At 49.6% G+C, this 143438-nt stretch overlaps 1 protein-coding gene across 1 annotated transcript; it reads right to left on the reverse strand.

Annotated features, from left to right (window-relative positions):
* Nucleotides 1-39336: 39336 nt before the first annotated feature.
* On the reverse strand, nt 39337-103663 carry Vwa5b1 (von Willebrand factor A domain containing 5B1). The gene is made up of 22 exons (XM_051171818.1): nt 103385-103663; nt 82948-83110; nt 81006-81149; nt 78950-79220; nt 76523-76668; nt 75506-75637; nt 74820-74944; nt 70014-70190; nt 65116-65226; nt 62906-63108; nt 62308-62422; nt 61801-61986; nt 59491-59656; nt 57341-57525; nt 52231-52432; nt 51565-51879; nt 48537-48674; nt 45737-45868; nt 43569-43643; nt 42442-42511; nt 41545-41662; nt 39337-39986 (listed from the first exon to the last, which is right to left on the reverse strand). Exons 2-22 carry the CDS (start codon nt 83084-83086, stop codon nt 39474-39476), a joined length of 3663 nt encoding a protein of 1220 aa, XP_051027775.1. The 5' UTR covers nt 83087-83110; nt 103385-103663; the 3' UTR covers nt 39337-39473.
* Between the last annotated feature and the right edge of the window lie 39775 nt (nt 103664-143438).

Below are 143438 nucleotides of genomic sequence, written 5' to 3' on the forward strand. Positions count from 1 at the left end.
AACTCTCATGAAAACCTTATGACATCTGTACTGTCCCTGTCCCTGTTTTACAAGCAGGGACTGATGCCCAGAGAGGGCAAGTGGCCTACCAAAACTCACAGAGCTAGTTCATGGCCATGCATGGTTTGATTTCAGGCTTTTCAGGCTCTGGGGCCTGTGGCAGAGGAAAAACAAACTGCCTGGTTCTGAGGACAGAAGCGGAGATGGCCAGATGGGCTAAGCACACTATTCTGTGGTCTGAGCTCTGAGGAGTGTCCATCCCCCTCAAAAGCCACCCCCGGACCCCCTCTGGACTCATTCCCCCCACCACTGTGTTCCCTTTGTGCCTCCCACAGTGGCCACAGAAGCATCTGCGGAGTGGGCAGCACACCTGTAGGCTGAGTGGGCAGCTGGCAAGGAGGGTCCTCGGCTTCTTTTATTTTTAAACCCTGTCTCTGGCCAACCCTTGCAACCGCTCAAGCATTTGGAGGCTTCTCCTTTGGGCCTCTCTGAGAAGGAGGCTGGGCCACCACCGATGCTGGAACACCCCCACCACGTCAGCCATTTGTGTGTGGGGTTTTTGGGGGAGGAAAGTTTCTTAGCACTGGACTGGAAATGGTACCTGGGGGTGCTGGTATCCCTAGCAGTCCCAAGTCATGGGTGGGTCTGGGGTGACAACTCAGGAGGAGAAAACCAGGGTGTGATTAACATTATGTGGGAGAGGAGAGAGAGAGAGAGAGAGAGAGAGGGGAGGGCTGAGCAGAGGCAAAGGTGTCCTGGACAGAGGTGGGAGGCCCTTGGAGAGCGTAGAAGCCATTCTTAGATTAGGGAGAGGAAGTGAGTTAGTGCCAGAATGAGGACTGGCACCCAAGAGCTATTGTGGACCAACTTTCTCTCCATCCTGGTTCCAGGACAGTGCTGCTTTTTTGGGTTCTACTCTTGGGTAGGGGCTTTACCTGCACTGTAGGAAGGCTGAGGAGGAGGAGGAAGAGGAGGAGGAGGAGGAGGAGGAGGAGGAGGAAGGAGGTCTCAGCAGAGAAGGAGCAGGAAGGGGAAGAGGGAGTGGAGAAGATAGGGAAATGTCAGGATGGGAAGGAGAGGGAAGAGGGAGAGAACGAGGAGCTGGGGCCCAGTGTCCTGTGCCACCACAGGCTTCGGGGCTTCCCGCATACCTGAGCTCCAGGGGTTCCAGAGTGCCTGGGCTCTGGAGGTTGTGGAGTGCCTGGCTCTGGAGGTTGTGGAGTGTCTGGGCTCTGGGGGTTCTGGAGTATCTGGACTCTGGGGGTTCTGGAGTGTCTGGGAAACAGGATCAGGTTTCATTGTCAAGGCCACCTGATGGTGGAGAAGAGCCTACAATCTTGGGGTAACAGTGGGAGTGCTTTCTTCTTTTTCTTCTTCTTTTTTTTCTTCTTTTTCTTCTTCTTCTTCTTCTTCTTCTTCTTCTTCTTCTTCTTCTTCTTCTTCTTCTTCTTCTTCTTCTTCTTCTTCTGTTTTTCTGAGACAGGGTTTCTCTGTGTAGCCTTGGCTGTCCTGAACTCACTTTGTAGACCAGGCTGGCCTCGAACTCACAGCGATCTGCCTGCCTCTGCCTCCCGAGTGCTGGGATTAAAGGTGTGCACTACCATGCCCGGCTGGGAGTGCTCCCTTCTGAAGTGGGAGCACCTGCCAATTTCCCTGTTCAATCCCCAGCTGTGATGGAGCAGAAAATGGAGTGTTGGAAAACATGTGCAGGAGAAACACCTTGAAATGAAAGACAGGGGTCTTGGGGCCTCGGCTTCAAGATGGATGCTTTCAGGGGGTGTGACTGTTGTGAGGACTTTTGGTCCTCACTTTCTTAACTTATCACACCAGGGAAATCATTAGCACTTGCAAGTACTCATTTTATGCTGGGAACAGGGAACAAACACACCCTTTCAAAGTTATTTTGTTAACTTTACAGTGACCCAATTTTTTTTTAAGGACTTATTTTATTTTCTCTCCCTCCCGCCTCTCTCTGAGACTTAAATTTGACTACTGTAATTTTTTTTTTAATTCTAAATTTTTCATTTGGATCTTTAAAAATTATTTAGTTGCTGTGAAATGCTGTCCTCTGGACATGACATGGCATTGCACTCACTCATGAACTCCTTGTGGCTGTGGTGACCCGTGCAAGGTCAGGAAAACAAGAACAACCAACATTCCATGAGGCAGAACTGAACTTAGTCTGGTTTGTTTGTTTGTTTGTTTGTTTATTTTGAGTTTCTCTGTGTAGCCTTGACTATCCTAGACTCCTCACTTTGTAGACCAGGCTGGCGTCCAACTCACAGTGATCTGCTGGCCTCTGCCTCCTGGACTCGCTTTGTAGAGACCAGGCTGGCCTCGACCTCACAGCGATCCGTCTGCCTCTGCCTCCTGAGTGCTGGGATTAAAGGTGTGTGCCACCATGTCCGGCCCTGAACCCAGTCTGTTAAAGAACAAAAACCAAACAAACAAGCAAGTAAGAGGCTGCAGAGGTGGGGGAGGAACATGCGTGTGTGTGTGTGTGTGTGTGTGTGTGTGTGTGTGTGTGTGTGTGTGTGTTGGGGGGGAGTAGGGGGAGGGAATTGGGGTGCATATGATCAAGATACAGTGTGTCCATGCATAAAATTTGTTGAGGAATGACTAAAAGATACTCTAAATATTTTCCTATTTCTTTTTTTTTTTTTTGTCCCTATTTCTTTCCTGAGGCTCTTGTATTATTTTTTGCCTGTCTCTGGTGTGTGAGATGACTTGCTGAAGGATTTCTTATGATGGCTACTTTCAGAATTTTCAGCTGATGCTAACACTTATCTTGGTTAGAGGAGTAATTTTTCACCTATGTTCTGGACACAGCGACTATTACGCAGTTTAGGATTTTGCTTAAATGTTCTGACACCATGCCAGTGGGAGAAAGGGAGGGCTGCCTCATCTCTTCAGGGTGAGCAAAAGCTCAGAGATCCCACTCATCCCCCCCTAGATATTCCAGGGGAGGACCTCTTCAGCAGAAGTAGGGTTCGAGACTCTCCATCAAGTGCCCAGGGACATCGCCCTAGCTGGGTGGGGAAGTGTGTCTTTATGGCCCCACTGACAGTAGAGCTAGAGAGGCCTCAGGACTATTGATGGCTGTGAGAAATTGGTCTTTCTTTTCACTGAAGCCAGAGGGGAAGGGACACCTTATCTCCACTGGGGGTGGGGCAGAAGTCTGTGGTCCCCACATAGCTTCTACCTTCTCTGTGATCAGTATGATGGGGCTGAGAAGACAGGAAGAGGTGTCTCTGTGTTAGTTACCCTTACATTGCAAAAAACAAGAGCCAACTGGAGGTGTATGGGAGGCTTATTTAGGTCCATGGCTTTGGGCATTTCAGTTAACATGATGGGAAGGGCATGTGTGTGTGTGTGTGTGTGTGTGTGTGTGTGTGTGTGTGTGTCTCACGTCATGCAGAAGAGCGGTGAGTCTTGGAACAAGATATAGGCCCATGTGACTTATTTCTTTCATCTAGGCCCAGCATCCTAAATTTTCTAGAACCTTCTAAACTTGCACTACCATCATTTGGGGAGTAAGTCTTTCCTGGGTCATTTCATATTCAAACTTTAACAGGGTGTCATCATCTGGTGTGATGGGAATCCTGGCTGACCATGGTCTTCTTTCATATTGTGAGGAGGGGTGGGTGGCACGTCCTCCTCCTAGCTGGCGAGGGTAGAGTGCCAGGCTCTCTGCTTGTCCTCACCTTTGTGTTTGACTGACATGGGTAGTTAGTATCTACAAGTTTCCTTTCTTGGCCTAGGTACAGTAAGATCCCTTGGAGCTATTAAAAAAATCCTCCTCTGGTTGGCCCCACCAATGCACTGGTGTCCCCAGCATGTAGCCCAACAGTCAGTACAAAGAAAGAGCTTAGAGAAGTGGCCACATGTCATCTCTTAGTCCCCGAGGTCCCTGAAAGTTTGCTCTCTCTGCCGGACTCTACTTACACTTCCTCTAGACATCACTTCCATGCTTGCTATCTGCACTCAGCAGTAAGACAAGGAGAAACTCTGTTTACTCTGCCTTGATTCAGAATTGATCATTCTGAAATGTATCCTGGTTTAGAACCAAAGTCACTAGGTTCTGGAAAGGCAGCTCTTAAAAAAGATAGCCCTAAGCCTAGAGAGATAAACTTCAGAAGGCAACTGGAGGCAGATCAGGTGCCTTTAGTTAGGCTTCTTCAGGATGGAACAAAAAGCAGTGTCTGCCAGGGCAGGGTTTGGGCAGAGCCGCACACTACAGTTGGCACAGCAATGGGATCAGGGTTGTCACTGAGAGAGCAAAGCCACCTGTACAGCCCCACTGCATGGTGATCGGGACGAGATGACAGGAGCAGAGGAGCCGAATTTAGACCTACCCAGGAGGTGCACAGTCAGCCTTTAGGAAGATACTTTCGCTGGGGTCCGGCTGAGTGGGGGAATGGGGCTAAGGGAGCAGTGTTTTTAGGGATGTGTCAATCAGATGTGGCTGTGAAGATGCTTAGAGATACAGGCCTTTGTGTTATTTCTGCTGTTCCTGTTCAGCCTTTATTTAGGTGGCTGCTAATGACGGGTGGTGGTCTGATAAATAGGTGAGCCTGGGGTTGGTCTGTTCTCCCGTGGCTTTGCATGAACGGCCTGCAGGGAACCTTCCAGGCATTGGCACAGTGATTTCTGTATTCAGATGGATAAGCCTACCAAGACAGGAGAAGACAGCAAAGAGTCAATCGTTTATCCATTCACTCACTGACTCAGACATACATGGACTGATTCATGGATTTGCCCACCTGTAGCCCATCCACAAATCCACCCAAGGCTGATTTTTTTGGCTTCCACAAGAACGTAGAAGAAGAAGAAGAAGAGTGAAAGACATGACGACAGAAAGCATAGAAAGAAAGAGGGACTGAGAAATGCAGAGAGAGAGAGAGAGAGAGAGTCAATAGTTCATTCAGCCATCTACCCATCTACCAGCCTGTACACTGATTTCCACAGTCTTCTGCCCACTCACATACCTATCAATAATTCATTTCCTATCTTCCTACCCACCCACCCATCCATCCTCCCATCCATCCACCCATCAGTCCATGCAGGCCAGATTGAACATGGTCGTTGAAAGCTAGCCTTGAGACAAGACCAATTGCTGTGTTTTGAGACAGCTGCCGAGTAGGGGAGGTTAATGCACACGAGCAGTCTGAGTGCGTGCTGGAAGCTGCTGGAATATAGGAAGGCATAGTTTGTGGGTTACAGAGGAAAGGGGACCTGGGCCCTTTAAGAATGGGAGTCTCTAGCTTCATGCCAGCTTTAGAGAGCTTGTGAAGCAGATGGTAGTCATGAATGGTGGATTGTTACCCAAGTTATGCTAACTCTAGAGTGCAGGTGTTGCGCGAATTTTTCGGGAGACAAAGAAAAACATGTGTTCACTCCAGATAGAGAGGGCACTGGGGGGGAGGTGCATAGAGAAGGTTCCATCCAATTCTAGCTTGGCAAGCCATTGAGTTGACTGGGGTTATGTACAGAATCATAGGTAACACTTGGACAGCTGTGTGTGCGGTAGCGCTGGAGTCGTGGGGGGCAGCTACACCTCCATGAAGTATCACCCAGGTGGTTTATTTACCTCTTACATAAAGGCAAGAGGAATCTCAGGGAGGGAGGGGCCTCGGGAGGACCTCGTGAAATCCTTGTGCGTCTCCTGGCCCTCCCTTCTCCCTTCCTCTGTAAGGGAATAGTTAAGACCCTCATCTCAAAAATGGTCTCGAGCAGGTGATTCCAGCTGCTTTGCTTTAAGATGGTGGTTGTCATGTCCAACCTGGAGCAAAGACCTCAGCAGACAGCAGACAGGATGGGCTGGCTCACAGGTTCTCAAGAACTCTTGGAGCTGAGAACATCCAGCACAGGGCTCAAGGTCTCTGTTTGGTTCTGCGCTAATGACAGGTCCTTCTTGAAGGAAGAGTTCATGTGGGAGAAGTGACTTTCAAGTGCTCGTGTGTGTGTGTGTGTGTGTGTGTGTGTGTGTGTGTGTGTATGTGTGTGTGTGTGTGTGTGTGTGTGTATGTGCACATGTTTGTGTGTGCACGTGTTCATGCCTGTGCATCCGTATGTATGTGTCGGTGTATGTGCATATGTGTGTCAGAGGTCAACGTCAGGTGTTGCTCTGCATCACCGTGCATTTTACTTTTTGAGACAGGGATCTTTTGTTGAACCTTTAGCTAGTCAGAAGGTCCCGGGAAACCTCCGTCCTCACCTCAACACTGGAATTCTAGGCACACGAAGGAGCATCTGGATCTGATGTGGGTGCTGAGGATCTGAGTTCTGGTCCTCATACTTGCAAGGCAAACATGTTTCTGACTGAGCTGCTTTCCTAGCCCCTGCTCCTCATTCCTTTCCAAGACTGCAGTCATGCCTGGGACCACAAGGAGGCTAGGCCTTCTGGGGAGCCATCAGCTCTCATCGCTATCGGGTCCCGTGTCTTCATGTTCCTTATGAGGAACTCTCTCTATGCTCAGTGGTACCTATTGGGTGAATGTGTGGGCAAGCTCCATCAGTCAATAAGTACTTGTTGGGGGCTTTCTGGGAGCCAGGGACTGTTCTGGCAGCTTCACACACTACTGTATATGACACCGATCCTCTGCCATAGGAGCTTGATTCAGTAGTTAGTGTGTTTAGGAGCACAACAGTGAGTTAGGAATCTCACAGCACACACCATTTTTTGTTTTTGTTTTGCTTTGAGGGCCTGGTCCAAGTGATGTTGCTGGTGTCTTGGGAATAAAAGTGAGGAGAACGCTGGACTTAACAGACGTACTAACTGCAGTGAGGAATCCTAACCGCTAGTTACTAAGTCCTTGTCACAAGCCAGCACATCCATGATAAGACCTCCTCAACCACAAGTCTCATGTCTAAGGATCCAACCAAAGTCATATGAAAAATATTTGGAAAAATTTGTGCCAGTGTTGAAGAAATGTGGACTTTCACCTTGTCATTATCCTCTAAACAATACAGCATAGCAACTGTTTGCATAGCTTTCACATTGTACCAGGCTTTATAAGTAACCAAGATAATTAAAGAACACAGATGGATGTACATAGGTCATAAACAAATAACTACCATTTTGTACACCTGCAGATTTGGGGGGCCTTTAGGGACCCTGGAACTATCACCAGATATCCATGGATTAATGTGTGCTCCAAGCACACTATGTATGCAGTTTTGTCTCTAAAAGATTCTATTTATAATCTTGTGTATGTGTGTATCTCTGTTTGGGGCTTATGCATGTGAGTGCAGTACCCAAGGAGGCCAGAAGAGGGAGTCAGATCCTCCCAGGGTTGGAAAGTTAGACTTCCCAGGTGCCTACAGTGATGCTGGGCAATGGTACTTGGGTTCTCTGCAAGAGCAGTCTGCACTCTTAACTTCTGCTCCATCTCTCCAACCCCTGACAATGGCTTTTTATTGGCTTAGGCTCACAGAAGAGATACAGAGGCCCCAGGAGCTGATGAGACTCTTAGAGTCTCATGCAGAGGGAAGATGATGGAGACAGGATTTGAACTTGGGGCACTCTGCGTCAATGCTGGGAGAGGGGGGAGAGGTGGCATGAGGGGTCTGCAGGAGCTAGTCTTCTTGAAGGGCTCTGGAGTTGTGCCCGTGGCAGTCTCATCTCTAACACTCCAATGTCCCTGAATGTGAGACTGTCATGACTGACTTCAGAGAGATGTGCCAAGCCAGGCCTCCAGTGCCCTTTCCTCAGAGGGAGACTGAGCAGTGGGAATTACAGCTGCCCACACCCAGTATGGATCCTATGAGTTTACACAACCCCCTAAATGAAAATTACATATCACTGCAATTTATAATCAGCAGCCCGCCATTTGTAGCCGCAGGGGGAGGCGCTGAGTGCTCTAGGAAGCTGTCAACAGCACTGGGCCTGCTGGGCTCTGAAAGGGAGGCAGCTACTTGGTGTTGACACTGCCACAACCACAGGAGCAGGAGGGGGGACCTGTGTCTGTGGAGGACTAAACACTGATTCAGGCCTGTGTGTTTGACAAATGTGCACATCTGGAGGTCCTTCCAGAACTGGAGCCCCGTGACGATGGCCAATAGAAAGCCTTTGTCACAGCTGTTTTCCACACAGCCCTTTCTGCAGCCAGAAGCAAGGTGACAGGCCTCAAATCCTTCCCTCTCTCACAGCCACCCTAAGACATAGGGATCTTTTCACCCTCATCTTATGAAGGTGGAAACAGGCTGAGTGGGGTTAAGCAACTCACTTAAGGGCACTCCACTAGGAATCAGTGGATATCATCCCCAAAGAACTCTCGGCTTGTTTTAAACACCAGGTGGGAGCCACAGTGCTGCCCTGCCTGGACCTGCCGTTTTCCTCCCAGCCTCTCCAAAGGAAGCTTATGAGGGAATACCGTCAGCAGACTCCCGGGCAATCCCTGAGAACACACGCAGGCAACTAGCTGTGTGACAAGCCCTGAGAACACACCAATGGCATGTTTGCTTGCATGTCTGAACATGCATGTACCACGGGTTCTGTATGCGTGCGTCCTCACTTATATGTGTGCAGTGGGCTTTTGCTTTCTTGCTGTTAACCATAAGCACATGAGTACTCACGCCAAGTGTGTGTCAAGTTTTTGCTGGGCTCTTCCTGTGTTCTGGATGCAATCCTGAGTGCTTTGCGTCAATTGATTTAAAAAAAAAAAAAGATTTATTTATTTATTATTTATACAGCATTCTGCGTGCATGTGTACATGCATGCCAGAAGAGGGCACCAGATCTCATTATAGATGGTTGTGAGGCACCATGTGGTTGCTGGGGATCGAACTTAGGATCTTTGGAAGAACAGACAGTGCTCTTAACCTCTAAGCCATCTCTCTGACCCCACGTCAATTGATTTTATGGGCACTCACCTCCCAACACCACAGGTACAGGATAGAGGTAAAAGAAGGGCATAAAATCATCCAAACATGTCTTCTTGGAGTTGCGGAGTTGTCATCTTCATTACGTCCATTCTAGCTTTCTTCTTTTTTGGTCTGTGTGATGAAGGGATTGGTTCTATGGGGTTCACAGTGGGGACACAGGTGTGGCAGATCAGAGTCACTGTGGTTGGTTCCAGCAGTTGAGGGTAACTCAGAACATAGTGGAGTCCCATCACTGGCTCCACCCCAGCTCTCAGAAGCAGGGCCTGGTGTGGAGACCCAGGAGTCTGCGCTTCCTCAGGCCTCCACAGATGATCCTTTTGCATATGAACCTCCCGAATCCATGCCGCCTGGGAGAGGGCCAGCAATCTGGCTCCTCCATTCAATGGCTGTAGGTAGCTTCCCTCCGCTGCGTGCCTCAGTTTCCATGCCTCTGAACTGGAATAATGGCAGTCCTGGGTTAATTCTCATAACATGCCTAGAGTGCCCCATGGCACTGTCATGGTCCTTATGCAGGGACAGGCATGTGACCAACTCCTCTCCAGCGACTACAACCCCAGGAGACTTCTGTTGGCACCAGTGGGGAAAAAATGGTACTTCTATTCATTGGGGCCTCCACCAATGTCACCTCAGGGGGTGAGCTTGCCTGAGCTTAAAGCTATAAGATAGAAGCCCAGGGGGGACTTGTTTGGATTGCTTTGAAGCAGGGGTACAGATGTCCCAAGGTAGCCTTGAACTTGCTATGGGGCTAAGGGCAACCTTGAACTTCTGGTCCTCCCACCTCCACTTTCTGAGTGCTGGGATTACAGGTGTGCTCCACCACACCTGCTTTTTATTCAGTGCAAGAGGTTTGGACTCAGAGCTTTGGTTAGGACAGGCAAGCATGCAACCAACTGACCTCCCTGCACACACCCTCAGCCCTGGCTCCCTCATAGACATTTTTGGAGCACTTGGATCCAAGCCTGAACCCAGCAGACTTGCCCAAACACGAGCAAGCGCATCTCATCTGAGTGGGGCCTGTTCACTGAAAGTGAAGCATTTGGCTGAAGGTCTAGTCTGACCCCGTTTATTATAAGAGTGACCACCAGCTGGGGATGGATTAACACCAGAAGTTGGAGACCTCAGGGCTAGTGATGTGCCCTCTTTCTTTCTAAATTAAGGTGTGTGCTAGCATGAGGTGGAGCTACTTTCTGCCTCAGTTTCCCCAGCTTGCACTCTCTGGCTTTCTGTTTCTTTACCCAGTCTAACCAGGTACCCCTCCCCCTCCCACCCCCCTTCCTTGCTCCATCTCTTCTCTTATTCTTCGTCACTCTCCACACCCCCTTGCCTGGCCTCCCCATTTCAAAGTCTCACCCTCCTTCAACCCCCATCCACACCCCATCTGACTCTCTCCCAGGCTCACAGCTCATCCCACAATCCCTGTGCTTCTCTGGAGGTCTCTAGGCTTAGCCCATCAGTCTTGCTTTAGGCAGCAACCTCACACCTGTCTCTGTTTCTCCCTCCCTCCTCCTGCAGGTGGCCCACTGCCAGTCCGGTACCAGCCAGGTTGCCATGGGAACCGCTGAGCAGCTTAGGAAGCTGCCATAGATCTAATCACAGACTCCGAGGCTTCAAGGGACAGCTCCCTTTCTGTATGAAACACCACTGACAGCCAATTAGGTAGTGTGACAGGGAGGGGGTGGAAAGAAGGGGCAGGAGCCATAGACGATGTCAACCAAGGCAGGGCCAGGCCTCCTGGTCACCCGGGGCCAGAAGGTCATAGCTACCCAGCCCACACTGACTGTGTTTCACTGCTACATTCAAACCCTCTGAGAAGATAGGAATGATGTCTTCAGGACATTTATTCTGTTACCCCTGTCATTCTATTGAGTCATTGATTTTTTTTTATTCAGTCATTCACATATCAGCCATCCCTATGGGTCATGGTCTCCATAGACCTGCCAGACAGCTGGGGGAGGGACAGATCCTTACGTAGGAAGCTGCCCCCAGTGGACCCAGCATCACTGGTTGGAGGCATGCAGGCCCGGGGAAGGCCTGAGGTGGGTAGGTGACCCTGCAGGTTGGGCTGGTTGCAGAGAATAAGGGGCCTGGGCGTGGCTTCACATGGGACCCATGAGCTGTGTTTCTAGGGGGAGGGAGAATCAGGACCATGTTAGCCAAGCCACAGGGTCCCTAGACTTTGTTCTGCAGATGGGTGTGGCACATGGCTGAGGGTGTGCCCTAGGAGATTTAGACAAAGCAGGTGAGGTCAAAAGAAGCCACTGTAGATAGAGACTCTTTCTAGCCCCTGGGTTCCCTGGAGTCAGGGGGGAAAGAGTGGGGAATGGAGCATGAGTTTCGACTGTGATCGCTGTCCACGCTGTACAGCCAACAAAGTTGTAGACAGCTTCTCCCCGCCAGAAGGTGCAACAGCTTGGTCCTTTCTCAGGGGGCTCATCCCAACTGGAGAATGTGTTTGCATATGATTTGCATACATTTGCATGTGGTGTCACAGGGCCCAGCAGTACATGTGGAAAGCACATTTTCCCCACCAGGGTGCATTCATCCTGAAGCAGAGCCCAGGTGCAAAGTCAGCAAGGCTTTCCACTCTTCTCTGACGAAGCTCACTGCTCCTGAATTCCTCCCCCTCACCTCAGAGCCTTGACCTCACTTCCCACTCAGCAGTCAGCAAGCTAAACAACCCGGGTCCCTCTGGCCCTGGAACCTCCTGTCTCAGCGTGACTTGGGCAGGTCACTGTTCCTCAGGGTCTGCACCTGTCGCTGGATGAGTCTGGTGCTTATCTCAGGTGCGTGTCATCTGCTTCTGGTTACAGCATCCCAGGCCCCAGCATTCTGGTTACAGCATCCCAGGCCCCAGCATTCCTAGGCTCTTACCAAATGACCACCCAAGTTACATAGGTGCAACCAGACCAGTGCTACAGAGAGGGATCTGTGCCACGAGGGAGCTCAGAGTGAGTCTTGGGCATCATGGAAGACTTCTTGGAGGAAGTGTCTTTTGGATACATATTATCTCAGAGGCTCTGGAAGAGCCTTCCAGGCAGCAGAGCAATGTGCAAAGGCCTTAGGATGGGAAAAGCAGGAGGCTGCGGAAGGGAGGGAGGGGAAGGGGTGTGGCTGAGTGGAGATGGGTGTGAGGAGGGAGCAGATGGGGAGGGCTGAAGTGGACCTTCCCATTTTCTGCTCCCTTTCTTCCCCTTTTCATTTCCCTTTCAGAGACAGGGTCTTTCTCTATCTATAGCCCAGCCCCCTGATCCAGCCTCCCAAGAGCTGGGACCATAGGCATGGGCCACCGTGCCTGGTCCTTGAAGGGTGCTCTTTAGCCCAGAGGGGCCTTTATTCTGGGAGCAATGGGATTGGTTAAGCAAGGAAGTGACGAAGAGCATGTGAATAATGGGTGGGGAGCACCAGAGGGGTTGCGGGGTTGTCAGGAGGGAGGAGGCAGGGGCTCAACAGGCCACACTGTGGAGCTGGAGAGACAGGAAGACGTGAAATTGAGTGGTGACCTACTTAGACAGTGCATGGCAGGCTACTAAGAATAGTGTGTGTGTGAGCATGCATGTGCTCGTGTGCATGCGTGTGTGTGTGTGTGTGTGTGTGTGTGTGTGTGTGTGTGTGTGAATGAGCTTGGGCTTTGAGCAGGAAGGTGAGCCTTCAACTGAAGTGGCAGATAATGGGCCAGGGAAGCCCAGACTTGGGGAAGAGGAGCTGAGATTGAATTATGGTTCCGCTGGGTTTTCACAGCTGCCTCAGAGGCAGCTTTGCAGCAGCTAGTTGAGAGTCTGGAAGACAAGAAAGGGCAGATGTGGGTGTTGGGTCCTATTTACTTATCATCACCACCACCACTGCCACCACTGTCACTATCACTACTGTCACCACCACAACCATGACTGTGGACAAACTACTACCACCATCATCACTGCCATCACCATAATCACCACCATCACCACCACAATGATCACCACCATAATTACCGTCACCAGCACTATCACCACCACCACCATCACTACCACCACCACCACTACCACCACCGCAACCACCACTGTGACCATTGTCGTCATCGTCATCATCATCATCACCACTGTCACCATGAACAGCACAGTCAGTATCACTACCATTGCCAACCAACCATTACCTTTATTACCATGACTGCCCCCACCACCGCAGCTGCCATCACCCCCGCTTAATACCATCACCAACAGCCGCCACAGAAACCACTCTCATCCCTTATTTTCTAGAGTCACTCGGACTCACTTGCATGTAGCTAGGATCTGAGGCATATTTCTAACCCAAGGGCAGGCAGGAATGGCACCATTGTTCTTGGAGTGTTACTAGGCTGCAAGTACCCATATGACTGAGTCTTCCTCAGTGTTCTCAATGCTGACCACAAGACTACTAGGTGTAGGGTGTATTTCTTGAGTAAGTGGCTTGGGGACAGCATTTTGGGTTAAATATCCTCTCATCTCCTTGCTTGCTACCTTTGACTTAGGTATCCAATCCACCTGTGTGCCCTTCTCAGAGCCTGGCCTGCACACAGTTGGTGCTTAGTGCATGCCTGCAGTTTAGTACCATACACACAGCCCCATTTCAAACAAGAAGAATCCAGGCTTAGATTCCTGTGTGTGGCAGCCGGCCGCTCTTGGTGTAATGGATATATTTCTCGCTGCCCACGTGTCTCACCTTCCCTGCTGAGCACCGTATTAAATGGCTGTTCGGCAGCTTGAGTGCACACATATTCCTTTCAAAATTATTATGTTCACCTTTTGTTGGCAGAACATGCCACACAAAACATCCCAACCCCTTATTGAGTGTGGGTGTCTGCTTCCCGCAGCTGCCTCCATCACAGTGCTGTGTCCCAGAAGCCCTGCCAGGGTTCCAAGTGCCTACTAGGCCAAGGAGGAAATGAACCCATGGCCAGTGAGGGAGCCAACTGGACCAACTGATCCAGGCAGAGAAGTCATCACTGTCACAGCATCATTGTCTCCACCATGGCCACCGACACCAGCATCACCACCATCGCTACCACCGTATCATCACCAACTCCACCATTACCTCTGCCAACAACACCAGTGCCACCAGCCAACATCGCCACCATCACTACCATCTGTTGTGTAGCAGTGAAAGCCTTCCATCTTAGTGAGAAGCTCCTGAAGAAAAAGGATGCTCAAAAGAGGTGGAACATTCCATCCTACAAGAAAGTTCCTTTAATCTCAGGAAGGAAACAACTCAACAGCTTCAGGAAGTCCCTGAAACTGATGAGATATAGTAGGCAGTAAGGACTGTGGATAGACACTTTCCAACCTGTTGAGCTGCCTGTGGGATGTTCAGTGAGCTCCAGGTTTCCAGCTTCATGGGCTGTCACCCTGCTGGGGTGGGCTTTGGTGATGCAGATGTTCCTGAGTCATATCTGCTCCTGTAAGTAACCTCTCACCCATATTCCTGTAAGTAAACCCGATAAAACTCTGGTTCACCAAGTTGGACTTTGGTGGTATCCTTACTTTGGCCTGTTGTCAGTTCCCTGTCTGAAGTAAGTAGACATTTGTTCATGTCTCCCTAGGAGGAGTGTTATACACCACAACTGTCATTAGTATCGCCCTCTCTGACCCATTACCACCAACAACTTGGCTATCCTGGTCATCACTGTTATCTGTATGCCATCATGACTACCACCACTACCATTATTACTGTCGTGATGATGATGATGACGACGACGATGACGATGATGAAGGAAGGCTGCTGTCAATTATTAGCATTGTTGCTATCTTTATCTATGGTAGGCATAGAGTCAAGTACCTCATGTATATCCTTTTATGGAATCCTCAGAGTGACGGTAGAAGCAGATCACTTTTTAGTGCTTATTGTTTTAGCTACTTTTGTCTTGTTTGCCCCAGCCTCACTGTGTACCTCAGACTGATCTAGAGCCTGTTATCCTCTTGCCTTAGACCGCCCCCCCCCCCCCGCAATGCTGGGGTTATACGAATGCTGGCCTTACAGGCGTGCACCACCATGCCCAGGTTTTTTTGCTCTTATTTTACCGATGAGAAAACAAACTCGGACAAGTTAGGGATTTGTGTACTGTGATACTTGCAAGCACAGGGTAAGGTTAGTTTGAAAGCAAAGCAAAACAAAGCATAGCAAAACAAAACAAAACAACCCCTCCGAACCCTACAATCACCACCAAAAATCTTCACACCGGCAGACGCTTAGTGAGTGTATGTCATCGTGAGCTATAGTGCCTTCCGTTACTAGGATCACAGAAACGAGTGTGTCCCCCAGCTGTGAGGATGTAGACAGCTCTCCAAGGGAGATCAGCTACACACAATCAACACAAAACAGCCCAAAGAGGGATGTTTCTATAAGAGATAGAAAGTGAAGAACCCTGAGGGCCAGAAGTAAGACGCCATTTGTAGTGGTGTCATTTTGAAGAAAATTTGTCCCAATTTTTTCTCCTCTCTCTCTCTCTCTCTCTCTCTCTCTCTCTCTTTCTTCCTCCTCTTTTCTTTTTTTGTTTTTCAAGACAGAGTTTCTCTGTGTAGCCTTGGCTGTCCTAGACTCGCTTTGTAGACCAGGCTGGTCTCGAACTCACAACGATCTGCCTGCCTCTGCCTCCCGAGTGCTGGGATTAAAGGCATGTGCCACCACGCCCCAGCGAACTTTTGGTTTCTTAAAAGCCTTCTTGTCTTTGACTGTCCAGAGTCCATTCAGCTCCAGGAAAGCTTATACTGTGGTTCTCGCTTTACACGCCCTGGCCGAGATGCTCTTGTTGCACGTATTGTCCAGGCCAGCACATCTTGCTTTCTTCCAGGAAAGGGAAACAAGATGGCAGGACACTGTAAGAGCAAGACCTGCTGCAGGCAGAGCTGAGCTCCCTCTCAGTTCCTGACTGGCCAGCTATCTCCATCAAGAATGGGGGAGGAGGCTTTTGTATCAAGACCCCTTTTTCTCCTCAGCGGGATTATGTAGTAAACTGTGGGGAGGGGCTTGTTGTCATTCTTCCCTGATGCTTCTCAAGGGGACCTCAGGGCACCCGAGTGGGCCATGGAAGAGGCCAAGATTCTCACTGGTCCATCAGTGGCTCACTGGTCCATGTGGCTGGCCGAGTGATCCTTCCCTTAGCAGGTGAGGGTCCCAAGCACACATCTGGGCTTCCGGGTCAGAAAAAATGGGCCAGCAGTTTCAGTCTGGCTTCCGGCCCTGAGCAGCAGCTGGCCTCCTTCCTGAAAGCCTGAGGCAGGCAAGAGGGAGAGCTGAAAGATTAGAAGCTGTTTGGTCTGAGTGACGACTGTAACTCCCACCTTTTGGCATGCTCTCAAGAGACGCCAGCACAGCAGTCAGCATAGCGTGCCTTTTGAAGGTTTCTGCATATGAGACTGAGGTTCTGCTGTGACTCATGCTCAGGTTGTCCTCAAGGAGGAGGCAAGATGGCCTAGCTCCAAGAGCTTATGCTCGCCTGGCTCCTGTGCTCATCTGACAAATACTTTTGGACCTCCTCTGGAAGGACCAGGAGGGCCTATGCTGGGAAGGGATCCCTGGGAGAGGACAAGACAGAGGCAGATTCTGCTATCATGACAGTGGAGGGCAGACAGACTGCACTCCCATGGCTACTGGAAGGGAAATGTAATTATAGACAATTTGGGGGCCCTCCTCCAAAGAAGCCAGGGCCGCTAGGAGAAGATGAGGGTGACTTGGAGTGTCTCAATGGCAGTGCTTATGCACGGCTATCTGTTGGATGGCTGAGCTTTACCCTGAGAACGGCTTCCTAGCTTGGTTGTTGGTACCCATGGTGTCTCAGTTATTCATATTGGGTCACTTCCAGGGCCACACCCCATCCTAAGTGATTTGCTTTGTGTTTACTGACTCATTCATTTCATCTATGCCATTAGGAAATTTAAAAAAAAAAACATCATTTTATTGATTGGGAAACTGAGGCACAGAAAGACTGGTTAAAAATTCTGATGATATATACAGCTCGTAAATGGTGGGGTGAGGGCTTGAACCCAGATATTTAGGAAGCAGGTGAGTTTCCAGCAGATGGAACAGAGGTGCATGGAAAATGTCTGGTGACTGGAAAGAGCTAGAGAGCTCACAGAGCGGACTAGGTACGCAGCTGGGTAGAGAGCTCTAGGACATCAGGGGTGAGGCAGGCCACAAGCAGGGGATGTAGACTGTGTGTTGAGATTTTTCTTGGGATAGGATCTTGCTGAAAGGAGTGCTGTAGGGGCAGATTCTGGGTCCATTCTTTCCTCTGTGTATACCTAGCTCTGGGTACATGGCCTGGCACAGGGTAGGGGCTATCCAGCTGTCAGCTGGTGAATGATTGAATAGGTAAGATTAGCTGTCACCCTGCTGACTTCCTCAGTTCCCACTGTCCATCAGTTCCCAGGGTAGATGTTGAAACTCTGTCCCCAGAAGTCCAGTCCAGTAATTCTGGCTTGAGCTGGGGTTGCACCTTTCTCTTATGCTTCTTGGATGAGTCTGACTTCAGCCAGCTGCCCTTGGGCACCCTGGGAAACTAGCAGCAATGGAAGAATGGGGTTAGGGTTCTGTCCTCTAGGCACATCTGGGAATATCTCAGTGTGGCCAGCATATCTTTTGGAAGACAACATCCCGGGCTGGTTCATTGGTCCCTCTTCTGACTTGGGTCTATTGGCATCAGTTCCCGGGCTGAGTCTTGGCCAGCCCCAAAACACAGGCTGGATTTGTAGTTGATCTTGGGTTTTACAGGTTCTATAGACTACCTAGAAATCTGTTGAGAATCAATCAGCCAGTCAATCAACTAACCAATCAATCAATCAATCAATCAACCAATCAACCATTATTTAACCAAGCAATTAGTTAACCCAGAGAAGAGAGGGAGAAGTAAGGGGGTGTGGTGGGAGGAAATGAGTCAGGAGAACAGACGCAGGGGCACTGACACTGCAGCTGAGGTGTAGTGTGTGTGGGTGAGGGGAGATATCACAGTACCAGGTAGAGGCTGAAGGGGAAGATGAGGCCCACAGCAGGGCTGAGATTGTCATCAGGTCAGTCCTGAGAATCAACAGCACTGAGAGTCTGACAGAAGAGGTAAGCATGAGGCACGCACCTGTTGTTATTCCAGTACTTGGGAGGATTTGGAAATTGAGTATAGTCTGGAGACTGCCATTTGGTTCCACTGTCTCAAAGGGGGTGGGTGGGTGGGTGGAGGACAGGAGCAAGGAAGGAAGGAGAAGGGGGATACCAGCTATTCTTTGTTTTGCTTTGTTTTGTTTTTGGAGACAGGGTCTCTCTGTGTAGCCTTGATGTCCTGGACTCACTCGTAGACCAGGCTGGCCTCGAACTCACAGAGATCCACCTGCCTCTGCCTCCCAAGTGCTGGGATTAAAGGCGTGTGCCACCACGCCCGGCTATACCAGCTATTCTTGATGAGCTACAGGGAGAATGATATAGCTTGCAGGTGCTGAGAGAAGGGGCAGCCAGCCTCCCCACCTCTTCCTCATGGTTTGGGGGTTCAGTTGCTCAGAGAACCTCTGAGCTGTTCCTTACAGTCAAGGGGCATGATCGTGGCTACCAGATCCATTTGCATCTAGATTGGAGTCCTATTTCTGCCATATTCTGGCAGGGTATTGCTAGGCAAGTGACATACCTCCTCAAGACTCAGTTTCCCCATCTTTAGAGGGGAAGCACTTATCAAAGTAGCTGAAAGCAGTGCAAACAGCAAGAGAGTCTGATCTTACAGAGTCACACTTGTACCCCAGGCACTCCAGGCCAGCGACTGCTTACACACTTGTTTTCTGCCTTGATGCCCAGAGGTCTCAATCCTTGACCTGGCAAGCTCCTCCTCAGGGAAGCTTCAGAGGGTTGGCTGGGCCTAGGTCGGCTAGTCTCTGCACAGCTAGAGTGATGAGATGAGCTTTGTCAGGTCAAAGTGTGGACCAGGGTCCTAGTACCCAGCATAGGGTTCAGTACAGAAGAAGAACGAAAGGAAAATCACTTGAAACAGTAGATTAAGAAATGAATAATATGAGTCCAGGATGGCCAAGGCTACACAGAGAAACCCTGTCTCGAAAAACCAAAAAAAAAAAAAAAAAAAAAAAAAAAAAAAAAGAATAATAGAGCTGGGCGTGGTGGCACACGCCTTTAATCCCAGCACTCGGGAGGCAGAGGCAGGTGGATCTCTGTGAGTTCGAGGCTAGCCTGGTCTACAAAGTGAGTCAAGGACAGCCAAGGCTACACAGAGAAACCCTGTCTCAAAAAACCAACAAAACAAAACACACAGAAATGAATTAGTGAGAAGATATAAAGAGGGAATGAGGGAGCAAAAAGGAGAAAGAAAAAGAGGAAACGAGGGAGTGAAGTGATGGGTGAGACAAGATGGTTGAGGGAGGGTAGCCTTGGCTCATGCCTTCATGGTGGCCCCCCACTTCACAGTACTGACACCCCTCAAGCCTGCGTCCTCTCTGCTGCCTGCTTTCTCTCCCTTTAACATCGCCCTGCCAGGGCTTGAGTGCCTGTGGCTCTTACAAAATATTCATTGTTCTCTTGCCTTCACTGCTCTGCTCTGCATCTTAGGTGCCAAGAATGGTAGAATTATCATAGGTAAAGCATGTCTGACACCAGGCATCTGACTCATCTGAAGCTGCTCTTCGCCCCCCGGGCTGGGGTGCAGAAGCCAGCTTAGCTGGGCTGAGTGTGCCCCGATGTTTCCGGCTTCTGACAGAGGGTGGTAGTCTGACCCAGAAAGCAGCATAGGCTACACCGGCTTGGGAAATGTAGTGACAGAAGTCAGAGAAGAAGCCCTGGCTGAGGTGGAGGGAACAGAACTCCTGGATGCTGAGGTGGGTGAGAGGTGGTCCAGCTGGCAGAGCACTGACTCAACTGGGAATTCTGGAGCCACCTACTGACAGTTCCTTGGGCAAGATCCAGGGGATATGGGATGTGGAGGATGGGTGCAGCTGGTAGGGAAAGAGAGGCAGACATTCCAGATGGGGTGAAGGCCGACCAGGAAAGACAGAGATAGAGACATAGAAACACACACACACACACACACACACACACACACACACACACACGGAAATAAAGAGAGAGAAACAGATAGACCAACACACACACACACACACCACACATATACACACTCATGCATGTGTGTGTGTGTGTGTGTGTGTGTGTGTGTGTGTGTGTGAGAGAGAGAGAAAGAGAGAGAGAGAGAGAGAGAGAGAGAGAGAGAGAGAGAGAGAGAGAGAGAGAGAGAGAGAGAGAGAGAGAGAGATTCTGCAGTCTGAGAGGTAGATGCCAAAGTCTAGGAGGGCTACAAGGTCTTGGCCAACCCTAATCTCACATGATGGCCACAGGAATCAGCCAACAGCTGCTTTTTGCTGCATACCTACTGTGTGCCAGGACCCACGCTAAGTGCTCTCAGGGCCCTGACTCATTCTATTCCCACACTAGCCTTCTGCTGTGGACACCAGTACCATCTCCATATGAGAAGGGCACAGGGTGGAGAGCTTGAGGAAATCTTAAAGCCCACGGCTGGAGAATGAAAGTCAAGATTTGAACATGGAACTTAGAGCCTTCCTTTCTGTTCCCTGTTAGGGCCTTCAACTCAGGCCTTGCTGACTGTTGTAAAATACAATGCACGCTGCCTTAAAATGTAAAATGGGAGCCGTTGACAGTGGCAGCTGTTCCTCCAGAGGACCTGGGTTTGGTTCCCAGCACCCACATGGTGGCTCACAAACATCAGGAATTACAGTTCTGAGGAGATCTGATGCCCTCCTCTGGCCTCCACAGGCACTAGGCACACATGTGGTGCACAGCCATACTTGTAGCAAAACACCCAGTCACATAAAAATAAAATAAAATAAATCCTTCAATGTTGGAAGGTGGAGTTCAAGGAGGAAAAAATAGTGTTTAAGTCATGCTTTTTTTTCCAGACAAACTTTTGGGTTCAGACTTGATTTTTCTATGATTTTGGGCTTCCTGGGCATAGAGACGGGCTGGATCAGAGAAGGGCTGCATTGAGAAGTTGGTGGGTGAGAAGACAACTTGGGATCCTTCCAGTCCATTCCACACAGAATGGCATCCCTCATAGAAGGCTAGATGATGTTCCTGGCTTATGTCAAAGGGTCATGATCTGAGCCAGAGTTTCTGAGACACCCTGATAGCCCCTCCCCAACCCCATGGTGAGAGGGCTGGTGGTTCCTGAGAGCCTTTCATGTCTTAGTCTTGCCTCCTGGAGGCATCATGGAGTCTAAGAGCCTGCCTGGCAGTCAGGTCATCTAGTTCTCCCCAAAGTCAGCACATGTACCATTTAACAGTTAGGGCCTGCTGAGGCCCAGCAAAAGTCAGGGATCTCTTTCCAAATCCCCCTGTTTTAAGAACAACTCAGTTTCCCCCCATAATATCAGTTGCTTTGCACATTTTTGATTCCAGGTCATATAATTCTATCCCCTGAGCATAACGAACAGCACTTGCTGGTACCACGGTTGCCATGGCAACATCATCTCAAATTTCCTCCTAGAGGGCCTAAAGATGCCTGCAGGGAGGGTGGGAGCTGGAGTCCACTGGGTTTAGGACGTTGGTTTTATATTATCCAGATGCCCTTAAGGAAGCCCTGGGGCTCAGCTCAGAGCTTGAACTGTCACCAGTGAGGCTCAGTTCTGTCCCTCTGCTGCTGCTCCCATATGAATAGAGGCAGGATCCAGCGTTCCCTTTTTTTTTTTTTTTTTTTTAATAACCCAAAGATATGAGGAAGAGCTGAATCCTGTGCAGGCTGAGCTACCTGACAGGGAAAGAATGGCTGCAGAGAAATGGTGTCAGGCTCTTTTGAAGTCCTAGGCAGGGAGCAGGAAAGTGGAGGCTGTGAATGGTAGGTGACAGGTTTGTTCCCAGAAAACAGCACAGAAAAGTACCTGGCAATGAGCTGGACTGGAGTTGGGATCATAGAAGGGAAGGCAGGCCTGAGAGTCCTGTGCTCACAGGCAGGACCAGTCTCTGAACCTGCCGCAGGTTGAAAGAGCCCTGTACTAACAGGGTCTCACTTGTTGCCATGAAAGACACCTTTCAGCTGCTGAGAGAACAAAGCTGAGACAGGAAGTGTCCTGAGTCCAAGAAGGCCGTTTTCTTGCTCCCTTTTTAGAGAGGGCTCTGTGAATCAGTAATCTCTCTCTCTCTCTCTCTCTCTCTCTCTCTCTCTCTCTCTCTCTCTCTCTCTCCTTCCTCTCCCCCTCTCATTTTGCATTTTCTGTCTCTTTTTTCTCTTTATGTTTCAACTCGATCCTCTCTACCCATGACATCTCCTCTCTTTCTCCTCCCACACTTTATTTCCCCCTTCTTTTTCCACCCTTCCTGTGTCCCCCTTTCTCCTCTCCTTTCTCTTGCCCCCCCATCAGCTAACCAGAACCACAGCAATTCTCCATGTCACGTGCCACAGATCCAATCTTAATTAAAATTAATTAATTAGTTCAAAAGCCCACGGGGCTCCTTCTACCTCCCAGCCACCATCTGGGTCTAGCCCCATTTGCCCATAATCTAAACATCAACCAAAAGGAAAATTACAGGAAAAAAGAAAAAAAAAAAAAGTCCAATGCTCAAAATACCCAGAGCTAAGCAGACATGCATTTAGGCCAGCCCTTCCCACACTGGCTAGTGTTCTTTAAGCCCTGGAGTTGGGAGAGGCAGTTGAGCTGGGCTGTAGGAAGCACAGACTTCAGAACCTGCCCACCCTGGTTCATATCTGTTTTGTAGCACACTGAACTTGTGACTCTTGGCAAGTCCTTTGTTATTCTGAGCCTCAGTTTTTTTTTTTTTCTCTCTGCAAAATGAGAATAGTGATAACAGCCAATTCCTATGATCATGACAACGCCTGGCCCTTCAGGAATTCACTACGTGGTTATATATTCCTACAAATGTTCCATGGGGGAAAGATTGGGAACACTGAATGTTTCCCACCCACGTCTCAGAAATAATAAGCACACAATAGCAGCATACCAGAGCGTCCAGAAGTTCTACAGGCCAAGGCCCATTTGACTTAAGTTTACCTCCATAATCCTAAGACTCACTTTGGCTGTGATACCCTTTTTCTTCTTTGTGTGCACCCATTGCAGGGGGGCCCCTGTTGTGGAGGTCATAGTTTGAGGGACTCTGGTTTGAGATGACTTACTTGTTTGAGATCCAGATGGGCGAGGTAGACGGAGGGAGTGGCTTTGAATCACTCGACATACCTAGGGCCAAATATGCCCTGTGGCAGATTTTCCCCTTACTGACCACATGGCCCTTAGGAATGTCATGGCTAGGCCCAGAGAAGGGAAAGAGTAATGCTGTTCCCAAGGCCACAGTGTCACCTAGAAGGTGACTCAAGAGTGCCTGCTCTGTAGGATTTCCAGGCCAAGGCTTGACCACCTTATTACTCTTCTCCCCTTATTAAACAAACACAAGTTCTCCCCACCCCCACCCCACCCCTGCTTTCTTCAAGAGTTAGGCTCAGAGAGGGATGTGGGAAGCCCACACATCTCCCTGCCTGTTGGTTTACTTTCTAAATAATTTAGTTAAAAAAAAATTTTTTTTTTCTGAGATAGGGTCTCATGTAGCCCAGGTGGCCTCCAACATACTGTGTAACTGAGGATGACTTTGGATTTCTGAATCTATTGCTTATTCTTGAGTACTTTTTTATTTTTTTATTTTTTTTAAAAAGCCTGCTGCATGGCCCCAGTGGTGGGTTGCCATACAACCAAGGCCTTCTCTCTGTCCGTGGTGCTGAAACCCCAGCTCTCACTGAAGCAGCTGTGGAATATTCTGGGATGGGTGGGCATCCCACTGAATAACGTGCCTCCCAGACTCCACATCTCACCCAACTGAATCAGAATCCTCTGGGTTCAGTGTCTGTCTCTGGGTGCTGAAAGATGTTTTGGGGGTGGTCATTAGAAACTCCACTACTTTGATGAGTCTCTGTGCCTCCCTGCTCTACTCCCATGGACCACTGTTTGCTGGTGATATTTATTGCATATGAATGGCTAATGGCACAGATTTATGGGCTGTTCCATTAGTTTTACAGTAGCAGCAGCTTTATTCACATGCCAGGAAATTCCACCCTTGGGTCCATTTTCAGCCTGTTATTTGATATCTCAGAGCAGGTGCCTTTGAGGCCACGAGGAAGTACAGAGAAATGGTTACAGGCACAGGCTTTGGAACCAGGCCTGGGTTCAAACCCTGGCTCTCTGCCTTTTGCTAACTCTGTGTGGTGGGTTGAACGAGAATGTTCCCCGTAGTGTCAAGTTTGAATGCTTTATCCCCTAATTGGTGGAACTGTTTAGGGAAGGATTAGGTGGTGTGGCCTTTTTGGAGGAACTATGCCACTGGGTGTGGGCTTTGGAGTTTTAAAAGCCCACATCTGGGGGCCCAGTCTTTTTCTTCCTGACTCCAACTTTTGGATAAGATGAAAGCCCCCAGCTACTGCTTCCAGCACCATGCCTACCTGCCTGCTGCCATGTTCCCACTGTGGTGGACATGGACTCACCTTCTGAAACTGTGAGCCTCCAAATGACTTCTTTCTAATGACCGTCTTCTTGCCTGGCCTCAGTGGATGAGGAGGAGCTCAGTTCTCACGTGACTTGATGTGCTGGGGTGGGTTGGTGAGGGGAGCTCCCCTTTTCCAAAGAGAAGAGGGAGGATAGGAAGAAAAGGGTGTGAAGGTGGGACCAAGAAGAAAGGAGGGAGGGGGCTGTGATCTGGATGTAAAGTGAATATATAAAAATTTTTTTAAATGAATAAAAAGAAATTTTTTCTTTTGTAAGTTGTGCTGTCATGGTGTCTCCTCACAGTGATAGAATAGTGACTAAGGCTCCCTGTGAGCTTGGAGAATTGTTTCTACTTCCTGTGCCCCAGTTGTCTGATGCATACAATAAAGGCAGCATTATCCAAACCCCTAAAAATTGATGCATAAGAAAAGATATAGGGGATAGGATAGGTCCTAAGGGGCTCAGGGTGCAGAAGCTCAGGGTTGGTTGTAGGTTATGACGTGGCTCTGACTGCCCCACCACCACAGCTATGAACTTAGGTCCCCTAGAGCCTCATAAATGAAGTAGGAAAGGTGACACAAGGTATTAACCTATGAACCATCATAGCTGACATAATCATACAACTGAACTTTTACATGATGTTCTTGGAGTCCTGCAAACTTTCAGCGCATTTGATGAGAATGAAAGTCGAATTCTAAGGATGAACTGAAGGCAGGTGTGTGGGCAGAAAAGGGTATTGCTCACTGCCCTATTGCTCACTGGCACCTTCCCTGGGAGCCTCTAAAGCGTAGTTCAGTAAAGAGGGTGAGGAAATTACCCCAGGGCAAGAGAAGTTGTCCATGATGGATTCTCTTTGGCCTCTGATATTGGGACCCTGGACCAGCGTGGGCCTTGGAGTTTGGCCTGAAGGAGTAGAAATGCCCAAGGTAGGAAGATGGAGGACCAAAGTAGTCAAAAGACTTTGCTCAAGGCCAAAGGGTGCATTGGCTGCAAAATTAGGATGAGTTTTTCATTGTACCACCACAGGGCTTGCTAGGTACCTGTTACCAGTCCAGCACTGACATTTAAAAAAAAAAAAAAAGGCAAAGAATGTATAGGAAACGGACCAGATGGATTCTGACAGGCTTAGGGTACAGACACTTTTGGTTGGCCACAGATAACAATGGAGTTTTGACTCTGCTCCCTTTCACTATTGTGGGTTTAGACCCCCTAGAGCCTCAGTTTCCCCATCATGCAGTGAGACTAATAAAAAAGTCAAGCTTTGTTAGACAATCGTGTTGGTATCTGCAATGACTACACTCCAGTGCTGTGACCCTTCCCAAGCTAAGATGATGAATGAGGAAGTACCAGGGGCACAGGGAGGTGGGCATAGGCAGATGCTATGCAGAATGGAATGTAGACTTCCTGTGCTGGGCGGTGAGCTCCCTGTCACTGGAGGTGAGCAAGTCCCTGGTGAGGGTGTAGTTCAGAGGATGTGTGCATCTGCAGGAGAAATGGACCAGCACCTGGATGTCCAACAATACCCATCCCTTCCCTTCTCAACACCCGGGCACCAGCTCATTGGGGGGCCTCTGTTTTCCAAAGCAGTAGGCAGCCTGCCTGGTAATTACTTTTGGACTTATTAAGCATAATTATCCCCTAATCGCACACAACCAGTAATTACTGCGGCTGTTACCAAGGGCCTACCCATGCAGCACTGCCTGTAGCACCAGGGTCCAAGTCCCAGCTGGGGCCTGAGGTGGATGGAGTTGGGGCTCTATGTCACGGGGGGGGGGGGGTGTCGGTGAGATGCTTCATTTCAGATCTCCAGTCTAGCCCTCTGCCACCAGGGCAGCAGGCTGGTGAATGAATGGTGCTCACACAGCCTCAGAGCGATCTCCAGCTCTAACCAGTGAGCCGCTCTCCCCGCCCTGCTCACACTGGGCGCTTGTCCATGCCACCTGGCCCTTGCCCAGTGCTGTGTCCTCCCACCTGGGAGTCTCTTTCTCTCTTGTCCCTTCCCTCCAACCTCCAATCTTCCTCTCTCTTTCCTTCAAATTTGCAAAATGGGGCTATACTCTGATGCCATCTGTGGAATGTTCCAGAGACAGGGAACACCCAGTGCTAGAATGCTAGTGTGGGAACAGGTTTGGCATGTTTCAGAAAAGGGGAGGAGGCTGTGGGTGGGGGTGGGGGTGGGCTGGAGCAGGAGAGTGAGGTCAGGGCTGGAGGGAGGTGGGGGCCGTTTCCATGGTCTGGCAGGCCATTTGAAGAACAGTGGCTTTTCTATGGCACCAGCCCTCTGAGTGGAGGTGTGGTCTCCAGGCTACTTGTTTTAATAGCTTTGATGAGAGCCCTTGAGGGGTCAAGGTGGGAGCAGGGAGCCCAAGGAAGAGTCATTGTAAGGGAAAGAGCTTGGCTAATATTAGGCAACAGAGAAGGAGTTGGGAAGACCCCGGAAGCATCTCCAAGGCATAGATGTCCAGGTGGTCTGATGGACTTTACAGACTAAATAAGAAGACCGGCATCAAGAATGATTCTAAGGGTTTGGCTTCAAGGATAGAAAGGGGAAGCTGCCCATTTCCTGAGTCCGGAAGACCTGGAGGGGGTGTGTTGGGGTAGGAGCTGTTCATAGCTTGTCGGATAAGATCTTAGGTCCCAAGGGAGGTAGGTGTTCCTCCTTATGTCAGAAAAGCTGGCTGGAGGGGACATGGGGACCGCCTCAAGCCATGTCATTTAAAGCAGGAAGCCTTTGATAGCTATCTGTTGAGAAAGAGATGAAAGTAGCCAAGAGACCCAAACCCTAAGCCCTAAGCATCCTTGTGTGGACGCTGCCTGGGCAAACGTCAATCTAGACTGAGGAGGAGACCTGGGAGGCAGAGGGGAAGCGGAGGAGGACTCACAGGCTGGCGGAGGAGGGAACCTGGTCCTTGTCTTTGCCAGGCCTTCCTTCCACACCTCCTTGTATCAGTTCATTCCATTTTTTTTTTTTTTCCTGAGACAGAGTCTTACTATGTAGCTCTGGCTGTCCTGGAACTCATTCTGTAGACCAGGCTGGCCTCTAACTCATAGAGATCCGCCTGCCTCTGCCTCCTGGGTACTGAGATTAAAGGCGTGCGCCTCTACTCCCAGATCATTTCATATTCTTTCCTCTTTATCTCTGTTTTTCTCTCTTGGCCTCAGTTTTCATCTCTGTTAACCCTGGGCAGTAGGTCTCGGGCCTCCAGGGTTTGGGGATCCTCAGCAGTGGCAGGCCTGTGCCAGTCTCCAGAGATTGAGGCGTCACCACCGGCCTGCGGGTCCCCGTGCCTCCTGCCCGCATAATGCGCGCTAATATTTATTTACATGCCTTTCTGACTATTATTTGTTAAGGTATCGCTGCCAACTGTGCGCGGGCTAATTGCTCTTAATGTGCCCCCTTCTGGTTCCCACGGCGGCGTCTTCCTGGCGATGGAGCCTGCGCTGTTCCAAGAAGGGAAGCCAAGCATGGGGACCGTGAGGAACAGGGTGCGGGAATGCTCAGAGTGGGTGCAGGCTGTGCAGCCTGCAGGCTGGGGACCCCGGCGGCTTTGGGTGGGAATCTCAAAGCTAGTGTTCCTCTCTGTGCGCATGGCTTGCAGTCCTGGAAGAGGGAATGCTCGTAAGCCTCGGGTGAGGTCTAGATCCTGTAAAGGACTTTGGGATCATGCATGGGGGAATCAGGTTGGGGGCGTCCAGTAAGGGTAGAGGATCTGAGGATCAAGATTTAAGATTCAGATTGTGCCCTGAAGGTTGGGGGACTTAAGGAGTGCAGAGAAACCAGGGCTGGGGGCAGGGGGCAGGGGGCTCAGGACCTTGGGGTGACACTGGGAGGTCTTGTGAAATGCCCCTCCTTCATTAGCGCAAGGCTGGAGGGACATAAGGTTCAGACCAGCGGTGCTTGGGTCTGTGGGCGGACAAAGCTGCATCTGCATCCCAGGGGCAGGCCGCTGCCTCTCCCCGCTTCACCCACGTAGAGGCGGCTGCCTCTGTGTTCGTTTCTCCCCACGTCAGCAGCAGCCGCTGGAGCCAGAAGGAACTATTTAATTGGCAGGATTTTTGGGTTAAAGACAGCTGTGGATTCTCTGAGCTTCAAGGGGGGCGGGGTGTGCGCACCCGGGGTAGGGAGGGGAGGAGAAAAGAGATTGAGAAAGAAAACCCTGGCTTGCAGAGAGGCTCTAGAACAGTGGTTCTCAAGCCTCCTTATGCTGTGACCCTTTAATACAGTTCCTCACGCTGTGGTGCCCCCCAGCCTTGAAATTACTTCCGTTGCTACTTTGTAACTACATTTGTTGCTGCTCTGAGTCATAATGCAAAGGGTTGTGTTTCCTCAATCGTCTTAGGTGACCCCTATGAAGAGGTACTCAATTCCCAAAGGGTCGCGACCCACAGGTTGAGAACCTCTGCTCTAGAGCGAGGTGACAGAGCAGGGGTGGGTAACCAACCTGGAGAGAGAAGCAGATGAAGAGAAACACCAGTGGATAAAAATGGAGGCCGCAGAGGAGATTCTGGAGTGGCCTGCACAGGCTGGTTCCTGCTCAGATCTTGTCCACCCTGGGTGGAGGCCCTCAAATGTCTCTTTTGCCGGGGCCACCTGTCTCCCTGCAGTTGCACACCTTGATTGGAAGAGGGCGTAACCTGGGCGTTATCTATCCATTTCATTACATTACTGGGCCTGTGGGTTAAGGCGTCTGCCAGTTTCCAGGTCAATTCTACCCTGAAGTCCCTACCTGGGCTGGGAACTATATATTAATAACACCCGGGGAACTGTGGCCCCATTCCAATCAATAAAGACTGATTGAAGAGAAGCTGTCCTCTGGGACCTCCTCCCAGCCATGCCAGGACAAATCCTGGCCAGGGAGCTGTGATCTTTTTAAAGGATGGACAACCGAGGCACTGTGAAGGATCTGTCTGTCTAGACAGATTCGGATGCTGGGCAGCCCCTAAGTCCTTGCGTTCTTCCCTCCCAGGGCCAAGCATCTGATGGACAGTGGTTGAATTTCATTCAGTTTCTTGCCTAAGGTGATGACTCCAAAAACCCACAGAGCTGTCTGGAATGGAACCTGTGTGGTTCATGGTTGCTAGGACACAGGAAGGCCAGTTGCTTTCCCCTACTTGGTCCCTCAGACCTCAGTTCTTCATCCCTGGTCCAGATGCATCCAGGCTGGGTTCTGGGTCCTTAAAGCTGGGGACTGTGGTCCATGTGGGGAGGCCTGTCCTCAGGAGAGGTGACCCAAGCTTGGGAAGGACAGGTGAAGTGGGGACAGTCCTCATTAACCTCTCATGGACAGGTAAGGACTGCCCTCACCTCTTACTTCAGTAGTGTGTGGATTTCAGGGCAAAAGCCTCAGCCTGAGACAGGCTCTTTACAAAGGTGTTTTAGGCCCATCAAGAAAACTCAGTTGGGCGGGGGGGCTGGAGAGATGGCTCAGTGGTTAAGAGCACTGCCTGCTCTTCCAAAGGACCCGGGTTCAATTCCCATCACCCACATGGCAGCTCACAACTATCTGTAACTCCAAGATCTGACACCCTCACATCAACACACATAAATTAAAAAATTAAATAAATAAATAAAAAAGAAAAAAAGAAAACTCAGTGGGTAAAGGTACTTGCATAGCAAGCCTGGCAATCTAAATTTCATTTCTGGAACCTGTGCAATGCGTGTGCATGTTCCCTCATCACACACACATACACCCCACACCACCACCGCGACCAGCACACTACCACCACCACCACCTGAAGGAGAGATAAACTTGTTTTTTAGGATCCCAAGTGTGGGATTGGAACGGTCTTGTGAGAGAACAGGTGATGTTAATCCCCTCGAAGACCAACCACCTCGTGCAGGAGCTTGGTTGTTGCCAGCTGAAAAGATCCTGCGAACAGACTGTGGGAGGAGATATATAAATGAGCCCAGAACTGGAGGCGGGGCCTTTTTGAGAGACTTCCAATAGTTTTGGCCGTTCATTACTGCCCTTCGAGCCGGTCTGACTCCTGCTGAGGTTCTGAGTTCTGGTTACTCCAGGTTCCAGCAAAAGAAATCCTGCTGATTGTACCAGGAGAATCGTTCCTCAGAACTGATATCCTTACCGTTGTGTTATTTAAACCTTTCTTCCTATTGTTTTGGTTAGTTGGGTTATAAGTGACATATGCTCGGCTACTAAGTTGTAATAAAATATATTGGTTAAGAAAACTGAGCCTACAGCCACCACCACCACCACACCACACTAATAAAATAATATTAATATTAATATAACATATTTAAAAGGGGGCAATTTAGCTAAAGTGAAGTCATCTGGATGGGCCCTGACTCAGTGTCTTTATAAAAGAGGACTGCTGGAGCTGGGTACTGCTGGGGAGGCTGCTGTGCCAAACTCCCACGTGTGGTGCTCTACCATGACAGCCTAGCATGGCAATACAGGCAGGGACCTCACTTTTGCTCTCAAAGTCTACCATGGACCTTGGGGCTTAGTGCAACGTGGCTTGTACATGGAGGGAGCGACTCTTGGTATGACATGTAAGAAGTGGCCAAAAAAGTGAGGCCCCCAGTCTATGTGAGAGAGCTTATATGTCAGGCTAAGTTCAGACTCCGCCACCCCCAGCAGTGGGAGCCAGACAGGGTGTTGGAGGTTTCCCTGGTTGCTGTGTGGTGGCTGGATGCAAACCCCTCGGCTGCAGGCAGGGAGAGTAGGCAGGATAGGACAGCAGGGGCGTGAGCAGACCCTGAGGTGATGGCTTGGATGGAGGAGATCTGTCAGGGAGGAGTGACAGTGGCAATATGAGAGTCAAGGTCTCTGCTCTTAAAAATCCCACCTGTCCCTTTCTTTTCTCCCCTGAAAATGGCGATGTTTTTCATGTCTAGATTCTTATACTCAGTGTGCAAAGCTCACGGGACTTGGGCCTCTTCAGATCTCTTCCTGAGTGGGTGACAAGAGGCTGTTCCCAAGCTGATCACGGCCTGTAGACAGTGCTTAAACAGGTATAGGGGCTGCAGGAGCTTTGCCTTGAACGATGTACAGTCCAATGGAGGAGGCAGAAAGCTCTATTTGAGAACCCCCCTGTCTGATGGAGAACATAAAAGCCTTGCCCTTGGGATGCCTCCAATCTGATGGGGACAGGCTGGCACACAGCACTGAACAGGTACACCTGTCCTGAGGGAGCTCTCTGAATACATACAGCTGGGAGCTAACACGTCTGACGGAGGAGACAGATGATCCCCACCCCTAGTCCCAGTAAAATATGAAGTTACTATTGAGAGGAGGTCTGAGGAGTTTGTCTGAAGGAAATAGACATTTCATGAGGTTGCAAGGAGTGGTACAGATATGGTGGCAGAGAGGAGGAGTGCGCCAGGCAGGCAAGGAACCATGTGGTCACTTTGTCCTTTGCAGGCATAGGTGAACCTGCCCAGGGCCTGAAGACACGGCTGTGTGCATTCTGGATATCAGCAGGCTTCTGAGCTGCTACAAAGTGCTTGTTTTTAGCAGAGAAGAAAGACTGGCCGCCAGGAGCAGCCTGGGTTGCAGGTTTTTATTCCTGTACTTGCTCTTCAGTTCCCACAGACAGGCTGTACTCAGCCCTGGTCTGGGAAGGCACTGCACACCCACAGCGCCCTCTGCTGGATGTCTGGATGGCACTGCCAACGAGTGGCGAAGAAGCCTGGGAAACAACCCCTGCTTTCCTGTGGTGGAGCCCCAGGTTTTAAAGTCACCCATACTGGGTACATAGGGAATGTGTCAGTGCCTGGGAGCACATATAACTGTCCCATGGAAGGCCTGAGGCTCATCTGTCTCCAGTTTGTCTTAGGATGGCTGAGAAAGCTGTAGTAAGCAGCGTTCCCTACTGTCGTCTGAGCTGGGTTTAAAAGTGGGGGTCTGGCCAACATCCTAGGTATCTGGGGTAGGAAAGGACCCTTTGCATCACATGTCACAAAGGTGACTCAGGGCTCATTGCACAACAGAGGATGTGTGGCCCTTTCTTCTTCCAAGGCCCTAGATCTGGGGCAGCTGGACTTTGGGTGTGGGTGGGCTGGGTACTCCCAGGAGACGGTCACAGTGAGAGAGTGAGTCAGTTGGAGCTTCTGAGAAGAGTGATGGAGTTTGACAGAGTGGGACTGGAGTCCACTTGGCAGACCAGGGTGAGGGTGAACTGAGAACCCTCCCCCCCCACCAGAGGAGCTCAGGCTATGGTGTGACAGGGGCAACAGTGGCCTACAGGGGACAGGCTTCCGTAGGAGAGGAAATGCAGCAGGCTCAGAATCCTGGGTGTGGTCACTTCCTGTCTTACAGAGATCCTGGAGTTAGTCCACGAGTCCCTGCTATCCATTGGCACATCCTTCCCAGTGTGAAGGAGCCGGGAGGCCCTTACTGCCGTGCTGGCCTGGCCTTTACAGGAGTCAGTAGAATGAAGTCCCAAGCTGTTCCCGAAGACAGAGGTGGTGTCCCAGGGGCCTTGAGTGGCGGTGGGACTGTGACAGGGCTTGCTGGTCACAGTGAAAGCTAGCTGTCTGCTGGCCAGCAGGGTGTTGTTGACTGCCTTAGCTCAACCTGCTGCCCTCCCACCCTATGTCTGCAGGACCTGGTAATGCTTTATGGCGCTGTTGTGGGGGCTAGTGGGAATTCCCGGTTTATTCCACCACTTCCTCTGCAATCCGCAAAGGGCTTATATTGGTCACGTTTTCTGTTGCTGTGACCAAAATACCTGACAAGAAGCAACTTAAGTGTGGGGTGGGGGTTCTTTTTGGCTTACAGTTCAAGGGGACACATTTGGTCATGGCAAGGGAGTTTTCAGTGGGTCACCTCACATTACACCTGCAGCCACGAAGAAGATAGTAACGGAAGCTGGGGCTTAGCTTACTTGCTGCCTTTCGTGCAGCCTGGGACCTCTGTCCATGGAATGTCCCACCTGAAGAGAAGCTGAGTCTCGATACTTCAGTTAAGCCAGTCTAGAACCTCCCCCACTCACAGATGTGCCCAGAGATGCATTTCCTAGGCAGTTCCGGATCCTCTCACATTGACAATCAATAATGTCTGCTGTGGGGGTGACTAGTTTGGGAATGGGGAAATGTGAGTTGCTTTGTGATGTCCACATGAGCCTTATGCTTGTTTTGGGGTCAAGTTTGGCAGCTTGCAAGCTGTTCAATAAACACATTTTGTGGCCACTACTTAATTAAACGTGGATGTGGGAAGCAGCCCCGGGGAGATAAGCAGTGTGTTTGGTGGCACCTTAACAAAGCTGCACCCCATGTTTTACATCTGTGTGTCTGGCCTGACCCCCACTCCTTGCACCTATCTTTCTTTTCTTGTTTCGTTAAAAAAAAAATCAACTTCGAAGTTTGGAGTACTAATGTCAAACTATGTCAAATATACAGAAAAATAGGGTTCCTCTTCTGTTCTTTGTAAGTTAGAAAGTATCCCTTGTAAACGTCTTTCCTGGCCACTTCCTGTTACCATGGCTTGGTGAGCTTGAGCTCTGCTAAGAGACCATGTGCACATCTGGCTCCGGTTCTCCACTAGTTAACGACAACATCTGCATTGGTTTCACCGGCAGCTTTCTCAGGCTGGAGGGCCCACTGAACTGGTGCACCTGGGTCAGGCCAGAAGGAATCGGTGTCTCATGGTGGTCTCTAGCTAATGTCTGAGTGGCATTGGTACACACATGCTGCATTTCTTTGATGGCAAGCTGGAGGTTTTCATCACTTTGGCTCCCAGAATTCCTGGTAGGATGAGGATACGTGCCCATGGTAGTAACCCGGAGCAGCAACATTCCCTTTATTGTGACCCTTCACAGCTCTGTTTATGTGGCTGTTTGCCCTGGGTTGGACATGGCTGGAGTCTTGAGACCTTAGCAGAAGTGACCACTCTAGGGGTGGGTTAATATCCCCTCAGGAAAGAGAGGTGGGGATGCTTGGGAGCTTTTCCCAAGGCCCTTCCTCCCCTGAGGTTATATAAAAGGAAACAATTGCCTGAGGACCGTTTAGAAGTTCAGATTTTTCATGAGCTTCTGGGTGCAGCTTTGCATTTTTCAGCAGCCTAGCTGCTCCAAAATCGCCCAGGAGGCTTCCCCTCTGAGCCACCCATGCTCTTGTGAATAACTCCAATTAAACTCATTGGTTCACTAAGTTGGACTTATGTCTCTTTTCCCTCTCCCCCCTGTCTGGGATGAATAGATATTTCTGTATGTGTCTCTAGAAAACACACCACAATATCCCATTTCACTTTTCATTTCTCCCAGGGTGTTTATTGGGGTCTCCCAATTAAACCATGTAGATGTACATGGTTTATCCTTATCTCAGGCTTTACATCCGGGGAACCAACTGTGACCAACTTCTCCCCCATTTGACCATGGCGGTCTCAGTTGTAAAACATCCCTGTAAACTTTCAGTCCTGGGCAAACAAGACCTTAGGTCACCTTAGGAGGAACCCTTGCTAAGATAGGTACAGCTCACTCAAGAAGGTGAACAGGTCTCTCTGTCTTGCTAGTTTGGGCTCTGAGAACAAAAGCAGCAGACACACGTGTAATCTAGTTACATTGACAGTTTTTATGAGCCAAAAGCCTGTTGGAGGATGGGAGCCACCACGGCAAGGCAGCCATTCCTTTGTAAGTAGATACACACACAGTTGCAGGGTAGGCATGCGCAAGTGATGGAGTTAGACAGCTGGCCTCTAGGATTTCTGCAGCATCAACATAACTGGCTACACCAGGCAAGACGGTAACATGTTTTCCAAGAAGCAGGAAGTGTCTTAGGCACTGTGGGGTCATTGGGGTGAGCAGAGAAAAATACAGGGCAGCAGCATGTGATAGGCACTTGAGGCTCTGACAGGGACAAGCACCGGCCATGCCACTTGAACCAAAGCCACCTGAGCAAACAGTTGAAGTCATACCGCATGTTACCACATGGACACCTTAGAAGCGGCTGTAAGCCCAGGACAGCTGGCCTAGAGTCTGGGGAGGGGGGGGGGGAATTGCAGCGTCAACAGGAGACTTCTCACACAGGTGTGGTCACCTGGGGAGGCAGTGCTGGTGAGAGGCTAGAGTCATCAGGCCAGCGCAGTGGTGGACACAGGGCCCAGGACACTTCTCAGTAGGGAACTGTGGAACTGGCTGGGCATGATTACCAAGTCCCTGGTCTGGGGACAGATCTTTCTGGATCCAATTACCCAGCTGAACAATAATACCACACAAGTCCTCACCCCAGGTATTTTCAGTGGTGCTGTAGAGCGAGCCATGTTAAGATAGGGGAGGGTGCCTCTTTGTTGCTGCCGCTGTCCCTAGTTCATGCTAGGGAGGGGAAAAAATTCTCCCAAGGACAGTGACAATGGATGCATGCCCCATGCCTTCCCTCTCCTGCTGTAGGATGTAGAATGCACTTCTGTCCAGGTTACTCTGAGCTATTAGAAGTGTTAGAAGTGAGGCAGGACTTAAAACCCCAGATGACAAGAGCTGGGGTGTCAGGCAGATTCCAGCCAGGCAGGAGAATGGAGGAGCCAATCTCATGAAGAGAGGAGGGCCAACGTGGTCAGATGGAGAGGCCGCCCCTTTCCATAAAGGGGCTCTTCTTTTAAGAGTCCCAGCTAGGGGAGAGGGTGGGGCAAATAAAGATATCCGTGGGGTGCAGGCAGGATGAAGAGGAAATTTCTAGAAACTTTTATTGGCTGGTGAGCCAGCAAGCAGGAAGAGGGGGGTGGGGCTTTCTTTTTCACTAAAAGGAGATGACAATTACCATGAGTTGGTATTGAGAGTGACTTCTCCACTCAAAGCCACCACCTCAGCAGCTCAGGTCACAGAGAACACTCATTTGCCTTTAGGCAGGGGCTTGGTTGAAAACCAAGGTCGCATATTTACAAGTGCAGTGCGATCCAAGTTACAGAGTGAGGCCAAGCTTCCCTGGGCTCCAGAGCTGGGCTGGGCCTTAGAGACAGGGTCCGCCTATGGCAGGAGGTAGACCCATAGTGCATTCTGTTACAGGTACTTCCCTGCCCCACCAGGAAGCAGAACCAATGGTGGGTACCTCTCTCTGGCTATTATTGTGGCCGGCTGTCCTCACTCCATCAAGAATGTCGGAGCACTCAGAGATCTACAGATTTGTGCAGGCAGAGCTCTGACAGAGCCAGGCTCAGGCTATGGTTTGGCAGCACTCCTTGTCAAACTCCAAAGGAACAGGGACAGTGGCCAGTGTGCTCACAGGGTTATTTCACATGCCTTACATACAGTAAACAGTCCATAAAGACGGTTTAGATGTTAGTGCCAACTTAGGGAAGTGTCCAAAGATCAGTGTTTTTTACCTAATTACCTTTCGAAGAGCTGCACACTGGGTGACCTCCTTGGAGACTGGTGGTGCCATTAACTGTATAGCATCCTGAGAAGCATAAATGTTTTCTGGGGTTTCCCCCCCTAGTACGTTTGCCACACAGAAGTTTCTTGTGGGTGAGCAACAGGCTTGGAAGTACGTCTCTAATAGAATCCTATCATTCTACAATAAAAGATGGCCTTGGAGGAAGACAGCAATCTGCCAGAAGCCACACAACACAGTGGTGGCTGGATTGGGACCAACCCATAGACTTCTTAATCCTTGGCCCATGTTTTTACCACTGAAGGCAGTTGTAGAGGCTGGCTGGACAGCCCCCATGGGTATTTCTTCACACAGTGAGGACTTGAGTGCCCTTCTGACATGACCTTGAAAGGAGAACTGGTTTAACAAACTAAACCAGATGAGTTCAAGTTCACCTAGCTTGCAGGGACAACAGTGTACCCCTTGAAGATGCTCATACCATGCTGGTTTCTATGCATGCGCTTACCACCTATGGCTCTTACTTTTTCCTTAAGGCCCAACCCTTTGGCCATCTCCTTGGTGAGCCAGGTAGTGGGTTACCAATGCTGCAATGCTGATGGAACAGTTATTTTTCAAATGCTTCTTGTCCAGACCTGCCCCTCCCATGTTACTGAAAGCCAAGGAATTTGTTCCTTGGTACTAACCGTGCTGGGAGGGTGATTCCATGGCTACAGAGATTGGCAGCTTCTTATACACCAATAGTGCTAATCCACAGTGGGTGACAGCCCCGAGCCATGGCCATTGTCCTCTTCCAGGTCCTGAGACTCAGTGATCAAGCTTATGAGCAGATGTTCACTGGATGGTCCAATTTGCTCACTGCTAGAGGGAGAGGGGGACCTGGGGTGCACACACAACATGTTCAAAGCCACACAGAAGGGGGACAGATTGATGTTTACGCAGAGGGGTTCTGGGGAATGTCAGCAGAAGGAAGCTCACTAACTCTAGGATGCCTAGTGAAGGGAAGTCCCTCACCATCAGAGGGAGCATCAGGACTGAGACCCAACTCCACACTTCCTGACTCAAAGCCCGGCCATTTTTCCACTCATGATGACCAGGCGGTGGGCACCACCCTTGCCATCCCCTGGAAGCTAGGGCTGCTGCCTAAGTAGCAAAAGCAGTGGGGGTTTGGACCGAGCAGGGGTGTTGACAAGTCTCTCTCTCTCTCTCTCTCTCTCTCTCTCTCTCTCTCTCTCTCTCTCTCCTCCCTCTCTCTCTCTCTCTCTCTCTCTCTCTCTCTCTCTCTCTCTCTCCCCCCCCCCTCTCTCTCTCTCTTCATATCTCTTTGGGACCTTGGCAAGACAATTTAAATTCCTGTTCCTCTTGGTGACACTGATATTAAGCCAATACCCAAGATGGGGGTGGGGGCGGGGAGAGGGGGAAAGAAGTATTCAGTGACATAGGGAGGCAAGGCAGGGCATGAGGGTAGGGAGCAGAGCGCCCAAATCCTGGTGGGCCTGTCTCTAGTCCCTTCTCTTAGCTGGTGTTCTGTGGAAGCACCTCCCCCCCCAACACTCTGGCTCCTAATATCGACTGCATATCCTTTGAGGGTCTTTGTGGGGGCTGTGCCTTGGCTCAGAGCCCACAAGACCCTTGTGAGTTGGTTTAATCAAGATTTGTCTGACCAAAAAGGAAATGTTGCAGGATTTCATATCAGGGTCTTAGGGACTGCTTTTGGGAACACACATGGTAAGCTAAGACCTTAGGAGTGGGGCGTTCATGGGGGTCCACGGCTTCTGTCTAGGGTCCCGGGCTAGTGTCCTTGGTGAGATCCAGATGCACTTCTGAGGAAGTGTGAGGAGAGAGGGGGCGGTGCCTAGACAGTTAGAGACCAGTCCAGGGCTATCTCATGGTGCTTCTGGGTCTGGGGTGGGGTGTGTGTGTGGGGGGGGGGGTGGCGGAAGCCCTCCCAGCTTCAGACACACTGCTGCAGGGAAGTTTTCTCTCTGCTGGCGGACACTCTGTGGTGTGACTACTCTGTTAGAGACTCCTCTATCCCAGAATGCAGTGCACAGGAAGGCGCTACTCCAGCCCCTCAGTACAAATGGAGGGAGTCACTTTATCCAACCACGGAAGGTGTGTAAATTATTTAAGTCTGGCTCTCTTTGCTGACTCCTGTGAAGCATGCCTATCCCGGACTAGTTCCTCAGGCTGCAGCTGCTGTCTGCTATTTCAGCCAATGGGAGCCTATCAGCCGTGGTCCTGCCCGCATCTTCTTAGACAGGAAGCCAAACTTAGTACCACAGATGCAGTACTCAACAGCTAGGAGGAATGACTCGCAAAGTCTCTGGTTGGCTTGCTAGTGGGGGTTGGAGCCCCTGGACTGTTGCCATGGAGACACAGGCCTATCCCACAATGCAATAGACAGAGGAGGAGGCCTCTCAGTGCCTGGAGCAAACTTACAGGTCTGGTTGCTTGTCTTTGACAGTTTTTTGTTTGTTTGTTTGTTTTGTTTTTTTAAATCTACTATTTTTACTTTTTTTTTTTTAAACTGGACTTGGACATTACTCTCCCTAGTGCATGCCAACATGGTCTTTCGGAAAGGAACATTGGGTCCATTTAAAAATCTATCTCACGCTCTTGTTTTGTAGGCAGGGAAACTGAGGCCATGATGGGGGTGGGAAGGCCCGTGATGTGCGACTGATCTAAAGTTAGAAGGTGGCTGCCAGGTTGGGATCGAGAGTTCAGGCCTACCCACTGCCAGTCCACGGCTCTTTCTAGCAAGACTATATTTGCTACAGCTTTCAAAAAGTTCCCCTAACAACCAAAGCAGGCCCTCCCCCTCCCTTACACATAATTGGGGTTGTAACATAGCATATTGAACTCTAAGTTTTCATCCCAGTGTCGCAGGAGCACGAACAGCTGGCGAGCTGTAGTCTTGAGCATGCTCGGTGTGCGACCCTCGGGCACCTCCTGTTGCTCCAGCCATGAGCTGGCCTTGGCAGCCACCAGCTCCCACTCGATGAAGAAGTTAGCGGAGCTGTGTTCCAGCCACGCCAGGGCCACCACAGTGGCCCACAGCTTCCCTGTGTACTCCAGCTGCGCATGCGCACTAGGCTCCAGGCCTGAGTTGCTTTCAGCTTCCATGTCTAGGGAGAGGTTGTTGCAGGGTGGGGGCGGAGACGAGGGGTCGGTGCAGTGCTGTGGACTCTGGGTCTTCAGATTTTGCCGGCGGGTGGCAAGGGACATGCGGAGGCAGAGGAAGGGTGAGGTCCACTTGAGTTTCTCCATGGGGATTTGGATGGCCTCGCAGAAGGCTTGGTTGAGCAGAAAGGCTCCCGAGGCCAGCTGCAGAGATACCTGTGGGCGGGGAAACATCCCAGTGTGCCTCAAAGTTCTCAGCCCAGGGAGTGCCAGGCGACAGAATCCAGATCCATAGTCTGTGTGTTCATCTACTTCTGACTACTCTATATATATATGGGGGGGTGGGGGTGGTTTCAGGATACCCAAGATATCTGGGCATGGCCTCATTTCATCCTCCAGCACGCGGGCCTGTCACTCTCTGAGCCAAATGCACTCACTGTCCTCGCTCCAAACCTGCCTCTTAGCCTGTGCAGGCCCACCTTGGCCACTGGGATTGCCCAGGCATGTCCAGTAGACTCTGATCTCCTCATCACTGTCCCTGCACACATTCTGGTCCCTCTCAAGTCCTAACAGGCCTGGTTAATCCACTGCCTGCCTTTCTCACACTGTCCCTGGCCCCTCTCTCTCTCCCACATCTGTTCATCTGTCTTGCACTCAAAGGGCCCTCCATCCACAAAGCCCGGGTTCGACGTTCTCTGAAGGCCCAGATCAATGGCCTATTTACTCAATTCTCTAAGTCCAGCATGTGATTTATAAGGCCTTGTACTGCCTGGCCCCATTTTCCTGCATTCTCACTCTCCAAATCCATTCTCCAGATGCCAGGCTGCCTCCTCTCTAGGCCTTTGGCCATGGCTCCTCAAGATTTAGGTCTTGGCTCAGCCACATCCTTCTTCGGGAAGTCGTACTCCATCCTGTCAGCACCCCGTCTCAGGCCTCAGGGCCACACCATCAAAGCAAACCTGTCCTCTCACTTCTTCCAAGGGGTAGGATTACCCCGTTCCTTGTCTGGCTCCCCCTCTGCCCCCCCCCCCCCATGATTCATCCTAGGAACCACATTTATCTAGTTCAAGGTCATCTCCGCTGGGTCTGCACTGAACCTCACTCACTTAACACCGGCAGAGTGACTGACTGTGTGTGCAAGTGCTCGGCTGCCCTGGATATCTGGGGATGCCACACGACGCCACACATGCACCTGGGTGTGTGGGGGATAGAGACCTGAGGTGATGCTCCCAAACTGCAATTTCCAGGACTCCCCAGATGTGGCGAGACCTGCCTGCCTTGTGTATTGACTCTGAGCAGCAGGCTGCAAGATCTAGGCTTCTCTTCCTCACCGTAGCATGCTGGGCCACTTTGGAAGCCAGGGCATGTCCTTGAGACGTGACTCTTCCTGTGACCCATTTCAAGCCTTTTTTTTTTTTTTTTTAAATAAATATACTGAAAACAGACACATGGGTGCTATAGGACATTGCAAAAGTCCTATGAAATTGTTAAATTGTTAGAGAGAGACAGAGAGAGAGAGAGAGAGAGAGAGAGAGAGAGAGAGAGATGGAGATGGAGAGGGAGAGAGGGAGAGGGAGAGGAAGAGGTTTCTTGATGGCTAATACCCCAAGCAGGAACTCCTAACAGCGCCCTCTGTCTTGTGGCTACTTGGGTGGGGAGATCTAGGAGGCTCAGGAGTGTTTTGGATCAGAGACAAGAGCCCCTTTCTTGTGAAGACAGGGAGGCATGGGCAGTGACCGCACTGGGTGGGAGGGGTCTGCATCCTGGCACTCACCAGCGGTATGTAGTCGGAGCTCTGGCTGCCCGGGGTTGGCTCTAGGGACTTGGCCAGTGATTTGCTGAGTAAGCCTTTGGCAGCTCGGGACAGCAGCTTGGACTTGTTGAGATTCAACCTGGGCAGGTAGAAACAGGTTCTCTGGTCATCCCAGCCCTCTAGTGCCTTGCCCAGAAGCCACTGAAAGGCAGGGCCAGAAGGACCCAACAGATGGTGTCCTCCAGTCTCCTCACTTGACAGCCAGGGACATGGAGGCCTGGAGGTGGCCATTCCCAACTCATCTGTTAGCAACAACAGGGAAATGAACAGCTCAGTGTTTTCCCATGGAGTCTGGGGACACCGTGTCCTTCCAAGTCCAGTGATGGAAAGACTCCTAAGATAGTTTGACAGTTAATAGTGTCAACTCCTCATTGTCTAGAGTAAGTGAAGAGACAACACTCCGGGCTATGGGTGGTTGATCCATGGTTGATTCACCCTGAATGTGGGCAGCACCATTTCGTGGACTGGAGTCCTGGACTGAATTGAAAGGAGAAAGCAAGCCGAGTACCAGCATTCCTCTCTCTCTGCTTCCTGACTGTGGATACCATGTGACCAGCTGCCATGTCTGCCCACCATGATGAACTATGCTCTTAATCCAAATAAACCCTTCCGTAAGTTGCTTTTGTTAGTTTTTTTTCCAGAAAAGACCAAAGTACTTATTTATTGGCCTTCCCATGGGTGTTTATGTTTAAAAAGACATTGGAAATAGTGGAGGATACTTAGGCACCTTGAGACCTAGTACACTATGGTGTCTGTAGGCAGCAGGGCCTTTAGCACCCTTAAGGTGAGGCTGGCCATGCCTTTGACACCAGGAATAGGAATGAAAGTATTGTGTTCTCAGGGAGAAATTCTACTTACTTGGATCCAAAGAGAGCCTCGGGGGCCTTCACGGAGGACAGAGTACTGGTGGACAGGTTGTGAGGGGGACCTGGAGAGTCACAGAATGACATGCTGAGGCTTGATAGGGGCCCTGTCCACCAAGTCATCTCCCATCTGGGCAAACAGGTTGTGGGTGGGGCAGGAGCTTGAGTATGCATAGATGGTGCCTGGGGCACACCTACACCCCAGGTGCAATGGGCAAGGGTGACATAGGTAAGAAGCAGGTGCAGTGGGTAAGGGTGACATAAGGAGCAGGTGCAGTGGGTAAGGGTGACATAAGGAGCAGGTACAGTGGGCAAGGGTGACATAAGGAACAGGTGCATTGGGTAAGGGTGACATAAGGAGCAGGTGCAGTGAGCAAGGGTGACATAAGGAGCAGGTGCAGTGGGCAAGGGTGACATAAGGAGCAGGTGCTGTGGGCAAGAGTGACATAAGGAGCAGGTGCTGTGGGTAAGGGTGACATAAGGAGCAGGTGCTGTGGGTAAGGGTGACATAAGGAGCAGGTGCAGTGGGCAAGGGTGACATAAGGAGCAGGTGCAGTGGGCAAGGGTGACATAAGGAGCAGGTGCAGTGGGCAAGGGTGACATAAGGAGCAGGTGCAGTGAGCAAGAGTGACATAAGGAGCAGGTGCAGTGGGCAAGGGTGACATAAGGAGCAGGTGCAGTGGGCAAGGGTGACATAAGGAGCAGGTGAGCCCATAAGGTTCTTGCACAGCTGAAGGGTTATGGCAGTTCCACACCAACCACCCCATTACATGACTAGACACCAAGTTGACAACCCTGCTAGAGGATGGCATGCTGGCTGTCATGGGACAATGGCCCCCCCCCCCCCCCGGCTAGAAGTGTGTGTGTGTGAGGTGTCCAACTTTAGGCCCAGTTCTATAACAAACTTGCTATTTGGCCTTTCGAAAATTGTTCCCCATTTCATGCCTCAACTTCTTCATCTTTAAACTTGGGGTGGGGCAGTCCCCTTCGTCTCCTTGCTGGCTGTTCTGAGACATCACCAAAGGTCTGGGTACCTCGCTGGTGCTGAGACACCTCCCTGTCCCTCGACCCTCTCCCATTCTACCACTGTAACAAGAAAGCCAGGCCCGGCTGCCTGCTTACCATCTGCAGCGGTGTGCTTCTCATGGCCAGGGGACAGGATCTTACCGAAGGTCAAAGTAGGGCTTTCTTTTAGGGCTGCAACAGAGGGTACCAGTGGGGCCTGAGCATCCTTCATCCTTCCTTTCTTCCTATGACGCTGGGTTCAAGGTCATAACACCCCTGCTCACTAAGCCATGGACCCTTGGTAATGCTATGTCATCAGTTTACATTGTAAATTGGAGCCAAGGGTACCCATCTCACAGAGTCGCTGAAGGAGTCAGATTAAGCCTAGTGCTTCACCGAGTACTCCGTGAAACCGCAGGCCCCACAGGGAATCTGGGGCAAATGATGGGTGGTTTCAGGATGAGAGCTGGGCTCTGAGTGTGGCATCTCCTCCCCAGGGCTGTGCCCAGTGAGATGTTCATTCCAGGTGTCCAGGAGGCACTAGTACACAGCCGCAGCTCATTTAGAAGGCTTTGGGGCCTCAGTTTCCCTGTGGTAGTTTGAATGAGAAGGGTCCCCAAAAGCTCATAGATTGAACCCTGGGTCCCCAGTTGGTGGGACAGTTTAGAGGAGATTTTGGAACCTTTAGGAGTCAAGTCTAACTGGAGAAACTAGGTCACTGGAGGTGGGCCTTGAGGTTTTGCTATTCTCACCTTACTTCTTGTCCACTCTCTGTTTCCTGTGTGTGGATGAAGATGTGATCAGCCAGCTTCCTGCCCCCATGCTGTCCCCTTGCTCTTTCACATGCTCTCATCGCCTTCATGGACTCTCCCTCTAGAACTATCAACTACAATGAATCCTTTCCTCCCTAAGTTGCTATTCTCAGGGTTTTTTAAAATCACAGTGACAGAGGTGGAACCAATGCAGTGCTGTGTCAAGATTATTGGAACTGACTTCTAGAGTTAGACTGTGGCGTGGGGGGATCTGACATAAGGGAGGGTCTAAACTATAAAAAAGAGGCTCAGGTACAAAAGCCTCTCTCTCCCCAAATGAGATGGGGCTCAGCACCCAGCAAGAGGATGAACTAGAGATGGAGTGACTAAATGACAGAGGCAACCTGAAAGTAAATGCAGTGTCTCTTAACCCCATAGTTCACAGCCAAACACTGAGTCCAAGCCTTGACACCATCACAAACCAGCTGTGTGACCTTGGGTGAGTCACTTAACTTTGCTGGGGCCCATTTCCCTTCTCTCTCTGCCAAGATCAGGAAGGCTCTTCAGATGCGTGTGAGGGGCTCTGAGTAGTGAGGAAGGAGCTGAGCACAGATGAGATCTCTCAGCACGGGCTGCCAGCAGCCTTTGGTAGGGAATGGTGAGGGGCTACAGGAAGGGCTGAGGAGCTAAAGATATGGGGCTTGAACAAGGTGTTATAGGAAGGAAGGGGCTCACCAATTCAATGGAAGCCACAGGCTGTCAAGGGCTGAGCTGCCAGTAAGGACCAGATAGACTGGAAAGTTCCCTGAGGCTCAGGGACTGGGCTCAGCAGGTCCCCCGGCACAAACACACTGAGACATTGGTCCTTACTTCTGAGGAGTGACTCTGAGAATCCGTTTTTACAGTGTGGATGGCAGACTAGGGTCAGGGTGAGGCCTCTGGTGTCCCCACGTTCAGCAGAGAGCGGGATGTCCCCACTGTGTGTGTGGAAGGTTGCAAGGACGAGAACAGGTTATCTGGAGAGAGCCAGGAAGATGGGTATGGGTGAAAGAGGCAGAGCAGATAGCTTGTCAATTAGCTCAAGGTCACACAAAGGCCACTCCACATCTCTGAGCACCGGGCAGTCAGGTGAATGCTGAAAAGGAGGTTGCTGGGAATCCAGAGAGCAGCAGATGATGGGACCCTGGCAGACAAAGTGGCCTCCTCGGCTGTCACTTTCTCCTCTCGTTAGGTTTCCCAGAACTTGGTGTCTGGGAGAAGTCAAGGGGCTGGCATCTGAGGGTGACAGCAGTGCTGTGCAGTAATGCTAGGCAGAGGTGCCCCGACTGCTGTTCTCTCTGTCTTGCCTCTGTACAAAGGTATACTGCAGTTATAGCAATCCCTTGTGCCTGTGGTAGTCCTGCAGAACCCAAGAGGCCTGGCCTTTTGTCTCCCTTTGACTAGAGATCTAAGATTGCAGACTCAGAGAGGGGCCACCCAAGGCCTTGGATGCAGGGGTGCCTGGGCTTCTGAGCAGTCATGAGATGCTCTTACCTAGGGTTTGGAATTTGCTGTCTCCTGCGGCTGAGGAGTGTTCTCTTAGCATGGCCTGGGACCTTCCAGCACCAGCAGAGATCTTCCACTGCTTGGTCAGGTTCCGGAAGTTGACCATTCGTAGAATGGCACCTTGGTGGAGGACAAGGAAGGATATGGGATCAGGCAGGCATGAACTTGCTGGCTCCTGCCCTTTCCCCAGTGCTGCCAGCCATGAAAGAAGGCTTTTCTGTCTTTCAGTTAAGCTAAGGTAGGCAAGCATCGCATAACATAAGACTGCAAACCTTGGGGCCAGAGATATCTGAGTTTGAGCTCTGGCCCCATTCCTCACTAGCTGGGTAGGATGTGAACCCCTCTGAGCCTCAGTTTCCCTATCTGGAGACTGGGGATAATAATATTGACCTTTCCAGGTAAACATAATTGTTGATATACTGTGAAATGCCCCATGTCCCAATCCTCACCTTCTACAGGGGCCCTTGAAGCCCCAGGCATTGCCAATGGAAGGTAAAGGGGTGAAGCCAGCTCCCCCAAGTGTTGTGCTCAGGAGACTCCATTCTCATAGGACACTAGTCTGTGGGTTTTGTGATGTTGCTGGGAAGATGGCTCCATTTGTAAAGCCTATAAGAACTTGAGTTTGAGTCCCAGACACATGTGAAAAAGCTTGGTGTGGTGGTGTGGTGGTCCACACTTATAATCCCAGTGCTGGGGAGGCAGAGGCAGGAGGATGCCTGGACTCACTGTTCAGCCAGCCAGTTAGCCTACTGGCTGAGCTTTCCAGCCAATGAAGCTGTCTCACACAAGCAGTGCTTAAAGAACACCACCTGAGGTTGACCTCTGGCCTCTGTATGTGGACACACACACACACACACACACACACACACACACACACACACACACACACACACACGTAATCACATGGTCACACACCTACAGATACACAAATAAAAACAAAAGAATAGTCTCATTGGGAATGCATTTGGAAACGCTGTAGCCCACAGTCCATCCTCCCGGCCTCTTGTCTTTAAGGGCTCTGAGACCTTCTGCAGCAGAGAAAGCTTTTAGCTTTATTTAACCCAGGGTCCTTGAATGCACTTCCTGACTTGATATTTTCTTTTTTTTTTTTTTTTTTTGTGCTAGACAGCTATTTACAGGCTATGAAACGCCGGGTTTGTTTCCCAGCACACGCATGGGGGATGCTGGCCTGGACCACAGGAGCTTTAGGGTTTGGAGTGAGAAGTTGGCTTGGGTCTTTGATCTCTCAGCTGTACTACACAGCCACACGGTCAGAGCGGGGTGAGGGGGGAAGAGAGAGCAGCATCCCCGAAACAGAAGTGAGACTGCAGCAGGGCCACAGCCTCTGCTCCAGCACCATTTGTCTGAGCTGGGATGTGAGAATGCGGGATCCTTTTGGTAACACGGATGAGGAAAGGAGGCTGGACGGATGCGGGAGGGTGTGTTCTCAACCTGTGAGCTGACAACCCCGTTGGGGTCGAACAACCCTTTCACAGGTCAGATACCCTGTGTATCAGACATATTACGGTTCGTAACAGTAGAGAAATTACAGTTATGAAGTAGCAAAGAAAATAGTGTTCTGTCTGGGCGGGTCACCACACCAGGAGGTGTGGTGTATTCAAGGGCCACAGCGTTGGGAAGGTTGAGAGCCACTGTCCTACACAGATACATACAGTCATTACACACACACACACACACACACACACACACACACACATCACAGATGACCCACATGGGCACCGTACACATACATACAGCTTGCCACTGGGTACATGTGGAGGTCAGAGAACAGCTTTCAAGAGCCATGTAGGTTCCAGGGATCAAACTTAGCTCCTTAGGTTTGGCACAGGTGCCTTCACCTGCTGCGCCATCTTGCCAGTGCCAGGTTGCAATAAATACAGATAGACAGGATGGAGGAGTGTGTGTGTGTGTGTGTGTGTGTGTGTGTGTGTGTGTACAGGCTTTGTACCAGGCCACTGGCATTCAAAGCTTAGCTCTTCCAGTCCTGCTATGTGACCTCAGGCCATGTCACTAAACCTCCTCTGCCTCTGCTCCCCATCTGTAAAATGGGGCAATGATGGTGTTACTTTGCAGAACTGTTTTGAGGGTTAGACGACCTAAAGCATGCTTTAGAACATGGATTGAGTGTACAAATAGCTCTAAGGGTTGACCCCAGGGCCGCCCACAGGCTAGGCGAGCATTCAGTGACATCCCGGGCTTGATTTTTTAATGTTTAATTTTGAGACAACGTTGCTAAGTTGCCCAGGCTAGCCTTGGAAACTGAGTGGATAGCCCAGGTTGCCCTGGGCCCTGAGTAGCCAGGATGCCAGGTTGATGGGGGCTAGCCCCGCAGTAGAATACACTAGGTTATCAACAAGAACACTTAGGTGTTTGGTGGGTTCTAGCTGAGGTAACCTTGTGTGTCACTTGTGTGTCACTCCATGTGGAGACACCCATCAAGAGAAATCAGGACGGGCACAGAAGGGAGTTCAAGTTCTCCTTCCTGGGTGACTGTCACCCTCACCCATCTGTACTCTAGTTTGCATCATTCTAGACATTTTGGGGACTCTCTACAAGGAACTTGTTGCATTCATGGTCCCTCCTGAGGAAAACAAAACACAGTAAATTTTGTTTTCCCCCGCCTTGGTGGTTGGCCATCTGCTGGGAGCCTTTTTGTTTCTGCATCACTTTGCAGCCTTGTCTGCAGGGCTGCTCTTTCATGTGTCTCAGTGCCGTGCCCCCGAGCTCGCAGACTGAGGTGCTCCACTCTTGCCTGCATGGGCCTCACCTGAGTTGGGGTACTTCACCACTAAGGGCAGGTACTGCCTCTTGCTTATGTCCACGGGTACAAATGCCGTGTACTTGCTGATCACGTTGCAGGCCTTGCTGGTGTGCACGGCATTCACCTGGTACCGGCGATTGGACCCTGCAGGAGGAAGAGCGAAGATCACTGTCCGGGATCAGAACGTTGCACTTGGCATGGAGACTCAGAAAGCTAAAAGGAAAGCTTGACTAGCAGTCTCCAGTTTTGGGATCAAATAGGTCTGGAAATCAATGGCCAGCTGATGGACCAATTAATGACATCAAGACAAAAAACAAAACAAAACATTGTCATTTCACAGGATAAAGGATATTTTAATGTAAAACATTATGTCATTGTGCCAGGCATGGTGACACAGGCTTTTAATCCCAGCACTCAAGACGCAGAGGCAGATGGATCGCTGTGAGTTCGAGGCCAGCCTGGTCTACAAAGTGAGTCTAGGACAGCCAAGACTACACAGAGAAACCCTGTCTTAAAAAGACAAAACAAAAATTACACCATTACCTTTGAATAAAAGATAGCTAATGTCTTTAAATAGCTTGCGTTATTTGAAAGGTGTTCTGTGTTGTCTGTGTCTTATATTTGAATTTTGCAGGTAAGTAATGGGCCTTGGTACAGGGACTGATGGGACCTGCTACACTGCTGAGCAAATTGAAAAGCAGAGGCCTGGGAGATGGCTCCTTGGGCAAGAGTGCTTGGTAAGAAAGCATGAAGACCCAAGTTTGTGTCCCCAGCATACAAGTAAAAAGATGGGTGTGGCTATGGCCACCTGTAATCCAGTGCTGGCAATGTGGGGGACAGGGAGACAGGAGGATTCATGGGCCTTGGTGGCCAGCCAGCCTCGCCAAAACATCCAAAGAGGCTGGGCTACAGACTCTTGTCTGAGGGGAACAAGGCAGAGAATGACAGAGGGACACACCCAGCGTTCTTCCTCTTCTGGACTCTTTATACACCTATCTGCCCCCACCTCCACAACCTCCACCACCTACCAAAAAACACAGACAGACAGACACACAGACACACAGACACACAGAGACAGACAGACAGACAGACACACAGACACACACACACACACAGACACACACACACACAGAGACAGACAGACAGACACACACACACACACAGACACACACACACACAGAGACAGACAGACAGACAGACACACACACACACACACAGAGAGAGAGAGAGAGAGAGATGGACAGACAGACAGACAAACACAGAGAGAAAGAGAGAGAGAGAGACAGACAGAGACAGACAGACAGACAGACAGACACACACAGAGAGAAAGAGAGAGAGACAGAGACAGACAGACAGACAGACAGACAGACAGAGACAGAGAACAGGAGCCAACGGTCAATGCTTGGTCACACAGCAAGTTAGTAAGGACCTGAGATTAGGACTCAGGATGACCCGGCCTGGAAGCTCAGGCCCTTGCTATCAGCTAGCGAGTCCTCTTTACAGCTTTTGCCTTCTGAGGGATGCTAAAGAAGCCAGAGAAATGAAGGCGTGGAGGACTATTCATGGGAAGAAAAGAGCACTGTGCATTACCCCAAAATACAAATGAAATATAAACTACATAGTATGTAAATGAAGCATAAGCTTAGAACAAAGGAATCCTGTAATTCTTATTGGCCCCTATCTCTGTTCTCCAAGCCTGCTCCATCGAGATTTCACCAGTCAGGTTCTGGGGAAAGGCCGTCCCAGTTCCTGAACAGAATTAGCTCGTGAACCGTCTCTGTTACACACGGCTTGGATGTATGCATTTCTGAACAGGACTTAATTAATTGTCTGTGTAATTGTTTGATTAATGCTGGCCTCTGTTAGCCAGTGTCAGGTGCTCCTGGGAAAGGGTGGGCTTGCTCTATTCTATGGCAACCAACCCTTGAGGCATCTACGGGGCTAAACACTTAGCCTGGCCCCCAGCCTGGTCTACAGCTGACTGTCAGGGGCTGCTGAGAGGATGCAGGATCTGGGCTACGTCTAGGAAACCTGTGGGAAAGATTCAACCTCAGAGAGGCTCCTACCACTGTTGGGTCTCCAGAACCAGGCACTGACCACTGGGGGGGACTGGGTGTGAGGGAGCAAGGGGATGAGTGAGTGTAGGAGCACAGGTAGGAAAGGAGGAGGCAAGAAGAGAGGAGGAGGGGTTAACAGGAGAGTGGGAGAGATGGAGGAGGCTATGGCTAAGGGAGGGAGAGCACCTCAGGTTGAGGATGCAGCCCCAAGCTCCATTAAATGTGAGGGAGAGGCATGGTGGAGTGTAGGCCCCTGGAAACAGCTAGTGACAGTCAGAGATGGATCCTTGGCCACAGCAGGGGTGTGAGGAAGTGGTAAGGGTTGGTGGCAGGAAGGGAAGGGTTAGTAGTGGGGCCTCGAGCAGAATGGGAGCCCCCCGCCCCAAGGCAAGGCACGAGACAGAGGCTTCCATGAGAGAATGGGTGGATCTAGGAGGTAGGCAGAGCAGTGTTGCTTTGGAACCAGCTTTGACTTGGAGGGTAGATTTTGGGGCTGTGTGTGTGTGTGTGTGTGTGTGTGTGTGTGTGTGTGTGTGTGTGGCTTTTATGAAGGGCATGGATGATCCTTTTGGGTGTGGGGGAGTGGAGTGGGCTTGGCATTGGGAGGTGCTGTGAAGGGGGGCGCATTACCATAGGCGGGCAGGGCACTGGGAAGATGGAGGGAGGACCTTGTGGTATGGGCAAGGCTTTGAGGAAAAATGTGGTGAATATTCAGGCATAGGAGAAGGCAATGGGTGGAAGTGGTTGGTGTGTCTAACCTAGGCCTAACCTTGGGTTACTGGGAAGTCAGAGGGAGGTCCATGAAGGCTTTGGAATGTGGATGGGACTTCAAAGACTGGGGAGGAGATCTTGGGCAGTAGGTGGGGCACCAGGCTGCTAGAGGACTGGGTCTTGCAGTGTGGGCGGGACTTTGGAAAGGGACAGGGTTGTCCTTGGGCAGTGGGAAGGGCATTGTACCCCCAATCCTAGTGTCTCACCCAGCTCTATCTCATCCTCGCGCTCTGCCAACTGCTCGAAGTCGCGGATGATGGCGCGAGCCGCCAGGTGATGGAAGGTCTCACTCCACATGTCAGCATCCTGTGTGTCATCCCTCTGCAGGGCTGGCGGTTCCAGCTCGAAGCTCACCTCCCATTGCAAGCGCTGGTTGTTGCACAGGCCTCTGACCAAAGCCTTGCCCAGCACAGGGCCTGGAGTGGCAGGCCTGCAGGGATTGGCTTGCTCTTCTGACATGGGTTCCCAGTCTGAGGATGTCTCTGTCTCAAAGGTGGAGGGAAGATGGAGTGGCTCCGTGGCTGGAGGGACAAAAGGGCTGAACCTGAGGCCAGACAGGTGGCCACACACAGAGAAAACCATCCCTCCTCCAGGGGACAGTCGCTTCTAGAAAACACAAAGGCTAGTCTCACTTTAAGAAGTAGAGGCTAACTCCTTCCTGGTGGGCTAGTGCAGCCACAGTGGCTTGGGTTTGTTGCAGAGAGGGACAGACCCCTCTCTGGAAGCTTGTCTCTGAAGGGCTGGATAGATGGGCTGGGACCAGATAGGTTCTCAGAGCAAGAGTTTCACAAAGACACAGAGGCAGGCCCCTATCATCTGAAATTGGGCCATAGGCATCCTGTCCCCTCAAATCTTGGACGCTGGACACTTACCCAGGTCCTCAGAGCTTCGGCTGTCAGGGGCAGACTTTGGGCTGGAACCAGGATCCAGCTCCCTCATAGGGCTCCATGCCTGGGGCTCCTGGCCAGAGAACAGCAAGGGCTGGCAGCCCTGAGGCAGTAGTGAGGGCCTGCGGGCCCCTGGGCCGTGCAGTCTGGGGCCCTGGCTCAGGTCATGGCCACTGTTGAGTAAGGGCTAAGGAGAAAAGCAAAGAGCACGGGAAGTGAGGGAGGAGGAGGGATGCAAGAGGAGGAGGAAGGGGAGCAGGTGGAGAGGAGTGCAAGAGGAGGAGGGAGAGTGGGATGGCAAGGAAGGGAAGAGGGGAGGAGTATGGAAGGATGAAGGGGAGGAGGAAGGAGCAACAGGGGGAGGAGGGAGAAGATGAGAAGGAAGAAGATGGGAGGAGGGGGAAGGGGGAGTGAGGAGGAGTGGGAGGAGGACAAGAGGAGAGAGGTGGGAAAGGGAAAGAGTAGGGGAGGAAAAAGAGAGAGAGAGGAAGAAGAGAAGTAGGAGGATGGAAGGAGGAAGAGGAAGAGGGGGAAATGGAGGAGGAGGTGAAACCCATGGTGGTTAGAGCCTCCTTTTTCTGTCTCCACCACAGCGTTCTCTCCCTCTCTCTCTCTCTCTCTCTCTCTCTCTCTCTCTCTCTCTCTCTCTCTCTCTCTCTCTCTCTCTCTCTCTCTCTCTCTCTCTCTCTCTCTCTCTCTCTCTCTCTCTCTCTCTCTCTCTCTCTCTCCCCCCCCCTATCTATCTTTCTGGACTCCACAGCTCTTTCCAGGATAGGCCCCTCAGAGACCCAGGGACTCATGACTTAGTCCCCACCACCCATGAGAAACAGAAACCAGAAAAATCCGGGCCATAGGTCAACTCCAAGGCACAGAGAACTGTGTACCACGGATAATTCCAAACCTACTTTCTTTTTTGGCTTAAAGCTTAAAAACCCTTTTTTTGTGTGTAGTTAAAATTACCAACCCTTTCCCTTATGTCTCCCCATATGGTGTGCTTAAAAGGTCTTTCCCACCCAAAAGAAAATCTTCTAGAAGTTTTGTTATTTTTGTTTGTTGTTTTAAGTCTTTGATTCATATGCAATTTATTTTCCTGTAAGGAGATAGGAACCAGCTTTCACTTTGATTTTCCAAATGCTACAGACCTCAGCACTGCTTACGGAATATAGCGAACTCTCTGGGGTTTATCAGTTGGCTTGCTATACTATCCTTACAGAGCTTGTATGTGTGTTTGGCTTTGTTTATGGGCCTTTTGGTCTGTTTTGATTATTTCATCTATCTGTTCTTGAGCTTGTTATAAACAAACATCTGAAAGCCAAGGGGTAGATGGGAAATACCCTTGCAAAAAAAATGTATAATGGAGTTTTTTTTTTTTTTTTTAAAGAAAATGCTCTAGGTTTAGCGTGAGCTTCCTCTGAGTCCCACCCAACCACTGACTTCTGTAAAAACAGGTGTTTATTTAAAGATGCATTTTAGTTTCTTTAGCATGTGTGTTTGTGTGTAAAGCAGTGCCACCAAGCATGTGTGGTCAGACACACATGAAAGGAGTGTCTCCACATAGTGGGACTCAGGGATTGTGATGGAACGCCAGGCTAGGCACAGACGATGCCACAGAACTGAAGCCCAGTGCCAGACTGCCATGACTTGCACTGAAGAGACGACATGACTGGATGGTTCTACCATGGTAACTCACACTAAGATCCTAGAATCATTCACCAGTCCATCAGATTGCCCTTCTCCTCAGCACACAAACTACATGCTTAGAAGCTACACATTGGAAGCTGGGCATGGTGGCACCCATCTTTAATCTCAACACTTGGGAGGCAGAGGCAGGTGGATCGCTGTGAGTTCGAGGCCAGCCTGGTCTGCAAAGTGAATCTAGGACAGCCAAGGCTATCATAGAGAAAGCCTCTCTCGAACCCCCCTGCCCCCCAAAAAGAAGCAGCAGCAGCAGCTACACATTGGGAAACCTCTTCCAAGCACAGAAAGACACCCATTCCTTTGCTTTATGTGGCCATCGCCCCAAGCTGCAGATATCACCCACCATACTGCCCAGCCCATTTGCCCTCTTCTGGTGTACTCAACAAACAATTATTCTTATTCTGACCTTAAAAAGAAAGAAGAAGATTCTCTCACATGTAAATTGGAGGTAAAAGACAAAGCTACGATAGTGGGGCTATGCATCCACAAGCAGCTTGTATCAAACATACCAATAAGATAAGCAAAAACGTTCAGAGCCACGGCAATTAAAACAAGTCATATTTTTTCCATATTAGGCATTGGTAAATATCCAAATGTTTGATGATCCGCAATACGTCATTGTCTCTTGTGGACTGTAAATGGGAGTGGCAGCACTACAGACTGGGATAATATGGTCTAATCTGTCAGCAATTGAAATCCACGCGCTGAGACAGAGATTCAACTCTCACAAACTTAAGCTTAGGGGAACCACAAGGTTACAAGAGTCTCCGTGCCATCCCTGTGTATTTGTTACAGAGTAAACATGTGCCAGCTGTGTATATTTGTTACAGAGTAAACACATGCCAGCTGTGTGTATTGTTACAGTATTGATAATCAAAGTAGAAATCTGGAAACTAGCTGGTGGGTGAGGTGGCCTTTAACACCAGGACTTAGGAGGCAAAGGAAGCAGACCTCTGTGAGTTTGAAGCCAGCTTGGCCTATATATCAAGTTTCAGGCCAGCCAAGGGTACATAGTGAGACCATGACTTAAAAAAAAAAAATCCAGAAATCACATCTCCATCAGTAGGGGAGAGCGAGTAGGTTATGGTATATCCATGTAATGGAGTATTACATAACACTGAATAGAAGGATTTCTTCATACCAATGTGGGAAGATATTTGAGAAAAAAATTACCTTAAACTTTAAGTTGTGATAGATCTCAAAGATGGCAAAAGAGTGACTTGGTGATTGTCAGCCTCAGAGAACTGTTCATCAGAAAAAACGAATTTGCTGAAGATAAAATTGATTTCAAAAGGCGCTAAGAGGGACCTCCTGAGTTCAATCCCATGGATAATGGAAAGAGAGAATGACTCCCAGGAATTGCCCTCGGACCTCCATATGGGTGCTGAAGCACACATGCCCACTCACCCACCCAAACATACCCAGAGGAAACAAATGAGATAAAAATTTATTTTAAAGGAGCATTAAGACAGTATGTTGGAGGAAAATTTGCATAAGCAGCTATTAAAATATGCATGTGTTCTGTATATACGTGTATGCGCGTGGTATTTCTAGAAAGACACACTTGGAAGAAGGTGGGTGTTGGTGTAGGGGAGGGAGACTTTATTTGTACTTTATACCCAACCAAACTATTTGAAGATTTAGTTCCAAATGCTAAGTATGTATTACTTTTGTGATGGAAGAATATTAAGACAAAATGAGTTTCCAGTTTTTTTGGACCACACACGTGTCATGGTAGGGAAACGAGATGAGAAGAGTGCAATGGAATTTTGGGGGGGATATCAGGAAACCTTGGGGGCCTTTTCACACTACTATGTATATATTAGTATGTATTGGGGGTGCCACTCCTCATCAAAAGGGTATTTTCCTGTCTCTAGGTCAAGGACCTATGTAGGGTTTAGGGCATGGAAATTAAAAAAAAAAAAGGACTGGCCACTTTTAGGGTGTCTCTGAGGGGGCAGGATGTCCAGCTAGAGCTCCATGGCCCCTCAACCCACGAGAGACTGAGGAATTCTCTACTGACCTTACCATCACCCACACTGGGTCAGAGAGAAACGGGCTCTCCTACAGTTTCCATGGTAACACAGGAGTTTACACACTAGCCTCTCACCCAACCAGAGCGGCTCTTGGGGGGGGGGGAATCTACACACACACACACACACACACACACACACACACACACACACACACAGAGTGATGGGGAGAGACAGAGTGAGGGAGAAAGCCAGGCAAGAGAAGAGGAGGAGACAGAGCAAGGTGGGATGAAGAGCTAAGGAGCAGGCTTGAGAGAGGAAAGGCAGCTAGCCTGCCTGCGGCGCTGAGCAGGAGGGGCTGCCACTGAAGAGCTCCTGCTACAGTCAGACATTGAGCTAGCACTGCACCCCACAGCCACTAATGCCTGGAATCCTCCTCCACCTGGAGTCAGCTCCCACTCTGTATCTGCTGGTGAATGGTGGCTCATACATACAATTCTCCCCATTTTATAGATGAGGCAGTTGAGGTTCAGTGGGGTATGAGGAAGAGTGTGCCTGACCACCCCCCCAGACTAACTAACATATCTTAAGTACATCAGGGGTCCCTGGAGCAGCACAGGGAAGAGCCCCCAGGGGCCAGGTGGTATGTGGCCCATGCATATGTGGAGATTGGGAGGATGAGGAGATGGTAGGGAGCTGCAGCCACACTGGAGAGCATGGAAAGGCTGCTTTGATCCACATACTTAGGACAAATCCATGTCTTCCTGATGCTGGAGATATTAAATCATGCCTAGGACCAACCCCCGTGGCGGAGCCTTGATAGCAACAACACTAAGGTTATGGAGGGCTGACCTAGCTGGTGACCTTTCCTGTCGTGGCTCCGACTCCTATTTCCTTGTCTTGAGTGACTGCTCATCCATGGAAGGAGCAGCAGTATGGTGGAGAAAGAGCAAGGGTCCTAAGGGCAAGTGTTTCCTGGGTCAAATCCACAGACGGGCTGTGTGGTCCTGGGTAAGTTGGTTTATCTCTTTGGCCTTCAGTTGCCACGTGATGGTGGCTGGTCTCCAAACTCCCTCCTTTCCCAGGTACCATAAAACCTAGTGAGAAGAGTCTACACAGGTAGCCTGTCCCGATGGGAAAGTGCTGTGTGCAGGAGCTGGGCAAGCTCACTGACCAGTGAGCTAAGAATAGAGGGGCGTCTTACTAAGCCGGTGATGGCCTGGTCTTAGGGGTCATCAATAAATATGCTTCAAATGGAAACTAATATCATCAGGAGGCTTGACATCAGCTGGATCCGGACTCTGTGTTCTACCTGATACTCAACATTCTCACGTGGTAAACATCCCATCCTTGTTGCTATGTGTGAGCATAGCCAAGCCAAGCTCTTCGCAGCCCCCGCCCCCCCCCCCACTCTGCTTAGGTACCTGTAGATCAATCTGCCATCGTTGGCTCTCTGAGCTGCTCTGATTGGCAAGGTCTTGCACGTTAGCTTTTCTCAGTGGGTATCTCCTGGAAGTCCCAGTGGGATCGCTGGCTGTGGTGGCCCTTGGGCAAGGTGTGTGGCTGGAGATCTGGTTAGTGCTGTACGCCCTCCTTCGCTGGGAGACATCTGGGCAAGGGTATCAAGGGGGAAGCTATCAGGACTGAGGATAGAGGGGAAAGAAAGGGGCTAGTATGCTTCCTTCCTGCTTTGAGACATCTTAAGTTCCTGTTTTCTTACAGAAAATATGTGCAGGTGCCTCTTTTAGCATCCAAAGCCTCGCTGGGTCTGGCTCTGGTCTATCATCCCAGCAACTGTTCTTTCTATCCTCCCCATTGTGTGTGTGTGTGTGTGTGTGTGTGTGTATGCACACACACGTGTGTGTACATAGGACCCAAAGTTGATGTCAGAAATTTTTTTCAATTATTTTCTTTTTTTAAAATTTTTTAAAATTAATTTATTCTTGTTACATCTTAATGTTTATCCCATCCCTTGTATCCTCCCATTCTTCCCTCCCCCATATTCCCATTATTCCCATCCCCTATGACTGTTTCTGAGGGGGATTACCTCCCCCTGTATATGCTCATAGAGTATCAAGTCTCTTCTTGGCAACTTGCTGTCCTTCCTCTGAGTTCCACCAGATCTCCCCCTCCAGGGGACGTGGTCAAATGTGAGGCACCAGAGTACGTGAGAAAGTCATATCCCACTCTCCACTCAACTGTGGAGAATTGTTCTGACCGTTGGCTAGATCTGGGTAGGGGCTTAAAGTTTACCGCCTGTATTGTCCTTGGCTGGTGCCTTAGTGTGAGCGGGACCCCTGGGCCTAAATCTGCCTATCATAATGTTCTACTTGTAGGTTTCTAGGACCCTCTGGATCCTTCTACTTTGCTATTCTCCCATGCTTCTCTCATTTAGAGTCCCAATAGGATGTCCTCCCCTTTCAATTATTTTCTATGCAACTAATTTTAAGTTGGTTCTGGGGATTCAAACTCTGGTCCTCTTGCTTGTGTGGTAAGCTCTTGAGTCACTGAGCCATTTCCCAAGCCCCAGTCTTACTTATTTGTTTGTTTTGTCTCATGTTGTATTTATTCAACACTATGGAATGCTTCAGGGATTTGCTTGTTATCTTTCTACAGGGGCCATGCCAATCTCTTCCATCGTCTTCTGATTTCAGTGTATGTGCTGCTGAAGCGAGATGGGATCTCTTGCTGACTAGAGCTCACTGATAAGCTAGATCAGCTTGACCAGCATGCTCCTGGGATCCTCCTGTCCCTGCCTCTCAGCACTGGTAGGAGCTAGGGACCTGAACTCAAATCCTCCTGCTTTGTCAACAAGCGCCTATCCACTGAGCCATCTCCCCAGCCCCTCTCCCACCCCCATTAGAGATGCAGGGTATTCAGAGGGAGCCAATGACCAGTGCTTTCTATGTGCCATGCCTCCCCAGCTTTGCTCGAGTGCTTCTTCTGTTACTAGGAACCTCCTATCCTTTCCCATGGCCCTTAGACCTTCCTAAGTTGTCTTAGAACTGGTTTTCAGTTGCCCGTGATCTTGAGCTCGTATGCTCTTCTAGCCTAGGGTCCCTGTTGTGGTCTCTGTTCTTTGCTTTATCAGAGTTAATTCAGTTGTGCCTTTGTGACTAAAAGGGGCTCTTGAAAGGGAAGTACCAGGTGGGAGCTATCCTAACCTGTCACTCAGACACTATGCTCTTTGTCAAATAACCAGTAAATGCTCTTTGAGAATGTCATCGACCTCCACAAAAGCAGATAGGTCTATGCTGACCAACTCTTTAGCATCCATGAACTTCGCCAGTTGCTGAGATTCAGTGGTCTTTGTCTTCTTGTCTGTACAGTGGGCACCATTGTATCCACACCCATAGCTGCTAGCTGGTCTGTACACTGAGCACCATCATATCCACACCCATAGCTGCTAGCTGGTCTGTACAGTGGGTGTCATTGTACCCATGCTCATAGCTGCTAACTGGTCCCAGAGATGGTTTTCATCAAATGCTTAGTGCATAGTAAGTGCTCAATATATAGTAGCAACCATTATGGTCTCTGTGGGAAAGGGAACACAAACAGAAAGCAGAGGACCAACCATGATGTGGGGGGGCATCTTCATTGCATGAATTGGCGTCTTTGGTCTGTCCTGGATTGAAGTTCTTGGCACAGTTTCCACTGCTGAATCCCTCATCCTGAGAGTGGTAGAAGACAGAGCTGCTGGATTCCTGAGCGTGCAGCATGCCATACTTTCGCCTTTTGTCCTGGAAATGGGAGAGGGAAGAAGGGTGAGAGTGAAATTAGATTCAGCAAGGGCTTTTACGGTCAGCAAAGGGTGTGTGGTGAGGCTGGGATAGGAGTCACCTCTAAGGATCTAGCAGAATAAGGAAGAAGTGCTTGCTTGTTTATTTAGAGAACTGAGGCTGATTTCTGATCAAGAGGTAGTGAACATGGAGCTTGATATTATTGTGGCTCACATCTGTGATCCGAGAACAAGGCTAGCCTGAGCTACACAGTGAGTTCCAGAACAGCCTGGGCTACAAAGTACAATTCTGTCTAAACAACACAACACAAAGCAAAAAGTGTGTGTGTGTGTGTGTGTGTGTGTGTGTGTGTGTGTGAGAGAGAGAGAGAGAGAGAGAGAGAGAGAGAGAGAGAGAGAGAGAGAGAGAGAGAGAGAGAGAGAGAGAATAGAATTTCTTCTTTATTATGGTGATGTTTAAAATCATTGACTTCATTCACTGTAAAGTTTTAGAAATGTAATTCTAGATGTCATTCTTGTCTCCTAATAGATAAAACATGTGTCCTTTCATGACGTAAACACACAGACACACAGACATGCATACACAGCACACTTTTTGAGGTTATGTTTTAACACACATTAATCAGTGTCTTGAGTTTTGCGCTTAAAACTTTCTGCCTGCTCCCCATTCTGTTCAACATCTTTCTGCAGAATTTCCCACTACCTTTCAATGTGAAACCTTTGCACATGGCCTTTTGGCTTGACTACCATAAAACCTGTAGCCATAAATCCATTACATTGTTGTTACATCTCAGGGGTAGCATCCTAGGAGTGACTGCCATCCCTGGATTGGAAGATCTATTTCTAATTTCACAAATTATTTCTAGATCGCCTTCCAAGCCATACTTAACATGAAGGTGCTGTTTATCCAACATCTGCCAGGAGCAGGAGAAAACATGGCCAGTCTCATGGGTGAAGAAAATAAAACTTCAAAAAATGGCCCATGCATGTATTTATATGTGTGTGCATGTTTGTATGTCTGTTCGTAACATGAGAATGCATGTGTGTGTGTGTGTGTGTGTGTGTGTGTGTGTGTGTGTGTGTGTGTGTGTGTGTGTAAACCAGAGGACAGCCCTGGGCGTCATTCTCAGCAATACCCAACATTGTCTAGTACTTTGAGACAGGGCCTCTCAGTGTCCTAGAGTTCATCATTAGGCTCAGGTGCCTGGCCAGCAAGCTCCATGGACAGATCCTCCTGCCTCTCCCTCCCCAGCACTGGGATTATAAGTAGGTGTCACAATGCTTCCTGAACATGTGGGTTCTGGGGTGGGATTCGGTTTCTCATATTTGTGAGGCAGGAACTTTCTTTGATCGAACTATTTCACCAGCCCAAGAGAATGAATTGATGACTTGGTTGGGTCCCTTCTATGGGGAATGTGTGTCTTTCAGGGCTCCAAGTGCATTTAAAATTAAATAAAATATGACCATTAAAAAGTGTTTTGTTCAGAATATTCTGTACATACCTGAATAGCCCAACCTTCCACAACACATTTATATTAACCATTAAAAATTCTGGACACTTCAAATAGCATTCCAATTATTCTTAGAAAAATGTTCAATACATGGCCTGTGCTCTAGTACAGAAACATTTTAATACGATGAATGGAAGCTGTTCAGTCCAGTCAAGTGAACCTCAGGCAGCTGGGCATATTTCCTTCTGCTCCTCAGTCATGGTTGCCCTCTTTTATTTTTATTTATTTATTTCATGCATGCCTGTTTTTACTAGCAAGTGTACACGTATGTTCCTGTGTGTGGGTGTGTGTGCTTATGTGGGTGGTGTGCACGCACATGCTCACACATGCATGTGAAGGCCTGAGGACAAGTGCGTGCCACTGTACATGGCATTTCTACACAGGGGGATTGAACTCAAGTCCTCATGCTAGCACAGCCAGCATTCTACTGACTGGGCCCTGCCGCTGGCTCCTGTCTGCTAACGTATTAAATTCATTTTTATACTCAGTCACTTTAGGAATTGTGTTTGCATCTCCTTAAAAACTGACCGTGATGCGTGTTTCTTAAAGAGGGGCTAAAAGAAACGCACTGAGGATGGAAACAGGGTGAGGAGACAGCTCCCCAGACAGTCCCCTACAAGTCTGAGGTACTTACAGATCTAGAATTGGAAATGTACAAGGAAGCATCGCACACGATACCATATCCCATCAGCCGCTCCCCAGGGAAAAGGGAGCTGCTGCTGACGGGAGAGATCAGGGCCTCCGTGGTCTCAGGAAAGACCCACTCCACAGTCACGTCGCTCAGCACTGGGGCCATGGCCTTCTTCAAGGATTTGATCATCTGTTGGAGAGGGTCAGAACACAGAGTAGACGGGTGGATGGGGAGGATGTGGGTGTATGAGGAGATAAAGGATGGTGAGAGCGTCAGCTTGAGGGGAGGGGGGCGGGCAGGCTTTAGGCAGCTGGTCCAGCAGTGGACACGTTCCTTAGCCTCTTGGAATGGATCTTTGCCATCATCTCTGAGCTTTGGCATTTTATAAAGGCTGCGATTAGCTCACTGGCCCAGCGTGGAGCTGAGATTTGGGTCTCAACTCTGCCCTCTGGCCCTATCTGAGCTGCTGATGCTATGGTACTAGGAGACGCTGGAGGCCGTTCTGCGTACCTTTGGCTGCAGCCGCTCCCCCTCCATCAGGAATTCTGCACTGCCCTTGGATACAGATGCCAGCCCTTTCACCAGTCTGTAGCAGACACTGGGTCCAATGCCAAAACTGTAGCACCTGGGGGACGGGAACGGAGGCAACTGTGCTTCATTGTTCCCAGTGGGATAAGAGAGAGAGAGTATGGTCCAGCAGAGGCAATTGAGAGATGGGTGGTCTCCATGCAAAAGGCCGGGGGGTGGGGAAGGATGAGCTATCATGGACACATACACACATACACACATACCACACACACACACACACACACACACACACACACACACACACACACACACACAATTCCCAGTCAGCATTGGCAGCAGGCTTTCCCTAAGCTTCACTTGGGCTTGCTGACTATGGACAACTCACCCCTCCATATCTTATGGGGGGGGGAGTGAAAAGCTTGGAAAGCAGCTTCCAGGATCCTGGAAACAAGACATTCTGGGAAATGTAGGCGCTATCCTCTCCCTCTAGCACAGGGCACACCTTTTGCTCTGGTTTGGATTCCCCCAACCTCAGACAGCCAGGGATAGTCTGACCTTAGACCTGCAAGCTGGGGCTGACCTGGTAGAAGAGGCGTGATTCCGCACCAGTTCCAGAACCTTCCCAGTGTTGTTCACGGCCCCATCCGTGATCAGGAAGAGGAGCCGTGGGTGACCCTGGTGCACTGGCTGACGGAGGATCCACTTGAGAGGGGAGAGGATGTTGGTGCTACCCATGTCAGCTTTCATCCTCTGGATGCAACTACATGCCTTGGCCAAGTTCTCCTGCAGGGAAGGACCGTGTCAGGGCAGACAGGTTCCAGGTTCACCCCATGGCATGGAGTCTCTAATCCCCGCCCACCTTCCACCAGGACGAAGTCTGTTCTCTGCCTCTTAGTTCAGCCACACGCCTGTTGACACATGGGGAGAACCATCAGCTACTTGATGTAGCTTATCCCCTTTCAATGGTTGAAATGTCACCCTTTGCAGAATAATAATGATATTGTCCTTTCTGGGTTCTTCTTTAGAAATATAAGCACCCCCGAAAAAGGCGGAATTCTGAGCCTTGAGCTCTCCTCAGCACAAGTATGCCTGGTATGGGAAGCCCGGGACATGGAGGGAAACCCATCCTCAGATAGAAACGGAATCCCGTGCCACACCGAGAAGAAGCTTGCTTCCTCAGGCTGTGTTCTAGAGTCCCTCCCTCCTAGACCCAACCTTGTGGGGCCCCTACTCCCCGAGCATTACTGGCATCAGGCAGACGGTATTGCAGTAGAAGTTAATTCCCTCTGGACACAATTGCATGCCCCTGGATCAGAAGACCCTTGCAATATCCGTGCTTGGAGGGGACATGGAAGGAATGGTCAATACTGAGGCTCGGGGATGGGGTCCCATTGGTAGAATGCTCACCTAGCATACAGGAAATGCCTGGGTTCTATTCCCAACCCCACATAAACCGGGTGTGGTGGGGGCACTCCTGTAACCCACTCCTGAGGCTGAGGCAAGAGGATTAGTTTTTCAAAGTCATCCTCAGCTACCTAGGGAGTTTGAGGTAGCCTAGACTATGCAAGACCCTCTCTTAAAAAATAGTAGCAATGGTCAGTATTGTCACTATCAAGTCTTCTGATGAATATGTAGTTTTGAATGCATTCCCCCAGGAGACAGGCAAAGGAGCATGGGAAATCTATAAGCAAAAAATGACTACTTAGAAAAACATGAGGAACCATGGAAAGGCCAGCCTCCAGGCTTCATAGAGAAATCCCAGTCTGTCTATGTCATGGACCAGGCAGTCATTAAAATGATGTCTCAGGTGGACATTTTCTGGCATGAAAATATGTTTGTGATAGACTAGGGAAGTGGGGTCATGTCACCGTATGGAACACCTAATCCGGACTTGACAATGTGTATAAATGCACAGACGGTGATCTGGAAACAGCACTTCTTTTCCTCACTGTCTTTGTGCTTGTCCGACTGATGTAATCATAGGAGATTTAAAAAATTGTTTTCCCTTTGGTTGTCTAGGTCTAACAGTTAGCAATCAGCATGCATTCTTATCCTTACTCATTTGAGACAGGGTGTCATGTAGCCCAGGCTGGCCTCAGACTCACTAGATGGCTGAGGCTGGCCTTGAACTCCTGAGCCTCTTGGCTGGGATAGCAGACATGTGCCACCACCCTTGGCTCAACACACAGCTCTCTTTTATTTTAAAGACTCCCCCAATCTCTTCAGTAGTAACCAGCCAATAGTGACCCCCTTCCCTTCCTCTCTCCCACTCTCTTCCATTCCTCCTCTCCCCCTCTTCTCAGCTCTGGGTAGAATGTCCCAGTCTTGCTGCTGGGTCCAGATTCCCTTTGCTCTCCATAGCAGCTAATCCTTAGCCTGTCAGCACCCCCACCCCTGCACAACCACATCTACAGCCACTTGGCTATTAAATTGTTCTGTCTGTTACCAGCATCACTTCTGTGGCTCAGCCGTGCATAAACCCATGGTCTTCAAGAGATAGAGGCTGTGGTGCGTGGTAGGCCATGCACATAATAGATGTGTCCCCTGTCCTCTGTCCCTGCTCTCTATCCCTCATGTTCTCACATATTTTATTGTAAGGGGCAGAAGATTTTTGAAGGCCCCAGCAAGCATGGCTTTGCTTCAGTTTGCTGCCCCAGCTGTGATCTGGGCTCTCCCTGGGTGGGCAGCATCTGAGGCTGTCCCCCAAGATGACCTCTTCATTGTTCCCTCCCCTCCCTCTGTTTACCACTGCCCATCACCCACCCAGGCCCAGACTGCCTCTCTTCTTACCTCATTGTAGATCTGACTGGAAGGAAAGACTGTTTTAAAGGTGGATCCAAACCCAATGATATTGAAGAGACAGGCTGGCATGAGGCTCTTAAGGGCCACCAACATGGTCTCCTGCCAGACAAGAGAGGGGTTCTCAGGACTCAGACAGGGGCTACTGTCACTCCGTCACCATGCACCAGTGCTGCCATTTTCAGCATGGCCCCCTCCCCAAAGGGATCTGTTGACCTATGTGCATCTAGGACTCCTTCTCGATGTATCATACAGTCTGCCACTCCTGGCTAGAGTCTGACCCATCCAAGCTCTCAGCATATGACTCTTCACCCATATAACAGGCCTGACTCTTCAGAGACACTCTGCAATGGCCTCGGAGTTCCATCACCTCTTGTTGACTTTCAGAGGTGAGGAGAGCAGGGTCTGCCCATTCCCCTCTGCCAAAGCAAACTTGATGTTGAGGGAGATCACATTGCTGATCCAGTGGTGTTTGGCCCTTTTCCAAGGCCCCTGCGTCAGCATCAGCCTGTCATTAACCAGTGACAGATCCCCCATGGAGGCCTCTTTAGCTCACATTTATTAGATGCAAATGATGCACTTCAAGTGTGTTGCCTTGCTAACCAGCCCCCCAGCAGCAGGCCCGTTGGAATCCCTATTCCACAGATGAGAAGCTGGGTACACAGACAGGGCGAACGATTGGATGGAGAGCATCCAGTTAGTAAACAGTGCAGCCAAGATTCAGTCATGCCTCTTGGCCTCCTATGCACTACCAGGAGATCTTGATGTAAGTGCTGAAAAAAAAATACTGTGGGGCTGGAGAGATGTAAGGGTGTTTTCTTTGCAAACACAAGGGCCCAAGATCAAATCCCTAGCCTGGCTGAAAAAGGGAGCTTCCAGTCCATGGAGAGACCCTATATTAAAGGCATAAGGTAGAGCAGGCTAAAGGAGGGAACCCAGTATACTATTCTGGTCTCTCCAGACATGAGCATAGCTGCATGAATGTGCGTTCTCACATACACGTACTACACTCCCCGGTACACATGGGGGAAAAAAAAAGGAAGAAAGAGAGAGAAAGAGAAAGAGAAAGAGAAAGAGAAAAGGGGTGGTGGGGAATCAATGAAGCTGGTTATGGTGGTGCAAGCCCCAAATCTCAGCACTGGGGAGTTGAAGGCAGGGGGGGAAATGCTAGCTCATAGCCCCAGTCTAGGCTATGTAGGGGCATCCAGGTCAACCTGGGCTACATATCTCAAGTGTATATGGAGCTATAGAAAGGAAGCAAGCAAGCAAGCAAGGCAGAAAAGCAGTGGAAGTGATTGTGGGCGACAATAACAGTGACCAGTGCAGTGATCGATGCCTGGGAACTATGGTGTGCTCACCATAACGTGAAGTACCTTCGGCGAACCACCACACCCAATCACTATAGCACGATGAGTCAATGGCAGTACACTTTGAAGTTAAATCTACCTGAGTGGAAACCCCACCTTCCCATCACTCACTTGGCTTTGGGTCTGTCTGAGCCTCAGCCTGGCACAGAGGAAACAGTGAGTGGGTTGTTATCGCCAGCCAGTGAGTCTGTCTTAGTGCTAATGCATCTGTCTTGTAGCAAAGGGGCTGGAGGCTCAGGAGAGCTGGGGCACTGTTCTGGGTCATAAAACCTAGGCATCTGACTTTGGCCTTCACAAATACAGCTCTGGGTCTGGTGAGATGGCACCTGCTGTCAATCCCTGGGACCCACGCGGTGGAAGGAGAGAACTGAACCCCACAAGTTGTCCTCTGACATCCACACACACCCTAGAGGGACTACAAAATAAAGCATAATAAAAAAAGTCCCTAAATGCAGCTCTGAACTCCCCGTTTATGTGCACAGAGGCAGAAATGAAAGCTCTCCCCTTAACTCCAATGTAGTATACTCATGCCCCTATCTCCTGGCACCTCAGCATGGTTTCAGGGGAACAGACCATAATATCCTAGAATATAGAGGCAAACAGTTGCCAGTTAATTCTGAAATTGCTATACCTTCCAGACACCACAGCCCTGCTGCAGCCCCTCTTCTGCCCCCTCTGCAAACACTCACATCAGGCGCTTCCTTAATGTTCGCACTGTCTCTCTGTACTGCCTGTGTCAATACATTTTGTGTCTCTACAAAAGAAGTCAATATCTGCTTTTTTCATTAGCCACTAATGCATATTCCTGCTGGCAGGAGACTCTGCTGATCCGTACAGATTGTCTCGACTCACACCTATTAGAATTTTAAAGCCCTGCTTTTGGCAGCAAGTGGTGGCTGAAGAGTGAGACCAGCTGCCGGAAATTAAATTGCCTGAACTTTGCCCTTTGGATTTTTCACTCCTTCCCTCCTCCCTGAGCCTTGCTTTCCCTAAAGCTTCTACCCAGTGGACCATAATGAATGACTCAAACATCCCGCCCTCCCCTCCCCTCCCCGGCCCCCAACCAGCCTTATCCTTGGCAAGGCTTTCCCTGAGTAATTTCTGTGTGTTTCTTTGAAAGGGTCACGCTTGGCAGAACGGATTGCACCAGCACAGAGACATTTGTGATGGGATGACCTTGAGTCCGGAGAGTGGAACTAGGAAAAAGCAAGGGGGAGACTCTGCAGGGAGAGGGGTCTGAAGGACGGAGCAGAGAGAGTAAGTCACGGTCAGAGAACTCAGTCTGAAGCACTAATGGCGAATGAGGGCTGCAGTTCACAAAAAGGATTTTTGCTCATAAACAATTTCATTTTAATGATAATAACTTCCTGGATTGCTTGCATGAGGAGGACACAGAGATTCAGTCCAGGCTTGGCAGGGGTGGGAGGGTGTTGGGGAATAGTCAGGATCAATTATTGATGTTGACTTGGGCTAAGGAGAAAGAAGCAGAGGGCCACGTGACATACATTCACCCTCCTTCAATTAATCCTCCTTTCGCACTGCATAGAAAGGATGAATAAAGCCCAGCATTGAGAATCAGTTTGTCCAAAGCCACATAGCAATCGCGACAGAATCGATTCTGGACCCTGGGGTTGCTCCTTCAACAATGCCATGCAGCAGAAATGACATAAACAAGAGAGCTTTGTAAAGCCAGAAGGCATGTCTTATCCCTAGTAAGCAGTGTATGCAAAAAGAGCACAGCTCTGGAAGGCTCAGGCCCCTCAACCAGCCCTGAATCCTGGGAAAAACATTTCACCTCTTAAGGACTCAATTTCCTTACCCCAGAAATGAGAGACAGGGTATAACATGCTTTCCAAAGACGGCTTTAGGTTTATGGTGCTGGGACACTCCAGACCACAGGGTCTGGAAGTACACCGCAGCGCTCCAGCACCACGGACAGCTCCCCACCTGCCTCCACCTCTGGTGGCCAGCAGAGTAGAAGGTACCCATCAGTCTCACATCCATTTGTCAAGATGCTTCTGGAAGGATCTTGGCTCCCATCCATGATACTTTTGTCATTATTCAAGACTAGGAGGGACTAAGAGGACTAAAGTATAGCTGGCACGCCCTCTCTTTGTTGAGTCTGTTGCCCTGGAAACAAGAGCTTGCTCTTTGGGTAAGATAAGGGGGAAAGGATGGAATCTTGGGTGACAGGAGAGCCCACTCTTTTCTTGTTCCCCCCTCATTCTCCTGAGCTACAATCTATTACTCGGTTCGCTAAATAGAATGAGAGGTTTTATGCAGAACTGCAGAGATAGGCCACATGGGGACAGATGAGGATGAGACAGTCCTTTCTCTTAATGAGTTCATAACTCCAGATGGGGAGATAGACACCTGCAGCAGTCACAATAAAAGGGAACATTGGATAATTCCATAACAACATTAATGCTTTCCTGACAGAGAAGAGGAGCTCCACAGTGGGTGAGGAGGGGGTCGATCACTCTTGTGTGTGTGTGTGTGTGTGTGTGTGTGTGTGTGTGTGTGTGTCTGTGTCTGTGTCTGTGTCTGTGTGTAGCTTCCTAAGCAGGGAGAACAAACCAAAGTCCCAGCCCTTCTGACTGGCTATCAAGTCAGTATGCCACACTTGACTGTAAATGAAGTGAATGTATTGAATATGTTGGCATCATGGCCTCCCGACCCCCTCCCCAAGATCACTCCCCATCTTAGTTTTTAAGACAAGGTCTATCACTGAACTGGAACTGGCTTGCTAGCCTCACTGGCCAGTGAGCCAAATATGTCCACCCCTCTCTGCCTCCTAGTGCTGAGATTACAAGTGTGCACCACCACACCTGGAAATTTTTTTTTTTAAAAGACATGAATTCTGGGAATCTAATTCAAGTCTTTGAAAGCACATTACTGACTTAGCCACCCACCCAGAAAAAAATCCAGTCTTTTCTATTGGGCTCTATTAATATGCGGCAGGGGCTATGTCTAGTGACTCTATGATGTCAGGTGGGAAGAAAAGTCAGGCAGCCACTGGTTTGAGCACAGACCATGTGTGATCTTGGGTGAGTTACTACCCAAGAACCATTTTCTCATAGCGATGATAGGCGTAATCTCTTAGGATAATTGGATTAAACACCAAGCTGCACTTGGAGGGTCTAGCACAGTATTCTACACATTCCAGGCTCCTAGCACATGTACGACACCCTCCCCCCTCCCCATCCCCCTACCCCCTCCCCTACTCCCATGCTCCTCTCAACTCATATCTAGGAGAGTGCCTCACCCAGCACAGGTTTGCTGCACAAGTTTGCAGAAAGTGAAGGACCTCATGCCTTGCAAACACACAGTGTCTCTGCTTCTGCTCCCATCTCTTCAAGGGGTTTATTTTGGGAGCAAATTGAGTTTAAGTGTCTCTGCTTAAACTGATTTTGAACAAGTGGCTTCTCGGAACATAAAGTCCTCTGGAAGCCAGGCAGAGGAAAGCACAGCTGAGACACTTGAGCCCCGGCTCCTAGAGGTTGGGGGTCCCGCACACAGTACCTTGACACACTGGATGCTGGTCTTGCTCATGTTGCTGCTTCTGTCGATGAGGAAGATAAACTCTCCCTGGGTCTTCCTCAGATTGGGCTGCATAGACTGGAGGTCAGGGCAGAAGTTGAGCATGATGACTGAGTGGTGGGGAATGTCTTTGTGGAGACGCTTCCGGATGACTTCTGTCTGAAGGAGAAGGGAACACTCTTGGGTTTGGTGTGGTGTAGCTGTTTCCTCCTAACTAGAACATTTCCTCCCATGGGAGGGAGGCTCCTCAAGACTCAGGAAGGAGCTGGGCGAGGTGGCGCCCGCCTTTAATCCCAGCACTTGGGAGACAGAGGCAGGTGGATTGCTGTGAGTTTGAGGCCAGCCTGGACTACAAAGTGAGTCCAGGACGGCTAAGGTTACACAGAGAAACCCTATCTTGAAAAACTAAAACACAAAACTCAAACAAGCAAAAAAAAAAAAAAAAAAAAAAAAAAAAAAAACACAAAACAAAAAAAAAAAAAAAACAAAACAAAACAAAAAAAACACAAAAACTCAGGAAGGAAATTAAATTTACAAGGTTTCGGAAGTCAACACAAGTCACAGGACTCAGGGCTGTCCTGAAGCCTACAGAATTCACAGGGCCTCTGCCTGGGGTTTTAGAAGAAGCATTAACTGCTGGGGGAAAGGAGACTTTTCAATGCGCCCACGTTGTGCAGGGAGTTTTCAGGATGAAGTTTTTGTGAGTCACTGTTCATGCTCATTTGGCCTGTTCAATAAGGCAGCTTGCCTTTGAGTCAACCATGGTTCCACAAGTAACCCCATATTCACTGCTTTACTAATTTACGTGAGGTGGAATCATTTCTCTGTCTATTGTTGGTGTCCTAGCTGGGGTGCACAGACATTCGTTCACATCACCCCAGAAAAAGTCATGCAACACTTGGACAATTAAAGAATCCTGGGATGCATGTTAGCATCGCGCACCCCCCCCCCGCCCGCCCATCACTCACCAAGCACCAGCTAGATCCAACTTATACTCTATGTCAAAAGCTCTGAGGCTGGCCACTCCTGGCTCCTGTGCTTACCAGAATGTCACAGGTTGCGACAGTAAGCACAGCTTTGCACGTTTCTGAGTTTGAACCCCAACTCTGACTCCATCCGACTGTGTGGTATCAGATAAGTCCTTCCTATGGCTATCCCCTCCCATGCACAGTGGGGTGAAACATTTACCTCTTACAGTGGTTTTGAGGATGAGCTACATTAGCACATAAGAGGGAGAGACCCCCTAACTCAATAATGATCGTTCATGCTCACACTGGATGTAAGCCCCTCTCTGGTTCACCTTGCTTGAGAGCTTGGCCCCCGCTGCTAACTGGATCTCTTCCACTGGCAAATTCCTCCTCCTTTTCTTTTTTCATGTTTAGAACACCTTCCCCACCGTTCCAGGTGGCTAGGCTTGCTTAGTTTCCTCATCCATAAAATGAGGACATGTGTGCATGCCTTGTGGAGTTGTCATGTGGATGGAATGCCACACCTGTGACGCTGGCTGCCTGGCAGGTTCAATGGCATTATTGTTGCTATGGCTGCCGTTGCCTGTCCTGGGGCATTCAGGCACCTCTCATACTGAACGCAGCACTTTCTACTAGCTGCTGCGCTGCACCCTTCGTCTCTTGTATCTCAAGGGATTCCCATGGGGCTCAGTTAAGAGATGGATCAGGGACAGTACAGGAGGGACAGCAGCTTTGGTCTATTTCTATTTTATTTTATTTTACTTTTTATCATCATGTGTGTATGTTCCCTTGTGTGTGTGTGAACGCAGATGGAGGCCAGACTCAGCTTTGGGTGTCTTTCTCAATTGCCCTCCTTCTTAGTTTTTAAGACAGGACCTCTCAACTTGGATATCACCAGTTCAGGTAGACCAGATGGTCAGAAACCCACAGGAATCTTCCCGTCTTTCCCTCCCCAGTGCTGGGATCACAGGCCTGAGACCTCTGTGTGCCTGACTTTTATGTGGGTGCTGGTGATGGGGCTCAGGTCTTCCTGCTTACACAGCAGGGCACTTTACTGCCTAAACCTTTCACTAACCCAGTTCCTACTTTATTCACTTTTTTTTTTGTTGATGTATTGTTAGAACTGTTATTGTTGTGTGTTCATATGCATACAAGGGTGGGCATGTGAAAGTCAGAGGGTAGCTTGTATATATTGGTTTTCTCCTTCCATCATGTTGGTTCTGGGGGTTAATCTCAGCTTTTCAGGCAAGTATCCCTACCCTCTAACCATCCTTATAGTTATGCCAGGGGGTTGGGGTTTGCCACAGATCACATGCTGTGCAGACCTTCACTCTGAATTGCACCTATTTCCTCCATCCCCACTCCCTCTACCCCAGGCTGTCTGTATCCACACATCACCCTGTGTCTATATTTTTCCATCTCCCTTTGTTCCTTTCCCCATCTTAACAATGTGCATCAGCACCCATCCAGACCTCACACCAGAGATGTGTCCTCAATGTTTCTCTCTTCCAGACCTCTCCCATTACATTCTGAAGCAGAGACTGCCTCTCTTTACCCAACAGACACCAGAGCTTGTCCTGGTTTGCTGACTCTGTGGTGGAACTATCCAAGTTTTGGAGTGGGGAACTCTTCTCTTGCCATATCTCCACAGTCACCTCTTGCTGGCTTCATTTTCTTCCCTGTGCTCCATGTACACACAGTATCCAGCAACCCCCCCAATACTATAAGCTGTACTTTATGAACCCCCAGGTGCCTCCACTCCTCCACTCTGAATGTTTCAGCCTCATCCTGCTGTTCTGCTTGCAGTTCTAGAACCTGTGTTCCCTCTGCCCACTCTTCTGCCACCCAGATCTTGTTCTCAGATGAGCCTTTGCTTGGCACCTGTCTAAAGAGCACCTGTCATCATATTGTCCTGTCCGATTTCTCCCATGGTGTCAACCCCTCTCCCAGCCAATCTTGCTCATTGATTGCGTTTCTTGTTCTAGGATATAAGGTCCTTGAGGCAAAGAATGCATCCTTTCCAGAGCTGTCTCTGTAGTGCCAAGAAAGAGCCTGGCATCTGTTAGGCATTTAGTGTTTGTTGAATGAAAAAAGGAGACACTGTATCTCTTTCTCCAACCCCTGTCCTGCTCTGTGCTTGCATTGGCGTTACTGACCTCTGTGAGCATCATTTTGGTTAATTTGTTTCAGTGTCTCTTTTTGGACGTCCATCTCCTCCAAACCATGTCCTGCTTCCGGATGCCCCTGACCTGACTTCTTTCCCACCTGTGGATCCCATTCTCCTCCCACCCAGAGCCCCTTTGCCCAGCTTGGCTTTTTGGCTGACAGAGCCCAAAGCAGAAACAGCCACCTCTGTTAGCCACAGGAGCTCCTTTCAGCAACCTGATTCTGCCTTTCAGAAGGCCGGGTGGGTGCTTGGCTCTAGATTCCCTAAGGACTCCTCAAGCTGCTATTATCCAATTACAATACACTCATCATTTCTGAGCAGCTGCCTCTTGATCACTGTCATTCTCAGAACTCAAGAGAATACGGGCTATTTGCATAACTAACCCAAGGTGGTAAATTAATTCTCATTTGCCACAGCGGTCCCAGAGCTAATTGATTTAAGGTCTGGCAGCCAGGACAGCCATCTCCAGGCCTTGAAGGGGGCTGGGTCTTACCCTCTCCACACCATCATTTGTTATGGGAGCTTGATGGCACCTCTGGCATGCCATGCCTGTCCTTATCTTTGAGACCTAGCTCAGCTTCCCTTTCTAGCAAATTCATCTGGAAGACAAGTGTTTCTCTCCCCTCCCCTCCCTTCTGCTCTCTTCCCCTCCCCTCTCCTCTTCTCCTCTCCCCTCTCCTCTCCTCCCCTCCCTTCCTTGCTCCTCCCCTCCCCTCCCCTCCTCTCCTCCCCTCACCTCTCCTCTCTGCCCTCCCCTCCCCTCCCCCCTCTCCTTCTTACATCTCCCCATCAGGGGTTGCTACCAGAGTCCCACAGTAAGGTTGACTTAAGCAGTTAGGTCACTCACATTTTCCTGTTCACTTCCCTTCTCACTGCCCTGTATCATCAAGGGCCGCAGGAAGGTGAGGAACAGTTAAGCGCAGTTACACTGAACCCCATTCCAGGAGTGTTATCTAGCCCCGGCACCCCCAGATCAAACTCTAGAGGTAACATTGGGTACTAGACCTCAGACCACTCTCCAGCAAATGAGCCAATAGAAAGAGATGTGCTACTGTGGAAATCAGGATATGTGCTGTGCGCGGGGCTGGGGGGGGGGCGGGGGTGGTGGTGGTGGGGGGTTATGTATGAAAGAGAGATCACAGGGGTCAAGTGTGGTTGTGGGTTCAGCATTCTCCTGCCCTGCTGCAGCCAATGGCTCCTTAGGCTGGGGAAGAGTAGAGGGAAAGTTCCCTTGCTTTCTTGCTCCATCTTTCATCCATTTTGTAGGAGAAAGTGAAGATCCCAAATGGCGCAAGAACAAGAGCCTCCTTAGGAGAAGGGGACCCAGGAGATGACAAGGAGGCTGTAGGGACAGAGTGGCTTGAAAAAATAAGGCCAAGGTGGCATCTATAGTTAGCTGCAAGTCCTGCCAGGCTTAGGAATTTTAGGAGGTGCTAGGAGAAGCTGACTTGCTGCATCAGGACGTCCACTCCCACCTTCCCTGCGGTATCTGGGACCCCAGAAAGAAATGCCCCTGACTCCTTCTTCAGGCTCTGCCACCAGCCTAGGATGCTCCCTCAGGGGAGTCATGTCCTCCACTTAGGGTTCAGTGCCCTCCATCATTTAGTGAGACCGAGTCCCCAGTGCCTCCCAGCTCTGCCACCAGTGTCTCACCTTTCGCTCAGCGCTGCTGTCCTTCTTGGTCCCCCGAATGAAATCTGCTTTTCCCTTCAAGTGTTGGTCGAATTCCCCCAGGGTCATGTCTCCTTTCTCCACCAGGACATGTGGCTTGTGGGGCTCTGCACAGACAAGAGCAACGCTCAGAACTTGCCTGGGTGTGAGGGTCACTCCAGGGCTGTGGTCTAAGGGCGATTTCTTCATTGTGATGAGGGTTGGTGGGTTTCTAGTTGGAGAAGAGGGTGACATCCCTGAATGTGTGAAGCAGTAGGGGCCAGGAGCCCTACTTCTTCAGCTAAGGAGCTGAGGAAGCCTAGCACCACCTTCTTCCCATGGGCCTCAGTTTACCCTTATGTAAAATAGGCTGGGGCTGAGCCAAATACCTGTGGAATCTGTTCAGGACTGGATATTTTGTGAGTTTTTGAGGAGGCAACGGATGACACACACACCCGCCCCTGCGCCCGAGGGTGAATTGTCACAGCACTCTGCTTAGCCAGCCTAGGGGTTCAAGGCCAACCCAGGAAGATGACACTTGGGTCTGGGAATTTGGCTCTGCCAGATACATATAAATTTCCCTGGGGCAAGTATTTGGTCACTTCCCCCATTTCCCACAGTGCCCCCAACTCTTGCACTGACTAGATATCTTCCCCGGGGGCTGCAGAGACCCATGTTGGATACCATACCACTGGGGTGGAGAAGGATCTCCACTGGCCGGTCAAAGGTGTGTTTGTTGGCCAAGGTGATGATGATGCTCTTGGCCGAGTGTGCTGATGGGGCAGCGTCTGCTCGAATTTCATGTGTGGGACTCTCCACCCCTGGGTGGCACAGAAAGACAAGATCGGGGAGGGGCATACTTAGGAGCGCAAGAGAGAAAAGAGCTGGGGTGGGGAGAGAGCATGGGACTTAGGTTGTGGATGATTGACAGGCCAGCCCTAACATGGACTCCTGTCTTGGTGTGGGAGGATGGGTACTCTCCTCAGCTCCCTCCATTGTAGATTGTGTTGAAGATGGTGCCCAGTGGCCCTTCCTTTCCTGACCACAGGACTTTGCAGGGATCCATGGGAGTGCTTTCTCTTGGGGCACAGGGTGTATCTCAAATGCTAATAAGCAATAAGAAAGAGCTCCCTGCTCCATGGATACATATCTTTTTGTGGATGCTCTTTAAATGCATCTGGTGTTGCAATTAATGCCCGCTGATAAGACACCATGCCCTGTACCCTTAAAAAAAAACCCAAGCTGGCTAGGAAAAGAACTATCCAACTCCAGTTCTCAGCCCTGGTTGCATGTTGGAGTTACTCAGAGAAGTTCATAATGTCCCATAACCAGGATGTACCCCAGAATCTCTGGGGGGTGGTGGCTAGGCTGCAGAGAGAGGCTAGACTATCTCCAAAGTGAGAGCCAGAGCTCAGCTCTATAGACACAGCCCTGTGGAGAAGGCTGGGATACCTACCACTCTCTGGAAGGTATTTCCTCAGGGAAGTCACAGAGTGGGGCTGGGTTAACTTGAACACTGTCCTGGGGAGAGGTTTATCTTGGGACAGCTTGCCCATCAAGCTTTGAATGAGTGGTTCAGCTTGACTTCTATCTGCGTTAGGTGGTTTTCATGTCCCTTGTGGCCCGGCCACCCACCATCTCTCTGGTGGCTTTGAGCCTGATGCCCCAGTCTTCTTTGTCTCTGTGTCTGGGCCACTTCCTCTCACCTGCGAGCAGACATGGCCCACGGATCTCCAGCTGAAAGTTGAATTCGTATTCCATTGGGTTGGTCACCTCCGTGTCTAGGAGAGTGGCCAGACGCAGCCTGTTACAGGGTTCCATGGCCTGGATACCAAAGCAGTGTGGGTCTTTGCTAGAGAGTTGATGGAAGACAAGGAAGACGAAGAGGGAGGAAGGGGAAGAGGAGGAAGCCCAGACACAGGCAAGCCAGCATGAGAATGCTATGAGTCTCAAACAGCTCACCCTCCTCCCATCCCAGGACCTCCATCATCTCATTCAGCCTGACTTCAGGGAGGGCCTGGATACAGAGAGAAACTATAATTACCTCTGGGGAGTACCTGCAATAGGTCAAGATCCAGGCACGGGTTTCCAGTGCCTCAACCTTCATCATTTTCCTCACAAACCCAGGAGGATGACACCAGCACCCAGCTTCCCACATGAGGATCTGAGGCCCAGCAAGCCGAGGCAACTCACCCAAGGGCTTACGGTTTGGATTTGGCAGAGCTGGTAGCTTGTCTGGGTCTGGTACAGATGACTTGTAGTGTCACATTGCCTTGTGTCTATGGCCTAGCATGCATCGCAGTGACTCTCTTAATGATTTTTACTCATTCTGTCTGCATGGCTGTCACCAAAGTTCCTGCTGCTAACTCCATGCCACATAGGGCCATCCTTTGCCATGTACCCACTTCACCATAGACTCACAAACACCACTGCTAATGTCCCTGCAGTGTTTCCTTTGGCACTATAAAGAACATTTCTTTGGGCCCCGGGTAAAGGGCACATGCTGAGCATAGCCAAACTGCTTTCCTGGTCTGTAGTTCAATTCTGATTTCCCTGGCAGTAAACAGGATCCCCTTCCTACAGCCCAACCAACAAACACCACATCAGCTGGCTTTCTAATTTTCTTTGTATCCAATGTGGGCAGCTGTGAGGGTCATGGAGGGGATGATACAGATTCTCAAGAGCATAGCTGTCGACTCTCGCCAGCTGGGACGAAGGGCTAGCTCACTAGGGCTCTCTGGTCTACCACAGTTCAGAATGTCCCAGTGAGATCTTGCCTGTTAAACCCACAGTGTAGCCCCATGGGCAGTCCTTGAATGTGACACATGAGCTGATGATACCTGTCCAGGTCGGCTTTGCCACTTGCTTCTGGCATCTTCGAGATCTACATGCTCTGCTCTCCTTCCCCCCTCCCCAGGTTTGGTTCTTCCTCTATTGCTCTGGCTCTGCTATAGCCATAGTCAGGCCCACAACAGCCAATCAAACCTGCTGCAGCTTTGGGATCTTTGTGTACCCTCCGTCCCAGTTATTTTTCTAGAATGTTTTCCCATAGCTTCCAGAGCAGAAGAGCATTTGTATAGCAAGTGTAAGGATCTGGCTTTCGTCCCCAGCGGCTCAGGAGGAAGAGGGGGAGGAGGAAGTGAGGGGAAGTGGAAGGAGTTGGGGAGGAAGGAGAAAGGATGTGGAGAGGGAGGAGGAAGAGAAAAGGAGGAGGAAGAGGAGGAGGGAAGGAAGAGAGAGGATGTGGGAAGAGGAGGGAGGAAGGAGAAAGGATGAGGAGAGGGAGCAGCAGGAGAAATAAGGAGGAAGGAGAGGAGGAGAAAAAGGAGGAAGAGGAGGAGGAAGAAGAAGAACATAGTTGTTGCTTAACCCTGGTCTCTTCTAGGTAAAACAGCAGCGCCCGCCCCCCCCAGCCTCCCCCCCCCCCCCGCCCCTGTTCTCTTGCAGTTTGTCACCTGTTGTCTGTGTCTGCTCCTCCCTAGGGCCCCATCCTCACTGTCAAGGTGTCAGTGAATCCTGACCTGGTCTCTGGATACCACAGCATGGCCCCTTTTACATCCTCTTAGCCCAAAGAAGTTCTCCCGGACCACAGCTTTTATCCAATTGGTTACGCGTTTGAGCCACATGCATGAAGAATCACATGGCTGTTGCATGATAACAATGATCTCTTCCTTTTGATTTTTGTTGTTATTGGTTTTGAGGCAGGGACTCACAATGTAGTCCTGGCTGTCCTGGAGTGCACAATGTAGACCAGGCTGGCCTTGAACTCACGAAGTTCCATCCACTTGCCTCTGCTTCCCGAGTACTGAGATTTAAGGTGAGTACCACCATGCCTGGCTCCCCTCCAAGTCTCTAAACAGTAAGAATCATGCTTTTATCCCTTCTTTATCCCCAACACTTAGTCCTTAGCATATAGTAAGTGCTTGGAAAAATCTCTCTTAAGTGCATTAAAAAATAACCCCCTGGAAATTCTAAAGCTTTGCACATCTGCCAGTACCAAAATGGGGGCATTTCAGGGAGGTTTTTCCCCCTGGAACTTTGAAAGCAAAAGGGCCCCAAAACTCCCTTGTCCCTTCCCTGTCTCTTCTGCTGCCCCTGACCAGATCCTGGTCTGGGCAGAGCCTTTTACTTACCCTTGAGCCTGTTGGCTGGGGGAGCCAGATCTGTAGGTACATAACTGAGGCACAGTCGGGGCACAGATGGCCGGCAGGATGACCCTCACAGCCCCGCTGGGCAGCGTGGGGAGTTCCGAGGAGGTGCTGATGAAGATGGTGACATTCTCCATGGGATCGATGGTCCCCAGGTTGACAACGAACAGAATCCGCTCCAGATCCTCATCCAAGGCCACCTTTCCCGGTGCGCAGGAATGAGGGGCGATGGGAACCCCTTCTTGTGGAATGTTCCCTAAGTGCCAGGTTGGTGTCAGGTGCTGTGCAGACCTCATCTCTGAACCCCCTCTAAGCTTGCTGCGGGGAAGCTTTGAGAAGCCCCCTTTTGCTGATGGGGAAACTGAGGCCCAACATGGAAGGTCGCCTTGCCTAAGCAGCTTAGCCACTAATTAGCTCACTGGTGGGGATCTGTGCCTTCATGGGTCTGACTGGAGACTGAGAGACACAGAGCACCACACCAGAGAATCGCATGCCCACCCCAAGCCCCACCCAGATCCCAGCGGCTTCCGCTGCTTCTGCTCATCATCTTTCTTCCATCTGAAGGAATCGTTTCTCCAAGTCCTCCTGGGCTAGTCTTACCCATCCGTAACTACCCTCTTCCCCCATGAGAACTTCCCTGGTACCCAGTCAAGGCTCCCTTGCCCTCTCCTAACATCATTAGGACCTCTCCAAGCACAGCCACCTTTGATGTCCCATCACGCTTACTGCCGGGAGTGTACTAGCAATTTCCCCAGGCCATGAAAGATCACGACAGAGATCATTGTGTGTCTGGATGCTCATGCGAGCATCTTCAGCTTCAGCTGGATCCATGGCAGCCAGTGATCTGATTGGCTTACATCATGTGCTACGTGGTATGGGCCAAGCCACTAACATGCTGTGTGACCTTGAATCTGCCACTGTCTCTTTCTGAGCTTCGGATTCCTCCCTAGCAGGAATCACTAGCTTCCAGAACTTAACTGTGGCTAAGTTCTTGGTGGGTATCATTTTACCACTGAGTGGGTCTGACTACTTATTTCACTGTACAGACAGGTGCACATACCTGTGAGTGCAAGGCCGGAGGAGATGATGGGTGACTTCTATTATGCATGCCTGCCTGTCTGCCTGTCTATCTGTCTGTTTTTCTAAGCAGGGTTTCTCTGTGTAGTCCTGGCTGTCCTGGAACTTACTCTGTAGGCCAGGCTGGCCTCTAACTCATAGATTTGTCTGCCTCTGCCTCCTGAGTGCTGGGATTATGGGTATGCGCCACCACACCTGGCTTTCCACTATTCTCTTGGGGCAGGGTCTCTCACTGAACTTGAAGCTTGAGGATTTTTGGCTAAGCTGGTTAATGAGCAATCCCCAGGGATACCCTCGTCTCTATCTCTGTCCCCATCCAGAGCTAGGGTCATAAATGCAGGCAACCACACCTAACTTTTTATTTGGGTACTGGGGATCCGAACTTACCATCTCCCCAGTCTTTGAACAAGATTCATTTTTTAAAAATGATTTATTTATTTATTATTATGTATAAAGTACCCTGCCTGCATGTATACCTGCAGGCCAGAAGAGGGCATCAGATCACATTATTGATGGTTGTGAGCCATCATGTGGTTGCTGGGGATTGAACTCATGACCTCTGGCAGAGCAGGCAGTGCTCTTAACCGATGAGCCATCTCTCCAGCCCCACAAGACTCATTTCTTATCTGAGCCCATACCTCTTATGAAAAACAGGATAGGCGCTGGCTGCTGATGTCACTCATTCTACACAGCCTGAGCCTGAATGATGTGTAATCTGCTCCCCACCCCCCACCCCCGCCTTTTAATCTTCATCTTGCCTTGAAGGTGAAAATAAGGACAGTGGCCTGCTTTAGAGACAATGAAACTGGGGTACATAGACGGTCATACATTCTACCTCAGGATTCCTGGCTGGAGTTCAGCACCCTCTAGCATGTCCCATGTTGCCTTGCCATGTGCTCGAGGCTCTGCCTCAGGTGGCTTCCATCTAGGCAGGTCTTATCATGGTCCTGGTGGGTCTCCTTACCTGTAACAGTGGCAGACTGGACATCCAAGTGGCTTCTGTCCAGCTTGGCTTTGTCTTTGATCTGTATGGTCACTACGCGGTCGGCAATAACTGCCTCAAAGCCAACCACTGTAGTATTTTCATCCATTGGATACACAAAGAGACCTGGTAGAGTAAGGCCCAGCGTCACAGGGTGCTCAGCCCCATCCTACATGCCCGTGAGGGGACAACAGCCCATAAGCTGAGCTGGGGATGGGCAGGTGAGAGCTGCTTCAGGCAGTGAAGGGCAGCTGTGTCCAAACCCTGCCAGCTCTGACTCTTGGGTGTATGAACTGCCAGCGTCAGAAAGTCTGGTTTCCAAGGAAAATAAAAAGCTGAGCTGTGTGTAGGCCTAAATGGACACCTCTGGGTGATGACTTTAGGCCATGATCACTGGTTTGCCACTGCCACCACTAAAGGGTGGGGCCATGGAAAGCTCAAGAAGGATTCAAATCTCAGCCTTTCTTGTTCCCTAACCTTGCTGCACTGGACAGGACACTCATCTCTAAGCCTCTAGTAGCCCCATCTACAAGATGAGGCTCACACAGCAAACCTTGTGGTGCCATTTACTGAGCTATGCATCACACTTTATATCTTCATCACACCCTGTGGTACTAGGATTTGAACCCAGAGCCCTTCATAAGCTGAGCAAGTGCTCTACCATGGACTTTTGTTCTTGTTACTTTTTAAATTTTTTTTTTTTTTTGAGTCAGGGTCTTACTAAGTTGCCCAGGCTAGCCTTGAACTTGCTACATAGCCTGGCTTAGACCTTGCATTTTTACTTCTTATGCGTTTGTCTCTGTAGTTTCTGGGATTAGAGCTGAACTTCTTCAACGTCAAGAATATGCTGGTCACCTGGAGTCTTGCTGGTGTTTGGATTTGAATTCGTTTGGGACAGAGGCTGAGATTCTGCACATGTGTTTAGTCTCTCAGTGATGGCAATCTTGAAGGCCTCAAGTCATCTTCTCGCTAGCATGTAATCAGCACAGTGCTGGGACCATGCTGAGACCTCCACAAACCTGTACATCGCAGCCTCTGGAGCCTCAGTTTCCTTATCTATAAAATGGGACCACTGGTTTCTTTTGCAAGAGGAAAGTAGATGGACCTGTCTCAAAGCTTTTCAGTAGCGTTGTCTCCAGGGTCCCTTGCTAGGTCCTGTTTTCAGTCTCCAACTCTAGGCTCCCTTAAACAGAAGAGTGAGGCTAAATGTTCAGCCCAAATCCCTAAGGAGAAGGATGTTCCTATGTGGGCTCATTTCAGGTAGTGCTGGCCCCTAGGGCAGGGCAGAAGTGGTGGCAGGGTTTGGGGACAGGGGCAGGGAGAATGGGTTAGGTACTAGCAGACTCCATTGCTTCGAATAAGAAGGGATCTCGGTTGGGTGCAGTGGCCTATGCCTGTAATCTCAGCACTTAGGAGGTGACTGAGGCAGGAGGATTGCTGAGGGTTTGTGGCCAGCTGAGACTACACAGTGAATAATACCAGAGCTATACAGCATATCCTTTTTAAAAAACAAAACAAAACAAACAAAAGACCCCCAAACAACCAATCAAAAAAGCAAACAGGCAAACCTCTGTCAGTCCTTGCTTGGAGTAAGGAGAGGTATGTGGCGGCCATCTTTTTCTTTACCCTGACAACCTGCCCACCTCCACCCCCCAGTAATGAGTCGTATCTACATTTTCCACCCTCACAGCTTTTCTTCAGGCTACAGAAACCCAAGTGTTGGCCAAATCTTGGCTGTCCTTGCTTTCAGCTCTCCTTCACTTTGAAACCTGGGGGAAAGCAGACCTGGAAATCCCACTCTGTGGATAAGGAAGCAGATGCGGAGAGGCCACACACTTGCCCCATGCCAGCCAGCTAGTAAACTCAGGACGAGGGCTCAGTGTGGGAGAGGCAGCTCCCGGGAGTCCTCAGGAGAGTGTCTTACCTTGGAAGGGCTGAGCCTCCAGGTTGCCATAGGTGAGGGAGGCCGTCAGTCCCAGGGCATAGCCACTGACATAGGAAGTGACATCAGATGCTGTGAGAGGCAGGGCTGCCCCCGTGATGCAATTCAGCAGGCCGGGCATTCTGTGGGTTCCTCAGCTCAGGGTCTACAGGAGACAGGGCAGACAGGTACTGAGGGAAAGCCCATGATTCCTCCAAGCCTAATTTCCTCACTTGAATGCCCTAAAAACTGGAGCCTCGTTTATGTTGAGATTTCAGAGTTAGTGTGTACCCTGAAAGAAGGGGGCATTGTCAGTGACACCTCATGTCACAAGGGAGGAACTCTGTAAAGCCTGCTGGCACTCACCCATAGTCAGGGCCAGTGCTGAAGTGTCTAACCAAACAAGGCGACTCTTACTTGCCCCACCTCCCCTCCGCTGTCCCCCCGCCATGGTCTGTGCTTGGGTGAAAATGACTCAGTTTTCACCCCAGCCCCATCCCAGTAAGCCCTTTGGTCACTGAGCATCACAGTTTTCTCTGCAAAATGAAGGTCTTGGGGGATAGCTCCCCAAGTTTCCTTCATGTGGCTGTAGAGGACCAGCTCACTACAGTCAACACTTGGGTTGTGAGGGGTCTAAATCAGCAAAGACACCAAAGTCAGGGAGTTGCCATCCTTCCAAGGTATGTCTTTCTTGACGCCATCCCCCTACCCATGCCCAAGCTAAGGCCAGAGCTGAGACCTCTCTCAGGTAAAGCCCCTTACACTGTCCACCACCTTCCTTCTCTATCCTCAGCACCCAGGTCCCGGGGGTACCGTGTCCACCTAGTCTTCACTGCAGTCGAATTTATTCTTCCCTGATGAAGCCAGTGGTCATCAGACCCATTCCAGCACACAAAGCGAGCCCATCTCACCACACCGGACACCCTCTTTTACTGACCAATATCTTTTGAATGCAAGATAGATTCCTTACAGTAGCCCAGGGCCTATTTCTTGCCCTACCACTCAGGGCTAACGTTCAAACATGCTTGGTCTGTGCAGCTTCCTGCCCCACTCCCATCTTTTATCTGGGAACTTTCTTCTCTTCCTTAAGCATCCTTGATCCCTCCCTCATGGCTCCTCTTCTCTCCTATGTTATATTTCTATCCGTTCATTGAAGCACCTTATGTTTTATGAGGGTTTTTTTTTTTTTTTTAACTGCTCTCTGTACTTGGATGTGGGCAGGACGTAATTTGTTCTCCATTGGCCTCTAGGTGCCAATTGAGTGAAAAAAAAAATAACAAATTGCTTCATCCTTTCAACACTTAGGCTTTCGGAGGTGCTGAGTCTTCAGGACAGTGAATGGAGGAGATCTTTTGGGTCTCTGAGGACCTCCCACGTAGCTAGGTGGGAAGCAAACAGAGTGGGGTACATGTTGGAGATGGGGGGTCTCTCTGGGTTGTCCTCTCTATGTCTGAGACAGGCAAAGCGACCCCGTCTGGTGACCTTTGGCCGTCTGTTTGCAAGGCTATTTAATAAAAGCTGATGACTCTGCCCTTTCTCAGGGAAAGTTGTGCTTTTCATCTCAGTCCTGTCCAAGTCGGTGGGATCGTCAGGTGCTCCACCCACCACCAGGGCCAGCATCATCTTTTTAATTATGTTCTCCCTTGTGGCTGGAGCCCAGACAGCTCTCGCCTGGGCTTATCTCCTGACAGGCTGACTGATAACTGGAGGCAGAGAGCGGGGAGTACACTGCCGGTTCCAGTGTTTTGTTTTCTGTCTTGGTGGCCAGAGTGGAGGCTGGCTTCTTGCGGGAGGCAAGCAAAGATGACGAATTTCATTTCCTGAGTGAATTGCAACCCCCTCCCCCAATGAGTGCTCCCTGTGGCCTGCCCTCCCTCCTCCTCCTCTCCCAGTTTCACTACTATTCAGAATGTCCACAGGGGAAACACAGGCAGCACCAGATGCGAGGGAACTTGGGTTTAAACTTTGGGACATTCTGGGGTAGAGTGTGACAAGAGCATCTTGTCCGCCTCACTCCTCCCAGAGAGTGGGTGTGGATGGGAGATTCTGCTAACAAGGGCCAGACTGATTCTAAGAAGACTCTCTTGATGCTGGCCCACAGGAAGGCCAACAATTGGCAACTGGGACCAAGTTATTAAGCAACAGAAACAATTGGGAGAAGGGATGGACTACAACGTGGGAGAAAACTTAGGGTTAGACTATACTCAGAACTCACAACTAAACAACAAGAAATAAAACAACCTAATTAATTAGTGGATTAAGGAAATGGACAGTTCTCAAAAGATGAAAATGGCCAAAAAAAAAAAAAAAAAAAAAAAAAAACAAACCAAAAAACAAAAAACAAAAAACAAAAAAAACCCCACAAACAACAACAACAAAAACCAATTCAGTTTCACTAGGAAAATGCAAGTCAAATCCATGCTGAGGGTTCATTCCACCTGTTAGAATGGCAGTTGTCTAGAAAATGTGGTGTACAGCACAGTGGAACATTTTAAACTCATCAGGAAGAATGAAGTCACGTCATTCGAGGGAAAATGGGTACCGCTGGGGCCAACAACATTAAAGAAGTTAAGCCAGTCCCAGAAAGACAGATACTGAGTTTTTCTCCCACGTGTGGGTCCCAGACTTTATGTAGATATGTACCATCACATGTGTATACACTCACTCAGGTATCATGAAAGTGGAAGTAAAATTGTTAATGGAGGCCAAAGGGGGACCAACGGGAGGGAGAGAGATGACAAAAAGGAGGGACAGGAGTAGGTGGGGTGCTCGGCAGTATATGCGTGTACAAGAGTTTGAAAATAATAGGTATAGTTTAAAAAGAACCTCCCACGGGCCCTTATTCATGCATGTTTTCCAGCATTGATAAGCACCTACTGTGTTCCAGGTCTACTAGCCTCTGAGGATATGAAGACAAGACATGGCTCTCTCTTGGGAGACCTTTGCATGCTGTTTGACGTTCTGAGAGACAGATGGAGTGATGGGCGTGGCCTGGGGTACTAGGCTAGGTTCTCTGGTGAAATCCTGGATGAGATCCCTACATGAATTCTCTGTGAGGTTTTTGGGGCATCAAAGCTGGCCTCTGGTGGCTTAGAAATGCTAAATCTCAAATGATGGCCGTCTGCCTGGCCTTGACATTTATTTGTATTTATGCCTGGCTCAATAAATATTTATAAGGCAAAATGAATGAATAACTATCGGCTGCCCTCAAGGGACAGTAAAGGACACTTGTTGCTGGGTCTCTGTGGGGGGGAACGAGGCACGTGTGACTAGAGACACTAGTGCAAGAGATGGTAAGATTGAACATGGAGACTCTGACCTGATCTTGTCACCTCTACAGCTGCCACGCCATGGTTCCCTATAGCCTATTCTTGATGGAGTGGTCAGAACAATCCTTTGACAGTAAGGGCCCAGTCATGTGACTGCCGTGGATCAAACCCCTCAATGTGTTCCATGGCTCTTAAGACCCTACCAACTGGTTTCCTTGCCACCCTCATGTGGTTTTTCTTTTCCCTCTCTCCAGCTCTTCTGTCTCAGGTCTTCTGCACGGGCTGTTCCCATACCTAGAAGCATTCTTCCCTTAGATGCCTACATGGCTGTCCCTCACCCCCATCAGACCTTTCTTTGCTTAGGCAGGGATGTACTCAGAGAGACCCCTTTTCATGTTCCACTTGGTCTTGCCACCCTTCCCCCACCTCTAGGACTCACCTGGCTCTCTCTCTCTGTGCTAGCGGCAGCACACACAGTTGGTGTATCCCACCAGCACACACAGATAACTGTTTGCTTGGCCTGTCATTTAGCATCTGTTTCCCCTCCTCAGGGCAGGAGCAGAATCTGATTTTTCCCCTGGAAACAGCCTTGCGTAGATAAGGCAGTGAGGAAATATTCATTACAAATTTATGCAGCGTCACAGTGCCAAGATGGCCACTGATCTTCCTGAGGGAGAGAAGTGGCCACCAGATTCCCCTGTGACTTTTCTGAGGAACCCCCTGTGGCCGAAGTCACTAAGTTCCTTTTCGGTGTGTGCCACTCAGTCTCTAAGCCTCTCTTGTCTTCTGTAGCAAGACCTCTCTCTCTCTGGTAACAGACCATCTTCTCTTAGTGGATGCTTGGTCATTTGAAGTCCCTGGACCAGCCCCTGGCCATGGCCCATCCCACTGAGTCTCTCATAGTGCCACTGCCAGCACTTGCATCCATTCAGCTCCTGGGAGTGCATCCTGGGTTAGGATGTACCTAACCTGTATTCTCTGTAGGATGGGTTGCTGAATCCCTGGCTGGCCCCTCAGGAGCAGGGAGAGATGGATGGATGCTTTTCTGGGTCCCTCTTACTCCTCAGGGAACACCATTATTGTGACCTGAAAAAATTCTCCAAGGGAGCCCTAGTTCCTTTTGGCTATCCCTTTCTGTTGCTGTGTTCCAAGGTCTCAATTACACATTCTGTAGCCCTTGACTTATGGTCTCTCTTTCCAAACCCTCTATCATCCTGCCTCCATTAGCATCTCTGGGCACAAGAGCAGTGCATCTGCTCCTGTGGTTTGTCCTGACCCAGCATCCTTTGCTCCTTTCTTGCTTTGTCTCTATTTCCACTCTCATGCCGTCACCTTCAGACGCCACTGGTGACTGCTTTGTCCCTTACTACTCACTACTTCCCAGACTCCCTTGCTGCATTTCTTCCTTAGTGCACACACCTGTTCAAATGTATATTTTGTTTGTCTTGTCTAATGCGTTTCTGTGCTCTTCTTGAGTATGGTTGTGCGAGGGTGGGATTCTGTTTGAGTTTGTTTAGATTGTACCTGTTACCCAGAGAACAGTGTTGGCACACAGCAGATGCCCGGTGAATAGATGAAACTCATTCTGAGTGCCTTGAACATATACTTTGGAAACATGTCTTAAGAGGCAGCTACTCTTCTCTTTCTTTAAAATCTTTTATTGTTTTATTATGTGTGTGTGTGTGCGCGCGCGTGCACGCATGCATGCATGCATGACACAGTATGCCTGCAGAACAACTCGAGGAACTCAGTTCTCTCCTCCCACAATGTGGGTGGCAGGCATCAAATACAAGTGAGCAGGTTTGGCAGCAAGTGTCTTTCGTTCTCTGAGATACCTTGCTGGCCCCTTCTATCCTGTATTGACAAAACATCAAGGCTTAGAGAGGTGAGAAATGTGTTCAAGATCCCACAGCTGGGAAGTGATGAGGCTTGGAGCTGAACCTAAGCCTCAGGGCCGTGGAGGCCACATACTTAATCACGGTGACACATCTTTGTGCTTTAAGCTTTCCTCTAAGCCTGAGTGTTCTCTTGTCTCTACTTCGACTAACCCTGTTACTTCACTAGTGTCCCCTGGACCACCTCCATCACCTCCTAAGTCAGTGGTTCTCAATCTTCCTAATGCTGTGACCCTTTAACATAGTTCCTCATGTTGTGATGACCCCCCTAACCATAAAATTATTTTTGTTGCTACTTCATAACTATAACTTTGCTACTGTTATGAATTGTAATATAAATATCTGATGAGCAGGATCTGATATGTGACCCTTGGGAAATGGTGATTCAACTCCCAAAGGGGTCTTGACCCATGGGTTGAGAAGTGGGTCTTTCAACTCAGCCTGTTTTCTCTTGGATCCTCTCCATCACCACACACATGTGTGCATACATACACATGCGCGCGAGCGTGCACACACACACACACACACACACACACACACACACACACACACACACATACACACACACACACCTCCACTCCTCCTGAGCTGGCTTCCATTGCCTTTGTCCAATGGGGGACAAGCCAAATTCCTTGCACATTCTTCAAGGCTTTCCCCACTGGGTCCTCATCTCTGACCAGTGTCACCTCCTGCCAAGTTCTATACACCCTGTGGGAAAGATTAAGCTTTGTCACAGGTGGAAGCAGTCTTGGCAGGCTTTACCCTTGGGGCACCCCATGAATCCCTGTGACAGACTGAGTGGAGCCATCCTGGGCCTGGAATTCAGGAAGCAGACCTGGGAACCCCAACTGGGCTATTGTTTTTCTAATTGACCCTCAACAGGAGAAAGAGACCGTCCTTCCCATGTGACTCAGACAGGTGGGGAGGAGAGAACAAGTTCAGCCCAGGCTTGAGCGCGTGTAGAGCAGCACGTGGGCCAGAGAGACACCTAAGGACCCGTCCTGTGGAACGGATACCGGAAGGTTCACTCTTTTGTCCCTTTAACCTTTTTTTCCTTCTTGTGTAAGCTAGTTGGGTTGTATAATAAAGTTTAATTGTTAAGAAACAGAGCCAACAACACCTCCTTCCTCCAGACCCTCTGATATTCTTACTGAAGCCTGAACAGACTTTTATTGTTGTTTGTTGATTTTTTGCCACCCCAGAGCCCTTTTCAAGGACAATGGATGCCACCTTCTCTGTCCTTTTAAATCCCATTCATCATGTAAGCCCTATCCTCCTGTTGCCTTCTTCATGAAGCCTTCATGTCTGCATGTGTGTGAAGTATGTGGATAGATGCAGGTTTGTATGTGTGTGCATTTGTACAGTGTGTGTGTGTGTGTGTGTGTGTATATCTGTATGGAATATGTGTGTATGTATGGAGTGTGTGTGTATGTCTGTCTTTATTTCTGTGTGTCTGTCTTTATTTCTGTGTGTATGGAATGTGATTATTACATGATATGTGTCTGTGTATCTGTATGGTGTGTGTATATGTGTGTTTGGGGAGTTGGGAGTGTGTGTGTGCCTGTTTTGAGTGTGTATGTGTGTATCTGAATGCTATATATGTGTACGGGTCTGTGTATGTATCTACGTGAAGTGTGGAGAGAGAGAGAGAGAGTGTATGTGTGTGTGTGTGTGTGTGTGTATGCCTGTATGGAGTGTGTGTGAGCAGGTCCATGTTCATGTGTAAGGAGGCCAGAGCCAACCACATGTATGGTTCATGAGGATACCTTCTACCTTGTTTTTGAGACAAGGTCTCTCACTGTTACCTGGAACTTATCATTTTGGCTAGGCTGGCTGGCCAGCGAGCCTGTGTGTACTGTCTCAGCACTGGGATTGCATGTATAAATCATCATGCTTGAACTTTTTTTCACATGGGTTCCTGGAATCAAAACCAGGTCTCCTGATTGCATGGTAAACACTCTACTGGCTGAGCCATCTCTCCAGCCTTGTGAATGCTTTCTTGACATTCTTGTCCATCTGATGTTGTCTCTCCATGGTCTACATATCCCACGCGCCCTTGTCCATCACATCCCACAGTCCAAGGCAGTGCAACCACCTATGTACCATGTACAGGCTGACAAGTTCTTGGAGGACACTCCCTGTGTCTTCTTAGCTTCTGTCCTAATGTCCTCTGTCAGGCTTGGTTCAGAGAAAGATCTCTCAGAGGGGTACCCTAAAGGTCTTCTGTGCCAACTGATACTATTAGGGGTCACTTTACAAGTTCAGACCTAATATGTCGCAGCTCGCCAGAGGCCAGTATCAGTGGGCACCAGCTCATCTTCCATAGCCCATTGTCTCTGCCCCAGGCTGCTTCTCAGTCTGTGTTGAGTGTGGGAGATGCAAAGGGACAATGGAGCAAGCATAAGACTTCTGGAACTTGCATCTCCAGCTGCCACAGGATGGGGAACACCCACACTGGGGTTCCTGGGGGCTCAGGGGTGACCACACCCCCTTGCTAGGGGACTTTGGCATTTTGTTTTGTTTTGTTTTTAGAGACAGTGCTTCTCTGTGTCCTTGGCTTGGCTGTCCTGGACTCTCTCTTTGTAGACCAGGCTGGCCTCGAACTCACAGCAATCCACTTGTGTCTGCCGCCTGAGTGCTGGGATTTTGACATTTTAAAAAGAGATTTAAAAAGGGCTTGGAATATAGCATGTTGATAGAATGCTTGCCCAGCAGGGCCCTTGATTTGATTCCTAGCACTGCCCAAGAAGCAGCAGCAGTGGCAGAAAAGGAAGAAGAAGAAGAAGAAGAAGAAGAAGAAGAAGAAGAAGAAGAAGAAGAAGAAGAAGAAGAAGAAGAAGAAGAAGAAGAAGAAGAAGAAGAAGAAGAAGAAGAAGAAGAAGAAGAAGAAGAAAGCACAAAGATAGTAACTTGCCCAGGTGTGGCTAGGTGTGTGTTTAGAGCAGTGATGGAGCCTGATGGGGGTAGAGCCCAGAGAGCCATTAACAGAGAAACAAGCCCAATGGCTCTGATGTTCCCATGCTGTGCACCTTGAGCATCTGAGTCAGTGCTCTGGGTCTTAGCTTTCTCCGCACCTGCCCAGTAGAGAACTTCCTGTGGATCTCTGCTGAAGTATAGGTCTCAGGACAAGGTCTCAGGTTGGCCATGAAATCTGTTCAGCTGCTAGCAACTCAACCCGTGACTGTCCCAGACATGGCAGTTTGGCTCTGTCCTGGCATTCCAGAAGCCTTTTGCCCCCATCCTGGCCATATCCTCCTACCCCAGATCATGTTCCCAAGGTTGGCATCTCGTGGCTAAGTGTGCCTAGCTAGGCTTGTACTAGATAGACCATAAACTCACAACATGAGTCTGGGTTCAAAACTACCATCTTACCTCAGTTTGGAGGTCCCATTCCTTGTTACCCCTAGAAAGCCCTTTCACTTCTTTAGGGAGCTCCAGTGCCAACCACAGACTGGCAACCAAATTCTCCCATCAAAATGGGCCACAGTCGGCGTGTTCCCAGAGTCTGAGTCAATTGTGCCAAGCTTCTAGAATTCTAGGGTTCTCACATTCTAGTTTCCATCCTCTAACTTTTGCTATTCCCAGACCACACATCCATGTGCCGGCCAGATCCCCACCTCTATGGCATTTCTCTCATCCTGCCAATCATCAAGATCTCCCATGGTTACTCTAAGGTCTGTCTTCTGGTCTTGCTGCCTTTACCTGGCCCCCTGGAGGAGATCTTAGCCACTTTCAAGCCCCTCCCCCAACTCCAAGGCTCCCATCTCCATGCCCCCCCCCCCCGCCGAGTTCTTTCAACAGAGAGAGCCTGCAGTTCTCATGCCATGTATCTCATCTGGTTGTGCTATTTTCTGTCAGCAGATGCACATGGCATGCCTACTGCATTAGGCCCAGCGGAGAGACAGACAGACAAGACAGACATGGCCCTTGTTCTCATACTTTGTGTCCTTTTTCTCAGCCACCCAACCAGGACACATTCTCCTAGAACTTGAGGCAAGGACTCTATGTCAACAGGCACGAGCAGGCTTTTCTGGAAAGAATCCCAGCAGTGCAAGAAATAATTGCAAGAGCTGACCAACAGAATTGCAGAAAAACAATCAGCAGAGTGAGAGACAACCTACAGGAAGGGAAAACATCTCTGCCAATTACACACCAGACAAGATAATTAATATATAGGATATATAAAGACCTGAAGAAATAAACACTAAAAAAACTGAGTGAACCAATCAGTACACAAAGTAATGAACTGAGTAGACAGTTCCCGTGAGGAGAAACACAAATGGCCGATATCAGTTGAAAAATGTATTCAACATTCTTAGTTACCAGGGAAATGCAAATTAAAACTGTTTTGAGACGAGCTCACCCTAGTAAGAATGGCTGTCATCAAGAGAAACAAATGACAACTAATGTTGGGGAGGCTGTGGGGAGAGAAGAGCCCTTCACTGCTCTTGGGAATATAAGCCTGCATAGCCACTATCAAAGTCAACACAGAGTGTCCTCAAAGACAGTAAAAACAGAATGCACTGTCCAGCCTAGCCATGACATTTCTTGGTACTCCCCGAAAGGACTCCAGGTTGGCACATCACAGAGACACTTGCAATCCATGTTGATCACTGCACTATTTGTCTAGCTGGGAACCTAGATTTAAAGTTACATGTGGGTGTAGGTGTGTGTGTTTCTGTATGTGTGTGTGTCGGCGGGGGGGGGGGGGGGGGGGAGTCATGAAACTGGAAGGAGGAGAGGCAGGAGGCAGGAAGAGATACTAATGGGGGTGGGAAATAGAGTGTAATGGACATCCATGGGATATGAAAACAGCAAGAAGCTGGATATAGGCAGTGTTCGCTGGAGGCAGTGGGGGAGCGTACCAACACATCTGCCTGCCGCCCATTACCTGTGAACCTACCAAATCAATTAGATGTCATGAAGGATCCCGGCCTTCCTCTTTCAGTTCGAGACCCATAGTTGATAGTGAACAGTGAGTGAATGGGCTAGATATGTTACATATCTTAATCCCAATTCTTTGGAGACTGAGTCCAGCCTGAACTACATACCAAGACCCCATAGCAAACAAACGCAGTGAACGGATGCTGTGTACTCTATTTGTGAGCAAGTGAATAGGACCATCGACTGTATTATGAAGAGGTGAGAGACTAAGGCCTTGGCTGTAGGCTCATGTTAGCAACTGAATAGTAGCTTTCAACCCAAAGCTCATAGGACCCCATCCCAGAGGCATCTAGAGGGAAGTCTTCCTTAGAGAAACAGTCAAGACAGAAAATATCCAGCCTTACTGTCCTTGCTGTCTTCTCCTTCTCCAGGAGCATGGAGTCTAGTCAGTGCTGTTGTCCAGGACAGTCAGCTTCAAGGAAGCAGAAGCCCAGGCTGTCTGCACTTAGTGACTGACCTGCTGGAGAAGGGAGAAACGAGCAGGTGGTGCCCGAAAACTCCAGAAGAAAGTGGTCCACTGCAGGGTCTCCAAGGTTCTTAGCTATTCAGAGGTATGGCTTAAGTGCATGCAAATGATGCTCGCTGGCAGGTGGCCCTCCAAGGAGCTTGCGGTGCTGAAGGCTGCCTATGAAGGCTTCTCAAACAAGGACACATGTTGCTAAGGGAATTGGATTCTGCCTCCACCAATTCAGTTTACATCACCCTTCTGTGGTGCCTTTAAAGGTGAACTTACCCACTGAGCTGCCAGCATCCCTGGAGCCCTGTGAAAAGGCACTAAATGGATTCTTACATGGCTCCCAGCCTCATCCCTGCCTCTAGACCAAGCCTGTGGTCTTGTGCGGAGGAGAAGCAGAGGATGCTGGGCAGAGGAAGGACTCTTTTGAAACTGTTCTTTAGAGGCGGCCTTTTGTGTTGGCGTGCTATAGAAAGGAGGGTGATCACTGACCCATGCTCTCTCCAAACACCTCTACATGACAACCAAACCAAACCAAACCAAACCAAAACAACAACAAAAACCCAGCAGACAAGGGAGCTGATTTCTTCTCCTGGAATCTTCCTTTGTCTTCCAAGTCTATCTCTCTCCAGCTGGGAGTGTCTCTGAAAATCTGTTTCTCTGCTCTATGACTACATTAGGAGTGCATTGTGGCAGGGCTATGGGGAGGATGCAGGAGAGAGATTGTATATCGGATGATGCTCACTCAGCTTTGGTCCTCAGCAACGGCTCACATCTACTTTATCATTTTTTTAAGGATTTTATCCAATTCACCCACCCACTTAGACTCTCCCTGGGCCCCCAAACTTCTGGCATTTCCTATGGTAACCCTGATTACCCACAACTCCTCTCTCCCCACCGATCTGCAGCCAGGTATGACCGGCCTCATGCCTACACATGTTGGTGTCTGAATCCGTTTCTTGTCTGAACTTCCCTCTGAGATCCTAGAGCAGGTAGTGACAAGCTGTGAGGCCTCTCCAGCACAGGCTGCCCCTTCAAGATGGCACAGGGAGGCCGTGTGGGTGGCAGAGAACATTGGACAGGCAGTAAAAGCCACAGAGCCTGAGCACCAGCTCTTCTCCCCAAACTCAGTATGGATCCCAGACTGGGACTCCTGCTGCTACGCAACTGCGCCGTATCTCTTGGGGCTACACACAACATAGAGGGTGGAGCCTGGAGGTTGGTGAGTTACTGGTTTAGTGTCTGTCTTTGCTAAATTTTCTGGAAGTGTAAGACCTAGGGGGAGGAACCAGGAATGCCCTAGTCTTTGTTCTGTTTCTAGCATACAGAGTAGTGCCTGTGCGTTTTTTTAAAAACAAAACAATGGTACACAGAATAACTCCAGGTATCACCTCCAGTATTGTCTGTGAGAAGGTGCAAGTAATCCTCAGGCCAGACCAGGGGAGCAGGCATGGCTACCACCCTACCACCCCATTTTGCTCCAGCTTGAGTGGTCACTTTCTGAACCATGCCACCCTACAATGCTTGTTTTCAGAGTGGATGGGTGGCATGGATAGGGTGACACCGCCCCCCCCCCCCCCGCTCCCAACAAGCCTTGCCCAGGCTAGCTGGACTCTAATAGGAGAGTGAATGTCATTCCTTCTTCTTTTGTGGGCCTAAGGGACTTTTGGAGACACAGCACGGGTCAGGCTGGAAGCCATCCTTTTAAGGAAACCACGTGTCCACTACTTAGTCTAGTCCTCATAATTGAGGGTAGGTTTCTGGAGGACCATCCATGATCTCATTTAACTTCTGTAAGGGCAGGTCATCTCTTTACAGTTGAGAAAACCAGCATCCGGAGAGGTTAAATTAGCCTTAAGGTCACACAGCCACATGGTAATAGAGGCAGGATTTGAACCCAAACTCAGGAACCTACTGTTTGGACCATGGCCCTCGGCTGCTAGCTGGCTTCAGCCAGCTCATGTCTTGTGGCCTGGCCAGTGCACCTGCAGCCAGCTTGCACTCACTCCGGCTTCACTTAGGATCAGCCTGGCTCCCGCCCTTCTTCTGTGCTTTGCAATAGTCAGGGTGGGGTGAAGGCTTCTAGCTGACACACAGTTCGACCTCATTGAGCTCCTCCTGCAGTCCGCACTGGGCACATGGGAGAGTGGCTGAATGAAGGGGAGTATAGCTCTTCCCGGGATGGGCACCGAGCTGCAGAAGAACCAACCTGGGACATGACGCTTTTGCCCTTTGGCTTGTGTGAACCCTCAAAAAGTTAATAAGTGCAGGTAGGTGTCACTGCCTTTAAGATGTGCCCTTAGTGCCAACCAGGCTTATGGAAATAAGATTTGGGGACGCAGAGGCCCCCAAACTCCCCCCACAAAACTGTTATGAAGTCAAGCACTGCATTAATTAGTGTACCTGGATTGTCATCCAACCTTGGGACTCATTTTGGGCATCATTTTGTTTCAATTTACATATGATTAAAGAAAATGCAAGAGAGGTTAAGAAACCCACCTGGATCAGAGATCTGGTAGTAGGTGATGGTGTGGGAAACAGGACCCTGGCTGTACCGTGTCCCTGTGTTTCCTACAATGTCATAGCAACGCTGAGGGCTCTGGGGTCCCTCACTCACACAAGAAGAGACAGCTTTCTCTTTGAGAGCCCCAGGTACCAACTAGAGGTGTTAGCAACAGAGACTAAGCCAAGCAGAGTTATAGGTGGGAGAGGAGGCAGTTGCGAGGTTCCTGCTCAGTCAGCCTGGGAGCCAAAAGTGCTTGCCTTAGATCACTGATAGAATTCAGCTTGAAGCCAGGCTCTGGTGTGTGCCACCCAGTGACACAGCACAGCACTTCACTTGGCTAAGTCTCTACTTTCAGACTCGTGGAAATGGCACAGTACCCCAGTCTGCTGGCCAGTGCCATCAGGAGAAAGTGCAACAGCCTACAATGCACTACACACAGTCACCAGCTCACTTTTTCTTTTTCTTTCTTTCTTTCTTTTTTTCTTTTTTTTGAGATAGAGTTTTTCTATGTAGCCCAGAGTAGCCTGGCATTCACCATATAGTGCAGACTGGCCTCAAACTCACGATCCCCTCATGCCTCATCATCCAGAGTGCTGGGAAGAGAGGTGTGCACCTCCACATCCACATTTTGGGGTACTTTTGAAGGCAAGTGGGTGGTTGATAGGAAGATGTGGCCAAGGTAGCCAAGCTCAGCCCTCTAAAAAGGCAGGTGAGCGATCTCTTCGAAATAGGCTGTCTCAGAAGCCTTCGGCGGCTTAAAAGAGTAAAAATGATGCAATTAAAAGTTGTCCAGGGAGCTTTTAGCCTGTGACCAATTAACATTTTCAGATTCAGCCGTGAGTCATAAAAGCGCTGGTGTTCATTCATACCTCACGCAATTTGTAATCAAGGAGCTTTCACATCCATAAATGTTAGAGCGCCAAGAGCCAGGAGAGAGGAAAAACAAGAAACAAACCTCAGCAGCCCCGCAATTTTCATCTTAAGAATCAGGAGACTTTGGCTCAGAAGGGAAGCAAAGAAGGCTTCTATCCAAACTAGCCTGTTGCCCTGCTAAGCTTGGACCTGCAAGGGCTGAGGTCTGACTGTCCTGGCCGCAGGGAGTCTCATCAGCCAATCAGAGCTGAGGGCTGGTTGCTGGGGTTGTGGCTGGGGAGCTAAGACCCTGCAAATGACTATTCCAGGTTAATCTCTCCATCCCTCCCTGTGCCCTGTTAAGCGGTCTGACAGAAGCTCCCATGCTCCCCTTCTCGTTACGCCTACAATGATCTCCATGTTGCTGAGCAGATCTAGGCTGTCCTCTTTAAACAGAGAGGGCAGGCTGCATGCCTCTGCCTCCTTGAAACCCTGAGGTGCATGCGTCTTGCGTCAGCCAATGAGCTATAGCAAAAGTTCTCTCGAACCCCTACTCAGACATAGCCGATGAACAGGATATTCTCCACCATTGAGTGGAGAGTGAGATCTGACTCTCACACGAACTGTGGTGCCCCCTTTTCTGACCATGTCCCCTGGATGGGGAGGCCTGGCGGCACTCAGAGGAAGGATAGTAAGTTACCAAGAAGAGACTTGATACTCTAAGAGCATATATAGGGGAAAGAGGTCTCCCTTAATCACAGACATAGGGGAGGGGAGAAGGGGGGAAGCAGGAGGGAGGGAGGAATAGGAGGATACAAGGGAAGGGCTAACAATTGAGATGTAATATGAATAAATTAATAAAAAAATTTTAAAAGAAAAAAAAAAGAGTTCTCAACCTGTGGGTCATGACCTCTTTGAGGTGGCATATGAGGTATCCTGCATACTCGATAATTACATTATGATTCATAACAGTAGCACAATTACAGTTATGAAGTAGCCATGAAATGATTTTATGGCCGGGGTCACCACACCATGAGGGGCTAGCTGTATTAAAGGGTCACCGTGTCAGGAAGGTTGAGAGCCACTGAGCTGTGCAGTTGTGAAGTTCTTCACTTCAGGGCAGAGGCTTTGAAAGCCAGTGTTCTTGGCGCTGTCCTGTTTCCTGCCATAGCAACCTTGGAAGCACGTGTGTAAGAGTGATGGCATTCTGTGATGACATGTGACCTGCTTTGAACATGTGGCAGGAGCATTTGCACAATCAGACCTGGCCAGTGAAGCCACGAATGTTCTGGTCTGTAAGCTAAGGTGATGCCCGGACACGGAAGCCACAATACAAGGCGACTAAGATGTGGAGGAAGTGGTACCACTATGGTACGCTCTCCGTGAAGAAAGAGCTTTTATTTTCTCAATGCTGTATCTCCAGGGTTCAGGAAAGTGGCCAGCAGCCAGCATTAAATAAAGGATGTGAGGTGTGGTGGTTGACAGCTGGGAAGCAAGCAACCCAACAGACAGAAGTGCCCGATTTTTGCAACAGCTCCACAGTTCCCTGTGTGTCCATTCACCTACTCAAGTCACAAGTGTTAAAACACAAACTACAGAGGGCTCCATACTCCCCCCAGTAGCTGGATCAGAGATGGGCACCTGAAACAAATCCACTTAAAACAGCGACCAGGTTTCACAGGGGACAGTGAAGAAAATTTGCAATTGGGATTTTTGTTTTGAGGCAAAATAAAATAAAAAAAACTTGACTACAGAACTCCACATTGGGTCAGAATAAGATTATAATTGTATGTCAAAACTTTCAAAGAACAAATCAAGTATTGACTTGGGTAGGCGTGGGTTTTTCTAGAGAATTTTCTGTTTGTCGCACTGTGATTTTTCATACTTCAATGTTTTTTATTCTCTGTCATTGGCCTAGTGTCCAGGTTCTCCTTCGTCTGTGTAGGACAAAAGACCCCAACATCTCCTCTAAACCTCTTCACCGAGTCTCATGGCTTCGATGAAATTTCAGTTCCATGGTGTAATCCTTTGGCATTCTTTGGACGTTGCTTCTCCTGCCCAACAGCCTCAGAGACACCAGCAGTCATAGGTGCTGACTGGTGGCCAGGGCTTGACATGCAGCTTGAGAAAAGGCAGGCATGTATGCAGACCATTTGTATAAATATCCCCTCATTAGTATTCTAAGGTGTGGACTTTGTGCATGTATGAGCGTGCGTGCGTGCGTGCGTGCGTGCATGTGTGTGTGTGTGTGTGTGTGTGTGTGCGTGTGTGCACGCGCGCTAGCTTCATGTCAACTTGGCACAAGCTAGAGTCATTTGGGAAGAGGAACCCTCACTTAGGAAAATGCCTCCATAAGATTGGCCTGTAGACAAACCTGATTGGTTATTTTCTTATTAATGGCCTGGGCAGGCCCAGGGCACTTTGGGTGGGTCTACTGCTTGGCTGAGTGCTATAAGAAAGCAGGCTGAGCAAGCCATAAGCAAGCAAGCCAGTGAGCAGCACTCCTCCATGGCCTCTGCATCAGCTCCTGCCTTGAGGTTCCTGCCTTGGGTTCCTGTCCTGACTTCCATCAGTGATGGAATGTAATGTGAGAGTTGTATCCTGAAATAAGCCCTCTCCTCCCTGAGTTGCTTTTGCCAACGGTATTTTTATCACTGGAAAAGAAACCCTGTGTGTGTGTGTGTGTGTGTGTGTGTGTGTGTGTGTGTGTGTGTGTGTTAGGAATACCACCTACCATCCTTTTGAGACAGGGTTTTTCACTGGCCTAGAGCTCCCCAATTAGGCAAGATTGGCTAGCCAGAAAGCCCCAACAACCCACTTGCCAGCTTCTCCAAAGGTAGAATTATGAGCACCTTCCATAACACCTGGCATTTTTATATGGGTTCAGGGAATCCAATTCAGGTCCTCATGTTTGGGAGCCTTCCTCCCAGACCCTGGTGGGGACAGCTGCTAAGCCTCAGCTCGGGCAAGTGCGTAGTCTTGGGTAGCAGATTGGGCAGAGGTCTTCATGGTGCCTGAACAAAGAAGTGGGGTCACAGTGCAAATCCGATAGTCTGCCCCTTCCCTGTGGCTATGCCTGTCCCTGACCCCATTCTAGGCTGTTCTTTATCTTCCCACTCTAGCCCCCTGTTTCTGTTGGTCTCAAGTAGTCTCATGAGAAGAGCTCCTGAGCAGTCTTCAGGCCAGGAGTCTGGTTCCCAGTGTGGTCATCAGAAGAGGAAGCCCTTACAATAGACCTCAGATTGGATACAGGACCAAGATCCTCCTGGTTTCTCAAGATCCCATGGAGGATTCAAGAGGCCTTATCCCATACACTCTTCCACAGATTCTTGTATATATCTGTTTGTTCCCAGTTGCTCCATGGCCAGACACCGTGACTCACAGCCTGATGACCAATGGATAGCGAACATTCTGAGGGCCCTTGCGTATGCTCCCTCCTCAACACTGAGCCATGCCACTCAAATCCAAGTTTCTCTAAAGATACCCGCCTTTCTGGGCTCTTTTAAGTTCCACCTCCTCCATGAAGCCTCCCTAGATTCCTCTTCAGAGCTTTTCTGAACTATATCTAAGAGTTACCATTCACAGAGTGGTCTGAACATCTCTAGAGGTGACATGGCGACCCTTCTTATCATCACGTCTCTTGCATGCCTATCCTAAAGCACCTGCTCAGGAGATGAGGGGACACCTGCCCCACCTCCAGCCTCACTCTAATAAAGTGTGCCCTGCTTTGTGCCCTGGACTCTCTAGATCTCCCGGGTCCCCAAGATGCCTTTTTAACATCTGTAAAATGAAGATGAAATCAGACACCAGGGTAAGGGTCTGTCACAGTCAAGGAGCACCCTCACCACTGACCTCCTCTCCAACTGTGCCCCTTCTTGCTTTTGCAAATTCATTCCCAGGGACAGCGAGACAAGGGACTGGAGGTGAGCATCCCTCAAGCTCTTATCTCAGGCTGTCTCCCTTGGCAACTCTGCTCTCCCCCAAAGGGGCTCACCCTCTCCTAGCTGTTAAAGGTGAGCAGATGATCCATGAACGTATCCAATGGCTTCTGTGCCCCAGACTGTCTCAGCCCTCCATTGCTTGCTTCTTGACCGGCTCATGGAGCTCAAATTTAAGAGCTCTTCTCGTGGGCATTGGTTGACATAAGCTTAGGAAGTAGATTACCGCCCTTTCCAGCTTGAGCCCTCATTTCCCTGAGAACAGAAACCCAACTCCCAGCTCAGTACCTGGCATCAGGTGGCACCCAGTGGGACTCAGTGGTTTCATTTCTTTTTTCTTTTTCCACCCCTCCCTGTCTGATCATGCACACTGACCCAACACTCTTAAACCAAACCTTTTTGCTCCTTCTCCACCGGTGTACACAGCCCAGCCACATGCTTCTGCTGCTTCGTCCACATCCCTACACTAACATTACTTCCATTGCAAAGCCCTCTTAGTCCCACACTGAGCACCCTTGATGCCAATGCCCTTTCCATAAAGAATCCAGGCATGCGGAGAATTGCAAATGTCAGCTTTACGGCTAGATAAATGCCCCAGAGGCTAAGGAGAGAAGCCGGGGTTCCAGGAAGTTGTTAACAAGACCAAAAGACTTGTGTGCTCCCACTGTGGGCTGGAGCCCACATGCCCCACTGACTCTGCTGACCCATTGCTAGGTCCCCAGAACATCTTGCTGACATTGCTTGACTTTGCAATGTCAAGGTCCCATCCCCAGTTTGGCCAAATAAGGGAACTTGTGAGACTAGGAGAGTCTATAGGGTTTGGCCAGTGTGGCTCTGGAGCTAAGTCCTTCCAAGGGATCTGCAGGGAGGCCCTGTAAGAAACCATAGCCCTGGGCTGGAGAGATGGCTCAGAGATTAAGAGCACTGGCTGTTCTTCCAAAGATCCTGAGTTCAATTCCCAGCAACCACATGGTGGCTCATAACCATCTATAATGAGATCTTGTGCCCTCTTCTGGCCTGCAGAATACTGTATAAGTAATAAATAAATTAAAAAAAAAAAAAAAAAAAGAAAGAAAGAAAAGAAAGAAACCACAGCACCCAGCAAAAACCTGAACCAAGTAGAAGCCCAAGCCAATGGTTTTTATCTGGGCCCTTCCTCTGACTCTTTTCCCCCCACAGTATCAGCATCCATCCTTCTCCAGGGCCATAGTCCACACCACCCAATTGGCCATGAGTGGGCAAAGGTTCTCACTGGGAGGAGAACAGCTGTGAGAGGCACAAAAGGCCAAAGTTGGTCAAATTACTTGGGTAGGAGAACTCAGTGGGAGAACTCCCTCTGACAAGGGCATACTGTTGGCATCCAGGTGCATGTCCCTGTAGCCTGGATAACAACTCTTAGCCTGATGGCCAGTGGATAGTGAGCATTCTGAGAACACCATCTGGCCCAGGTTTGGGGATAGTGCTTGTGATAAGAGCTCACAGACCCACCCCCCCCAGAGTTTCCCAACTCCTAAAGCTAAGGTGGAAGGATGTTCACAGCCCAAGGGACCTTTGTGCCAGGCATCTTGGTGTGTCTCAAGCCAGAAAAGCCGTGAGGTCCACAGATTATCCAGACAGACACACTGCTTTGAGCCATGAACTGTGCTGTTAGGAATGGCCCAAGCATTGCTGCCCCTGGAGATGAGTGAACATTCTAAACCTAAAGGATGTTACACTTATATGTCAGGTCTTGGGGCGGGGGGGGGGGTTCTGCTAAGTCAAATGATGGTCAGGCTTAACCCACAGTCTTAACAATCTTAATTCCCACAGATACATGTACACACACTCTTAATTTCCTTCATGTCACTGGTTAAAAAGCATACTGCTCTTGCATTCATGAAATGTGAACATGTTTATATACACGTACCACGACTCCCTTATCTACTCATGTGGCTTGCTGCGTACATGTTATGTCCCTACTCCCAGGGATAGCTTCCTCCAGAAGTGCACCTCCACATACCTCTACAGGACATAGCTGACATACATCATGTACCCATGGGCTCAGCCCACAATCTTATCCCAGTTAACCACAGGAGCTCTGTGCCCTCATGTGCTCCTTCTCCAAGTGAGAGAGCTGCAGGTCACCCTGTGCCCTTTGGCCTCTGCCCAGTTCCCATGACTTGCTTGGTTTAGATGGGTGGACACAGGAAACAGGCTTAAGTCCCAGCAGAGAAAGTGAGGAAGGATGCTGCCTGCTATATGAGAGAGAGAGAGAGAGAGAGAGAGAGAGAGAGAGAGAGAGAGAGAGAGAGAGAGAGAGAGAGAGAGAGAGAGAGATGCCTGTTGCTCTTCAGAGTGGAGGAGGGGCTAGAGGCTTCTGGCTCCCCACCTCTGAAACCTTCTATGCCACCAGCTGGGACAGGAACATCAAAATAAAACACTAGGACTTCCCAGGACCTCCGGAGCTGCAGCAGGAAATGTGAGAGGACTTTCAGCAGGGGCTTGACATGTCAGCAGAAATCACTGTTCACGGTGCCAGGCCCCCTGACTCCCACCACCTCCTACCACCTAATTACCCCCCTCCCTATTCAGGACCTTCTTACCTCCAGGATCCCAGGACGTGAGGGTTCAGAAGAGAATGCGCCCTCCGCCAGCGGCTTTGGAGACAGTCACATGCCAGGCACCCAGAGGGCAGCAGGCACAAGCCTGGAGCTTGGCAGTGGGGGTGGGCAGTCTGCAGAGCACGGACTGCCCTGGTGCCCTAGAGGACAGATTAGAAGTGATGGGGACAGAGAGATGGTGGAAAGAGGTGGCAGGGATGGGAAGCTGAGACAGAGAGATGAAGAGAGACAGAGACAAAGAGAAGAGACAGAGACAGAGGGAGGAGATGCTGAGAGAATTACACACAGAAGACAGTGTAAGAAAAGAGAGAGGGGGAGAGGGGAGGGAGTAAAGGAGAGAGAGAGAGAGAGAGAGAGAGAGAGAGAGAGAGAGAGAGAGAGAGAGAGAGCGCCATAGGAGCAACATGTGGTCACATCCTCACTTCTGATGCTGGAACCTCCGGAGCCCCTCCCCACAGAATGAGCAAATGAGCACACAGCGCAAGTCACTTTCACACAAACTCCCCATGCATATACACACACCCTCTGCACTTGGGATAAGGCACTACCGCAGGGCACTGGTTGTACTAACCCTTACCTTGTCCCAGAAGCAACATGTGTGAGGGCAAACTTCCTCCCCCCACAGCTGTCTCCCGGTGCCCAAAGCTACCAGAGAGAGCTCTCAGCCTAGGCTCTGGTACCCAAGCCCAGTGCCTGGCTGCCCTGACAGCTGGCTTGATCAATGCCAACATTGCGATGGCTGTTTAGGTGGCCTGCAGGAAGCAGAGCCATTTGTTTTGTCAGAGCGTAACCATGACAATCACCCCAGGCTCGCACTGCTGTGCTGCTTTCTCCCACCCTGCGCCCTCCCTTCCCCCTTCTCCTGAGCAAGGCAGGAAGCAGAAGGCCACTTAGCAGGCTTGCTATCTCCTGCAGGGGCCAATAGCAAATGTCTGGCTTCCAGGGACATCAGGCTTTTGGGCAGGCCCTCCCAGGGGGAATAAGTCACCTCACCTTGAGGCTTCAAGGTCCTGACTCTGATTCTGGCCTCCTCCAGATGCCAGTATCGTTCCCCAGCAAGTCCATTTCCGAGACAACTAATACAAGCTGTCACTCCATTTCCTCCCAAGAGGCCATGATGCAGGCAAGCAGATGGCCCTGGGCACTGTGGTCCCAGGCAGCAGATCTGCCAGTGTCTTTGGTGAGTCTCAAGGCATCACTGGCTATGCAGGGCCAAGCCAGTGATGGGGCAAATTTCCAGGGAGCTCCAGGAAGTTGGGTCTCTGGGTATAAACTTGGGTGACCCAGAGAGGCAAGGGCTTTTACGATCAGGACAGGTAGAACGAGAATCCGGATGGTCAGACATTCAGAAAAACCAAATCTGTGATTCAAGGCCAAAGTTAAAGGTTCCAAAGATGAGGAGACACCCCTATGCACTGGGCACTGTGCACAGGGCTGCGGAGCACCGCATTCTTATCAACACAGGAGGTAGCTCCTACACTCACTTCGTGAATGAACGCAGAAAAGGTGGAGAGCTGGGACCCGCTCATAGGTCTGCCTGCCTCTGTTTCTCTACCTTTCCCAGCCATCTGCCGCCTTCCCTGGACTTTGATTAGAGAGGGTAGAGTCTGGAGGTGCACCAGGGGTGGTGAGTGGGTGCTCTGGTGCAAGGGCATGAAGGTTGTAGATGGTCTGATCTTACCCAGAAGTCCTTGAGCCAGTGATCCCATAACTAGACAGCCACATTAGGATTCTGAGGGTCTGTCATTAGACATGCCACCCGGACCCTCAGGTCTTGTTCATTTTGATAAGTCTGGGCCAGCTGAGAGTGACATCCCAGGGAAAGAACTTTGGGGCACAGTCTGGGGAGGGATTTGGAGGACTGCTCTGGAGAGGCAACAGGTGGATAGGGAAGAAGGAGAACCTAGGGTGGGACACAACCTTCTCAGAACTAACTGTTTTGCCTGGATTCTCCTTAAATGTCCCTGGGGTAGGCGACTGACCTTCACAGAGAAGGAAGCTGCTGTCATGGGGGAGGGCAAATGGTCTGGAGGAATGGAAAGCTTCCCCCAGCCTCCAAGATGGGCAGAGGTACAAGACAAAGTTCATGTCGGCTTCTTATGCTCTCCAACCACAAATCAGCCTGGGCTGGTGTCTCGCTAATAAGCAACACAGAGATTCCCAGGAACCTGGAAGAGGTAATAGAGGCACTGGCTGCACAGCGGGCTTCTATGCCACCCTCAGCTCCCTGCAGCCAACCTGCTAAGTCCTCATCCAATGTGAGGCAAGCTTGGGAAGCTGAGAGACTCAAGAAAGGAATGACTGCCCCAGCAACCAAGCCAAGAAAGGGATTCAAACTCAGCCCTTGAGACCCCTAAGTCCAGTGCCCTGGTAGTAATGCCATAAGCCTCCAGCAGCCTGGAATGCTCATGAAACGCTTATTAGCACAGAGGGTACAGGTTCCTTGGGACCAAGGCTTAGGGATAGCCACCTAGAACTCTAAGCCCCAACCATCCAACATAAAGCTCTCTAAGCCCAATTCTCAGCTCTTATGAAGGTTGAGATCTCTGTTACATTTTCTTCAGTGGTATGTGCTCCTGTAAGCAATACTAATGAAACTCATTGGGACACACACACACACACACACACACACACACACACACACACACACACACACACACAAAAGCAGAAGTGAGAGATAGTTGGGAAGAGGAAAGGGATCAACAAGAAGTGGGGACAAGACGGGGTAGTGGAGGTGACTATCATCAAAACATGGTATATACATGTCTGAAAATGTCATCACGAAATTCATTATTATGATAATAACATTTTAAAATGATATCCAGGCTGGGAAGGAGCCTTGTGGGTAAAGTAGTTGTTGTGCATGGCAGTCTTGATGAAAATGGTGCCCATAGACTCATGTTTGAATGCTTTGTCCCCAGTTGGTGGAACTATTTGGGAAGGAGTAGGAGGTGTGGCCTTGTTGGAGGAGGTGTGTCACAGGTGGGTTTTGAGGTTTCCAAAGCCCAAGCCAACCCCAGAGAGCTCCCTCTCTGCCTCCTGCTTGTGGGTCAGGATGTGAACTCCCAGCTACGGATCCAGCACCACACCTGCCTACCTCCCGCCATGCCCCCGTCATGACTCCAGAACTGTAAGTGCCAATAAACTCTTTGTTTCCCCTCTAAGTTGCCTTGGTTATGGTGTGTGTTGGCTAGTCTTTTATATATATATATATATATATATATATATATATATATATATATATAAAATTTTATTTGCATTGGTGTTTTGCCTGTATGCGTGTCTGTGAGAGGATGCCAGATCCTCTGGAACTGAAGTTACAGACAGGTGTGAGCTGCCATGTGGGTGCTGGGAATTGAACTCAGGACCTCTCGAAGAGCAGCTGGTGCTCTTAACCACTGAGCCATCTCTCCAGCCCCAGGCTGGCTAGTCTCATGTCAAGTTGACACACAAACTAGAGTTCACTGAAAGGAGGGGGCCCCAACTGAGAAAATGTTTCCATAACATCAGGCTGTAATGCATTTTCTTAATTAGTGTTTGATGGGGGAGAACCCAGCTCATTGTGGGTGGTTCCATGCCTGGGCTGGTGGCCCTGGCTTCTAAAAGAAAGCAGCCTGTGCAAGCCAGTAAGCAGCACCGCTCTATGGCCTCTGCATCAGCTCCTGCCTCCAGATTCCTGCCCTGTTTGAATTCCTGTCCTGACTTCATTTGATAATGAACAGCAACGTGGACGTATAAGTCAGACAAACCCTTTCCTTCCCAACTTGCTTTTTGGTCACTGTGTTTTGTTGCAGCAATAGAAACCCTAACTGAGACACGGCGTCTTATCACAGCAAGAGAAGAGAAGAAGACACTATGCAGGCGTGGTGATAGGAACTTACATCTCTGGAACCCAGTGGACTCAATAGCACACGTCTGTCATTCCAGCGAGGCCATGACGAAACAAGAGGCAGAGACAGGAGAATCCCCCGATAACTGATGTATACCTTCCTCAAACAAGCTGGCAGAGAAGAACCAACAGCAGAGTTGACCTGTGACCTCCACATGTGTGCTGTGGTACTGGTGTGCCTTCCCTCACAGCCAGGGATGCACCATGCACAAAAACTGAACAAGAAAGAGAGAAAGAGCCGTCACACGATGGGCACCCCACTGAGCACGGACACCACCATCTCCATCTTGCCTACTCAGTCACCCTTAAGCATCTGACTGGTGCTAGCCTTTCTGAGTGGCTACAAGTCTGTGAGAATGGCACTGTACAAGGTCCGAGTGGCCAGCCAGCTGGGGACAGAAAGGGGCTGCTCTGAAGTGGGTGCTTTCCAGCGCTGCTGCCTTCTGAAGGAAGCAGCTAGTCTGCAAGGTTTTCTTACCCCTTGTATTCATGTTCTGGGGCCCCACAATGGATGATCACGGGCCGAGAAGCTCAAGACACAGGCATTGATTGTCCCAGAATTCTGGGGACTGGAAGACTGAAATCAAGATGTGACAGGCTCTGCTCCCTCTGAAGGCTCTACCAAAGACTTCACCCATTGTCTTGTGTGGGCTGGCAATCCTGGCCAGCTCCAGGTTCAGCACCACGTCACTCCAGTTTCTGCCTATGCTTTCACGTGGCCATCTTCCTGTGTTTTAGCGTGCCTGTCTCCACTCTCTGTTTTTAAAAGAAAAATGTACAATTGTTTATTGTTTTGTGTGCACGCCGTGTGAACATGTGTATTGGAGTTCATGTGCCACAGCATGTGAGTGGAAGTCAGAGGAGAATTTGCAGGAGTCCGTTTTCTCCTTTTGCCATGTGGGTTCCAGGCATTGGACTTAGATCATTTGGTTTGGTAACAAGTGCCTTTGTGCACAGAATCATCTCCCTGGCCTTCTTTTCTCTTAAAAAAGATGCTGATGGGACTCGCTTTGATGGGGTGGCTTCATCTTACCTGAATGATGTGTCTACAGGATATTCAAGCAAAGTCACATCCACAGGGACCAGAGCTTAGGGCTTGGGCATCCCTTTCTGTGAGGCAGGTGACACAGTTCAACCCCACAACATCCACTCAGAGGAATTAAAGACAGAGCAGGCAGGACACCAAGGGGGCCTTGTCGCTGTAATGTAGAAATTCAGAGAATACTGGAGGCAAGGTGATGTCATATACACGAGGTTAAGTGTGGCCCAGTGCTGGACTGATTGTGTTTAGCTGCTGCTGCTGACATTCCATAGCTGTGTGCCTTAGGGCAATGACCCAGCCTCTCCCCACTGTAAAATAATGATGCTTCAAGAATCTCTGTTCTGATCATTAAATGAATTACTATATAGTAGGATGCTTTGTGTGCACCAGATGAGTGTTTGTTAAACACCAACTGTTCCTTCCATGGATGCTGCTGTTTTATAGGTGTGAACACTGAGATGCTGAATGGGATAAAAACACGCCCCCACCCCCCCCCCCCTCCACCCCTCCACCCCCGGCCACCCAGTTGGAGAGGCAGGGCAAGGGGAATTCACACACTCTTCCTTCCAGTCTCCTCTCCCAACAAACCAAGGTAGGTATCCTGGTGGGGCAGTAAGGGAGTAGCTGAGTGTAGAGAAGAGGTGGGGATCTCCAAAGAGAATTCTTTCACCTGGGAGCACACACCTCTTTTCCCACCCAACCTCTCCTTTGGGGAATGGAAGCCGTGTTCTTGTCTCTGCCCACACAGAGGAAAGGCAGTCTGAGGAATGTATGATCAACAGAGGCTTAGTGAGAAAAACTAGTCCCTGGGGAAGCACATTGGCAGGCCAGGGCAAGGTTGACAGAGGATTAAGGGCGGGCATGGGTGGGGCACTAGGGTCTAGGGTGTGTGTGTGTGTGCGTGTGCGTGTGCGTGTGCGTGTGTGTGTGTGTGTGTGTGTGTGTGTGTGTGTGTGTTGCAGTTGTGGTCCAAGGCTCTTCCGGAACATTCTGAGCAGGGAGCTGGCAGCAGCATAGAAAGTGCCCCTGAAAGGCTCTATTCTGGTATGGCTACTGAGATGGTCCACTGAGTGTGGCTATGGGGTCTGCATGGGCCAAGGCTCAAACTGCAGGCAGCTGAATGGATAAAAGTCATTTTGGGAGAAAGCAGAAAGAACTTGTGAACCTATGCTCATTCAAGTAACTTATTGGCATGAAGAAATTTCACAAAAGGCTCTAATCCTTTGCTCCTACCAGCATCCATACTTTTACCACGTGACTTAGCAGTTCTTCGTCTAAAGGTAAAAGGTACCTCTCTCCTTTCACCCTGGACTCAGGGACAGTGACAACCAATGGACTATGGGCACATATGGCACCACTAAAGGCTCGTAGAGCACTTGCCTGATTGGGCTGCTCTCTTCGGCCTCTGGTCCTGCTGATGTAAGAACATGTCCAGATTGCCCCACTGGTCCCAGGAGGAGGATGAGAGCTAAGCAAAGCAGGACTAAACCAGACTGATCAAGCCCAGCCGAGGTCAGCTGGCTGAGGGCACCTTGAGCAGTCTAGCCTATCTGGTCCAACGCAGGACCATGTAACCACTCAACTGAGTCCAGCCGAGACCCACTGTGATTGGCTCATCTAGAGAATGGTGAAGTCACTGAGTCTGGAGTGGTTTGATAGGCAGCTGTTCCTGGCAGTAGCTCATCGGCGCACTGCCCTTTACAGTGCCTCCCATTGTTGCTTAGTTACGTCGTCCCCACTTCTCCTAGCATTGACTCCAGCACATCTCCCCTCCTGGTCTCTTTACCTCCAGTCTAAAGGATTCCAATCTAGTCCCCAAGCCATATCCAGACCTGTGTATTGTCCAATTATTGCTGCCTCCAGCAGTCACCGCAAACCCTTCAATGGGTATCCTGTTTCTTTCTTATATAAATTTTCACTTTCTTATATAAAACGCAGGGCCTTCTGATATCTGCTTAACCCTGTCTCTCTGACCTGGCTCCCATTCAGTCCTTCATGTGGGCCCTTTATGCCAGCCATACAAAAGCGTGAAATGTCTGCACTCAAGTTATTTTGTGCTCCTGGGATTTTCCTTATGATGATCCCTCTGTCTTGGCAACACCCATCTCTCTTTCTACAGCTACCTCCCTTGTGTCTTGCACAACGGAAGTACCACATCCTTGAGGAAGCGTGACTGGAATCGCGGTATCCCCTTGCCAACCCAGGGCAGCTGAGTTTGTGGATAAAGGGATCAGAGCAACCTCAGTGCATACAGCCTGGGCCATGGGGCTTACACACTAGCTGTGATGCTGCCTAGCTGTTGTGTGGTACCATGAAGCCGCAGGTGAGATACACAGCAAGAAGTCAACAACATAAGATCTGGACTCTCAACAGCAGGATGTCTGAATCCACACTCTCCATTTCTCTCAGGTCCTATTTCCAGCTGGCCTTCAAGCTTGCTCTCCTTGGGGTCAGAGCTGATGCCTTTTGACTTTGGCGGAGGACTCAGCATGGTGGAGGAAAACTGGTCACATGGTGGGGACTAGCCAGGCTGGTCACCAACAGATCAGCCAGAGCCTTCAGGAAGAAGCCAGATCTGGCTTAGGGGACACTTCTTATGCAGAGCCAGCTGGACCACACTTAAATAATGTCACCTGACACTGGTCTCCTGAGCCTCTCGCAGCTGAATGTTGAGCTCTGGCTCCATCACTGGTTAGATGTGGGCACTTACTGACTCTTTCTGTCTCTGCATTTCTCTGACAAATAATGGCCTCTCCTCACTGGTGTGTGGCCAGCCATATGGATTTTTTTTTCCAGTCCCACCTTTATTATCCTCATTTCTTTTGGAACAGTTCCTACAGCCTGTCACCTCCTGCATTCTCTCAAGGACCTCCAACTCCTTACCCAGTAGTCAGAATGAACCTTGCAAAGTGCCCAATCATAGCTTATAAATACCCCAATGAGACCTGTGCAAGGTTTCCTGCTGCTCAGAAGGACACGATGCCCCTGGCCTCAACAAACAGGGACCTATACTGTTGACGTCTTCAGTCCCTTTTCCTGTCTAGCCACCTACTCTGCAACCTGGAAACATTGGATTTCCCTTTAAGCCGCTGTGGTCTCTGGGCTTGGTCCTCAACTAGAGCTCTTTCTTGTGCCTAAATGCTCCTTCCGGCTGATCTTTAGTTAGCACCTCTATTTCTTCAAGTGTCAGCTCAGCCATCTATTTCCCATGGGTACTCAAGCTTACTTGAGTCTTCCTTGCGGACTCCCAGGTCTCTTGGTATTCATCCATTGTAGATTTTATAGCATTAATTAGGACCACAAGTTAACATTTTATTATGAGATCACATGATATGGTGGTTTTCTCCCCTGAGCCCAATGCAAGCTCACAGAAGGCTGCCACCTTACTTCTTGGACAGCTGGAAATCTACCATGGCCAGCCTAAATCCTGGCAGAGGGTGAGCACCCAGCGGAACACCCGGACAAATGAAAACAAGTGGACCCATGATGAAAGAGACCTTTCTCAAGAATAAAAGGCAGGCACTCATTTAGAATTATTTTTGTACCCACTTTATAGATGAGGAGACAGAAGGTCAGAAAAGTTCAGGGACTTACCCACGTCCTTGTATATCCCACGCCTACTGAGTTGAAATGGGCTTACTGATAACTTCCGTGCCCAGTTGCCTGCACCCTACTCCCTCTGCAGGGGTCAGGGCTGGCAGGAGACAGCTGTGTGTCTGTCAGGTGCCTATTTCGTATTCATGATCTGTTTCCGTGAGTAGTGTCTGGGTACAAACAAATATGTGGTGACAACTCTGGGCTTCAAAGCTGTCCTGGGGGCAGGATCACAGCTAATCTTGCGTGTGGTGGGAAGCTGGAAGCTTACTGATGAGGGGACATGGCAGAGGTGGCTGTCTCAGAACAGGTGGCTGCTGGAGAGCAACTGGAGTGAGGCAGCAGGCTGCTCGGGGAACAGAGAGGGCCGAGCTCTGAAGCTGTCAATCTCATGCCATGCTTTTCCAGCTTTGTAAAAATAGACCCATTGGAAAAAAAAAAGGGTGAGAAGAAAGCGAGGAGGAGAAACACTTCCTGGCCCCTGCCTCTTGTGTCTCTTCCCTGGAGGGAAGTGCAATGCATTTCTAGGCCCTGTAGTGTCCAGGCCACCCATGACGTGCTGCACATGGACCATCGACCTCCAGGGTACCTAGCAGCAAGTCAGGTGCTTTGATCCACACCGACTCATGCCGTCTTCAAAACAGATGTGGGAAACCTTCGCTGACCGAATTCAGTAAACACAGTGTTTCCTTCAGGCTGGACTCAGCTCCAGAAGCCAACGAGATGCCACCTTTCCTTCCATCATGACTCCCGTACCATGAAGAGACGGGTAGAGGGTATAAAGGAAATCCCTTGAGTAAAAGGCTATATAGTTCCTGGGGGTATGGAGCGGCCTGTTAGGTTAGGATGGCGGGTGCTCAAGAGGGGATGGCATGCATGATTTAATGGGAAGGCCTAGCATCTCTGTTCCTTGAAGAATCAGACAGAGAGTGAGTACCAGGAGCAGGGCCAGCAAGTGCAGAGGGGGATAGGAGCTCTGCACGGGAGGGGAACTAGGGCAAAATGAGAGAGGTCCACAGAGGACTGTTACGGGCAAGAAGTAGAGAAGGGTAGAAGTCCCTGGCAGACTTGAAATGTATCCTGTCGCCAAAAAGATCTAAAAAGGAGAAAAATGTGCATCTGGTTCCATTTTACGAAACCTCCTCTGGACGCTGTGGAGGAGGTTAGATCATGGCAAGAGGCCTGCAGGGGAACCACTGGTAAAGAGAAAGGATGGAGGCCTGGCAGTGCTGGGGATGGGGATGGCGGCTGGCAGGATGAGGTTGGCGGGGGGGGGGGGGGGGGGGGGGGGGGGGAAGGGAAGGACCAGGAATGTTTCCTTGGATATGGGCTGTGCACTAAAGCGCTGAGATAGATGAAAGTGGGCCGGGTTGTGTGGTGACAGTGGTGGGGATTTGGACATCGTGAGTTTATGGCAAAGCATGTGTCCAGGTAGAAGTTGGATATGAGTCTGGAGCGCAGAAGTTACCAAGGGGATCTGGAGCATTGGCTGAGCGCCATGCACAGGCCTGTGAGGGCAGGAAGCTTGGCCTACGCTGCTCACTGCTGAACAGCAGCAACCCAGACCATAACATGTATCTGTTCGGTCACTGGAAACACCAGGGGAAAGAAGTAAAGGCAGCCAAGGCGCCTTCCCTTGCTTCAGGGATTCCTTACCATGTGAGGTCACATGGAAGCAAAACAGTGTCACATGACAGGTCAGAGTCAGGGTGAGATGGAGATACCATTGACCTTGACCTTGCAGACTCTACCACGGCGTATATTCCCAGGCTAAAGGAACTTCTGAGGGAAAATGCAGTGAGCTTGAGAAGTACTATTTTTTCAAGCCCTTGTGAAGCATCTAAAAAGTGGACATGATGGCGCATGCCTACAACCTGAGGACTCGGGAGGCTGAGGCAAAAGAGTCATCAGTTCAAAGCCATCCTGGACTACATAGCGAGCCCCTGTAACGTGCTGTTATTAGACCACCTCCAATGAACTGGGGTACACAGTTTGTTTTCCTGGAGCATGCTGTACCCGGCCTGCTACGCTGCCTTCCCTTGGTGTGGTGACTGTCCCAATCCCCTATCCCCCGCCTCTTCCTTGCCCATCACTCCCCACACTTCCAGCTTTGTGAGGTGTGGGCTGTGTGTCCATTTTACGTTCCTGGCTCTTGAGGCTGGCCAGTGTTTCACAGGCAGCACGTATCAGACAGCTGATGCCCTTGAGTAGACTGTAGAGACTTGCTGGGATTATGGAAGTAATGAATTCTTAGCTATTTACTGAAAAGAAGTCTCTAAGGATGCCTCTTAGGTAATGTTTCTTGGAAGTGCCCTCCCTGTATAATTCACTGGGTCTGCATTCATGACTTGAAAAAGCCCGGAATGGAAGTTCTGGGATCTGGAGTCAGTCTCTGGGCCTCTCAGGGTCTTGATGTCTTTACAAGTCTTGGAAGTGGTCCTCAACATCTGTGTCTTGCTCCTTGCGGCATGTGCCCATACTGGTCATGAGGGCAGGTCCCGTCTCTGTGTGGGAAAGAGTTACTATATAGAAGCCTTGGGGGGTCAATGCCTGGGTTGAAAGGAAGGCTGTGGAATGCCTTTGCTGAGCATAGACACACAGGCCAGGTCTCCATTGTGTAGAGAAAGACCTTGAACTAAGGGGCATGTGCTACCATGATTGTTGCATGTGTTTCTGTGTGACGTGTGCATGTGTGTATGGGAGCACATGTACACATGTACATGTGGAGGCCAGAGGTTGACATAGGTTGTCTTTGTCAGTCACTTTCCACTTTGTTATGGCAGTCTCTTGATGGATATGGAGTTCTCTGACTCTGCTGGCATAACTAACAACCAGCCCAGGGATGCTGTCTCTGCCTTCTGAATACTGAGACTATAGTAGGCTGCCATACCCACCCCCACTCACCCAACTTTTCATAGGTGTGCTGAGGATCTGAACTCTGGTCCTTATGTTTCCATGACACATATTTGTCCACTAAGCCATCTCTCTAGCCCCTATATAATAATAGTAATAATAATAATAATAATAATGATAATAACGATGATGATGCTAATAAAATAATAATAATAATAATAATAATAATAATAATAATAATAATAATAATAATAATAATAATATACCAAATTACCCATGGTTAGTCCATAAACAAGCATAGTTGGTTCACTCTCCAACTTTCTTAAATCCATGCTGTTACATCCTCCCTACCCTTGGCATACCGAACCCCTTGCCTCCCCTTTTTCCCTGGGTCCTGGTGCAGACCCCTTGCTCTTCTTCCCTTGAGCTTCCCCACACTGTGGACTTCTCGCTCAGCAGCCAAGAAATATTTTAACAGCAAAAATTAAATCACTCCCTTGCTCTGTTAAAAACACCTGGGGCATTAAATGGAACCAAATGAAAGCCCTCGCCGTGTTCTCACAGGACTCCCTCTCCGCCTCCTGTCCTTTCTTCCCTCTCTCCTCCTCCTCTTCTCCTCCCATCCCTCTCCCATCTTCTCTCTTTCTGACCTGAGGTCCAGCTATTTCCTTCATTGTCCTTCAGATCCAACAATACAGGGGTCTCACTCTGATGCTGTCTCCCCTTTCTGGAAGGCTCTGCACCTCCCTTTCAGTGTGGATGACTCCTTAGGCATTAGCATAAACACCACTTTCTCAGGGATGGGGTTCTGTCTCCATGGTTAAGGGCCCTTGTTGCTCCTGCTACGAAGCCGAGTTTGGTTCCTAGCACCCATACTGCGAGGCTCCCAACTACCTGTCACTCCCGTTCCTGGAGAATCAAATACCCTGTTCTGGCCTCTCCAGGTACTGCATGCATATGGTGCAATACAGATAAGGACACACACACACACACACACACACCACCTCCCCAGAAAGGCTGGCCTTGACCAGGCCCTGACACATGATAGAAGCACAGCAACTAGGTATCACTTGAACAGATTCTTCTACTCCTCATTGCTTCAGCATGACGTCACACAGTGAGGACAGAAAGGTGAAAGACATGATTTGAACATCCTAAGCCTCTGTCTTGGGCATCCCGAGGCTAGAGTACCCCAGTGTAGGTTCAAACCTTGTTTGAGCACCCACAAAAAAACTATGCATCCATCTGTAGGTAATCCAGATGACACAGGCTTGTTTGAAAGTATTTAGGGTAACTGCCACCAACTTACCATGCACTTCCAGAAATTCAGGAAGGGATGCTGTGGGCAGCAGAGCCCCATCTACCTACTTGGAGGGGAGTCCAGGTCTCTGAAGCATGCGCATCGTGTTAATGATATCTACTAGTGGCCGGTTAACTTCACCCTTGCTCCTATTAAGTAAACACACCTGTATTCCTTCCACCCTTGCCTCCTGACAAAGAGATTTAGGCTCAGCCTACACCTCTGAAGTTGGCTTAGTCAGAGACAAGGGCCTCCAGAAAGCCCTAGAATTTCCTTCTGGGGAATAGGCATGAGCACAGGCAGCATCCACAGCAGCACAGGCACAGTGGGCTGGAAGCAGGACCATCACTAGCCTGTTGGGGGTGTGGCATCTGGCTTGTGCTGTGTCATCTTAATCACAGTGCTTAGGAGCAAGGGATATCTGTTTACCTGGGTGCTGTCCTGGCACATCCTGCCAGCAGCCCTTGTTTGTCCAAGGTTCCTAATCCCTGCTGGGGACTTGAGGGAACCACGTAGGTCAGCCAAGATAGTTGTTATTCAGGCAGAGGTGATCAGGCCGGAAGCACCCCTAGCTGCAGCTGTGACTTTCAGGCCAAGGGTGTCTCACAGTGGTCTTTGGTGACAGGCCAAGTGTGGCAGGAAGGTCCAATGACAGCTTCACAGTTGATTTGGTGAGAATGTCTGACTTCGTGCCTAGGTAGCCCAGGAAGTTGTTTGAGCTCTCTGGCCCTTCGCATCCTGCCCTGGAAAGTCACCCCTTGCAGAATTGACATGAAAACCCCAGCTGAGTCAATTCTTAAGACATGTAATTGGAGCTAGTCTCCTGTGCTAGGCCATGTGAGCCACTTTTGTCAGTACCCAGAACAGCAATCTTTGGTCTCAGCCTTTTCAAGTCACCAGGCATGCTGCTCTTCGGGTGTTGCTGACTCAGTGGGAGACTGCACAGAACACGTCACAGTTCATTTTCTCAGCGTCCTGCTCACACCGGCAGCACCCAGGCCCTGAAGACAGTTGTGGACTCATGCCTTCTGTGCTCCAGGATGCTCAGCTAAGGAACAGATCTGGGCCTCACAATGGCTTCATAAGAGTCTTGCTGTAGTCTTCTCTGTGTAAATGACCCTGGACAGAGGCAGGTGGGAGAACATACCAGCTTGTCTCCATGACCAAGATCTTACCTATGTGCAGGAGGGCAGCCTTTCTTGACCTGTTCTAGGGGTGTGACTCCCTATCCCATAGTGAGGAACCCCAGGGTGCTGAATGAGTGTCTCTGTGAACAGCTCTATGGTTCCTGCTGATGTCTGGCTCCCCTGAGCTCTCCCAGGCAATCAGTGGCAATGATGTTTTCTCAGCAATTTAAAGGCACATTTGCTCCCTCAAAGACTTTTCCCATTCTAAACTTGGACCCTGGACCAATTTCCAGAGGGCAGAGAAACCTGATTGGCTATCCCTGGGAGCCTTTCTGGGCCTCTGAGGAGCTGCCTGTTGCCATGGCATCTGCCTTAGCTCCTCTGAGGCTGGGCCCAGCCGGTGTGGGCCAGATAAGCATCAGGCCATGCCTAGCTGTTTTTGATGTTGCCAGGGGATGCCAGCCCTCAGGAGGCCCTGAGGTTGCCAGTGGCAGGGTGGGGGTGGGGTGGGGGTAGGGACAAGAGTCCATAGTGACATCTCTGTTCTCAAGGCTGACCTCTGGTCCTGAAAGAATCCCTGCCTGCGTCCTCCACAGAGCTGGGCACAGTACCTGGCTTCAGCATGTCCCCCATGGCTCCACCCACTCACCTGGTGCTTAGTGCCCAGCACTGTGGCTATAATGAAGGAGTAAGGGGCCTACCATCATGGAGCTTCCACTTTAGTGGGAGAGGGAACTGCTAATTAATCCCAGGAGAGTTACCCACTTCCTGCCGGCCAAAGAAGTTGCCCTGACTGAGAAATGTACTAGAGTTGATATCCCAGATGGGTGTGTGTTAACCAGAGGAGGGGAATGAGCAGCCTCCCAGCAGAGAGGAAAGCATATGCAAAGCTGTGCAAAGGCCCTGTGGTGTGATGCTTAGATGGTCAGTGTGGCTGGAACAGAGGGAACGAGAAACAGCACGGAGCACTCTGAGGAATCTGACTTGGATAGCAAGGGTCGTCAGAAAGCTGTAAGCAGGGAGATGTGGTCTGATCTCTTTAAAAACGAGCATGTGGCCACCAAGGGCAGAGTAGGAAGGAGAGGTAAAAGTTGGGGGAGGCGACCCTCAATAAATATTCCAAACCCATTTTTCACACCCACCCCCATATCCCTTCCTCACTGTCCCTGCTTCCCTCAGGCCTCTGCATCTCACTAACACAGCTCTGACTGGCTCATAACTGGACTTATGATATTCGATCTTGTTTATCATCTACCGGGCCTGCTACTGGCAGAGTTCCAGTCAAAAGCCTGGCTTTGATTGAGCCCCATGGAGTACAAGGCTGTGACCGTCTTCTGAAAGCACAACATACAGACTGACCAGGTACAGTCGCCTCTACATCCCCTGTCCCTCCAGCTTCCTGAACACAGTGACTTAGTCCCCAAGGGATGAAGCCTTTTGTCTGAAGCCTGTGCCTCATCCTGCAAGATCCACCTGAGAGGAGTGTCCTCTCTGGCTGTGCCAAGCCTTCTCCTGCACTTTTGCCCAAGTCGGGCTTCACTTCCTGTTTCTACGTTAGGGTAAAGGTCAGGTGGCCCTGAACATCTACCCAAGTCAGGGTCTTGATTAAATTCTAATGCAACAGTTAATACTGATTGTCAACTTGCCAAGATAGGCAAGCCTCTGGGCACATCTGTGAGGGCCTTGCCTGGATTTGGCTGATTAGATGAGTGGATCCACCCTGTGGACAGCACTGCCCCACAGGCTGGGGTACAGGACTGAATAAAAAGGAGAAAGTGAGCCAAGCACATACATTTATCCCTCTTTGATTCCTGACTGCAGATGCAATGAGACCAGTTGTCTTAAGCTTCTGCTACCGTTCTTCTCCCTCCATGGTGGACTGTGCACTCTCAAACTGTGAGCCAGAATAAACCCTTCCTTTTTCCGAAGTTGTTGTCGTCAAGTATTTTGTAACAGCAACTAAAGAAGTAACTAGTCCCCCTGATGTATTTGTTAGTCACAGTTTCTTTGGGTGTGGGGACCGATAGAATGCACATATATTACAAGAGGGTTTATTAAGTTGATTTACGCAACACAGTCAGAGTAGTCCAACAATGGCTGTCTTACCTCCAAGAGCCCGAGAACCTGATGGCTGCTTGGTTGTGAAAGTGCACATCTCAACATTCCACTATGGCGCCAAAGACCTGGAGTATTGCTGCTGGTCTTCAGTCCACATTGGAAGCCAAGCAGGGGTGGGGGCAGTGAGGCTTGTTCTGAAATCAGTGAAGGGATCAGCCGTGGTGGCAACAGGGTAGATGAACTGCCCAGCTAGAGTGAAATCCAAGAGAATAAAAGGAGCTTTGCTTCTTCACGTCCATTGGTCTGGGTGGGACCTGAAGGCTCTGTCCACATTCACAGTGGGTCTCCCCACACCAGTTAAGGCAATCATGACAACCCGTTCCCCTGCGTCAGCACCCTGTTCCCAGCATCATATACAAGACACAATGTCATGTCCATTTTATAGAAGAGGAAACTGAGGCTCAAGTAGAGTCAGCAGGTATATAGCTGAGCTGGGGTCTCTACCATGCTTTTTAGAGCATGGCCACTTGACTTCCCAAGATGGATAAGATGAGGGTGTCATTTGGTCTCCTGGGATTCCCTTAGTTCATGAAATGAGGGCATCAGAAAACAATGCAAGGGATAAAAGCAAATGTCTTGCTCGTTCTATGGTTGCTCTTTCTAGAAGGCTCTCTGCCCCAGATAATGATATTAACAATGGTTATTTGTGTGTTAAAGGCGTTTGTATTATAAATGGAAAGGTATTTTGATGGGGCATCGGTGCCTGCCAGACTATGCAAACTGATTATCTTGCAGAAGCTGAAAAATATTCTAAGACCCTACAAGGGAGGTGCCATATCTACATTCTTGTTGTGGGAGAAGAAACCAAGGCTCAAGCTTTCACTTACAGTGAACTAGATGGGACTGGTCTGGTCTTATGCCCACAGTCTCTACCATTATAATGTTCATCTTACATATGTCCAAACAATGACTTATCTGTGTCTAAACTTTACTAGGGGCCCACTCATGACAATGGTCCTTATAGCCTTTTCTAGAGCCCATGTCTCACTGTGCCCTGAAGCCAGGTTCTTCTGTGCTTTTTGCCATGAAAGAAGCAATTTTCACTTATATTGTCAATACTCTGACCATTCATTCACCCACCCACCCATACGCCTACCTGCCTATATAACCATCTACCTACATAACTACCATCCATCTATGCATCCATCCATCCATCCACCTCTCCACCTACCTACCCATCCATTTATCTATCTACTGAGGCATCCATCCACCCACCTACCCATTAACTTACCCATACATCCCCTCACGTATGTACTCAGGCATCCATCCATCTAGTATTTATGAATACTCACCATGTGCCATGCCCTACTGTATAATAATGAAACACAGAACAAAGGGTAGGAACCGTATGGAGCCTGAAGACTAGTGCTGCTCCCTACAAATCCTGCCCCCCAAACCAAACAACCAACCAACCAACCAACCAACCAACCAACCAAAACACCAAAACCTCTTAGTGTCTTGGCACCAAGCAGCTATAGAATCTGACTTCTAGGAGGCCCAATTAATTTGTCAAAGGTTGGCGGTCTAAAGGCATGCCCCCCAATGTCCTTATTTTGTCACTGTCGGGAAGGGCTGGAACAGATGCTGCAAAATGACGGGAAGAAGAATGAGCTCAGCTGTTGCGTGTCCCTCACATTGTCACTTAGGTAACATATTTCAGAGTCTGGGCAGATTGTCAGGGGTGGACTCCCCCTGGACCAGGCAGCTTGCTGGGAGGTTTTTTTTTTTTTTTTTTTTTTCCTAGAGGCAGACTGTCACAGCTCCTGTCAGTGTCAGCTCAGGGAGACATCTCTCAACACTTTGCTCTTTCTACTGACACTTCAGCCAGTGGGGTGGCTGAAAGACAAGCTCTACCTTCTACAGAAGCTACTGGAACAGCTGGCCTTTGGTCTGTGTCTCCTGTGAGTTGGTTTCCTAATCCGTGATGGCTCCATTCTCCAGAGTCATGCAGCAGTGTGGCTAGTGTGTATCCATCTTACAGATCAAAACACTGAGGCTGGCGGAGTTTGCTCTCATACCCAGGCAATGGCAGTGATGGGCGGGGGGGGGGGGGGAGTGCCCAGTTAGCACAACACAAGGCTGCATTTATAAGTTTCATCACTTCACAGTCAGGCTGCCTGTCTTGGGAGTCAACACAGTATCAAACATCTAAGCTTCTGGTCCTTTTGTGTCTGGGGAGTAAGATGGGCTTACAGAGAGGCAACCGAAGACCTCCAAGTACAACTTACAGTGTTCAGGGCTTGGGATATGAATTCCACGGCCTTTTGTAAGGTAGTTCCTGGGTTTCCAGATACCGGCCACCAATGCTTCCAACTCCTAGATACCTGGGGGGTATTAGTAGTGTGTCAACCTCATCCAGATGCCACTTGTAACTCTGCAGCTGCAAGCACTGCATGTGGGGGCTTGCTCATGACACCAATGTCCCCCAAACAAAACCTGCACTTCAGAGCCCCCCTCAGAAGGCACAGAAGGCCTTAACTCTTTCCCCTCTAGGAGCTATGACCAAGGGTTAAGTGAGTTAACCTCTCAAACGCCAGTTCCCACTTCCCGTCTACAGTACATTCTTAGTAGATGCTTGCAGAAAGAGAAAGGGCGGGAGAAGAAGAGGGTAAGGAGTATGAAAGGCCAAGAAGGCATAAGGATAAAAGACCGCACAGAAAAGAATAGCTTTGGTCGCTGTTCAAATGACTTGAGAGCAAAGGGGGTATTCACAGGAAACCAGCCAAGGGACCAGAGGGCACATGTCTCTCTGTGAGCTATATGTGGATTCCATTGATGTAATTTTGCCTTTTCTTTGCAATTTTGTTTACTGTAGGCTGGTCTGTCCCCAAGATGATTTTTTCTGGGTCAGAGAAGGTAGTCCTGGTGGCCCCTAGGGTCACAGCCTCAGGTTGCATGAGCCACAGCTCTCTGGGCCCCAGCAGCAGGGTAGCAAATCTGGTGCTCATGCCTTGCACAGGGCTCTTTCCCACCCTCTGAGTCCCTTTGTCCTTTGCTGATGGCAGAGACTCTGTCTGGCAGGCAGGCATCGCTGGGTGTTGCCATGGTGATGGCTATGATGTCATACAGGAGTAAATAAATTTTCAGATCTCAGAGTTAAGCAGCTCTTTTGAGAAATGCTAAGAGTTGATGCTGGACCTGAGTGATGCCAGCCCTCCCTCTTCTGTTTTGCTTCCTCACTGGGATGAAGCTCATTCATTCATTCACACATTCATTCACACTTGCTCCAATGATTTATTTTTTTGTGAGCACCTACTATGCACTATACACTATGCTAGGTAAACATGTGTGATTCCCAAGTGGCTGTATAGAGTTTTTAGTCTTACACAAGAGACAGGAACACACAAATACATGACCACCATGATCACCACAGTGATCTACGCTCTGAACGAATCTACTAGAAAAATGTGTTAGCTTGATAGGCCTGCCACCTCCAAAGTGTCACAGGCTAGAGGGAGTAAAGAGAAATCTATATTCTTATGATTCTGGAGGCTGGAAGTCTACGATAAAGGGTCAGCAGCTCTGGCTTCTCTCTGCTTGGCTTATAGATGGCCTCCTTATCATGTCTTCATATAGTGCTTCCTCTGTGCTCAATCTTCCTCTCTCCCCCTCTGTGTGTGTTCTGTGTATTCTCCATGTTCTATGTATGTATGTATGTATGTATGTATGTATGTATGTATGTATTCTCTCCCCTCTGTCAGTTCTCACCTTTATGTGTATGTGTGAGCCCAAGTCACCTTTTCTTATATTCACCAGTCTTCCTGCATTTAAACTCTCTCTAATGGCCTTATTTAAATGGAATATTTTAAGACTCTCCTCCAAACAGTTTCCCTTTGAGGAGAATTTGTAGGCAGCATTGTAGGCTTGAGGTTATTGTGTAATTCAAAGGTTGATTTCATTATCTTCCAAATCCTTGTTCTGAGACTCTCCTGTCTCAATGTTGTATAAACATGTCTCCCCAGTTGTCCCCTGGTATGCCAATAAAGCAGCTACAGCCAATCACCGAGCAGGGAAGAGAATAGGGCTGGACTTCCTGCCAGTCAAGGGAGGAGGAGTTAAAGGAGGAAGTAGGAGATTGAGCCATTCCCAGAGAAACAGGTGACACCAGAGAGAGGAGATAGCACAGGGAAAGCTGCAAAGTGCAAGTATCTCTGGTACGTATACTGTGAAGGAACCACATTAGCTTAGAGGGTTAAGAATAGAGTTATGACTGCTCAGCTATTGTGTTGTGAAGCTTATTAAACAAATACAAAAGTGTTTCAATTATTTATGTAATAGCTGGATTAAGAGAGAAACTGAGAAACAAATATAGTTTTATAAAAATAACCTTAACACAGCATAGTCTAACCCACAATAGGGAAGATGAACCGAGATTGTGGGTGAAAAAAGGCCAAGCAGCCTCCTGGGGTGGCGTCCTGGTAGAGAGTCTTGAAGGGTTAGAAGATGTTTCCAGGGAGGGTGGGATAGGGATGGAGGCAGACATGATTTATAGGAGGGGAGAGGTGGGCATGGAGTAGGAAGTGAATGGAAAGAAACAGAAGTGAAAGGGTCAGAGGAGGGGAAGACTCCTGATGAACTCAGTCATCACAAGGGGACTTGCATGGCTGGAGTGGAGTGGTAAGGAGTGAAGACTGCGCAGAACCCTAGGTGATAGTATAAATCTGGATTGTTCCCTGATGGGGAGAAGCCAAACAGTTTAAGCAGAAGACCAACTTGATCAAAACTTTCTTTCGAAACATAGCTATTCTAGTACTTTGGGGAAGGATGTCTTCTGCCTAGACCAGCAAGGTTACCAAAGCAGTCCAGCTGTTGGAGGTGATATTTTTGACCTTGGGTTCTCTCCTCTTCTCGGCCTTGCTATAACTTCCTTACATAGAAGAATACACTTTCCAGGCTTGCTTTAATGCTTTAGTGTTAGCAGAAGTGACACAAGAAGAAGCTTCAGAAGCAGTGCACAGTGTGGATAGTTTAGCTGGGTAAGCAAGAGGATTAGAGTTCAGATCCACAGAACCTACATAAATGCTGGATGGGCAGGCATGGTGGTTTGCCCCTCATTCAAGCCTCAAAAGGTAGAGACAGGAACCCTGAGCAAGCTGGCCATCAGGAATAGTTGACTTAGTGAGCTCTGAGCTTGGCTGAGAGATCCTTAAAGAAGAAGGTGAAAGAGACATTCAGGAAGGTTCCCGAGATGAAGCATAGGCCTCCAGCTGCATGTGTATACCTACAAACACACACACACACACACACACACACACACACACACACACACACACACAAGAAAAATAGGGAGAAAAAAGGCATTTACATAGTCTAGTTGACATTTAAGATCAGAACTCTCCCTGTAGCCTAAAGTTCTGACCCAGACAGCTCACAAACCCATCAGCAAGAAAAACAAATATTTATTGTGGCAACTCATCTGGGTTGGGCAGAAGTACTACTTGTTATGTAGCATTATTGTAGCCATAGCTGACTCATACAGTAAGTAAGAGTTAAGAATGGCTTTAATTAAGGTGACGGTAATAGGGCCAAAGAGACTTTGCAGAATCAAGGTATGTGTTTGCAGCTGCCAACATCTACGTGCTATGTAAGTGCTGAGGCAGTTCCCCTAGTAACAGAACATGGCTTGAGATGGGAAGAGGGTTAACCCACCAACTACGAGATTTGTCCACCAAACGAGGAATACCATCAAATAAATATGGGCTGTGTATGTGTTCATTGGGATGATCTCAAAGACTCCACTACAGTTCTGTTTGTTCAAACAGTGTAAATTTATCTCTCACACAGTTTGGGGGCTAGATGTTTAAGATGAAGGAGCTGGTGGAGTTAGCTTCTAATGGGATTGCATCTGCTGTGTCCTTTCTTGGCCTCTTCTCTTCTGCATTCTCTTGAAATATCCCATCCTACTGGATTAAGACCTGAACTTCTGTATGACCCCACTGTCTTCCCATACTGTCCCACTAGGGGATTAGTGCTGTAACATAGGAGTTGTGGGAGCAGTATGTAGCTGGCAGCACCTAAGTCAGAGAAAAAGGAAATCACCCATCACCATCTATGACCTTCATTGGTTGAAGCAAGTGGTGGGGGAACCAATTCCATTTCTTGGAGATTGAGGCATTTGGAGGATGGGAGGGACCAGTTCCATCTCTTGAAGGTTGATGCATATGGAGGATGAGAGGGACCAATTCCATCTCTTGGAGGTGGAGGCATATGGAGGATGGGAGGGACCAATTCCATCTTTTCGTGGTGGAGGCATATGGAGGATGGGAGAGACCAATTCCATCTCTTGGTGGAGGCATATGAAGGATGGGAGGGACTGGATACCCATCTTTGGAGCTAACTCCACAGGAACTCTGAAGAATATGAATAGCACCTCCCAAATTCTCTCTGTCCTCTGTCATCACCAGAGAATGCAGCAGTAGTTTGGGAACAGAACCACTTACAGACCAAGGCATCCTTGGAGAGCTTCCGCTCTCCTGTACTGCTGTCTATTTTTGAGAATACACATGCTGGGGACTTCTTGTCACCTGGATCTTAAAGGAAACTGGCGTTGTCCTGAGTGAGAAAATGAAGGATGTCACTGTTCACCTTCTAGTCTTCTGAGGCTCGTGAAGTTGGCAACTTAAGGACCTGTGTTCTGTCTTCTGGTTATGTTCCTTCCGTGTGATGACAACAGAATCCAGATGTGCCTTACCTGACCCTCCTTCTGTGCTGGGACAGTTGTTGGTAGGGCTGTCAATCAAGGGATCTTGGCCATCACCCTGGCAATGGGTGGGTACAGTACCTGAGATTGTGCTCGAGTTTAAATCTAAAGGGAAGTCACAGAATGTGATGTGAGTGCCTGGGTGAATATTATTCATCACAGGCCTGGATGCTTCCTGTCCGTCCTCATTCCTGGACTCCAGGTTCTTGTTTTTTCTCAAGTCTGGCTTGTTTTACTTTTTTCCTTTGACCCTTGCACCCTCTCCCAATGAGTTCTCTTCCTTATGTCACAAACTCCAGTTTTTATGATTAGTATATACCCGCCTTACAAAATGATAGGTTCCACCATGACGTGTCCATGCAGGTATGCCACATACATTGGTCATACCCAATGCCCCCCCCCCACCTCTAGCATCCTCTCTTGTCCTCTAGGCCTTTCTGTTCATCTTCTTCTTCTGTCCAAATCATCCCATGTCTACTTCATGCCATATGTGAAATCCAGAGTCCACATAGGAAAGAACACATATGACATTTGCCTTTCTGAGTCCAGCTTACTTTGTTTAACATGACAATCGCTGGTCTTGACTACTTCCTGCAGATGACATAACCTCATTCTTCCTTATGGCTGACTCAGGCCTGTATATATTCAGGAACTGTTTGGCTGGATCATGTGATAGTCCCATTTTTACTGATTTGGATTTTCATGCTGATTTCCATAGTGGCTGGAGCAATCTACATTCCTGACAGCAGTGTATCAGGATTCCTCCCCTGGCACCTTCACCAGCATCCTTGATGCTAGCCTAGTCCTTCTGACTAGGTTGAGGCAGAACCTCACTATGGTTTTGATTTGCATTTCCCTCATGGCTAAGGACATGAACTTTGTTTGCATCTAGGTACTAGCTTCAAGTCTCTATTTCTTTGCTTAAATGACCCAGTGTGAATCTGTTTTGTGAAGATGATGGTCTCTAACATGGCCTTGGCTTCAGGGATCTGATGCAGCATTTTATCTGGGGGCACGAAAAGGCTCTGACTTGGGATAACCTCTCTCCGCAGTGTCCTTTCCAGGAAGCAGGTGACTGTGAGGGTGACTCAGTGGCTAATGCACCATCTGAGCGTGAGGACCTGAATCGGACTTCTAGAACCTACACAAAAGGCCAGGTGCGGTGGTGTCTGCAGTCTCAGGGCTGGGCTGGGGGTTACGGAGCAGACAGAGACAACTGAAGCTCACTGGCTCCAGGTCCCAGTGAGAGAACCTGTTTCAACAAAATTTGGTGGATGATTCCTGAGGAATGACACTGGAGGGTGATCCCAGTTTCTACGTATTTGCACACACACACACACGCACACACACACACGCACACACACACACGCACACACACACACGCACACACACACACACACACGCACACACACACACACTTAAAAAGAGAAAATGCTCTCCGCTCTTTGAAGACATGTGACAGGCACCATGCAGCTTTCTCCCCTGAAGTGTCTTGACTATATGGACAGGAGACTGATTGTCCAGTCTGTCCAGCCATCCCCTAGTTGTGACACTACAGGGGGATTTCCCACACCATATATGATCCTGTCAGATGTACAAGGAAGCAGGAGTGTTAGGCAGGAGGGAGACCGCATTCTCACTCCTCCTCCACAACAAGATCTCATTGTATATCCTTTGTGTGGCCCCAAGGTCTCCATCCTCCTGCCTTGGCCTCACAGGCTTGTGTCATCACACCTGGGTTGGTAGCCCTTCTTACATTAGCCACGGCAGAACAGTAAGCCCAAGAGATGCTCAGGCGGGGTGTCACCTTGGATGAGCTGCATGGAGCCTGTTTCTTCATTTGCCAAACTGAGGGTAACAGTAGCCCCACCACCACCACTTGAGAAAGTTATGAGATCCGTTTCCTAACTACTCTTAGGACAGAGATTTCTGGAATTTGATGCCAATGTCACTGCCGGGATGAATAAATTTGTGCGTTTATTTCTGTGCATGTTAGCCTGAGTCACAGCACACCATGGGGGTAATTTTCAGGCTATCATTCTTTAAAATAAGGCCAAATTTTAATGGTCACCAGAGAAAAAAACATCAAGCAAATAATAGGACAGATGTCAAAGAGATGTGGTGAGAGGGTAATGGACGGGGCTTGGGTAAGAGCTGACAGAGGTGGGTGTGGGGAAGGTGGCCATGGCTGGTGAGGTGGACAGGGGCCTGAGGGAGGTGGGTGTGGGGGAGGTGGCCATGGCTGGTGAGGTGGACAGGGGCCTGAGGGAGGTGGGTGTGGGGAAGGTGGCCATGGCTGGTGAGGTGGACAGGGGCCTGACAGAGGTGGGTGTGGGGAAGATGGTCATGGCTGGTGAGGTGGACAGGGGCCTGACGGAGGTGGGTGTGAGGAAGGTGGCCATGGCTGGTGAGGTGGACAGGGGCCTGAGGGAGGTGGGTGTGGGGAAGATGGTCATGGCTAGTGAGGTGGACAGGGGCCTGACAGAGGTGGGTGTGGGGAAGGTGGCCATGGCTGGTGAGGTGGACAGGGGCCTGAGGGAGGTGGGTGTGGGGAAGATGGCCATGGCTGGTGAGGTGGACAGGGGCCTGAGGGAGGTGGGTGTGGGGAAGGTGGCCATGGCTGGTGAGGTGGACAGGGGCCTGAGGGAGGTAGGGGTGTGGGGAAGGTGGCCATGGCTGGTGAGGTGGACAGGAGACTGAAGGAGGTGGGTGTGAGGAAGGTGGCCATGGCTGGTGAGGTAGACAGGGGACTGAAGGAGTTGGGTGTGGGGAAGGTGGCCATGGCCGGTGAGGTGGACACAGTGTAAGGGGAACAAAGCCTCGTGGGTCTGAGTCGGAATCTCCCTTGAATACTATGCCTCAGGCCCCAGTGAGTGGGTGTCGTGATCTTCCACACACCAGAACCTTCTGGTAGGACTTCTGTCAACCCTCTGGTGCCACAGGGCAGTGCTCGCTATGCCTCAAAAAGAGAAAGTCTCATCTCCACTCTTGGAACAGGTAGAGCTGTGTCCAAAGGGTCATGTGGCTCCATCTGTCACATTTGCCTTGGACTCTCAAGTGTGGTGAGGCAGGAACCCCAGGTTTGAGATTAGGCTGAGCTGGGTGGTGTTTTTGTTTTTGTTTTCATTTTTTTTTTACCCTGGTTTTGCCATTTTCTGGTCTCGAGGTTCTGAATTAAGTCCCCTCATTCTTTAATTGTTTCACCCATAAAACTGGGCAGTAAGAAAAATTTAAAAACAAATTCTTCACCTAGCTCATAAAGACTGGGAATAGCAACAAGCAGAGGAGTGGGGTGCAAGCATAAGAAGCTACCCAGGGCCCCCCTAAACCCACAGCTATGCTTGTTTAACTATGAGAGATAGGAAGGAGCAGCCCCTCAATTCCTCCCTGCCCATGCACACACTCACCCAGATTTTTCTGGAAGCTCTCTGGGATCCTTGTCTGTGGAATTCCCCTTAGGGCCTGCCTTGTGTCTTGAACAGAAGGAGACACAGGGTCAGTCTCAGGGCTCTTCCTGCTCCGCCTTCCCCGACCTGATTCTGCAAAGAGCGGAGACACCCATGTTGAGTCTGGTGGACTCACACAAGCACTTTGGTCTTGACTCCCTTATCTACTAAGTGGGAACTAAAGATACTGGCTCTTTTGAGCCACGTGCGGCAGCCTGCCTGAGCCACATAGGGATGGGGTCTTAAATCAAAACACCCCACCGCCAGCAAAGAACACATGAAAACGAAACAAAATAAAACCAGCAACCCCTCAAAAAAACAAAACAAAACAAAAACAAAAAACTCCACAAACGATGGCTTCTTTTTCTTTTTTTATTCCTTTTATTGAAAATAGATTTTTTTTTTTCTCTCTCTCACATATTCCTGATTATGGAGTCTCCTCCTACTCCTCCTGGTTCCTCCTCACCCCCTCCCATCCAGATGCACCTTATTTCTGCTTCTCATTAGAAAACAAACAGGAGCCGGGTGTGGTGGTGCATGGCTTTAATCCAGCATTTAGGAGGCAGAGGCAGGCAGATTGCTGTGAGTTCAAGGCCAGCCTGGTCTACAAAGAGAGTCTAAGACAGCCAAGGTTACACAGAGAAACCCTGTCTCAAAAAACAACAACAACAACAACAAAAAAAAAAAAAAGAAAGAAAAAGAAAAGAAAACAAACAGGCTTCTAAGGGATAATAATAAAATAAGTTAAAACAAAACCTAATGCATCAGACAAAACAAATAAAAGGGAAAGGGTTCCAAGAGAAGGCACAAGAAACAGAGATCCACTCATTTGCACACTCCAGGAATCCCCTAAAAACACTAAAGTGGAAGCCACAATATATATGACAGGGATCTGTAGGGTGAAAAGAGAGAAAAATATCGTGTTGTATAAATTAAATAAAATGATACTTAAGTAAAGGATAGGATTTTGATAAGAAGGAAGGGAACAGGTGCCCCAGGTTAAGGGACCCATAAGTAGGAACACAGGTAGAAAGGAATGGGGTGCTTTGCCAGGTGCTATTGCAAGGTGGGGCAAGCATGGGCTGGACTGTGTCTCTAAGCAACCTCCTGAAGTCCTCATGTTAGTACCTCAGAGTGTGAGCTCGCTTAGAAGGTGTTCTTGCAGATGTAATTGGTAGAACTGAGGACCTACTGGGGTTGTTGGGCCCCTAGACCAACAGGACAGTTGTCCTTATGGCAAGGAGGCGTTAAGGTGCAGAGGCAACTCAGGAGATGGGCCATGTCAGGTGTGCTTTGTCATGGCTGCCCTGGCAAGTCCAGGCAGGGACCCTGTGAATCAGCACTGGCAAGTGGCCCCAAGGGAGGAGAGCTGCCATGCGCCTAAGAACAGAATAGTCATTTCAGCCACAAGTCACAAAAGCGAATCAGTGAGAACTGGTTTTCAAAGGGATGAGTTTCCCACGGGGGCCTGGGACCAGGTTAAAGCACTCCTTGCCAGGTGTCATGGCACACACCTGTAGCCCTGGCACTTGGGAGGCTGAGGCAGAACTATCACCAGACTTAAGGCCCAAGCGAAACTGCGCCTCAAAGGAGAATAGGGAAAGTGTGAGCAGGTGAAGAGGCCTCTCAACTCGGTTAGAAAGACGTCCACAGGAAGCTACGACACTGAGCACTTCTCAGCAACGCTGGCGCCTATAACTGAGGAGGCTGCAGGAGGGAAAGTAGGCCACGGACTACAAGGTGCCGAGTCCTGCACATGTGCCAGGCACTTTGGTTTCATTTCAGACCCTGTGTTCTCTTAGGAGGAAGAAACCGAGAGTCAGAGATTTAGTGGTCCTGGCCAAGCCCCTCCCCAACCCCAAGATGCAAGCTAACACAGCAGATGTTGGAACCCAGTGATCCAACTGCTGTCCCTTCTCCCTGTGACATATTTGCGGTGATGGGACAAGTGACCCAGGCCTGGACCATGAGTCTATTGTGGGAACGAGGCCAAGATGAGGAGGCCGGAGAACAAATCCACCCACAGAACCCTTACCACTTGAGTTCAACAGCCCCTTTATTGGTCAAGCTACTTTTAGATGGACCGTCTGTTGTTTGTAAGTGAGAGCAACTTAGTCAAATTGAAGCCTAAAATGAGCCAAGCCCTTGGGCGTGAGATCAACCTCCAGGGCTGTGAGAGGAGTCCGTAAACAATAGCCCACCACCCAGGCATATTTTGAGCCGGCTCAGAAGCAATCCCAAGAGGAAGGCAGATGGAACCCTGAGCTAAGACAAAAGCTGCGCGGGGCAGAGTGGCTCTGTGTGCAGGGAAGGAAGTGGGTTGCCTTATGTTGGACTCAGAATAGGCAGACCCACCCACTGTGTGTGGGCAGCGCCGGGCCATGGCAAGGACTGGGGGGAGCCAAACAGAACTCGGCTCCCCGTGGGCAGGCAGCTCCTTCCCAAGAGAGACTGGAGATGCAAATGAAGGGCTACTGAAACTTCCTTCTTTGTCCCAGGCTTCCCTGTGATGGGAGATGGGTGTTCTGCCTGGAGGACATGGAGAGGGTACAGAGACTTTGACAGCAGAGAGGTCGTGGTTACATTTAGGGGTGGGGACAGGGAGCGGGGGAAGGCTTGTCAGGAGCAGAGGGAAAATGTTAGAAGGGTAGAAAGAAAGAGAATTGAAAAAAAAAATAAGGGGGGGGAGGGAGGGGAGAAGATAGGGAAGAGGGGGGAAGGAGAGTAGATGAGAAAACCAAACACTAATTAGATAGTATAAATTCATTTCTGTTTAATATTGAGTGAAAGCTAGAGCCAGGCACTGGAGAGTTTGTGGCAAGGCTGTTGGAGGGGTGAGCCTAGAGAGGAGAAGGAAGTGACTGCAAGGCCCTTGGCCACCAACAGCTGCTTGTCCCGTGGGAAGCTCTGCCTACTTTTGGGATTCCTCCTGGGACCTGAGACCAGTCATGGGGCTGGTGAGCCGCATCTGGATGGTGAAGACAGTATGTGTGTGTGTGGGTGTACTTAAGCCCAGTGGGGTTCACTGAGCAGATGATACAGGTTGAGAGGCTGAGGATGCAGACCAGGGCTCCCAGAGTGCCAGGCAATCTCATCCTTACCCCCTGGAAACCCTAGAAACACAGACCCTGCGCGGAGCTCCTCTGAGGCAGAGGGATGACTATGGAGTCAGAACTACATAGCTCAGGTTCTATACATCTGTGGCCTTGAGGGGTTTAGGGTTAGCTTCTGTGAACCCCGAGCTCCTTGTGGGAGAGATGCAAGGGTTCTTGCCACACTGAGACAGCAACACAACTCTCCACACAGAGTTGGAAAAGGCATGGCTTGTGGCCTGAAGATGTCTGTGGGATCTAGTTAGGGCCAGTGTGTACATAGACCCTACTGCAGACCTCCTCAGGACATTGTCTCACATTGTGAGCACCCCGTGAGGTAAAGCCAGAGACCCTTCTAACTCTGCCTCCCATGTCACCACTGCTGGTACACGCTTACCTTACACAGCTTTTTATGTGCGTCTTTGCATCTAAAATCAGGTCCTCAGGCTTACTTCTTTAGCACCTGAGCCATCTTGCCTCCTGCCCCACCCTGTCTCCATGTTTCATGCTGGCATGAGGCAGAGGCACCACCCGCAGTACTCTCGGGTGCATGCAGAGTATCCTTGGCCAGTGAACTCCATTCAGGTTCCCTGATAAGGAAAACCAAGCGCTAATCCAAAAGAAGGACAAATGGTATCTGACTTTTATTACTGTACTGTAGATTCTGAGGCCACCTCCTGTGGGACTTTTTTTTTTTAATGCCTCCCAGGCTCTATGGATGAATTCCGGATCCACTTCCTAAGCCATCTGTCTGTCCAGGACCCAGCCCAGCAGCTGGTGGCCTGAGCTCCATGACAACCTGGGACTGATTGATTGGCTGATATTTGCGGCTGAATGATTAGATGTTTTCAGAGCAGCTGCTGGCAGAGAGACTATCCTAAGTGTAAAATATTATTATTAATTATCCCGATTGCTCCGTTCAGTTGCAGGCACTGCATCTGCTCAGAAGGAAGAGATAAGGTGTCCCTGCCAAAGTCAAAACAAGACTGATTGGCGCTGATGGGTTTTTGTCCTCTGGGAGAAGCTTGCAGAGAATTATCCTTCTCTTCTCAGTCACTTCTAGACTAGAATTTGAAGGGGGAAGAAAAGCTTTAGGTTTAATACCTGACTTGGCACAAGGCTGTGTGACTTTAGGTGAATTATTTAACCTCTCTGTGCTTCAGGGCCTTCGTTGCTCCAGGTGGCGCTGGGCAGTGCGGTAGCAAGGCCTCTGCTGACTGCTGTGTTCAGCCATCCTTTCTCCTATCCGTGGGACATTCTCCCTGCCCCCACCCCTGTTTTCCATTTTTCATGTGTGTTGTGTGTATGTGATATGCATGCATGTGTGTGTGTGTGTGTGTGCGTGTGTGCATGTTTGCACATGTGGGAGCAGATGTGTGGGGGGGGAAACGGGTGTCAGGTGCACTTGTGCACGTGTGCCTGTGGAAGCTGATGCTGATGGAGCCACCTCTATCCCTCTGCCTTATTTACTAAGGCAGAGCCTCTCAATCAAACCCAGAGCTCATCAAACGTCATAGTCTTGCTAGTCAGCTTTGGTGGCCCCAAACTTCCCGAGACTGGAATTATAGGGGAGCTCCAGTGCTCACCCAACATGGGTTCTCATGTTTTAGAAACAGACACTTTAGCCACATAGCCATCTCCCCAGCCCTGGAATGAATATATATATAATTTTGTGTTTGTCTGAATGTATGTGTATCACACATGTGCAGTCCACACAGAGGCCGTAAAAGGACCCTGAATCCCCAGAAATGAAGTTACAACTGGTTGTGAACTGCCACATGGGAGTTGGGAACCAAAACCCGGCTCCTCTGCAAGTGCAGCCAGTGCTCTTAACCACCGATCCATCTCTCCAGCACATTCTTAGCTACAGTGCCAGTGCCTGCCTCCGTGTCTCTGCAGAATGCAGGGCTCAGTTTGTCCTTGTCCCTTTTTCTGTTGCTATGGCTGATGGGACAGACCATGGACTGAGGCAGAGTCCTCTTCCTCCTCCCTAACTCCTATCTTCTCTTGCTTCGTCTTTGAGATCCTAATAAGAGCGTGAGCGAGGACAGCCCTAGCATGAGCGAGGACGGCCCTAGCGTGAACGAGGACAGCCCTAGCAGACAGCCGCTGAACCTTGGCCTGGAGCTCGGTGCCAGTTACCACACAGCCGTTTACAGAGAGGATCCCTGTTACCACACATGACGCCTCAAGGAGGGGGCACCCTACTCTGTAAGCTCCTTTACAGAACTGGACCCAGAGTGGGTGTGCTGTTTCTCTGAGGTCACACCGCTGGGACGCAGCATGGTGCCTCAGGGTTTGGAAGGATGGGTAGGGCCTTCCTGTAATGCTGCACGCGGAGTCCTTGGGGGAGTTGAAAACAATGGCGCCCGAGTCTCACGGCCGCCATTAGGGTTTCACGGGTCGGGGTGCAGCAGTAGATTATTTGGGAGTTTTATTCTTTTCTAGGAAATTCTGACATTCACTGAGGCTTAAGGGTCACGAATTTCTATCTATGCCTTTTACAAATAAGGGGATTGAGGGTCAAAGATAGAAGTGGGTTTACTCGGATTTCTCTGTTGCATGTGGGCTTGCCCTATAGCCATCCGGTAGGAGATCTGAAGAGGGGCACCCTGAGTTTGAGAATAGTGCCTGGCTCTGTATGACCCTTCCCAGCCCCCCCATCTCTGACCTCCCAGGCAGGTAACTCACAGTCCCACCCCCATCTTTTATCCTGAATTTGCTCCAGTAAAGTCCGAGGTAGCTGGAGGTAGTGTGGGTAGCACACTCCAGGAAAAGGGCCCCCGCAGAAGAAATGGGGGCCTGGCTGGGGTCAGCCCTAGGGACTTAATTATCCCTTGACTTTGGTGAAGGCTGTTCTCATCCTGTCCAGCACTGGATATCCTGAGCAGACCTACGCAGGTTTGAACCAGCAGAGATCGGCAGTAATGCCTCTCTCTCTGTCCAGGAAGCACCCAGAAGGATGCCACCTAGGGGGTGACAAATCAGAGCCTTGAACCCAGGTCCCTTGCAGATGCCAGCCTACCTGCCCCCCCTTTTTAGGAAGCTTCCTTGCTCTGCAGGGCTCCCCTCTATGAGAGGCCTGTACTTTTGTATGATGAACTGGTCTGTTAGACCACAGCTTCCCAGAGGAGTTGGGGGACAACTGTCCTTGCATATAAAAGACAAATATGCAACTGACCTTGTCAATACCTATGTATACAGTCTCACAGATCCCCTCCCCAATTATATGAATGGATTAGGAGTACATTCCAGTACCAGCATATTCCAAAAAAGGAATATACCCCAGAGTGGGTAAGGCCTGAATCTTTATATGTTACACACAGTGGGAAAGGGGTTGGAGAGAGGACTCTGGGGGTAAAGTGCTTTCTGTGCAAACATGAGGACCTGAGTGAGGATCCCATATCCACACACAAGCCAAGTGTGGCAGAGTGTGTTTGTGACCCCAGGACTGGGGTCAGAACAGGCAGGTTTCAGGAGCTAGTTGGCCAGTCTGTTATTGAGTTGGTGAAATACAGCTTCAGTGAGAGACCCTGTCTCGAAATAAAGTAGATAGGGCTGGAGAAATGGCTCGGTGGTTAAGAGCATCTGATACTTCCCCAGAGGACCAAGGTTCAGTTCCCAGAACCCATGCTAGGTAGCTCACAGCTGCCTGTAACTCCAGCTCCAGGGCATCTGATGCCGTTGGCCTCCTTGAGAACATGGATTCACATATGCATAGTCACACATGTACACATAACTAAAAATAACAGGAACAAATCTCAAGAAGTGAAGTCAGAGAGAGATTAGAGAAAGAGAGAGAGAGAGAGAGAGAGAGAGAGAGAGAGAGAGAGAGAGAGCAATATTTAGCCCCAAAATAAAAAGCCCAAGGAATCCATTTGAGCGTGTCTTTACCAGCCACAAGAGGCCAGTGTCCAAGCTGAGCAGGCAAAAGAACTGACCATTGAACTGGGTCATCACAGTTTCCAGAGCACCATTTATGCCAGGTCACAGCACTAAGGACTGCATTTAGCTACACAGAGCAGAGGTCCAGGTGCTGGGTCACCTCAACTGGTGTACTAACATTTAAAAACTGGCCCAAGGGAGGCAAGTATAAGGCTGTTGCAAGCCACACACTCGGATCCTTCCTAGCATTTGCTCAGCTGAGAGTCCTTCATCTTCAAGGGCACGGGACAATGACGGTGGCTCCACCTGTGTCCATGAAGCTCAACTTTGGAGGCAGAGACCAGTGGAGGTGGGTGGGAGTGAATGGCCAATGGTGAAGTGCCCATAGGCTTGGCCCGTTATCAGGAAAACCATCATTCTACCAAGATCCCACTCTGTGAAATTTAGCTTGAACTCATTTGGCAAAACTGCATGGCACTGGGGCTTCCGGAGTGCTGGGGATGTGACTATTTTTTTTTAAAGATTTATGTATTTATTAATTTATTACTATGCAGTGTTCTGCCTCCACGTACACCTGCACACTAGAAGAGGACCATCAGATCACATTATAGATGGTTGTGAGCCACCATGTGCTTGCTGGGAACTGAACTCAGGACCTTTGGAAGAGCAGGCAGCACTCCTAATCTCTGAGCCGTCTCTCCAGCCTGATGTGACTATTTTTAATCAAGCTTGTCGCTACGTTGGGATTCTATTGATAGGGAGACGGGAAGAATGGATGCTGGTGAGGGCCCTGGCAATAAGTGGCACGTAGACCCTGGTGCTGGTCATGAAGAATAGAAAGATGAGCAGTATATGGCCTCTTTCCTGTCGTGAACCACACTGCCCTATGGAAGAGGCAGGTTCAAACGGACATTTACGGGATAGCATGCATTTATCAGGGCAGTGGTGAGGATCCAGGAAGTACGAAGGGCTGATGGAGGGCAGTGGCCTTGACATACCAAAGCAGGTAGAAGGTAGTGTTTGCATCCAGTGTCACTTAAGTTGGAGTCTCCATGTCAACAGACCAAGGGCCGGGCTTTCACAACCTGGGCTCAAACATGCCATGAGGCAGCTCTTGGGGATAGCTGACCTTACATACTTTGTACCTACCCATAACAAGCTCTATTGTCCTTCATTGGGATTGGTCTCAAAGGATAAATATTGTGTGTCGGATGAGGAGGAGGATGAACAGGGAGAGCCTGGCTCCCTGGGTGTCTCTCAGCCTCAGCCCTTGGGTTGCTGCACACTGGGTGCCCAGACACCCCATTATCTCCACGTGCCTCACCCACCACTGTACCTCTGCACCCTCCAGCATGCCTCTCCCTTCCCCCTCTCTAAGATACGTCTCTCCAGGGGAAGTGACTCATCCTTGGCCAGCTGTTTAGAGGGCGAGAGAGGACATCATCAGAGCAGGGAGGAAGATGGATGATCAGTCTCAGCAGCCACAACCTGGCCTTGTGGGATTCAGAAATAAGGGGACAGGGGCTGGGGAGATGGCTCAGTGGTTATGAACATCGCTTGTTCTAGCAGAGAACCAGAGACCCCGAATTCAATTCTCAGCATCTGCATGGCTCCTCACAAGGATCTGTAAGCCTGGTTTCAGTGGATGTGACCTCTCAGAAATCCAGGGAGGAAAAAATACCAAATGTACAGAAATAAGAGGGAAGGGCACAGCACCTCTTGAGTACTGACCACATGTGAGAATGCTCAATTCACTGGAGACCCCCCTGCAAGATGGCCTGGTGACAGGCAAATTTTTGTTTTAGGCCCCAGGAGTCTGGAAATCTGCAGGGTTAGGTGATCTGCCCACACTTGTGTAGCAACAAGTGACCTCAGATCTGAGCCTTGCCCATTTAGTGATGAAGACCACACTCATTGTACCGGGTCTTTGGGTGGCTTTCCTCTGATAACTTTTCCACTCTAATAGCTTTTCGTCTTCCTCTGGCCTCTCCATGTATGTTGTGCATACTTGCATTCATGTGCATAGTGCACACGTACATGCACACACACACTCACACTCACATGAGTGCACACACACAAATGCATGCATGCACGCAGAGCTAGTGTAGGGACTGAGGTATAAGTCAGAGGGCTTGCTTGGTATGTTCAGTGTTCTGGATTCCATCCCTAGCCCTCAGGGTGGGGGGTGAAACAGAGATAGCAGCACGGCTTCTTATGAAGACATAATGAGACCATATGCGTCTGTGTGCTGGAGCAGGAGGGGACACTCAGTGTGTGTCTGGCAGCATTGTCACACCTGTTAGCTTCGTGGGGGGCATGGGTGTATGTGCTTTTTACATTTTGTACTTTGTTTTTTGTTTGTGGCAGTTTGAGATGAAGGGCTTCTGTTTTGAGTCTCCATCCAGCTTTTCGCCCTTACTGTGAGCGGGTAGCGGTGGCTCTCAGCCTGAATAGAGCTGGTAAGTATGTGGGGAGGGGGTGGTTATACACCCCTGAAGGCATCTGCGGAGTCTCATACTAAAGTTCAGGCTGGCCTGGAGCTCGCTATGTTGCCCTCAAACTCAAAGCACCCCTTCTGCATCCTACTCCCCCGCCCCCCCCCACAGTTGCTGGGACTGTGGACTTGGTCATCGCATCCAGCTCGGAGTCTTTTGTGTCTTTGGAAAACTTCTGGGATGGTGGGCAGGATGAAGACACAGGAGCACGCGGCCTACAGTTCTGATTCCAGTTCTGCCCACCTGCTGCCTGTGTTACCTTAGTCAGATGACTTGAGTCTCTGTTTCCTCATCTGCAAAGTCGGTGTTTCAGTGTGACTATGAAACGCCCCCTACAGGCTCCTCTTTTGAATGCTTGTTACCCAGCTAAGTAACTGGTGTGTGTGTGTGTGTGTGTGTGTGTGTGTGTGTGTGTGTGTGTGTGTGTATGTTAGTGTGTTAAGTGTATGTGCGTGTACATGTGAATGTGTGTATGTATGAGGCGATGTATGTATACATGTGAGTATGTATGTGAGCGTAAATAAGTGTGTAAAAATGTTTGTGTGTATATGTGAATGAATGAGTGTGAGTATATGTGAGACAATGTGAGTGTACATGCACATGTGTGAGAGTGTGTGTGTAGATAAGTGTGTGAGAGTATATGAATGTGAGTGTAAATGAGTGTGTGAGTGTATGTGTGTGAGAGTGTATGAAGGTACAGAAGCATGCGTGTGCGTGTGTGTGTGTGTGTGTGTGTGTGTTGTCTCACTTTGCTTTCTGGTCTGCCGTGAAGTGACCAGTCTGCCATCCCTTCCTCCTCATGACAGAATAAAATGATGGCTCAAAATAAACTCATTTTTCTGTTTGTTTCATTGGCTTTTTTTGAGGCAAGTCCTCAAGAACGCTAGGCTAGCTTCAGACTCGCCTTGTAGCAGAGGGACGACCTTGACCTTCTTATCCCTTTGTCTCCACTTCCTGGCTACTAAAGTCACAGGTGTGTGTCACCACACCTGCTTCCTGCAGCGCTGGGGTGGAACCCTGGGGCTCTGTGCTTGCTGGAGCAGCACGCCTTCTACTCAGCTGCAGCCTCACCCTCTTTGAAGTCAGGCATTGGACCGAGCTGTGTGAAAGTGGCAAACAGAGCTGGTACTATTACTTGCTATGTGTGTGAGGGTGGGGCTAGTTAAATGTCAGACACTTTTTAGGTACTGAGTACATGCTGGCCACCCATTCCGTCTACTTATGAATGGCTGGGCATTGGTAAGTGAGCTTCTTTGAAGCATCTCTCGTAGAACTTGCCAGGGACCCATGAGGGAGTGCCATCTCTGTGCTCCAGGTGCTGTCAAGGCAGGGCCACCATGCTGCTCTTACTGAAACGCTGTCGACAAAGCATTGGGGTCGCTTAAGAAAGGGGCTCACTGGGTGTCTGTGAAGCGTCAGCGTTGACAGGACAGACATTCTGAAATCCCATTCTTAGACTACGGGAGGTGAGGGCCAAAATGGATTTGCTACACATGGGCCCTGTCCAGGAGACTTGCTGATTCTGAGCTCTGTGAGTGAGGGCCTTGAGGTGGGCTCTTGCTTACCTGGCCCTGCACTGCAGCTTCCTGGTGGGCTGATGGCTTTCTGAAGATCATGACTTTTAATCCAGAATGGTCCTCTCCACAAGAAGTTGTCTCTCTTCAGTTTCCTTCTAAATGCTTCCTTCCCTCACCCTGGCAGCTCAGAGTATTATGACCCCAGAGTGGCCATCTCAGGGCACTGCATGTCTTTACCTTGCCCCACACCCCACAAGTCACCCCCCTCTTACTCTACCCTCTCAGATTACCCACTGTGAGGGTGCCCGGTGATTCTTAGGTTGAGACCCAAAAAGCAGTGCCACAAAGGGAAGCCCTCAGAAGCAGCATTTCCCTCCCTTGTCCTCCTGGCCTCCTGTCTCTTGTCTCTCATAATCCCCCCAGTGCAAGGCACAGAAACTAAATTTCTCATCCCCAGGGCAGGTCAAGGAGAATCAAAGCCTTTTCCCCAGTGCTAACTGCTACACCTGAGAATCAAGAGAAGAAAACACTGAATCCAGGATTGTCCAGTCGAAATAAGCTGTATTTTGGGGAGTGCCAGGAAATGGCCAGTCTGGCTGCTTCTCTCTAAATTGGGATTTTAGAGAGCATCCTGTGCAGGCCTCTTGAGGTTCCTTTTATAGGAGAGACAAAGGTGTTCACAGGGGCGAAAGAGTTGGCTGTCATACATTGTTAGAAAGAACAGTGAGAGGGAAAAAACAAGGGTAAGGATGTATATCATGTGACTGGGGCCTCAAGGTTGGTGTAGGTTGAAAAACATGTTTTGCAGTTTACATCAGATCTAAGAAAGAAGAGCTTATTCTTAATCGCAAACAGACACCTTAACTTGTAAGGACTTAACAGAGGATAAACAGGAACTTATTCTTTAACTACAAACAGAAACCTTAGCCTGCAAGGTGTACCTGTTCCTCCTTGGGCCTCACACTAGCCATAAAACTCACAGTGTCACTCTAATGCCCCCACCTTTCCGCGTGCGGCTTTGCCATAAAGAGTTCTCCTTATCTCCTTTGCTTGTTTGCAAGTCATAAGGTCTATCCCAGGGGAGGTCCCACCCAACACCAGGAAAGGAGAAATGCCACACAGGCGGAAGAATCTGGACAGGCCCTGTCACCTGCCCCGGTCTGTCAATGTTAGTTTAAACCTTTTGGCCCAATCACGTGCCTACCTGAGTCTCCAGGTTACTTCAGTAAGACCAAGCACTCAAAGAGGCAGCGCCTGTGGGTCTTTCAGTCTCCAAGGAGAGTGCTCCAAGGTTATATAAAACCACAGTCAAATAGACTGATGACTGTTTTCCTCCCGTTATCCTGGTTTGTGTTGCAGAGTGTCACTATGCCTTTATACAATGGATAGGAAGGGACTTTTCCTGCCCTTACATTTGCCAGTACCTTAACTGGCTAAAGTCGCGGACACTCTCTTTGAAGTTTTCGTGCCAAGTTTCTGAGTACTTTCTGGGTGGTGTCTGAGTTTGACAGGGCTTCTCAAATGAAATACCCCAGACCTAAGGGGCCTCTAACAACACAGATTTAGTTTCTCACCCCTGGGAAGGCTGGGAGTCCAAGGTCAATGCGTTAGCAGAGTTGGTCCTTACCAGCACAGGTGTGGAAGGATTCACTCTAGTCTTGCCTGTCTCCTTGGCTTAAAGATGGATGGCTTCTCATTGTATCGTCATGGCCCCATTACCACCAGCCATGTTCCAATTTCCTCTTCTCATGATATTGAATGAACGCTCACTCTAATGGCTTCATGTTAATTTAATTACCCATTTAAAGTCACTATCTCCAAGTGCTGGCATCTTCTGAGGGTTTGGAGGTGATGACTTCAAAGTATGATTTGGGGTGCACAGTTTAGTCTTTCACAAGGCTGAGAAATGAAAAACAGCATTATCAGCTGTTGGACCCTCACGCCCAACTTGGGAAGGGGGTCGCCGTGAGAGACCACACGAGGCACAATGCACTGATGCAAAAGCAAAGATTTATTGCTGACGCGCCAGGGTCTCTCAGCACTCGAGAGGCTAAGGATCCCCAGTGACTGTCACAGGCTAGGTTTAAAGGCTAAAACCGCAAAGCAGGTGGGGTTGCTTATCAAGTTAGAGCATATGGACATTAGGACATCTGGCGTTGGGAGACCTCTTGTGGGGACTTGGGTGTGGGTCCCTAGGGCAGTTACTGGAAACCATATGGGACCTCTGATATTTGGGAGCTCGCATATAGCTATTCTGGGAACTAGGGTGTAACTCCTGAGGCTAGCAGTAACGAGAACTGGGAAAAGCCTCTGGGTAGGCGGGGCAAACAAGCGTCTTACATTTTATAATTTTGCAATTTCTCAGTACACACATGTAATCCCAGCACTCAGGAGGCAGAGGCAGACAGACCTCTGTGAGTTCGAGGCCAGCCTGGTCTACAAAGCAAGTCCAGGACAGACAAGGCTACACAGAGAAACCTATCTCTAGGGAAGTGGGAGGCGGGGGATAAGGTGTGGGGGGTGCGGGGTGGGGGGGGGGGTGGGAGGTGGGGTTGGAGAAGATGTAGCTGTTGAATAGTTTAGGCATGAACCATTGTAGAGAGCTGTCCTTTCAGCACCACTCACAGGCTGAGGCCCTTCACCCTTGGAGCTAATGCAATACAAAGTGTCATCCTGACCAGGTGAGAGGAGATAAAGTTGATGAAGTCTTTGGCTGTTTCTCAAAGAGATTTACATAATCAGTGTAAGGTGATTCTTGCTTGTCAACTTGACAGGATCTACACTCACCTAGGAGACAAGCCTGGGGGCCTGGCTCTGAGAATTGATCTGGGTCAGTCTCTGGGCAATGTCTGGGATGGAGTGTCTAAGTTAAGCTAACTGAGGAAAGGAAACTCTGTCTGAGTGTGGGCAGCACCATTCCATGGGCTGGAGGTCTGGACTGAATAAAAAGCAAGCTGAGCCCCAGCGTCCATCGCTCT

Source organism: Acomys russatus, chromosome 29, assembly GCF_903995435.1.
Source record: "Acomys russatus chromosome 29, mAcoRus1.1, whole genome shotgun sequence".
Taxonomy (NCBI): Eukaryota; Metazoa; Chordata; class Mammalia; order Rodentia; family Muridae; genus Acomys; species Acomys russatus.

Coding starts and splice junctions, on each gene's coding strand:
- Vwa5b1 (XM_051171818.1), bottom strand. CDS start 83,086: ATGCCCGGCCTGCTGAATTGCATCACGGGGGCAGCCCTGCCTCTCACA. Junction 52,433..57,340: donor GATGGCAGATTGATCTACAG/GTACCTAAGCAG, acceptor TTTTCTCCTTAG/CCCTTACTCAACAGTGGCCA. Junction 45,869..48,536: donor GGTGAAGTACCCCAACTCAG/GTGAGGCCCATG, acceptor TCCTCCACCAAG/GTGCCATTCTACGAATGGTC.